General features: G+C 48.2%; 4 protein-coding genes and 2 pseudogenes across 8 annotated transcripts in view; 4 read left to right on the forward strand and 2 right to left on the reverse strand.

The window, feature by feature from the left end:
- Osbpl5 (oxysterol binding protein like 5) overlaps positions 1–19,938 on the forward strand; it is a 55,257-nt gene extending 35,319 nt beyond the window's left edge. Inside the window, exons 7-22 of the mRNA XM_052194586.1 lie at positions 1,329–1,413; positions 3,575–3,746; positions 4,003–4,195; positions 5,271–5,455; positions 5,830–5,911; positions 7,428–7,526; positions 7,918–8,014; positions 9,386–9,484; positions 13,008–13,105; positions 13,487–13,576; positions 13,671–13,807; positions 14,235–14,420; positions 14,724–14,850; positions 15,626–15,752; positions 16,670–16,772; positions 18,676–19,938. Of these exons, the coding sequence (XP_052050546.1) occupies positions 1,329–1,413; positions 3,575–3,746; positions 4,003–4,195; positions 5,271–5,455; positions 5,830–5,911; positions 7,428–7,526; positions 7,918–8,014; positions 9,386–9,484; positions 13,008–13,105; positions 13,487–13,576; positions 13,671–13,807; positions 14,235–14,420; positions 14,724–14,850; positions 15,626–15,752; positions 16,670–16,772; positions 18,676–18,814 (2,019 nt within the window). The 3' untranslated portion in view covers positions 18,815–19,938. The remainder of the gene's footprint in view (positions 1–1,328; positions 1,414–3,574; positions 3,747–4,002; positions 4,196–5,270; positions 5,456–5,829; positions 5,912–7,427; positions 7,527–7,917; positions 8,015–9,385; positions 9,485–13,007; positions 13,106–13,486; positions 13,577–13,670; positions 13,808–14,234; positions 14,421–14,723; positions 14,851–15,625; positions 15,753–16,669; positions 16,773–18,675) is intronic.
- A 4,623-nt stretch (positions 19,939–24,561) lies between these two features.
- Positions 24,562–26,064, reverse strand: LOC127693664 (mitochondrial intermembrane space import and assembly protein 40-like; annotated as a pseudogene).
- On the forward strand, positions 24,704–36,583 carry LOC127693655 (tumor necrosis factor receptor superfamily member 22-like). The gene is made up of 6 exons (XM_052194678.1): positions 24,704–24,815; positions 29,535–29,616; positions 31,205–31,333; positions 33,816–33,927; positions 35,299–35,372; positions 36,246–36,583. The coding sequence occupies exons 1-6, from the start codon at positions 24,729–24,731 to the stop codon at positions 36,323–36,325; spliced, it is 564 nt and encodes a 187-aa protein (XP_052050638.1). The 5' UTR covers positions 24,704–24,728; the 3' UTR covers positions 36,326–36,583.
- A 14,486-nt stretch (positions 36,584–51,069) lies between these two features.
- LOC127693641 (tumor necrosis factor receptor superfamily member 26-like) lies at positions 51,070–74,097 on the forward strand. Of its 3 annotated transcripts, none has more exons than XM_052194648.1 (8): positions 51,070–51,419; positions 58,947–59,034; positions 60,008–60,136; positions 60,504–60,615; positions 62,884–62,960; positions 66,077–66,229; positions 66,707–66,745; positions 66,983–68,157. In XM_052194648.1, the coding sequence occupies exons 1-8, from the start codon at positions 51,372–51,374 to the stop codon at positions 67,006–67,008; spliced, it is 672 nt and encodes a 223-aa protein (XP_052050608.1). In that variant the 5' UTR covers positions 51,070–51,371; the 3' UTR covers positions 67,009–68,157. The 3 variants fall into 3 exon arrangements, with proteins under 3 accessions (XP_052050608.1, XP_052050616.1, XP_052050626.1); XM_052194656.1 differs by lacking the exon at positions 66,983–68,157 and adding an exon at positions 71,640–74,097 and having other exon boundaries at positions 51,071–51,419; XM_052194666.1 differs by lacking the exons at positions 66,707–66,745; positions 66,983–68,157 and adding an exon at positions 71,640–74,097 and having other exon boundaries at positions 51,071–51,419.
- Positions 74,098–76,720: 2,623 nt separating this feature from the next.
- On the forward strand, positions 76,721–121,695 carry Cars1 (cysteinyl-tRNA synthetase 1). 3 transcript variants are annotated; one of them, XM_052194621.1, is made up of 23 exons: positions 76,721–76,830; positions 84,204–84,452; positions 88,284–88,375; positions 89,723–89,811; positions 90,394–90,490; positions 91,097–91,195; positions 92,291–92,440; positions 102,402–102,542; positions 103,367–103,455; positions 104,642–104,763; positions 107,431–107,543; positions 108,128–108,256; positions 108,618–108,747; positions 108,831–108,934; positions 109,267–109,364; positions 109,622–109,811; positions 110,372–110,440; positions 113,494–113,575; positions 116,960–117,040; positions 117,852–117,919; positions 119,977–120,036; positions 120,470–120,553; positions 121,395–121,695. In XM_052194621.1, the coding sequence occupies exons 1-23, from the start codon at positions 76,806–76,808 to the stop codon at positions 121,527–121,529; spliced, it is 2,496 nt and encodes an 831-aa protein (XP_052050581.1). In that variant the 5' UTR covers positions 76,721–76,805; the 3' UTR covers positions 121,530–121,695. The 3 variants fall into 3 exon arrangements, with proteins under 3 accessions (XP_052050581.1, XP_052050590.1, XP_052050599.1); XM_052194630.1 differs by having other exon boundaries at positions 76,722–76,830; positions 84,318–84,452; XM_052194639.1 differs by lacking the exon at positions 84,204–84,452 and having other exon boundaries at positions 76,723–76,830.
- On the reverse strand, positions 79,752–80,356 carry LOC127684547 (ferritin light chain 1-like; annotated as a pseudogene).
- Positions 121,696–126,431: the final 4,736 nt, after the last annotated feature.

The raw sequence follows: 126,431 nt of genomic DNA on the forward strand, positions 1-126,431 counted from the left end.
CGACAAAGTTTAGGGTTGTTTTGGATTGAGGGGTGGCATGAAAGAAGGTCTCACTATGTAGCTTTGGCAGGCCTAAGATGTACACAGACCAGGCTAGCCTCACACTCATAGAGATCCTCCTGCCTCTGCCTCCTGAGTCTACACCCTTGCCTGGTTTGGGTTTTTGTTGTTGTTGGTGGTGGTGGTGGTTTGTTGCTGCTGGTTTGGTTTTGGAGACAGGGTTTATCCTACTCTACAGCCCTTACTGACTCATAGCTCATTCCAAGGCTCAGACTTACCTAGAGCCTGTGGTAGCCCTCCTTCCTCACACTTTCAGTTGCTGAGATTACAGATATAAACCACCGTTCCTGGCTTCTGTTAGTTTTAAAATTAATTCTTCCCCACTTTACAAACTACAGCTGAATAAACCCATTGTGGATTAAAATTACCCACCTCAAAAAATGAATCAGCTCCGGGTGGCGGTGGCGCACGACTGTAATCCCGGCACTCTGGGAGGCAGAGGCAGGCGGATTTCTAAATTCGAGGCCAGCCTGGTCTACAGAGTGAGTTCCAGGACAGCCAGGGCTATACAGAAAAACCCTGTCTCAAAAAAACAAAAACAAAAACAAAAACAAAAACAAAAAAAAAAAAATCCAAAAATCCCCCCCCCCCTCAAAAAGAATCAGCATGCCTGACCTGCACAGTGCAGGCTCCTTCAGCACTCTGAGGATACTCACATCAACCGAGGCAGGTCAGCACATGAGTTGGAGGCAGGAGGATCAAAGGTTCAAAACCATCTTCAGCTACATAGAAAGTTCCAGGCCAGTCTTGGCTGCAGAGTGAACATAGCCCTGTCTCTAAACAAACTATCTGAAAACCCAAAAAAAGGTGCGCGCGCGGGGATAGGGGGGAATAAAACTGTTTTATATGAACATTCTGACTGTCAAATTTTATCCTAGCCCACCATGATGGCATGATGAGTGAGACCTTTAATCCTGGCACTCCAGAGGCAGAGGCAGGCAGATATCTATAAGTTTAAGGTTTAGCCTGATCTACACAGCAAGTTACAGGCCAGTCACAACCATGTAGTAAGACCTTGTCTCAAAAACAAAACAACAAAACACAACACATTTATTCCAAATACCAGACAGGTTTCCTTATACTAAATAGTCCTTTGTTGTCCCTCTGAAGTTCAAATTAAACTGTGAGTCCAGGACTCGCCTTAGCTGGATCTGGCAGCCATAATCAGGAAGCAAAGTGGAAGGAAAGGCGTTTGATTAGAAGGGACACAGAGTAAACCACAGCCTTCCTGGCCCAGCGCCTGACCCTGCAGGTCTCTGTCTCTCCAGGGCCCCAAAGGTGAGAGTGTGGGCTCCATCACACAGCCCCTCCCCAGCAGCTACCTGATCTTCAGGGCCGCTTCTGAATCAGACGGTAAGTGCCCCCTGCCCTGTTTCTGCCTCCCCAGGGTCCCCTAGAGCCAGACGCAGACTGAACTTAACCTTACAGTGATACCCCTCTCTCAGCCAAGCCTCAGATTTCCCACAGATTAAATGGGACTAATTGTACTTGTCAGCCTAATGCTATGGGACTCCCAGGGCTGTATGGAAGCAATCAAGTGACAGTTGTGAATTTGATGGGTAAATTAAGTCACAGGCAGCCTAGAGGTATTCTGGTAAAAATAGGTTACAGATATTAATGTGGGCTTCCCCAAGTCCCAGATTCTCTGAACTAGGTAGAAGATTCCAAATAGCAGCCCCATTATCAGAAGTCCTTCATGTGACAGCCTCTAGTCAGGCTGTGGCTCCCCCTGCTGGAGGTCCAAGTCCCTGACTCCTAGGACCCAGCTGTCCAGGCTTGGAATCCTGCAGATAACTTAACTGCTGGTGCTATGGTGTCCCCTGGTGGTCAGAAATTATATCCACACTCCCTTCTGGGTTATTTTGACTACTTTTAATATTGTCCACACGCTCTGTCATTGAACCTGTTGGGCGATACAGACAACCTATGTCCTCACAGAGACTGCACACCTTGGGGGGGGGGCAGTTACCAGTAAGCCAACCACCAGAGCTGAAGCCCTGATTGTCAGGGGCCACAGTCAAGGAAGAATGTCCTCTGCAATCCCATGTATATCAGGATGGGCTTCCTGCAAGAGGCAGAGGCCTTCAAATGGGTCCCAAAGGCTGTGTAACATTCAGGATGTCAAGCCTTTTGTGGCAGCCACAAAATGCACATCTGGGCCCTAAGTCTAGTTCTGCGACCAGCTCTCATCCTGGGTTGTAAAACCTCCCATGACTCCTCACTGCCCCTACAAATGCCATGCATCACGGGAGGTAGCACTGTGCTCAAACCAAGCCCAGCAGGATCTCAGATATCCCTCAGCAACAGGGGCAGCTCCGAGGTACCAGGTGGGTCCCCTGAGCATCCCTCTGTAGCCTCAGGGGCTCTCAGACAAAAGGCTCTGTACCTTTGAGTTAAGGAAAGAAGTCCACACTTCCCAGGGACACCCAGCATGCAAGCTAAGGAATCAAGAACTTCATCTTGCCTCGAGCTGAGACCCTCACTCATGAGTCCCTTGGGCATGCATGGTATCATTTATAGATGACTCTGAGGTGTAGATGGAAGTGCTACTGTTAGTAGTCACACTGAGACACTGGTTTCACCTGCATGGGTCCCTCTCCCCATAGCTCTTAACAGTGCCCTCCTACCACCCCGCCTCACCCCTGAGAACAGTGGTATGATGCAGGTCTAACCCAAGTTCTATACTCATGCACACACTGTCATAAAGAAAGCAGTACCTCAGGGCCAAAACAGAGGCCCGGCCCTGCCTGTCTTCCCCCCTCCCTTCCCCCGCTATCCCTCAGCCCTCACTGGCATGTAAGACCCCTGCCCAGCCTCTGCCCTCAGTCATAGGATTCCTGATGTCTATCCCACATTCTTGTCATTCCCAAGGACATACACATGTGTGTACATGTTCCCAGAGCTGTTGACTCAGCCCAAAGCCTGACAACCCCAAGATATACTCACCCAAGATCCTCAAGTCTATCTTCAGAGTCCTGATGTGAAGTTTAGGTTTAAACAGAGGGCAGGAGGAGTGCAGAGCTAAGAGTCCTGGTCAGGGTGTGGTCCTGCCCGGCACTGACCCATCACTGTCTCAGCTCCAGTCTCTCCTGCAAGGTGGTCTGACAAGTTCTCAGCCCTGTGTGAGGTCTCTGGGAGACAAGCTCCCCTCTGCCTAGTACCAGGCTTCAGACTTTTCTTCCCTCAGAGTGAGACTCCTGGGGCAATTCCAGTGCCTCGGGGCCCACTGTTTCAGTCTCTGGCTGAAGGGGGGACACACCTGTCTCTTTAGTATATATCCATTCATGTAGCCAGGATGGCTACATGCAAGGCTGGGTCTGTGGGGAGGCAGATCTTTAACAAGACCCCAGTGAGGTGGAGAGAGGTGTGGGACTAGAAGTTTCATGACTAAAAGTCGGGATTCCTTGGCTGGAGATTAGTTTCTGAAGGTTTTTTCAGACAACAGGCAGATTAAGGCTCCTTGGTGGGGCAGTAGAGGGGAAGCCACCCACCAGACTCCCTCTGTGTCCCCTAGGCCGCTGCTGGCTAGATGCCCTGGAGCTGGCCCTTCGCTGCTCCAGCCTGCTTCGACTGAGCACATGCAAGCAGGGCCGAGATGGGGAGCAGGGTTCCTCGCCTGATGCCTCTCCCTCTTCTCTCTACGGCCTCCCCACCTCGGCCACCATCCCAGACCAAGACCTGTTCCCGTGAGTGAGCTGGGTGAGAGGTGATCCGCATGGTGTCCCCTACGCAGCAGGAGATGGGTCAGCTGGGGTGACAGACTTGTTCTCTCCTGTGGGTACCAGTCTTTGCATCCTTACTGACAAAACAGGAGCAGTAGTATAAATATAGATCACTCGGCATAAGGCAATGTGTGACATCCCTGCAGTGAAAGAGGCCGGGTACCTCTTTCAGGTGGGTGTCACCTAGAATTAGGGGCCAATGGGCATTTCTACTCTCCAGGCTGAATGGCTCTGCCTTGGAGAACGATGCGTTCTCAGACAAGTCAGAGCGAGAGAATGCTGAAGACTCGGATGCTGAGACCCAGGATCACAGCCGCAAGACCAACGAGAGTGGCAGCGACCTGCTGGACAGCCCTGGTGGGCCACGGAGGGGGACTACCTATGTGGAGCAGGTCCAGGAGGAGCTGGGAGAGGTGAGAGCCCCATCAACTGAGAGTGGACACAGGACACAGCAGGGCTCAGAGCTCAACTCTCCCCTGCCTGCCTAGCATGAGATGCAGGGGTGCTGTGAGGGTCCAGCCCCAAACAAACAGCCTCCCTGGGCTGGGGTGGAGTGTGGCCAGAGTGGATGGGCAGCTCAGGAAAGATTCCAACCCAGTGCTATACACAGTGGGACCTACATACACCTAGCATGACCCTGCCCCTGGGAGCCCCTCACCCCAGTCAGGCACCTGTGTGCCACCTGAGTGTTGCCATCTGCATGGTGAGTGTGGATCATCTGGTTGCCAGCTTGTCACAGCTGGGAGGTGGAAAAACCTTGGGGGGGGGAGTAAAACCTGTTATGTCATGGGGACAGTGGCCTCAGAGGGATCCGATAGACAGATATTTTCCTCTTTTGTGTCCTAACCATGAACACGTGTGCTGCCAGGTACTTCCTCCATGGTGTACTGCCTCTCCAGAGACTCAAAGCAGTGAGGCCCAACGATTCTGTGTAGCCCTGATTGGCTGTTTTAGTTTATCACTCTGTAGTCGAGGCTGGTTACTTCATCTGCCTCCTTAGTGCTGAAATTGGCTCAAACCTTTCCTCTTTTTAACTTGACTGCCTCAAGTTATTTCTTATAGTAGCAGAAAGCTGCCTAGCACACCTAAAAACACAGAGGATTGGGGAAACCAGATTCCTGCAGCTGGAACTTCTAGACAAGAGGGGTATTTAACTCAGGGTTTTGGAGACCAGCAGCCCTGTGGATGTGGCCTCTGGTGAGGGTCTTGTGGATGTGCCATGTGGTGAATGGTACCATGGCGGTGAGACATGTGACAGGCAGAACCAGGGTGCCAGAGTAGAAAAGCTGGTCTTGTTCCCAGACCTGCTGAGAAACTTTCACTCCTAATCCCAGCATGGGTGGGTGGTGGCACCCGTTCACACAGAGTGGGCATCCAGTGGGCAAGGGTCAGATGTGCTGTCCTGGATTCCTGACCCTCAGCTCCCTTACCCAGAGCAGGGGCTTCATAGCCCAGCTCATGGGGCCTGGTCGTGTCCCTCTGCTGCAGCTGGACGAGACTTCCCAGGTGGAGACAGTGTCAGAGGAAAACAAGAGTCTGATGTGGGTGCTCCTGCGACAGCTGCGGCCTGGCATGGACCTGTCCCGCGTGGTGCTGCCGACCTTCGTGTTGGAGCCTCGGTCCTTCCTCAGCAAGCTCTCTGATTACTATTACCACGGAGACCTGCTCTCCAGGTGCACCTCCAGCAGGAGGGGGCCCCACACCCCTATGAACCGCAGAGGCAGGGGACAGGGTGGAGTCAGGAAGAGGGAAATAAAGGCGTGGGCATCCAGGGTTCCTCCTAGAGGTGAGGGCACCAAACAGCCCCGAGTGTGCAGAGTCCCTCTGCGCTGGTGTGGAGTCAGTCTCTGCACTGTTCTCGCTATGTGCTGAACGCACTTGCCTACTTCCAGCCTACCTGGGAGGATGGAGCAGGGTGCCCAGGTCATCTGGGGTGAGGCTGCCTCTTTGAGCCAAGCAGATGGAGGTTGGGATGGCTGGAGAAAGGGGTGGGTGCTGAGGAGGGGAGCTGGGGACCCCAGCCTGAGTGCTCTCCACCCCACCACAGGGCAGCAGCAGAGGACGACCCCTACTGCCGCATCAAGCTTGTGCTCCGGTGGTACCTGTCTGGCTTCTACAAGAAGCCCAAGGTGAGATGGGTCTGCGGGAAGGGCAGGGTCTCAGCCAAGGGGTTTGCCGGCCCACAGGGAGTGGGACTGACTCCTCCACAGCGTGGGAGAAAGCCAGCTATTCCCACCATGGCCCCAGACCCAGAGGTGGAGGGCAACCCAGTGCTGGTCCCCGTTAGCTCAACCCTTGCCCAGTGTTTGAGGAAACAGCCTTGGGCTACGTGACAAGCGCCACTACACACAACAGTGTCAGGAAAGGAGCATTTGACCCTAAGTTACAAGGCACCTATAGGTTTTGTCGAGGAATCCCTTTGAGAACTCCAAGCCTAGGACTCTGCTGGTAACAGAGCCACCCTAGTTATGGAGTGGCCTGCAGGGCCAGTGGGAACTGGGGTTCCATAGTCCGTAAACTTGGCAACCAAGATTCTAGCCAAACATGATGGTGTACACCTGTAATCCCAGCTCCAGGGAAGCACAGACAGAAGATTTCCTGAGGTTCAAGGCTAGCCTGGACTACATAAGTGAGAATCCATCTTTTTTTTTTTTTTTTTTAAGATTTACTTCATGCATGTGAGTATACCATCACTGTCCTCAGACACACCAGAAGAGGGCATTGGATCCCATTACAGATGGTTGTGAGCCACCATGTATGTGGTTGCTGGGAATTGAACTCAGAACCTCTGGAAGAGCAGTCAGTGCTCTTAACTGCTAAGACATTTCTCATCCCTAGAACACATCCTAAAAGGGGAGGGGAGATTGGGAGTTGCTGAGTCAGTAGTAAAGTGCTTGCCTTGCAAGTATGAAGATCTGAATTTCATTACTAAAATTCACAGGGGCTGGGTGCGGCAGCGTATGCTTGTGATCCTAGTGCTGAGGAGGCAGAGACAGGAGGATCCCTGGGGCTCACTGGCCAGCCAGCCTAGCCTGCTTAGCAACTTCTAGGCTAGTGAGAGTCCCTACCTCAAAGACAAGATGGAACAGTATTCAGGGTTGACTGCCAACCACCACAGGCATGCGCGCATGCGCATGCACACATATACACACACACACACACACACACACACACTCACTCACACTCACAAACATATACATACACACATGGGGCGGAGCGGGGGCTCACACGTATAATGCTAGAACTCCGGAGGCAGAGGCAAGAAAGGTTACAGTGAGTTTGATTCCAGATCTGTGTCTCATTGCATAAGTGTGAGCCTGAGGCCCAGAGAGAAGAAACCAACCCAGAGTCATGCAGTAAACTAAGCTAGGCCAAGGTCTGCTGGAAGCCTGGCACCCCCCCAAGCTTAGCTTTGACCCAGTTATGTGTCTCTCTCTCTCTCTCTCTCTCTCTCTCTCTCTCTCTCTCTCTCTCTCACACACACACACACACACACACACACACACAAGCTACCAGCAAAATGCAGTCTCCCCAAAGCAGAATAAGAGTGCCAAACCCTCTTCTCAAGGCAGGAACAACCCCATCCAGGCTCTCTCCTCTTGGTTCCTCCATCATGTCTTCATCATGTCTTTGTGCTCTCCACAGGGCATCAAGAAACCCTATAATCCCATTCTGGGGGAGACCTTTCGCTGCCGCTGGCTGCACCCTCAGACCAACAGTCACACCTTCTACATAGCAGAACAGGTAAGACCCTACCGCCCAGCTGGCCTTCCAGCACATTGTGTGCAGTGGGTGGTGGGCAGGCCCTTGTGGGACTGAGAGTGGGGTTTTCAGTGGCCCGTACCTGCCATGGGACAGGCTCCACACCTGGTCACCATCCATGGGGATCCTTCCAGAAGGGGAAGCATGATGGTGTGACAGAGGATCACCTGAAGGAGGACAGCCTGACTTCCCCATGCGGGGCACCCGTAGATGACTCAGAAACTCCAACAGGTTCCCAGACACAGGGATCCAGGCTCTGTCCTGGTACTTGTAGGAATGTGCCCATCACCTCCCACTTGCCCATGGGACCCAGATGTCCTGTCTGGAATTGTCATTTCTAGAGCCTTCTCTAGACCCCTCTCTCTTCACACAGGTGTCTCACCACCCTCCCGTGTCTGCCTTCTATGTCAGCAACAGAAAAGATGGCTTCTGCATGAGTGGTAGCATCACAGCGAAGTCTAAGTTCTATGGTAAGGAGGCCCTTGGGGATGGGGGCGGGATGGCGGGGCCTGGGTCCTGTGGAAGTGAGGGAAGACCTCACTCAGAAGCAGTGGACCCCAGAACCTCACTGGTGGGACCATGTGGGTGGCCCAAGTCAGTTGAAAGCGGACACCTGTAGGGAAGTCAGGAAACAAAGGAGAAGCTTGCAGGGAGGGACTTGCTTCAACAGAGCTGCTGGATTCCGTAGCCATCAGCCACATGTGGCTGTTTGTACTGATTAAAGGGGGGGTGGACTGCAGATCAGAGGGAAGTGCACACCCAGCGTGCCGAGGCTGCATGTTCCATCCCCAATACTGCAAATGGATGATGGTGGATATATGACAGATAGACAGACAGAAGGTAGGTAGGTAGATGGATAAAGTGATAAATTAAAAAACCAGAAGATCAGTAGATAGATAGAAGGTAGGTAGATAGGTAGATAGTAGACAGACAGACATATATAGGTGGGTAGAAAACAGAGCGATAGGTAATAGGCAGATAATAGATAGATAATAGGTAGATGGACAGAAAGTAGAAAGATAGATAACAGACAGTTAGAAGGTAGATGGATAAATGGAAGTGGAAGGTAGAGAGTTGATAGACAGACAGACAGACATAGGTCAGTAGAAGGCAGGAGATGGGTTATAGTTAGACAGACAGACAGACAGACATGGGTGGGTAGAAGGCAGGAGATGGTTATAGATAGATAGATAGATAGATAGATAGATAGATAGATAGATAGATAGATGGTAGGTAGATATATAGAAGTGAAATCAGAGTATCCCATTGCATGGGTTCCATCAAGCGTTTTGGAAGCCATACCTCGCTGGTGGAAAGCACTTGAGTGTCCCGAGCAGGGCGGAGCAGCCACGTTCTGCCCTGTGCTGCTCTGAGCCTGGGAATAGCAGTGCCTAGGAACCTCACCGACACACTTCCCCAGCAGGTCCCTGTTTAGCCTCATCACTAGTGTACAGGTGTGTGCTCAGGGCCTCTGTGAGCCTGGCAGCAGTAGAGGGTAGCATGTGGCATCTGCACCCAGGTTCCATTTACCTTTCCCACCTATGCCCCAGCCTCAGGTTAGCTCTAAGTCTCATAGTCTCCTCCATGAAACTCTGTAGTGGAGTGAGATAGACCACTAGCATGCTGCAAGTCAGATGACATCTCAGCATGCATAACAGGTGCAAACTAGACAGAGCCTTTATGATACCCAAGACCCAGAGGTTGTGTCTCTCCTTCAGTGCCCCAGATGAAAGTGCGGGGAACTCTGGGATATGTTGTAAGAACACTCAGACCTTGGAGTCCCCACAGCAGCCTGATGCTAAGGGTCTGTGCCCTAAACAGCCCCTGCTTGGTCCTTGCAGGGAACTCACTGTCGGCGCTTCTGGACGGCAAGGCTAAGCTCACCTTCCTGAACCGCAAGGAGGAGTACACCCTCACCATGCCCTATGCCCACTGCCGAGGTGAGCAACTGTGCCATTCCCCAGGCCCCACTTGTTACCCAGGCTAGCCCTTGGTCGTGGCACAGGGGGCAGTATTGGTTACTTGTCTGGTTACTGTCATGAGTTGAAAACAACTAAAGAAGGAAGAAAGGAGTTTATTTTGGATCACAGTTTGAGGGTACAGCCCACCATGGGGGTGGGGTAGGTCGTATTGCATCCACCGACCGGAAGTAGAGAGATGAATGCTGGAGCTCGGGTCATTTCTCCTTTTTATGCAGCCAAGGACGCCAGGGAATGCCACCCATATCCAGGATGGGTCCTCCTTCCCCTGTTAAACCTCCTTGGAAGCACTTGCATAGGTTCACCCCGAGGTGTGTCCCCTAGGTGATTCCAAATTCAGGTGGAGCTGATAATCAAGACCAACCAAGCAGACGCTAGACTGTTAGCTCCTTTAAAGATGTCCCAACCTCGTGGGTGATGTTTCAGAGCTGAGTGTGTAACTCCAGGTGGATTGCTAGTTTCTCCTCTTTGGTTTTGCCTCTAGCTCCTCTTGTATTAGTGATCAATCCCAGCTATTGATGCTGAGGCAGGAGAATTGAAACTTCAGGGCCTGCCTGGGCTACAGAGTGAGGTCAAGGCCAGTTAGATAACTAAGTAAGACAATGTCTAGAAATTTAAAGATAGAAAAGGAGCTGGGGTCATAGCTCAGTGGTAGAGCACTTGCCTAGTATATATGATGCACTGGGTACAATCCCAGCAACACACACACACACACACACACACACACACACACTCCACATCAAACCTGTCACCCAGAAGTATAATGCCTGTGGGCTCCTACCCGTCTCCAGCCTCCCATCTCAGGCGCCTTCCATGGCAAACCTAGATTAAGGCTTGCTTTTTAGCTGAAGTCCAGGGTTTCCTCTAAGGTCCACTTTTCGTGTATGTTCTATCGGTTTTAAGAATAGTGACATTGAGGGCTGGAGAGATGGCTCAGCTGGTAAGAGCACCGACTGCTCTTCCAAAGGTCATGAATTCAAATCCCAGCATCCACATGGTGGCTCACAACCATCCGTAAAGAGATCTGACACCCTCTAATGGCGGCTGAAGACAGCTACAGTGTACTTACATATAATAAATAAATAAATATTTAAAAAAAAGAAAGAATAGTGACATTGAATATTGTAATGTCAAATGGAAGAGCTTCCCCACCCTCTGGTGGAGGCTGAGGCTGAGGCTAAACAGTAGAACACTTTCTGGGCATGCTGAGGCTAGTGTTCAACCCCCAGAACTTGAGAGAGAGAGAGAGAGAGAGAGAGAGAGAGAGAGAGAGAGAGAGAGAGAGAGAGAGAATCTCTTAAACCTGGTATGGTGTGTCTCATACCCTTTAATCCCATTTAATCCCAGCACTTAGGAGGCAGAGGCAGGCAGGTCTCTGTGAGTTCAAGACCAGAGCTACATAATGAGACCATATCTTAAAAGATAAAAAAATAAATAAGTAAATTAAAAAATAAAAAACTCACCTTTGACTGGGCATAGCTCGGATAACCCAAGGCATGATCTTGACAAGTGCAGCTTGATTTGGGGAGCAGAGATTGACTAATGCCCCTGTCTCCACCCTGCCTGCCAAGTTCCTGTCTTGAGAGTCTGTAAGTCTATGGCAGAGCTGATGAGGACCTGACCTGAGAGACAAGTGAATTAAAGCAGCAGGGTGGTGTGCACTCCGAGAAACAAGCACAGAAATGCCAGACTCTAGAAAAGCACGCAGCCCAATCTTACGGGATTCTGGCCATGTGTTCTGCTGCAATGTGGCACTCTCAAGAGCTAAGCATCAGTTTCTTGTGAGGCAGTTACTCTGAAAGGGTCTGGAGAACTCTCCCCACTATGGTTTTAAATGTGGCTGATTTATCTTCCTCATCTGGGAGCCTCATGCCCTGTGTATGAATTACATGTATCTCCACAGCCAACAGCAGTCCCTTAAAAGACACTCAGTAAAACTTGTTCAGTGACCCACGCTTTTAACAACTCTGGGGAAGAGACAAGTAGATCTCTGTGAGTTTGAGGCCAGCCTGGTCTACATAGTGAGTTTCAGGACAGTCAGGGCTATATAGAGAAACTCTGTCTTCAAAAAACAAAACAAAACAAAACAAATTCTTTTTAAAACCTATTTTTGTTCTTGTTCAATGGATGATTCTGTGGTCTAAGTTCTAGAGAACAGAACATGTAAGTGTCATAGTCCCATAAAAGGAAGCACCCAGATCTAGAAGGTAGATTAAAAACCCAGGAGCCAACAACGGCGACCTGTGGCCCTAGATAAGATGTAATTTTGCTGGGAGTCTATCAGCTTTACAAATCAGGGTGTTTAGGACCACACAGAGAGTATCTATTGAACCCCCCAAAGCCAGGCTGATGTTGGTCCTTAATGCTTCCTTGGCCATGGAAGGCTTTCTGCAGCAATCTCTTACGACAAGAGACAGTTTATAAGAGTCCCTGTGGTGTGGAAAGCTCTGGGGACAAACTGCTAGCAATCAGGACCTGCCAAGGTCTCAGATCCTTAGGTCTGCCCCTTCCTCTATCTCATCTCTCCAGCCCTCTCTCCATTTGTCTTCTTCCCAGTCCTCTTCTTTACCATCTCGTTATTCGGTTTGTTTGTTTGTTTGTTTGTTTGTTTGTTTGTTTTCTAAGTCAGGGTGTCATTGTGTAGCCATGGCTGTCTTGAAACTAACTCTGTAGACCACACTGGCCTCAAACTGGCAGAGATCCACCATTCTCTGCCTCCCAAGTGCTGGGATTAAAAGGTGTGTACCTCCACCACTTGACTAGCTTTTTGACTTTTATTTGTCTGTGTGCTTTGTCTGCATCATATGTTTGCAGTACCAAAGAGACCAGAAGAGGGCATCAGATCATCAGATTCCCCTAGAACTGATCTTAGATGGATACCAGCCACCACATGGGTACTGAGAATCTATCTCCAATTCTCTGGAAGTTCAGAGGTTTAGTCCATTGTCATCATGGCTGGAAGCAGCAGCATGCAGGCGGATATGGTGTTGGAGACATAGCTAAGAGTTCTACATCTGGATCTGCAGGCAGAAAGAGGGACACAGGGCCTGGCTTGGACATTTGAAACCCCAAATGACACACTTCCTCCAACAAAGTTGCACCTATTCCAACAGGGCCACACCTCCTACTCCCTGTCAAGTAGTACCACCCCCTGATGAATAAGTGTCCAAATATATGAGCCTACAGGGGCCATTCCTAGTCAAACGACAATTATGGTTATTTTCAATATTAGATTATATTTTCCATATGACCACATGAGAAACTGAGGAAAAAGACATACCGAGTTTTCAGATGCACTGGCACAGTCCTGTGAGACAATAGGGAGCAGAGACATCTATTTCCTAGTTCCAGGGCTGGTGCAGAACGCAGCCACAGATGTGGTCCTGGTCCTGGCTCCATCTTAACAAACCCCTTCATGCACCTCCCTTGCCTGCGCAGTGACACAGGCTTTCAGGGTTGAATCCCAACACCAGTTGCATTTCAGGGATCCTGTATGGCACCATGACCATGGAGCTAGGAGGGAAAGTGACCATCGAGTGTGAGAAGAACAATCTCCAAGCTGAACTGGACTTCAAGCTCAAGGTAATGTGTGCAGCTGTGGGAGGGAGTGCCTGGAGCTCGGGTGGGGCTCCCCTCCCTCCTCGGCAGGCGAAGTGCCCCAAACAAGAACAGCTGGGGTAGAAGGCTTTGCATCCCAATAGGACAGACAGGGTCCAGAGAGAGAAAGGGGTCACCCAAAGGCCACATAGCACAGCCTGCTGGCCTAAGTCTCATTGTCCTATCCTAATGGTGGAGACTCTATAGATTTGAGCCCAGACTGAGGCACTGGAGTGAGGGCCTTTTTCTCTAGTAGTGAGCCTCGTCTAAGCCATAGTTGTGAGAATGACTTTTCTGTACCTCTGAGGATGCGCCTCTGGGTAGAGCCCCTCCTCCCTACTCATTGGTTTCCTTCTGCGCTTGTAGCCATTCTTTGGGAGCAGCACCAGCATCAACCAGATCTCTGGGAAGATCATGTCAGGGGAGGAAGTCCTGGCACGCCTCACTGGACACTGGGTAAGACGTCGTCCCTTAGGGAGAGCCTAGCTGGACCTTAGGGTGGTCACCAACTGGGCCAGCAGCTCTGATGCTGCTATGCCGTCTGGGGCAGGACAGAGATGTATTTATCAAGGAAGAGGGCAGTGGAGGCACCGAGCTCTTCTGGACTCCGAGTGAGGAGGTCCGCAGGCAGCGGCTGAAGCGGCACACGGTGCTGTTGGAAGAGCAGAGTGAACTGGAGTCTGAGAGGTGAGGCCCTGTACCCAGGAGCCCTGCTGACCACAGACGGTGATGGCCGGCCAGGTGGAGGGTTGTCAGGGTCACGATGCTGGGAGCACATTCTAGGATGTCTTTGACAAGGACAGTCCCAGAATAGATCCCTCATGCCGGATCACCCGTCCTGCTGGGGACAGCTGGTGGGAGAGGGCCCCATCGTTGCCAACAAGTAGATCCCTGCAGGTACCAGGCAGGAGCCCAGCTTAGGAAAAATACAGCTCATACTGTAGAATCAAGACCTGGGAGACACAGGCTTCCTGCAAGACAGCCAGCCCCTTGTCACTGAAGGCAACCAAGCAGGGAACACTCTAAGCCCTCTTCCAATCTAGAGGCAATCGCTTGTGAGCTGCCAGTGAAGGGAGCTGTCCCGCTCTGAGCTCCTTGGTCCTCTGACCTGCAGGCTCTGGCAGCATGTCACCAGGGCCATCTGTGAGGGTGACCAGCACAAAGCCACACAGGAGAAGTGTGTGCTGGAAGAGGCGCAGCGGCAGCGTGCCCGTGAGCACCAGCAGAGCCTCACTCCATGGAAGCCACAGTTGTTCTTCCTGGACGCACTCACTCAGGAGTGGCGCTACCGATATGAGGAGTGAGTAGCAGGTGGCCCGGGGCCTGTGCGGTGGGGCGGGAGCTTGCAGGCTGAGTCTACCGTGTCCGCCTTGATTTGAAGAGGCCATGGAATCTTTAATCTCCTCTCCCTGCTTTCAGTACTACCTTAGGGGTGAGGCATAAGGAGGGGTGGTCAGATAGACCCCCCCCCCAGCCTTCCTTGTAACCCCTGAATAGTGGTTATCCCCTGGGTCACCATGAGAAGCTGAGGTCTAGGCTAGGACAGAACCCACTCCCATAAGGGTCATCACCTTTACTGATCGACACTATCTGGACCCTTCAGCTTCAGCCCCTGGGACCCGCTGAAGGACATTGCCCAATATGAGCAAGATGGGATTCTTCACACTCTACAGAGGGAGACTATGTCTGGCCAGACAACCTTCCTGGGGAGTCCCGAGTCCAGGCACAAGGTCAGTTCCCCTTTCCAAGGCTCCAGCCCAGGCTTGAGCTCAACTGTGGGAATGGCCGCCCCTGAGGCCCTCATGGCCTCCACCTGGCCATCTGGCCTTCCTCCCTCAGTGCCCATCTCTGTGAGACCCTGCCTGGCAGTGGCCTTCACTGTCACCAGGCTCCTTCCTCATTGCTCTTTTTCCTTTCCAGTGGGGAACCCAAGATGCAAAATACTTGGTTCATGGGCACCCTGGGCCTCACAGTTGGAGACTCTGTGCCAGCCTGTCAGCTCCTGAAGTCACTTTGTCCCATTCCATAACTAAAGAAACCCAGGCTCAGGCTAGCCCAGAGAAGAGGAGGGAAAGCCAACATCCATCCCTGCCTAGGGCCTGGGAAAAGCAGGAGGGATGACAAAGGGCTGGGAGAGCCCAGGTTAGAGGGAGGGCGATGCCCGGACGCAAGGCGAGACTGTGAATGGCTCTGCCAGTGAACCTAGCCACAGGCTCTGGGTTCCAGGTGTGAATAGCACTGGCTATGTGTCAGCTTGGTGGCAGAGCTGACTGGCCCTCATTCCTACAGAGGAAGCCAACCGTTCTATGGTCCTGATAGGAAACTGAGGCCACTAAGACGGAATGGCTGCAGTTCAGGCCCTGCAGAAATTCAAATCACTGCAAAGCCTCAGCTCTGTCCTCTGCCCACTGCCCTACTCTAGTGCATCCTGACCTGAACGGACACCATGTCCCCGAAGGGCCCATGGGAGAAGGCACTAAGTATCGTGATGTCATCTCTTTACAGAGGCCTAGCTCTGATCGGCGGCTCCGCAAAGCCAGCGACCAACCCTCGGGCCATAGCCAGGTCACTGAGAGCAGCGGCTCCACTCCCGAGTCCTGCCCAGACCTCTCTGATGAGGACTTTGTCCCTGGTAAGTGGCTCCTAGGGTTTTATACATGCTAGGTAAAGTCTCGGCCCTGGCTGGTGAACACCTTGGACCTTGACCAGCAGGGAGGGCAGAAGGAAAGAGTTAGTCCCTGCCTGCAGCCCCTCTGCAGGATAGGAAGGGCCAGGAAGCACCTTCCAGAAATGAGCACCCGGGGGTGGGGGGCAGGTATTCTCATAGTACATCTTTGCTCATCCCTGCCCTCTCCCTAAGAGATCTGCCTTCTCAAAGGCAGGAGTCAGGCCTGGTGAGGGCTGTAGCCAGGACCTGGGGGAGAGAAGAGACTGCTAGGCATGTTGCTCAGTGGCAGAATGCCTGTCTAGCACATATGTAGGCCCGGGGTCAGTCCCAGCATGACATAAACCCAGCATGGTGGTACACATCCATAACCCAGACTCCGGAGGTCACACAGGAGATGAGGTGTTCAGGTCATCTTCTGCTACTAAGTTCAAGGTCAGCCTCACATACTTGAAACCTACTCTCAAAAAGGGGATGGGGAGGAAGTGGTCCAAGGCTAGGATCTTCCTGACCTGCAAGGATAATGTAAGAGGTTGGTTGGACATTGTCCATTGTCCAGCCCCTGCCCCTGCCCCCGCCCCCACCCCTGCCTCGACCTCCGCCCCTGCCCCTGCCCTGGTGAGATGTTTTGCTCCTTTGCTCTTACTGAGTAATCTATGTCTCCCAACATTGTCCCCACACCCGCAGTGGATTCTCCATGTCTTAGTGACTCATCTCTAAGGCTTACAAGCTAGCTGAGCCTGCATCCTCTCCTAACCTTTCCCTGTCTCTCTTGTGTGTCTGTGTCTGGCTCCTGAGGGTGGTAAATCAGGAGCTGGGTCAGCCAGGACATCCCAACTTACCCTGATCTGTTTCTCCCTGCTGTCTCCATCCTGGATATTCAGGTAATGAGAGCCCATGTCCTCGGTGCAGGCGAGAGGTACACCGGCTAAAGATGCTACACGAGGCAGTGCTGTCCATTCAGGAAGCCCAGCAAGAGCTACATAGGTAAGAACATGGTGGGTGGAGGGAGCTCCCAGCATAGGGCAGCACAGCCCTCATGAAGGTGCTATTGGGCACAGGCAAGGAACTTAGAAAAATGTACAGGGCCAAGGAGCTCGTCGGGGCCGGGGAAGACTACCAGGTGTGGGAAAGCAGGTAGCAGCCCTCACGAACACCTCAGACTCCCTGTAGCTCACCAGCGCCCTGCATAGAGGATCCTCAAAGCAAAGGGAGTATCTGGAAAGTGCACTATGTGACCTCAGTGGATTTTCTATCAGCACACGGTATCATGTGAGGGCGTCATATGCCAACCCACTTGCTTCTCTGTGAAATGGGTTCATAGAAGACAAGAGGATCTAGAGAGTAGAATGGGGAGGATGTGGAGCTTTGGGCCCATCCTCCAGACAGCCCATGACTGGCATAGTACTCGACTGACTGAAATTCCTTTCCAGGTCTTGCCTAAAGGATAGACTGGTAGAGACATAGAGCTGGAAGGAAATGAGTCAGAGCTGGGATACCCAGGAGGGGGAGACAGGACTGGGATGTGCTTGTGTACCTCCTGGGTCAGGTAGGCTTCAGTCGGGCAGAGGTTTAGATGCCTGACTATGCGTTGGCTGAAGTCAACTGCTGTCGGTTTGGACATTGGGAAGTCTGCTGGCTAGAGGCCCTTTGTTTGTGCAGTGGCCTGAAGGGAGGAGATGGAGTGACAAGACCCTGGGTCAGAAAGCCTGGAGTCAGTGTAGCTAGCCAGAGATTGTACCTTAGCCTCAGGAAAGGTGATGGCTCTGCCAACCTTGCAGCAACCCCATGCCAAGTGCCAGTTTTTCCTGTTTTCCTACATCACAGTGTCCTCTGGAGGTATAGAAATAGCCTCATAAATTCACGGGAGAGAGTGTGGAAAATCGACTTACAGTCAGAGGCAAAGGGTGTGGGAGATGATTGGAACATGACATCTTTCGGCGGATTGGACTTGTCTTGTGCTTTGCCTGCAGACCGCCATCAATGAAGCCTTGGGTCTCAACACCGTTTGCTTTTCCTACTGCGGTCACATAAATTATATCAGCTAGTGAGAGTGGGGATTCTAGGGTCTCTGGAGTTCTTCTAATGCCACAGTGGGCTGACCCAGGGCTCAGGTGTGAAGTGGGCTGTGCCTGCTGTGGATGGAGCTCCCTGGAGGTGCTCGCCCAGGTTTCTAGGAATCCTTAAGTCAATCCAGGTTGACTCCTCTAGTCAGTGTCTCAACAATACAGTCACGTGGCTTTCAAGCTGTTCCTTTCCCAAGCTGTAGGGGCAAAGAAAGGAAAACCTGGTACCCCACCCCCAAAATGACTTCTGCACCCAGGAAACAGACATCAGAGTCCAGACTTGGTGGGCTTGATCCTATGTCCCTGGTCGACACACAGCCTAGGATGCCAGCAAGACACAGAATGTGTCTGGAAGCTGTAGTCTAAGATAGAAGTTTCGGGCCTGGCTCTTCCCAGTGCCCAGTCCTTGGCTTGTAGACATGGTCGTCCTCTGTGTGCCTCTGTCTTGATCCCCTCTTCTTAGGATCCCAGTCTAGATTAAAGGCCCACCCTAGTGAGCCTTTTAATGTGGCCACCTCTTCAGAGATCTTATCTCCAAATAATCCAGTGTTCAGGACTTCAACAGGGGATTGAGGAAGTGGACATCACCCCAGGGCCGGCAGGAAGGATGCTAGAGGCCTAGTCCCCAAGCCCAGATCCTCCTGTCCCACAATTGACACACAGAAAGTGCAGCCCTGGGACCCCTCTCCCTAAGGAGCTCCCATGCACACTTGTAGCCATGTCCCTTCCCAGCTGGCAGACATGCCACCTTGTCCCACACTAGCCTATCAGCAGGGAGGGTGATCATGCTGGTGTTGACACAGCCTCTGTCTCTTTCATTCCAGGCACCTTTCAACCATATTAAGCTCCACAGTGCGAGCTGGGCAGGCGCCGGCCCCCAACCTCCTGCAGAATCCCCGCTCCTGGTTCCTGCTCTGCATCTTCCTGACATGTCAGCTATTCATTAACTATATCCTCAAATAAGAACCCTTGGGATCAGCAAGGTGACACCTGCAGAACTCCCTCATAGGCACCCAGCACTTTACACCGGCCTGCGGAGGCGGTGGGGCCCACATGCATGGCCACACCCTGGAATAAAAGGGTCCTAGTACAAGAGGATGACAGGTGGGGCCTGGGGCTATGAGGGTGCTGTGACTCCAGCTGTAGGACCCTCCAGGGAGCACTGGTCTCTCCTACGGAGCCCTCCACCTAGCACCGGCCTTAATGCTAAAGCCAAATGCAGTTTCTTCCCTGCAGTGCGCCCCTGGTAATCTCGAGCTGCCACTCCCAAGTCATCCCCCACTTGCTGTATGGCATCAGATCTGGGGGTCAGGAGGGCCTGTGCAGGCTTTGGACAGCCCCTTGCCACAGCACAGGAGAGAGTGAGGATTCCAGAAGCAGCAGGAAGACTCCAGGATTCCGCAGGGCTCTTTGGGTGGTAATGTTGACTTCTGGACAGTCTGCCCATCTCATGCTCACAGAAGCATGGACAGGCTGTAGATACTCTGGTGAAGGCACTGGGGCTTTTATCCTGTTATTAAGCTGTTTCCACAGAAGCCTGTCGAGGTAGTTACTTCACCCACATCTGCCCTACAGCCAGAGGAGCCCACCTGTGCTGGAGGAGTGCCCTGGCCAACTGCAGTGTGAGCTTGTAAGCAAGAGAAGTGCCCAGGGGCTGGCCCCAAAGGCCAGGGAGGCTCAAGCTTGCCACTTTCTGTGACCAATAGTCTTCCCATTCTGTTGACATTCTGACTACATATAATTGCAATATTTGAGGCAGCTGCGTGTAGTGAGCAGCCTCTGCATCCAGCCCCTGACCCTGTGTGGATGATGCTCTGTGCGTTCACGCGTGCATGTGTGCGTGCCTGTGTGCGTGTGTGTGTGTGTGCGTGTGCGTGTGCGTGTGCGTGTGCGTGTGCGTGTGTGTGTGTGTGTGTGTGTGTGTGTGCACCTATGCGTACTCACATTTGGAGCCTTAATACTTAGTTGGTGCCACCTCCACTGTATCTGATCCTTTCATTTTCCAAGTTTTGTATCCATTTGTCTCTCTCCTTCCCCAACCTGGGGTATGTCTGCTCCATGCCTTGAAATAAATGGAAATACATGTATATTCTCTTTTGGGGGGAATCCTTAGGAACAAGGAGGAACTTCTAGGGAGATGGAAAAGCAGTGCAATGGGGCTGTCTCGAGCTGGAGGTGCCAAGTGAGGGATCCAGAAGGTGGGTGCAGGTTCACAGTGTTGAGTGAGAAGATAGCCTACCTGGAACCATTGGGAGCTGGAGTCCCATTGGCCATCCAGTGAGCAACTGTGGGCATGGGAGGGATGTGACCTGCCAGGGCATTCCAGGGAGCTACTAGGACTGCACAAGGGAGGGAAAGGGTGGCGCCCATTTCTTTAAGTAAGGGAGACACTCAGACTGGGTAGCCTGCTGTAGCCAACATGGCCTTACTGAAATGCTTACACTGTATTCTGAGATAGCCCTGAGGCATCCATAATATCCCTTGGCATCTGACAACACACCCCACACCACCTCAAAGGGAAGCTGTAACCCCCTGAACAACACATGGAAGACAACAGAGACCAGAGGGAATGAAGGTGGCCAAACAACACCCATGAGAGGGGACCCCAAGGATGCCTTTCCACCTCAGGTGTCAGGAGAGGGTGAAGCAAAGAAGAGCCAAGTGTCTGTGCGTCTGCCCACCCAGGGCTCCTCTAGAGGACCCTGTTCCCGGAGCCTCCATACAGCAGCCAATGACCCTGGAGCATGGGTGCCTGCAAGTGGCCATTTTCTACCTCAGACATCTCTGTCTCCAGTGTAGACAGGAAGCTCTGAACCCCTCACCTTCCCTCCTGCACCCTGGGCTCATACAGAACTAGGTCCTGTCCCTCACCACACCATCATACATCTAGATGATGTCCTCATGAATTTTCTTTTTTTCCGGTTCCACAGTCCCTTGCCGACCTCTCTGAGTACATTTTAAAAACCTAGATAAAGACATTGCAATAGTAGCTGCCTTGATTGCTAGATAAGAAGTCATTTGTGCCCTGGATTTGGTCAAGCAAGAGATGTGAGAAAGGACAGAGTAGTGTTGCGTCAATCTAGTTCCCCTGGCAGATTGACAGACACACCCAGTCCAAAGGGTTGAGTCCAGGTTGGGCATCAAGCTAAGCTTTGAAGGCCCATCTGCTTGCAGAGTCCAGCTCCTTTTTACATGCCCGGGGCCTGTCTCTCCATGGCTGCTACTGCAGAAAGGCGACCGTGCCTATGAGGCTGAAGCTTGCAGAGAGGGAGAGGATCAGGGCCGGAACTCCTAGAGGACAAGGCTGGGAGGGAGGTCCCTGTGAGCTGAGCCTGTGCCCCTGGACCCCTGTAGTGGCTGCAGCAGAATGCCCAAGAATTGCTGAAGAGGAGAAAGATGTCTGGGGTAGGAGGATCTGAAGCATGGTGGTCTTCCTGAGAGCTCCTGGGGGGTGGTCTTGGGTCAGGCTGGGCTGAGATCCAGGCAGGAGTGTTAGGGGCTTGAGAGTGGGTGAGAATACTTGTGGCCTCAGATGCGGTAGCACATGCCTTTACCCCTAACACTTGGGTCAGGAGGTAAAGGCAGGCTGAGCTTGATCTGTTGACCAGGCTGGCCTGGAACTCAAAGATTCTCCTCCAGAGTACTGAGACAAAAGGTGTGCACCACTAGCCACCACTGCCTGGCCTGTGGTTTCACCTTTACGTGGGTTCTGGGGATTGACCTTAAGGTTTGGACAGCAAGTGCTTTTATCTGCCAAGCAAGAGCAGTAACTACTCTTGACTTCAGAGTCTTACAGATTCTCCTAAAGAGACTCCTTAGGAGCCTCTCTCCAGCTCCTAAGATTTCTCTTTCTAAATCTTTTATACAGTGGTGCTGAGAGTTTGTCATAGTCAGCTTCCATTGTCCACTTGACAAAAACTAGTCACCTGAGAAGAGGGAACCTCAGCCGAGGAATTGTCTCCATCCTTAGCCTATGCACCTATCTCATGGAACATCTTCTTGACTAATATAGGATGGTTCAGACAACTGTGGGTGGTTGGTCCTACCCCTGGGCTGGTAGTCCTACCCCCGGGCTGGTGGTCCTGGGTTGTATAAGAAAGCAGACTGAGCAAGCCACGAGGAACAAGCCAGTAAACGGTGTCCTCTAAGACTTCTGCTTGAGTTCCCGCCTCCAGGCTCCTCCTGTCCTGGTCTTCCTCCATGAAGGAATGTGGCCTGTAAACCTAATAAACTCTTTCTCCCCAAGTTGCTTTTGGTCGTGACTTTTATTACAGCAATAGGCAAACTAGGATAGATTTTTCTGTCACATGGGAGCTGTGGGTATTTGTATACAACTTGTATATAAACATATTTGAAGATGTTGAAAAACTTGTAAAGGTTTCCAGTGAGTCCCACCGAGCTGCATCTGTAAGAGACTGGTTGACTTGTGACAACACAGTGAATGTCAGCCGCCCAGAGGTGGACAGAATGCCACACTACTTTCACCCTAAGAATGTTTCCCATTGAATGTGCCACACATAAAAATCAGCACAAAGGAGAAGAGCTCCAAGCTGGACCCACAGGCCACACTAACTACCTGGCCCTGCCATACCATTCCTTGAGTTCTCATCCCAGCTCAAGAGCCACCCTCCCCTCCCAAGACCTTCCCTTTGCCTTGTAGTCGTTAATTACTGTGTGATTAAACATTACTAGATCAGCACTGCAGAAATGGCAGAGAAAACAAAAAACAAAACAAAACCAAAAAAACCCCAGAATCCTCACATACTCCCAAGCAACAAGCTGCCCAGCAGCAACCTGGAAGTATCCCAAGAAGAGCTGTCACATGTACATATTACAATATACATATATGCATATGTGCATATATACATATTACATATACATATATGCATATATACATATTGCAATAGATAATGCATCTACTCTAGGGGTGAGAGCTGTCACATGTACATATCACAGTATACATATATATATATCATATACATATTATAATAGATAATACATCTACTCTAGGGGCAAGAAGATTCCTCTGGTATTGAACCAGCCCCACTCTCCCATTGTGGGCACCCTTCATCTCTGCAGGAAGATCATCAAGGGTCACTGGACTCATGAGAACGTCGCCTGGCTGCCTTGACCCATTAGGGACAAGTATGGAAATCCTGGAAGAGTATGACATCCACCATCCCACTTTAAAGAGCAAGGGTAGAGATGGCTGGAGAGATGATCAGCCGTTAAGAGGATGCACTGCTCTTGCAGAAGACCCCAGTTTGATCTCACATCAGGCAGCTTACAACCATGTGTATCTCCAGCCATTGAGGGTATGTCACCTCTAGCCTCTGGAGGCACCTGTGTGTGTGTGTGTGTGCATGCGCGCTTGTGTATACACACACACACACTTTAAAATAAATGTTTTAAAGAAGCAAAGGGCAGAGGGCAGAGAAGGACCTGGGGCACAAATCTCTAGCCAAGGTAAAAAGAGCTCTTTCTTTCACCTGCCCTCCCCGTGCAGTGGGACAAGGCCGATCTGGAATGTGTGTGCAGAAAAGGAAGGCCACTAGCCTGCCCCTGCTCCCAGAGCCTGGCGGGACAACAGCATTCACAAATGGACTCCTCTCCTCTTCCTTTCCTCCACTGTCCCTCTGCTTCCCAAGGGTGGGGGACAGTTCAGTGTCAAACTAACCTCAAGGGAATGGTCAAACTTTCTAAGGATACATGTGTGTGTGTGTGTGTGTGTGTGTGTGTGTGTGTGTGTGTGTGTTGATTTGATTTACTCTGGAGCGGACACCAAGCCTGAGGGAAGGAAGACAAGAAATAGAAGGGCTGTCGGACTGGCCAAAGAGTTGGCCCCTCCCACTGCCCAGCCTAGGTGAGGACGGATGGGCACAGGCTCCACTCCCTGGCGCTAGGGAGAGAGGCAAGTCATGACTTAAAGAGTGCTGGGTGCAGCCAATGAAATCCAGGTCTCTGAGTCCTCCCTCATTTTAAAGAGGAAGCGGCTTTGGAAGGGAGGTGGGTGGGGCTGGTAGAGGACAGCCTTTCGAATACCTGGAGGACATAGGTGGAACAGACGAACCAACCATCTTAGACCCAAGTTCCCCAGAGAAATGAGGGTTCTACTTCCTGTGTCAAGCTATACTTGCCTTAAATGTCCTGTGTCCCATGAGCTCGGATTGGCACACCAAGTGGAGCTAAACACAAGTGAGAGACTCACAATTCAGGCAAGTTCATACAGGGCTCCCCTCCACCCCCTAGCACTGAGAGAGTGTCGACCAGTCTTGAGTACTTTGAGGTCCTCAGAGTCAGCGGGTCCCACCCAGCCTCCCAGACCCTGACAGTGAAACCTTCTTCAACTGCTGCTCCAGAACACAGACCAGTGACCACTCACAGGAACGCGACACAGATAGAATTACTTCAAACTTCCCGGTGTTGAGCTAAGACTGCTATGTGCTGCTGTGGCTTTTCTCCCTCTCTTTTTGTTGCTTTTGGGAAGGTTTACAATCTGCCGCAGTCTGCCTTTTTATAACGATCCCACCTCTAGTTCATGCCTCTCCCTCCACTCAGGTCACAGGAATTTTTTTCATCAACTTATAATAAAAAGCAATATACTGTAATGAAAAAAACGAACGCAGAGTATCCAACTTTAGCTTGCTGCTTACAACAAATGTGATTCTGTTAATAACTTCACAGGTATTTAAAATTACATCTGTATTTATAGAAAACTAGAAATTACCAAGCACTGATGGTGGTGGGAGGCGCGAGTAGGGGCGCTGAACCCGCCCAAGAGATTAGGCACCCAAAGGAGACGGGAGATGGGCGTGGCTTCATCTTAAAAAGGAAAGGGCTCCTCCCCCTAAAGCGGCAGGCGTGCTCGCACAGAGCCATGGTTGATTTCCGCCGGTCCGTCTTCAGTCTGAGTGGCTGGATCCTTTTGCTGCTGCTGCTGCACCTGCTGAATCTGCCTTTGCAGGTGAGTAGATAGGCCCTGGGGAACTGAGATTCGCGTCTGGGCACTGGATCCCCGGGCTACAGAGGAAAGCTACCGCCGGCGGTGAACTGGGCGCGGGCTGTGCTGTACACCAGGGTCAGCCTGGGCACCGCCTACCAACACCTCGGAACTTCGGCTACTCTTAAGTGGTCAAGAGTTGGGGGATTGGGGAGGGCGTGGAGCAGAGGCAGAGAAATGGCTAAGTGCTCAGACAGGAAAAGGGTGTCCCGCGGTCCGTCCCTGAGCGCTGGGATCAGGGGCCCCGCCTCAGTCGCAAGGCTCAGGGGCCCCGCCTCGCCTCTCAGTCGCAAGGCTCTCAAATTTCCATTTGAGCGCGCCTTGGATGGGTCCGGCCCGGCTGGTCTTGGAATAGTACTACTAACTACTACAAAAGGAACTATGTGGAAGGGATGGCTATGCCTGTTAAGTTTTCGTCCTGAGATCTCACCGTGTCTCTTTAATACTACACTGCAGTTAAACTAAGTTAGTGGGCAGCCTGATCTACATAACGAGGTCCAGGAGCGCCAGAGTGACACACAGAAAGGCTAAAAAACAAACGAACAAACAAAACTAGACAATCCTGTAAATGACATTTTGGTTACAACCAACTTATGACAATTTTCTTTCCTAAGAGTCTTTAAAAAAAATAGGACAGGTTCATGGAGGACACAGGTGCACACATCCCCTTTGCTTCAGTGTATAGGCCAAGACCCCCTAATCATTAAAATAAGTTATCTTGTATATTACAGTGCACAGAGGGAAAGAACTTTCACAGAGGTGACCAAAAGGCATTGTATAGAAAGTCCTATGTGAGTGGCAGCCATGTGGCCTTCAGGAGCTTGGCCCCTGCTCTCTGGCTGCAGAGACCCCAGCTGTCTCCTCCACCGGCTCCACTGGCTTTGCCTCCTCTTCCTCCTCGTCGTCTTGGGGATAGAGGCCCAGGTATTTCTGCATGCACTCTTGCATGGCCCGGAACTGGTCTATACAGCCTGATCCCTTGATATCCTCTGTGCTGTAGTGGAAGCAGGAAAGGACAGGCTTGGACTGCTCCCCACAGGGGCCGCTGGCCATTCCCCCAAGACATGGGCAATTCCAGTTAATATCTGTTAGGCAATAACAATCCGTCATCATTGGGGTCATCAGCCAACAGGTCTGCACTGCTAGGAGTTTCATGGTCTTCTTTGGTCACAAATATGATCCGACCCTTCCCTTCCTGCCCGCAGTAGGGCATGGTTGTTCCCAACTCTCGCAGCTCGCAGAGTCCCCGGGTGCCTGACCCCGCCTCCTCAGTCCTAGCAGGTGAGGCACTGAGGCCCACACGGACCCGCCCCCCAATTTTTTGTTTTATAAACCTGTAAGGATATCCGTTTGTGCAAGACACTTTGGTTAAAACAATAACAACAAAATAATCCTTAGGTTGCTCTAAAATAGTATTTGAGCAGTCAGAGACCACTTACATGTAATCTGCGATTTTTAAAACCACCTAGGGGCTAGCTGTGGCTGAGCGGCTTTTGCAGATACGGACCCAGCTTCCGTGGGAGATCTCCTATGCAACTCAGTGATGGCTTCAAAGTTCACAGCGCTTTGGGGGACTGCAAATAGATTCCACAGGTCCCCACCAGGGGCGGTGCCCAGCTTTCACATGGGATGGCGCTGGACCCTGAAATCTCTGCCCCTCCCTATTAGGCTTCTGGGGCTTCATGCCTGCCCAGGCACCGCCTGAGGAGTTTCGGTACTGCATTTTGTCCTCTAGAAATCCCCAAAAACAATCTAGACAATATTAGGTTGTTTTTTTTTTTTAGGACCTTGTAAAGAAAAGGTGATGGTATTCTCAAATAATGCCACAAAAAGAAGGTACTTCAAAGAAAAATTGAGGATGAGCTGGGCATGGTAGTACACGTCCTTAATTCTAGCAATTGAGAGGCGAGGTAGACAGATGTCTGTGAGTTTGGGGCTAGCCTGGTCTTCATAGTGAGTTCTAGAACAGCCAGAACTGTGTATGAGACACTGTCCTGTAAAAGTCAAAAATAAAGATTGAAGATAAGATCTCTTTAAAGATAATAATAAAGAAAACCAGACTATCCTCAAAGAACCTTGAAATTAAAAGAAAATTAGGAGGTATGTGTGGGGTATTTTGGCCTTTTGAGACAGGATTTCTCTGTGTAGCCCTGACTGTCCTAGAACTTGCTCTGTAGACCAGGCTGGCCTTGAACTCAGTGATCTGCCTGCTGGAATTAAAGACATGGGTATAAAGATATCCTAATAAATCTACTATCTGATCCATGATCACATCCTTCCTAGATGAAAGTACAGATGAAGCAAGCAAGCTTCAGGGGGAAAATAGTATCGCCTTCAGGGAAGCAATGATGATGATGGTGAAGACGTTACCAGGATGGAGATATTGAACCCAGGAACCCTAAAAAGAAGACTCCTGCCTGACGAGTCAAGGGCAGAATTCCTAACAGAATAAATGGGCAGAGACTACCAGAAAGCGATACACACACACACACACACACACACACACAGATAGATAGAGATAGAGATAGAGATAGAGATAGAGATAGAGATAGAGATAGAGATAGATATAGAGAGATACTAATCTATGAACCAGAAAATCCTGTGGCCAAGGAGTTTCTCTTGCTGAAGGCTCAGAGCCACAGGAAGATGAAGATAGTTGTGAGGATGACCCCAGCTAGCTCTGAGATCAGAGCACAGTGGTAAGGATGAGTGAGGTTAACTCCCATCGATATATAGATGGGTCCTAAGGGTTGCTGCTGTGGAGAATTATTTGCCAGAGTGTGTACCATGCAAATATAAAGAAGTGAGCCTTGGCGCTCAGTGTTTTTGTTTGTTTTTGTTAAGAGTTCAATTGATTTGTGTGCTTAGTTTGAGCCCGAGGCAGGTCACTCAGAGAAGGAGTGGGGAAGAGATAGAATGTGCTGGGAGCGCACTAGCTGTTCTACATGTATCATTTAATCTCACAGCCCTAAGTAGTACGTATATTATTATCCCCATTTTACAGATGAGAAAAGTGAGACATGATGATGGTAAATAGTGAATTACCTATTAATTTATAGACTCTATTAACTTGTGTGATATCTTGACTCCACACATGTTCTTTCAATGATCTTATCAATGATCACCCCATCAAGTTTTGAGGTTTTGTTTTTGTTTTTTGTTTTTTGTTTTGTTTTGCTTGTTTTGGGGGGGTTGGTTGTTTTGTTTTTGTTTTTTTCTCTGTTTCATGTAGCATGTATCAGTATTTGGAGTGAATTAAAAAAAAAAAAAGTACTGGCTACTCTTGTAGAGTAAGATGGCTCAGTTCCCAGCACCCACATGTCTGTAATTCTAGTCCCGGGAATCTGATACCCTCTTCTGGCCTCCTCAGTCACTGCACACATGCAGGCACACACTCATAAACACAAATATAAATCTTTAAAATCATTTATTGCAGAGCCAAAAATATAGCACACTGCTAATTAATTAGTGCCTAGTGTAAGCCCTGGGTTTAATCCTCAGTACTAAATAAAATAAAATTATGTAATTTCTTTACAGTTACTTGAGGCTTTGAATAATGAAAGACCAAACAAAATTAGATTTTATTATTTTTATTGGTTTATTTATTTATTTATTTAAATATTTAATTTTTTTAGGTTTTGATTTTATTTATTTTATTTGTATAAGTGTTTCCTACAGGGTTGTTAAGAATGCTCCTTGCCTGCAATTCCCGAGAAGCCTGGAGATGGCGTCAGATTCTCATGAGCTGGAGTTACAGGTGACTGTGAGCCTCTCACATGGCTGCAGGGAACCAAACTCTGGCCTTTTGCAAGAGCAGCATATGTTTGTTTTTTTGTTTTCTGGTCTTGTTGTTTTAAGACAGGATCTCACTACATAGCCCTGACGATCCTGGAACTCACAGTGATTCACCTTTCTTTGTCTCCTGAGTGCTGGGATTAAAGACGTGTGACACTCTGACATGCTCTTAGCTGCCGTCTGTCCGGCCCACGAAATACATCTAAAGCTTTTGGATACTTAGAGAAATAGTATGTGAAGAAGGTGACTTAAAAGAAAAAGAACAGGGGCTAGAGAGATGGCTCAGAGGTTAAGAGCACTGACCACTCTTCCAGAGGTCTTAAGTTCAAATCCCAGCAACCACATGGTGGCTCACAAACATCTGTAATGGGATCTGATGCCCTCTTCTGGTGTGTCTGAAGACAGCGACAGTGCTCACATACATGAAATAAATAAATCTTTTTAAAAAAGAAAGTAAGAAAAAACAAAAACCAAGGCAGAGCTCTCACTCCTTTGTCCCTTTGCAAGTTGTTGGTGCCTCCATCTGCAGCCCCACCATAGAAAGCCGCCATCAAAGCTTGAGGTTTGGATGACAGGATCCTAGTAGGTCACAAGTTGTGCTAGAAAATGTGCTTCTGGCTGCTAGAAGTGAACTAGGGATAGGGGGTGCATGATACTGCTGTGCAAACAGCCACGGGCCACTAGACTTGGCAGTGATGTATTGCACAACCTTCTCTGGGCAACTCCAGGCTTCAGAGTTTGACAGCACAGCATCAGCTACAGCATAGCATCAGAAAGTCCCTGCTGCACTCTGCACAAAGAGGCCCCGCCTTGGTACTTCCTTTTCCACCATCACCATTTTCTGGAGTTATATAAATATAAGCTACCCCTGTCCTTTTCCACCCACAGGTAATTGCTATGCTAGGATTACACTCCTGCGCCCCTGATGAATACTGGTCTAAGCACTTCTGCTGCAAGTCCTGTCCTGCAGGTGAGTTCTTCGCTGGAACTCAATGCCAGAGCATAGACATGGGTGGCCTTTGAAGCACACCAGAGGCTATACAAGATGAGGATGGTACGGACCAGGGAGCTCAACTCAGCCACTGCCTACATTTTCAAACTCTAGGAAGTGCTTCCTAACCCAGGTACACAGAGTGGCACCCCTCCCCAAAGGAGGCCCTCTGTGTGTCCAAGAGCGTTGGTGTGAGTATTTATAGGAAGGCCTCACTAGTGTAGGGTCATCCAACTATCCATCCTGCAAGGCATGCGTTCTATGCCCATATCCAAATGCACCCAGCTGAGAGGAAAGTTCAGAAAAGGGAGCTGGGAGGGTTAATTTCATCTACTTGTACTTGCCATGGGTGCCAGGGTACCCCAGCCCCCACTGCCACCACTTCCAATGGGGAAAGTGGAGCTGGAACATCTTTTTGTTGTTGTTGTTGTTTGTTTTTTGTTTTTTATTTTTTGAGCCAGGGTTTCTCTGTGTAGCCCTGGTTGTCCTGGAACTCACTTTGTTGACCAGGCTGGCCTGGAACTCAGAAATCCGTGCTGGGGTTAAAGGTGTGTGCCACCACCACCCAGCCCAGTTGGAACATCTTAAGTAGCTTGCTGTGGTCACACTCTATCTTGGTGGCAATGTCTGCCCTTGTTCTTATGCCCCCCCCCAAACCCCCACCCGCATGCGTCCCATATCAGGAAACCCTGGCTGTATAATTTTTTTCTGGGGAGATGTGAATACCAACTCTTCACTCCAGATAGCAGGAAGTGACAATAGTCAATGGGAACAGACCAAAGAAGAGACTTACCCGAGTGTGGTTTGGTGAACCATTGAGTTTATTGGGGTCGCCTCCAGGCCCATAGCTGACTAAGGTAACTGCATGTTTTAATATTACCTTAGAGAGACAACTTATTAAAGCTGTATGCCCAAAGCTCTCTGCACAACTTACATGGAGCCAGAGTCTCTTTTCTAGAGATTGTTAAAGTGTTCTATGGCTATGAAAAGACTCATTCCCTGACCACAACTTTTATACAGGAAGACATTTAATTGGGACTGGATTACAGTTGAAAAGATGTAGTCCGTTATCACAATGGCAGGAAGCCTGACTGGAGGTAGTTCTTGGGATAGATAAAACTGCTGCTGAGGAAGTGGCTGAGAGTTCTATGTCCATATCCAAAGGCAGCAGAAAAAGACAAACACTGAACCCTGGCTGCCTGGACCCTTGAAACCTCAAAGCCCGGCCCCAGTGACACACTTCCTCCAACAAGGCCACATCTCTTAATCCTTTCAATCCAATCACTCTCCCTGGTGACCAAGCACTCAAATATAGGGCCTATGGGACTCCAGCAGGGAGCCAGGAGCCCATTCTACTCACCCCAGGCTAGCTTGGTGCCTAGTTCTCTGAGGGTCAGTATCCACAGGACTCGGTGTAGCTCAGGGAACCAGCAGCCCTTAAGCAGTTTGTGACAGCCCAGAGACTATTTTGAACTTGTGCTAAAGATATTAAGCCTACCTAGAGCAACACAGCCCCTTATCCCTGTGTGGGTGGAGCAAGGCTGATCCCATCTGCCCCTATCCCCAGGTATGTTCGTCCACGAGCCCTGCACGATCCCCCATACACAAGGACAGTGTGAGACTTGTCACCCAGGATCGTTCACGGAAAGAGATAATGGCCTGGATGATTGTATGCGTTGCTCCACCTGTGATAAAAGTGAGTATGTGACTGAGCAGAGGAGGACTTGCTGTGAAGCCCGGCAAGCGAGTCAAAAGCACATTAGTCCAGTACCGGGATAGAGGGTCATCACTGATGGGTGCCAGGATGCAGCCAGAGAGTCCCCACTGACATAAAACTTGTTTCTTACTGATGGGCATGGTTGTGCAACATTTAATCCCAGCACCCAGGAGGCAGAAGCAGCTGGTCTCTGAGTTGGCCACCCTGTTTATACAGTGAGTTCCAGGGCAATTCCAAAGACTACAGTGAGACCCTGTCTCAAAATCAAACCAAGGCAAAGTTACTCATGATGAGTAAGAGGAACTCAGTAAAAACAATCTCAGAAAACAGCCTTCTGCCTTTTTTTTAAAGATAATTTTTCTCCTAATTGTCAATTGAATTAGTAACTTAGTAAAGTTAGTGCAGAAGTTAGTGAAGCACATGCAGGTACCTAGAAAAAAAATCACCCCTCTGTTGATAAGCAGGCATGTGTGCAAGTTTGCAGGCACAGAGAAGAGCATAAAGAGTAGACCAGAGGGCATGTGGATCTGGGGAAGCAGCAGAGAGATGAGGCCCATGCCTGCAGAAGTCTTGACAGGATACAGAAACGTAATAAAACCTTTTCTCAGAAACTTTAAGCAGGCAGAGCATGATGGCATATGCCTTTAATCCCAGCACTCTGGAGGCAGAGCTCTGTGAGTTCAAGGCCAGCCCGACCAACATAGTGAGTTTAAAGACAGCCAGAGCTACATAGTGAGACTTGGTCTCAAACAAAACAAAATAAACAAACAGACTGTAAGCAGTTGCTGGAGGAGTGGAAGCAGCTCAGTGATAGAATGCTTGCCTCGTATGCAAAAGACCTGGGTTTGTTCCCTGGCATAGCGGACGAGGGGCGAGGATTCTGTTTTGTGTGTGCATGCATGTGTGTCTACGTACACATTCCCATGCCACCGAATCATGTGAAACTAAGTGGCAAATACTACAGTGTCTGGTGCTTCAGCCCTGCCATTTGCACCCACTAAGCATAGAGATGGAAGCAGGCTGAGTATAGCAGCACATATCTTTTGTCTCAGAGCTTGCAAGGCAGATTATAGAAAGGACACTTTAGTGTGCCACCTAATTGTAGAAATTAGGTTCTGGTTCTTCTTCCCAGCTCCATGCTCCCAGAAATAAGACTCGTACTCAAAATATATTTACAAATACCATATAGCTAGGCTCTTCTCTGACTAGATCATAACTTAGAATAATCCATTCGTCTTAGTCTGCATTCTGCCACATGGCTGGTTACCCATGCTCAGGTACCATGTGTCTCCTCACATCTTCCTGGACCAATCTCCTGCCTGTCTCTATCCCAGAATTCTTTCTCTCTCCTGGTTGCTCCCCCTCCTGTTTCTTGCCTAAGTCATGGGCCATCAGACTTATTATTGACAGGTGCCACATCCATTCAGACATAAGATATTCTTTCTACACAGCCTGATCTATGTTGTGAGTTCTAGGACATCCAGGACTACACAGAGAAATATTGTCTCAAACAAAACAAAAAAGACAGCCGGGCAGTGGTGGCATATGCCTTTAATCCCAGCACTTGGAAGGTAGAGGCAGGCGGATTTCTGAGTTCAAGACCAGCCTGGTCTACAGAGTTCCAGACAGCCAGGGTTACACAGTGAAACCCTGTCTTGAAAAAACAATAACAAATAAAAGCAAATAATCCAGGGGCATGCAGTAATTCATGGTATGCAATTACAACCTCTCTTGCATTAATAAACTTCTTTAAAAAAAATACAGAGCCATAACCCATGATCACAGATCCCTGATACTGTAAGACTTCTGCAGAGAACTGGGCTGAGAGTCCTCCTCTCCTGTGCTTCCTGCTGTCCTCTGAAAAGGGACACTGCCTAGCTTCAGAGAACTGTGAGAGGTGGCATTTATAGCTTGAGTGTTTATGGTGCACTGAACTATAGGCACAAGGTTAAAATAGAAGACCCCAATGGGAGAACCATCTTCTTTTATATGCCATTGCATAAGTCTCAATTAAGAGAGGTGTACACCTGAGCCCAAGGACCCACCAGGGGTCTGGGCACATAGTCACTATGTGTTCTTCAGAAAACAATAAGGTGATTAAATAAAGCACCTTCAGAGATGTCAGATGGAGACGGTGGCCTCCTGGAGAGGGAACCTTGTCGGGCAGCAGTGGGCCCACAGATCAGGGCCACCCCTGATGGAGTCCTCAGGGCAGTTTGATGCTGTGGCACAGGATGCTGAACAATGGACGTCCCAAGCCATCATCTCAGGTCTGGGTACCACCCTGGAGGCCGGAGGATGAGGATACCCCCAGCAGTGCTGTTTAGCACTCAGTACATCTGTTAATGGGAACGTGAAGCTTTTACTGGGACACACTGTGCTCCTTTCAGGTGATGGTGGGTCTGTGTGCATATGTGAGGGTTCTCACCTCAACCTGACCCTATTCCTCCCTGGATTGCAGACCAGGAAATGGTGGCCGACTGCTCTGCCACCAGTGACCGGAAATGCCAGTGCCAAACACGTCATTACTACTCTGACCCAGAATCTCCAGAATCGTGCCGCCAATGTACCAAGTAAGTACGGTTGTGGCCTGGGAAAGGGGTAGCTTTGTACGTTGCCTGAACAGCCTCCAGTATCCAGGGAGAGGGACAGTTGGTATCATACTTTGGCAGATGACATTGTGTGGTGGAGACTTTGTGGTCTTGGTGGTACATGACTTTTGTTTTTGTTTTTGTTTTTTTCAAGACAGGGTTTCTCTGTGTAGCCCTAGCTGTCCTGGAACTCACTCTGTAGACCAGGCTGGCCTCGAACTCAGAAATCCACCTGTCTTTAAATCCAAGTGCTGGAATTAAAGACACGCACCACCACCACCAGGCTTTTTGTTTGTTTGGTTTTTGGTTTTTCTGTTTGGTTTGGTTTGGTTTGGTTTGGTTTGGTTTGGTTTGGTTTGGTTTGGTTTGGTTTGGTATAGGACTTCTTGCTGGAGATCTCCATGACTAATGTCCCTTGAGAGAAAGCAGACAACACCTGGCAAGGGACTAGGTTTTCCTGAGTGATGTCTTCCAGAGGGGTCTTTGATGTATTTGGCTTTGGAAGGACTGGGTAATGCCTCATTCATTCTCAGGAAGGCAGGACCTGGCTAAACTGTGTTGGGAGTGGGGGGAATGCTGGGCAAGGTTTGGGGAAATCCTGTGGTTTCACCCCTCAATAAAAGACAGTTACTGCTTCACTGAGTCTTTTCAGAACAAGGGGCCACTCCTCCATTCTTCTTGTACCTCATTTGATGTGTGGATTATGTTTTGGGTATTCCAGTTTTCTAGGTTAATATCCACTTATTAGTGAGTGCATCTGAAAAGACTCAGTGAAGCAGTATAGAGCAAAATCAGAACAGGGAAATGGGAAGGGTTAGGTGGGAAAACGGGGAGGGAAGGGGACTTATGGGACTTTCGGGGAGTGGGGGTCCAGAAAAGGGGAAATCATTTGAAATGTAAATAAATATATCAATAAATTAAAAAAAAATTGAGAACAATGAAAAAAAAAAAAAAAAGACAGTTACTCCAGTCAGATGGAGTTGTTGAGTCCTCAGACCACTAGGGGGCACCAGCACAAGCCACATACCTAGGAGTGTTATTGCTCTGGATAATATGAAATCTGAATCTCTTGAGAGAGGCCAAGCAGGCCTCTCCTTTTCCTCAGTCCAAGGCCACCAAAGAAGCTATGGACATCAATGGAGGAGGTGGTAAATGCCGTGTAGTAAGTGATAATCACATGATACTGTCTGAGATGCCAGTGGGGCTGGTGACAGCTGTGTGGCCAGAACACTTGTTTCAGGTCTTGGATCACGATGCTGCCTGATGGGGTATGGAGTGGCATCACTTTTCTGGACATTTGCTGCTGATGGCAGGAGGGGTCTGGCAGGAAGAACTGAGAGTGTCTCTCTGCAGGTGTCCCCAAGGAATCCCTGTCCTCCAGGAATGCAACTCCACAGCTAACACAGTGTGCAGCCTGTCTGCTTCAAGTAAGACACACTTATTTTTAATTACTTGGCTGGATGAAAATTTACATACCATAGCATTAACTGTTTCAAAGTGGACATCAAAGTGACACTGAATACCACCCCCTCTATCTGTTATACTATGTCCCCCAAAAGCATGTCTCTGTTAGGCCCTGACCCTCCCAGGATGATCTGCCTCAGTGGCCTATCTGAATGGCTCGTTCACAGAGGTAGAGTCATCGTGTGTAGCTCTTGTGTCTGGGTCCCTGAGCATAATGTTTTCTTTACATCTCTGGGTGTTTTGCTGCGTGTATGCCTGTGCCATGTGTGTGCAGGAGGTGTCAAGTTACCTGGGCCTGGAGTTACAGATGGTTGTGAGCCACCATGTGTGTGCTGGGAACTGAACCTGGGTCCTCTGAACCTGAGCACCCTAACCACTGAGCTACCCAAGCATCATGTATTAAGGCTGATCTAGGCTGAAGCTCTGTCGGGGCCTCATACATTTCTGTGGCTGAATTATCATGTACAACCCACATTGTCTCATTCCTGTGTTAATGGGATTTTTAATCATTCTTTATAATATGTAGACCAAACATTCAGTGGGGAAAGGACAGCCTCTTCAATAAATAATGCTATCGAAAGAACCTACACCTGTGGGAAAAAAAAATGAAACTGGAACTGTATTTAACAACGTATGCAAAAATGAGGGCTTGGGCTGAATCTCAGTGGTAGGGTATTATCCTACATGCATGAAATCCTAAATTCAATCTCCAGTACTGCCCCCCCCCCAAAAAAAAAGAACCAATAAATTCAACCGGGGCACACTGGCCATGGCCTTTAATTCCATCATTCTGTTCTTGAGTTGACCAAAATATTTCTTGTTTTTCCCACCTTTAGATCACAGAGACCGGCAGCTCCTACTGTTACCATCTCTGAGCGTACTAATTTTTGCCATTGTTGTCTACTATATCCTATGAAGATAAGGGTTCTACAGATGTCGTCTTAGCTATCATTTTATTGCTGTGAAGAGACACCATGGAGGCAATCTTTTATTATTATTATTATTATTATTATTATTATTATGTCTTAAACTTGATTTGGCCTCAAACTCACAGAGATCCGGACTAAGGTAACTCTAATAAACGAAAGCATTTCATTGGGACTGGCTTACAGTTTCAGAGGTTCTGTCCATTACTGTCATAGTGGGGAGCATGGCAGACATGATGCTGGAGAAGGAGCTGAGGGTTCTGCATCTTGATCTGCAAGCAGTAAAAGGTGACTGTGTGCCACACTCAACATAGCTTGAGCATAGGAGACCTCAAAGCCTGTCCCCACAGTGACACGTGTCCTCCAACAAGGTCATACCTCCTAGGAGTGCCATTCCTTATGGGCCAAGCACTCAAACACATGAGTTTATGGGGCCAAACCTATTCAAACCAGCACAGGTGTCATTTGCTGTATGAAGCTGTCTGGTAGAGGCCTTCCTTGGGAGTAAATAACAATTTAGATGAAGTCCTGGGAGTCAGGTATAAAAGAAACTCAGGACAAATGGTCAACTGTGGTTCCTATTAGCATATCAGAGAGCATGCCTTCCACCTTAACTTCTCGGGCTCACTGGCTTTCCTCCCCCAGCTTCTCAGTCCTGTATCACCCTGAAATTTTGGCCATGAGCCTTCTTGGTTCTCCCTCCCTTTTGGTCCTTACTTCTCTTCTTCTCTCACTCTTCACCTCCCAGCCCTTAAGGCCTGGGTCAGTCTGCTTGCCATGTTTAATCTACTACTTTCTCTCTGCTCTGGACTCTTCCAGATGCCTCTGACCATGCTCTCCCTCCTATCTACAATAAAAAGCTTCGCCCTCACCATAATTGGAACAGTCTTGTCCTCACTTGGTACACCTGGTGCCTGAAACCAAAGAGGAATATATGTGAGCCCCTTCCAAAGGGCGCAGCCTCTCCTAGCCAACCCACACTGTTGGCTAGACTACTTCCTACATAGTCTCCTAAGGTATGCATGTATGGATCACTTGTTTCTGCAGCCCTCCATAGATGTGTGGCCATCAGTCACATAAGGGCAATGCCCCAAGCCCCCCTCCACAGGGAGAGGATGTGACCACAGGTCACATAGGCTCAAGACAGAGATCTCCATTTTAATGAGGCACCTAGAGGCCTGAAGGGCTTAGCAAATTAAGCATTCCTTCCCAGACACTCCTCCCTGCAAATGGTATTTGATCTCAGGTCTATCTTGAGAAAAGGGTTACGGTTTTGGAGCAATGGAAAAAACTTTTGCCTAAAGAGACACGGCCATCTAATCTCCTGTAGAAGGCCTCTCTGTGCTCCCAGGTACAACTGCAAACATACCAATGACTTTCCCAGCAGAACCAGCCAGAGCTCCCCTCTTTCCCCAACTCAGGCCCAGCTAGATCCAGCCCTTGGGCTCCAACTCCGTTCTCAGCTCTTTCACGGCTCCCAGCAGCACCTGGGTGCAGAAGAGCCTGAGAACCAGATGGTCCTGGCCTCCCTACAGGCCCAGGCCCACAGACACACACACACACACACACACACACACACACACCCTGCTTCAAGCCAGCTCTGGCTGTCTCCATGCCTCAGACTGCCCCCCCCCCCACTGCTGGAGGGGTGTCCCTGGTCTTCCCTGTAGACTGACACCTGACAGGCGATGGTGTGGGATAAGCACAGTCAAAACACCCACATCCTGTGTCCCTGAGCAGCCCGAGCCCTGTGGTGGAGCAGACGGGATCCCATTAACCCTAAGGCAGGTAGAGGGTGCAGGAAGAGAGCAGCCAGTGGCTTAAAAGGTTAGGCAGTGGGTGGAAGATATTAGGGAGGAGGGTTGTCCTCTTCTGTGTCTCATCCCTCTGGAATTTGTGTCTGAGGGAAAGTCCAGAGGGGATGCTAGACTGTGGCAGGAGAGGTTTAAGCCATTTAGGTGGCTCTTCCACAGGTATTGCCAAGCCACAACATAGGGGGCTTTAGTTTAGATGTCCTTGTTGTCCAAAGATGATGGCCTGTGTGGAGTAAATCACAGTTAAATTGAAAGTGTCCTCGGAGGACCAATGTATCTTGAAGGTGTGCCATTTACGATGGTAGAGGGTCTTGAGTTTGCCAAGGTAGACTGAGAAGCTTTCTTCTGAAAAATCCTTAAAATGAAGAACAAGTTCAAAAGAGAACTGGATGGCCGAACCCATCTTAGAATCCAGGTCAGACACTGACACCAAACAGGAAAAGTGAAAGTAAGACCAGACACTAACAAATGCAGACAGAAAGTCCAGCCAGTGCAGAGAGATTGACAGGAGACACACGACAGGAGACACAGACAAGCCAGATCTCTCACCAAAAGGGACCAAAGGGAGCCTAAGGGGGCCAAAGACTCCTTATCCCCCCTAGACTCAGAAAGCTGTACCATGTTGAGTTTCTCTCAAGAGTCACCAGAAGCATGCGAAGCAAGAACCAAGAAAATCAGACTTAAATCCAGAGGTTTCCTTGAATCTGCCAATTCAAAGTATTGCCCTTGGGTATCAGGGGTGTCTTGGGATCCCAGAAGAGCTCCCAAAAGTTGTGAGGTCAGACAAAAATCCAATACCTAGGACACACTACATTTTCTTAACCAGAGCAATGTTATCGGTTTAAACAGCAACCTGACCGGCCAGAGACACAGGACAGACTCAGGAGCTGATACTGGGACCCTGACACTTCTGAGTAAGCAGGTTTAAGCTTGAAAACCACAAGCAACACATGCAAGATAGCATCACAAGATTAAAACCCATAAGATTACCCAAGAGGGAACAGTGGCAGACTGGCTTCTTAATAATAGGTTTTTGAGGTTAGAATAGAAAAAGAGAAAAAAGAAAAAACACAAAGAAAGAGAGCATATCTGTACCCTTGGCTTGACCTTAAATGGTGTTCAAACCAGAGCCAATGGGTGTCTGGCTGGCTTCAGATGCAGCGCTTACACCGAGCTTCATGCTTTCACTAAGGTCTATTCAGGCTGGCATAAACTGACTTGAAAACATATGTCTAGCTCTTGTCTTTGCAACAGTATTCACTGTTTAAAGTTTTAAAGGATCTTCAATTAAATCTTCCATTTTAAGACCCAAGCTAAACTGAGATAAAATTGCAAAATCCCAATCTTGAATCAGCTACTAACTTGCTGTAAATTGTTAAAGATAATTAAGACAAACTCTTTAATGATCTCAGACCTATTCTCATAGTCATGCTAAGAACAGATGTAATTCATTTCCAGGAACAAGCTTTCTTTAGCTTGTTATGTGTTTTCAAGGCTAAGTCTAGAGCAGGTAACTAAAAGTTTGTTTAAAACTAAATGTACTTAATAGATGGTTCTCAAACTCCTCAGAGATCTGCTGAATATGGCATTCAAAATGTTTAATGAAAAAACTTCCCATGATAGACAGAAATGCCAGCATTTCTGTTAGCATCAACCCCAAGGTCTCCAAAGAAGATGGGACATAGACAACTTCACCTGTATTGTGAACACTAACTATTGGGCAAAGAACTGTTCCATGCTTTGCCCACCACCAGGGCTGTGCCTAAACTGTGGCCACTGCTAGGTTGACTACCCTACTCTGTCTGAGGACTTAATGTCGTCCTGTGTGCCACAGAGGAGCTTGGGGTAACTGTCCAGAGGCCATTGGATTACATACCTCCTACTCTAATGTATCCTTCTCAGCTCTCTGATGCTGTTAATGGCTAACTGAAGCTTCATCCCCTTAACAACCATAACCACACAGCTCCTCTCCCAAGGCTGCAGCTGCCTGGTCAGTCCATTTCATATGTAAAAATCAGACTGGACAGTTTCCCTTGCTGGCTGACTTCACACTGGAAGAGATAAACTCACAAAACAGGTTTCAATGTAACTTTTTGCTACTCCTTTATTTAAAGAAACTTGCTCTGCAATGACAATTCTCACTAATCGACCACTTAATGTCGCATGGTAAATTATTGAACGGAAAAAGAAAATTTTTGATGTTTATGTAAGTTGTGAGGGTCTAAGGAAGTAATTTAAGGTATGTAAATGCAAGTTGTAAAGGTCTACGGATGTGAAACTTAAGTGATGAGGGTTCATAAAAGTGATTTAAGGCACATGAATGTGAGCTATAAAGGTCTGAGGAGGTAGCTTAAGGTATGTGAAAAAGAAGAAATGTTTTATAGTTCTTCTTGCTATGTTATTTTTATACTAAGACTTCCAAAGTTCAGAGAATTCTTTTGGCTTGTTCATTTATTTTATATGAGTACACTATAACTGTCTTGAGAAGAGGGCATCACATTCTATTACAGATGGTTGTAAGCCATCATGTGGTTGCTGGGACTTGAACTCCAGGCCTCTGGAAGACTAGTCAGTGCTCTTAACTGCTGAGCCATCTCTCCAGCTCCCCTCAGAGTTTTAACATTCATCAATGGATTTCTGATAAACTATTTATCTAGTCCTGGTAAAGTATTGACTACTTTTTGTTGGGTTTCAGACCCAGAACAATTGGCTGAGCGATTATTTAACATACCAAAATGGACCTGGCCTCCGGGTTCTCCCAGCATCCCTCAGTTCCTATCTGAACTTTCCAGCCTAGAGGCTAGGCTTCCTCTCCCCAGAGGCTCTTCACTACATAATCCACACATTTTGGCTGTCTCTTTCTCTCCCTCTCTCTGCATTTCTCTCCCCGTGCTCACTCTTTGTTTATCTTTCCCTCAGTCTCCCTGTATACATGGCGACTTCTCTAGCCTCCTTACTTGGGACCAGAGTACTGCTTAAGAGCTGCCCCTGATAAACCTTCCTTTATACTTTAATTTGGCTTGGATTGGCTCATCTCATCCTCAGAGAACGCCTATCACTATTATCATAGTCACAAACTCAAATATTTAAAAGCATGATTCTGCTGATTTTTTATTATGTGGATTTCAGTACAGTTTACAAACAATGGTAATGCTAACATATCTAAAACTTTTATCTCTTTTTGTAAACGTAAAAAAATTCCTGTAAGCTTCAGGGAATCATAACTTGAATCCACCTGTCATAGGTCAAACAGGTTCCTGACAAATACTCCTGTCAACCAATAGTCTATTCTTCTCCACCTACTGCCTAATCTGCTCTCTCTCTCTCTCTCTCTCTCTCTCTCTCTCTCTCTCTCTCTCTCTCTCTCTCTCTCTCTCTCTCTCCTCCCCTAGTCTTGGGACTACTTCCACACCTCCAACTTCTGGGACCACAGGCCTGGAAACTTCAAGTGTGAACCCAAGATAAAGATTTCTCCCTAAGGCCTTTAGCTTTACCTTCTGGCCCTAGTCTATACCTGTCCAGATTACCAATCAACTGAAGACTGAAAACTGCTCCAAATCAAAGCCAGTTAGCTCTAGACTTGTTCAAAACTGATGTCAACTGGATGCTTCTTATGTAAATTAGATGCTTCTGACAAAATTTCCAGCTAGCCTGCGCCCTTGACTTGAACCAACATTTCCAGACTGATCCAAAGCTGCTTGCTCTAGCCCCAGGTGTCCCGCAGAACCTGGCTAGGCATGAACCAGACAGTCCCGAGCCGGTACTCCTTTCCCTCTTCCAGGTTTGACCAGCCTTTCTGTGTCCTGACAGTTACATCATAATTTCAGCTAAGAAGCAGTTACAGATGAGTTTATGTAGGCCTTTGTCATTAACAAAAAGTTGGAATATCAAGTTCAAAAGAAACTCAGGACAAATGGCAAACTGTGGCTCCTATTAGCACACCTAAGAGCATGCTGGGCCCAGGCTCACTCAGTACCTGTGGCTCTTCTCACCCCACCTCCACCCTAAACTGCTCAGGCTCCTGGGCTTCCCTTCCTCCAGTTTCTCATTCCTATATAATGCTACCATTTTGACCATGCACCCTCTTGGTTCCCCCAACCCTCCGTGCTGTCTTGGCCCCAACTCTCTTGGTCCTCCTTGTTATTATGTTATTATTATAAAGCAGTATAATTGTAGCAGCTTCAGGAATACTTTGGTGGACCTGTGCTGAGGTGTCCCCCTGAGGAATCACTCCATGCAATACGTCTAATATAAAAGGAAGTTTATTGGGGACAGGAGGGAAATGGGGACTTGGAAAGAGAGTAGAGACAGAGAAAGGGAAGGAAAGGGTACAGAGAAGGGAAGAAAGAAAGAAAGAAAGAAAGAAAGAAAGAAAGAAAGAAAGAAAGAAAGAAAGAAAGAAAGAAAGAAAGAAAGAAAGAAAGAAAGAAAGAAAGAAAGAAAGGGAGGAAGGGAGGAAGGGAGGAAGGGAGGAAGGGAGGAAGGGAGAGAGAGGGGGAGAGAGAAGGGGCAAGCTGGGAGCACGTGGGGACAGAGAAAGAGAGAGTGAAGAAGGGAGAAAGAGAGTGGGTAGCAAGCAGTATTCTTATAGGCCTGGTTCACACCTGGCAGTAGGCTAGCAAGCTGTTACTAGGTAGCTGTGGAATTGTCTGTAAACCAACACTCCCTTCTTGTCCCATCCCTCCTGCCTCAGTCTGGGTCAGTCTGCTGGTCGTATATAGTTTATTACTTTCTCTCTCTGCTCTGGACCCTTCCAGATGCCTTTGGCTGTTCTTCACCTATCTATATACAATTAAAAACCTTCCCCTCAAACATACCTTGAAGCAGGCATGTCCTTACTTGCCTTACACTGGGGGAACTTGTTGGCTTAACTCCCTGCTCTGGAAAAAGCCTTAAATTGCATTGTGTTGGGCATGTGTCACCTCCAGAAGCAACGGGGCTTCCTCTAGAAGTCTACAGGTTGGGTTTATTTGTGAGCCAGGCAGGATTATTTCCTGAGGGGCTACTAGGTTTATTAGTAAAACTGGCTTTACTCTCTTTTACCTGTTTTACACCCATACTGACAGATCTGGTGTCTTAGAACAACAACCGCAACAACAACAAAATATTTTTATAGAGGCTATGATAAAAGTCTGAAAGAAACTGTGGTTGATTGTGCAATCCTGAAGATGAAACGCGTGGGTTCCTGGGAATTCCAGGCCAACTTATGCCGCATATTGAGTTCCAAGCCAGCCTAGGTATAGAGGCAGACACAATCTCAAAGGGGAAAATGAAAAAGAAAAGACAGACTTAAACAAAAATAAAGGTCACAGGTGTGTCAGAGAGAAATACTAAGTCAGAGAGAGACAACAAAGCGGTTAAGAGCTCTTGCTTCATGCAACAGTGAGCACCTTCATCTGCATCCCAGGACTCAGTGAGCACCTTCATCTGCATCCCAGGACACAGTGAGCACCTTCATCTGCATCCCAGGACACAGTGAGCACCTTCATCTGCATCCCAGGACACAGTGAGCACCTTCATCTGCATCCCAGGCATAGTTCTGCATGGGTTTCCCTCTCAGGGTCACAATTCAGGCACCAAGTAAAACAGAAACAGGAGCACCCTGTGGGACTTCAGTATGGTGAAAGAATGTGACTTCTAAGTTTCAGGGCCACCCCTGCTTCAAAGGAACTGATACTGCTTAAGAAAACCTCAAATTCTTTGTTTCACGTTTACGTATTTATTTGAGTGGTGTGCATGTGCCTGTGCAAGGATGTCAGAAGACAGACAATCTGTAGGAGTTAGTTCTCTCCTTCCATTATGTGGGTACCGGGGATTCTGAACTCAGGTCATCTGGCTTGGCAGCAAATGTGGGAGGTGGTACCTGGCTTTGATTCTCTTTTAGTTTTTCCATGGGTCCAAGTGAGGAGGCAAAACCCTTTCAGTGTGAATTTTAAGTGCATGTTTCAAGGTAAGTTACAGTTTGAGTTTGTGCTTTTCCAATTGCAGTTTTATGTCTGAGCTTGTAAGAGTCCCTCGGAAGACCCTCCCACTCAAAAAGGCCACAGAGACCGGGATCGCTGCAAACTGCAAGAGGTTTATTTTTCCAACGTGCATTGGGGTCCCTCAGCACGCAGGCAAGAGAAGACCCCGAGCTCACAAAGCACACACTTTTTGTATGTACATTTTGGTGGGGAATTTCATGATTGCCTGAGTTGGACAACTGCAATTGGTTACTTTAAGCAACATTTAAAATTATTGGTTAACTCGAACTGGGGACTGCCTCATTTTGCTCTATACCTGCAGGTATTTCTCTATATTGTCCTTCGGTTGAACCATTTCCTTATCTGTCCCTACCCAGGCAGGGTGGTTTCCTGTTAGGCCATACCTGTATCTGTCTTCATCCCAGGCAGTCATGGGCAGAATGGAAAGTTTCTGTCCGGCTGTGGGCCTGTCGTTTTTGACAGGATTCCCACATCCTAATCCCACCAGGCAAGAAGACCACTCCCACAATTTTTTTTTTTTTGGCTTTTTTGGATTTGGTTTTTTCGAGACAGGGTTTCTCTGTGTAATCCTGGCTGTCTTGGAACTCACTTTGTAGACCAGGCTGGCCTCGAATTCAGAAATCCACCTGCCTCTGCCTCCCAGAGTGCTGGGATTACAGGCGTGCGCCACCACCGCCTGGCCATTCCCACAATTTTTAAGCCAAGTTTGAATTAAGCTTTATTAAATACTGGCCAGGATAATGAACACCAGTCCATTCCTGCTCTACCAAAAAATGTCAACAAGTCACATTTTGCAGAAGCTTAAAAAAGCAAATTCAAGGAAGGCATGTGTGGACTGAAGACACCCAGAGGCCTGTCCTCTGCCGTATGGCCCTCCTGTGATGGTTTGTATATGCTTGGTCCAGGAAGTGGCACTATTAGAAGGTGTGGCCCTGTTGGAGTAGGTGTGTCACTGGGGGTGTGGCCTTTAAGACCCTCATCTTAGCTGCCTGGAAGCCAGTATTCTGCTAGCAACATTCAGATGTTGAACTCTCAGCTCATCCTTGACCATGCTTGCCCAGACACTTCCACAATGCTCCCACCTTGTTGATAATGGACTAAACCTCTGAACCTGTAAACCAGGCCCGATTAAATGTTCTTTGTAAGAGTTGCCTTGGTAATGATGTCTGTTCACAGCAGTAAAACTCTAAGATAGCTCCCCTTCAGTGGAAGTCACTACCGTGTGCGAGTATGTGATGGAGGGATAGGAAAGAATTAGAAGCACTATGAAGAGAGGTAGAGAGGAATAGCCTGATGTGAGTAGCCTGCCCTTCCACCCAAGACCATGGCGAAGTCCTGGCCAGTGCTGCTGATGAGGACCATGCTTTAGTGTGTGACCATGCGATAGCAGAGGTCCGTCAATAACTGTGGCTCATGTTACCACCAAAGATCATGCAGATGTGCCCTAGGCTGACACCTGGAACCATATTGATGTCCAAGGCTTGGGCAGAGCTTTTCCTGCCCTTCACTGGCTGCAACACTCAAGAGAGTAGGCCCTGTACCTTGCCTGGGCAGCACAGTTGAGCTGGCCCTGGTTGGAGGGGGTATGAGAAAGTTTCCCTTGCCAACCATGTGCTGTCTGGTATCATGGGTGAGGAAGAGATGTCCTACCCCCATTGCACCTTGCTATCTAAGAGCAAGCAGGAGAGCTGCCTCTGGTGTCATGAGAGCAGGAGGGCTATTCCTGCCCCTCACCGACTATAGAACTTGGGAGAGCAGGTCCTGCACTTCACCTGGGCAGTACAGTAGAGCTGGCCCTGGTGACGTGGGAGATGGAGAGCTGGACCTGTCCCTTGCCAGCTGTGGCATTGGGTGACCTAGCTAGGGCAATGCTGGAGAGCTTGACCTGGTAGTGTGGGTGTGGGAAAGCTGGTGGCTTACCAACTTGGCTACCATCCAGACTCAGATTCAAGGCCCTGAGTTCACCCACCCCAACATCTATCCCCATCTATTAACTGTTAGAGTGTGTCCTGCCAAGGATTCTGTCTGCTGAAATGTTGCTTTCCCTGTGTTCCACCTCTTTGTCCCTGCCTTGTGCCCGCTGAGGCTGCCACCCCTGCCCGGCCTCTCGAGTTCTTCTGTAGCTGCGAGAAAAACAGCTTTCACCCTTGTGCTTCCTGCACTCTGTCTGGGACTCTGTTCGCTGAGATGCTATTTCCCCTGCGCACGCGTGCCCTTCTACTTGTGCTCTCTCTCACATGCACACACTCTCATGTGCGAGCTCTCTCTCTCTCTCTCTCTCTCTCTCTCTCTCTGCCTGGGACTTATGAAATGAGCACTAGCCCTGCCGTCCACCATAGGAATAGCACGCACATTACTAGGATACAGAACACTATTTCAGGTGCTTCCTTCCCCGACCCCCACTGAGGACTCCGACAGGAGGAGCAAGGCAGCCAGCACCTTCCCACAGCCAGACTAGGAGGAAGTCCCACCCCATTTGCTTAATCACACTGCCCTCCCTCAATCATCGGGCAGGCTGCTACCCTGCCCTGACTCCTGCTGCTGTTCAGAGGTGCTGTAGCCTGGCGCTATCTGGGGCGCACACACTGTTATGTGATTCCTTGCAATCTGTGCCCTTCAGGCTGCATGCACCCTATGCCCCGGCCCAGGTGCAGGCCTGGTGCCTCAACTGTACATGAGCATGCACCTGTCTCTCCCTCCACAGACCAGGCCAGGTTGGAAATGGAAGGGGTCAATGCTCCCATGCCCCAGTCCCATTCTCATGTCCCACGGCTGGTCTGCTTGCTCAGTTTGTGTCACAGGCCTGAATCCACCTGGACACACTCACTTTCTGTCACCACAATCTCATGCCACCACTGCCAGCTCTCTGATTCCTTTACAGTCTGGTCCTCCACACCAACTCAAAGCCAAGTGATTCTCTACTAATTCAAAATGTGTTTTTCCCTATACTCTGTTTACTATATACATTCTCAAACAAGCAATTTAACAAACACAAGCTAACTCAGATATGACCAATCAATATAGCTCTCAATCTTGTCAGAAGCTGCTAATTATTAATATACTTAAGTTTATGACAGAAAGAATCTCCCAAAGTCTAACAGCTTACCCCTAAGGTCTCAGAAGATACAGACACAGCTACAAGAGGCTGCTGGATTGTGGTATGCTAACCATTGAAAAACACTGTGGACAAGACTGGATACCCTAAGAGTCAAGTGACTCATATTGCCTAAGTCAAGGTGAATCATTTCTCATTTCACATGTTATCTATTCCACAAAGAAAAGGCTCTTTGTCTTCTGGGCTTGAAAGCCAGACTGACTCTGCTCAAGTTGCCATGGAGACCACAGGGAACTGTTTAGGTAGTGGATTATAGATGTACTCTGACATTTTGAATTAATATATGACTTTTGGTTATAATTTATTCTTCCCCAGATTTCTGACTATAATGACAGCTAAGGTAACTACAGCTTGACCGCTAGAAAACAGATCTAGCTCCTTACCCTAAGGTAGTCACCACTATATTAACTCATTGATAAATTCATTAACTAGCTAAGACTACCAGATTTCTTACAGACTTCATGATAAACGATACACAAGTTCAGATATAGGCTTTCAAAGATGCAATCTGTTACTTTCTTATGTAAACTTGGTTTCCATTGACTAAATGCTTCACATTTCCTCTTCTTGCTATGCCACTCACCTAATATTAAACATTTTTACTATACAATCCAACTGTATAATCACAAATTCAAAATTTAAGTTTTCTTTGGTTGTCTTTTGACTAAATTTGAAGTGATGTATATCCAATCTCCTAGACAAAAGGAAAAGGCCCTTGCTTCTTCTGCTCCACAAAAGACTCATCTTAAAGACTCTTCATGTTGTTAGCTCATGCTATTATCTCTTTTGTAAATGTATAAGCTACAGGAAACCCACTCAGTTCTACCTTTCATGGACCAAATAGACTCCATCCAGATAAGTACATCGGCTAATAAATGAAAGTTCCCACTTACTACCTATTCCAGAGGGTGGGATTCCTCTGGGTCTCAAATGTACATCTCAGAAAAAATTTCTTTCTCTTAAACATACTTAATCTTATTCTCTACCTATAATGTGTGTGTGTGTGTGTGTGTGTGTGTGTGTGTGTATGTGTGTTTCAGCATCTTGTGAAGTCCAGGTGCTTACTACATCCAGGACAGCTGCAGAGAAGCAATCCCCAGATGCTCCAGTCTCCTCTCACAGACACAGATGCTTCTGCTGCACTTGTTCCTTCTGCTCTATCCACAGACAATTCCATAGACCCTGGGCAGCAAGGAAGCAGCCAATTCTCCTAAGACTGGACCAACATCTCCATACCCATTTTCCTATGTTTCCCAAAGACATATGGCCCCCAAATCAACAGAAAGTAGATAAAGATCATGATGACTCTATTCCTGCTTCTGCATTACCCCTTTCTAATTTTTTCTTTTTAATTAATTCAAAATGGGGGAATGTTAGCATTTTGTCTAAGCTCCACCCCACAATTACATGGCAACTGCCAGGTATGCCTGACTCACTATGAAAGGGGCTGCTCACCACCTCCTCTCTCTCTTACTCTTGCCTTCTTGCTCCTGCCCTGTCCTCTCGCCACTCTCCCCTCTCTCCCTCCACGTGCTCATGGCAAGCCTCTGCTCCTCCTCCTCCTCCTCCTCCTCCTCCTCCTCCTCCTTCTTCTTCTTCTTCTCTCTCTCTCTCTCTCTCTCTCTCTCTCTCTCTCTCTCTCTCTCTCTCTCTCTGCTTTCTCTGTCTTCTCTACTACCTTCTCAACTCCCATCCCCATGCCCTGAATAAACTCTATTCTATGCTATACTGTTGTGTGGCTGGTCCCTCAGGGGGATGGAATGCCTCAGCATGGGCCCACGGAGGTACCCTTCCCCAACACCTGACTACACACCCATCAAAACATATTCCTCCTCTCCTTATCTTTTTATAAACACAACAATCTTCTATAAATATTAGCTTCCAGCATTTCAGGAGGTATCTGTCCTTAGGCAATGTGAGGCTTACGGTTAGAGGCATTTTTGTTTCAGGGATCTCTTAGGCACAGTAATAAAACTTAAAGCATAACTCTGGTTCTCACATAACCTGAATAAAAAGCAGCTTATCTTAGATGGCCGAGGACTATTTGTCTCCAGACACTGTATGCACCTACGTGGCTTTCTGGAAATTACCATAAACCTAGCTGATGTCAAGTCCAGTAACTTTGGTGACTCATGGCTCCTGGCAGCCCCTGCACCCAGCACCCGTGATTGCTGGTTAGGCTAGGCTGAACTTCTCAACCGGTTTCCCTTTTCTTTTCTTTCTTTTCTCTTTTCCTTTTCTTTTCTTTCTTTTCTTTTTTCCTTTTCTTTTCCTTCCTTCCTTCCTTCCTTTCTCTCTCTCTCTCTCTCTCTCTCTCTCTCTCTTTCTTTCTTTCTTTCTTTCTTTCTTTCTTTCTTTCTTTCTTTCTTTCTTTTTAAAGACAGGTTCTCTAAACAGTCCTGGCTGTGTTGGAGCTCACTATGTAGACTGAGCTGGCTTTGAATTCATGAATATCCTCCTGCCTCTGAGTGCTGGAATTAAAGGCATGAGCCACCACATCCAACAACTTTCCTGTTCTCTCTTTCCCTCTCTCTTTCCCTCTCTCTCTCTCCCTTTCTCTCTCTCCCTTTTTCTCTCTCCCTTTCTCTTTCTCTCCCTTTCTCTCTCTCTCTCTCTCTCTCTCTCTCTCTCTCTCTCTCTCTCTCTCTCTCTCTCTCTCTCTTCCTCTCTCTCTCCCTCTACACACACACACACACACACACACACACTGGCTCTGATGCAAGGACCACAGTGTGACACCCTTACAAGTACAACTGATGATGTGGCAAGGCTGGGACTGATGTTTGGATATGCAGAACTCTAGGACAGTTCTAGGCCTGCGTGTGTCAGAGGGGATTGTGTCTACTACCTGAAGTATTGATTGGTTGTTGGGGAGGGGGTCTCTGATGCTTTCAGTATTGATTGATCGGTAGGGGCCTCTGCTACCTGAAGTATTGATTAGCAAGTGTGGGAATAGCAAACTCAGGTCCTGAGTTTCAAAGAGCTCCCTCTCCCCACATGGCCCAGTTCAGTCTGGTCATATCCACTCTGGACTGTGCTGTCCCACATACCTACCATAAATTTTCTCCTCCACCATACCTAGGAATTCCTTTCCTTTCCATTTATTTTTTTTTCATTCACTTTATAAGAATAGCTACTGAACCATCTCTCCAGCCCAAACAACAGTGAGCATTTTTAACCACCGAGCTCCTCCGCTTTGTTTTGTTGAGATATGATCTCTCACAGGCCTGGAGTTTCCTGAGTAGGTTTTTTGCTTTTCGTTTCGTTTTTGTTGTTTGTGTTTGATCGTGGGTTTCACGTAGCCCCGGCTGGTCTGTAACTCATCATATAGGTGAGGGTGACCTTGAGGTTTTGATCCTCCTGCTGACACTCCCTGAGTGCTAGGATTACAGGTGTGTACTATCAGTGACTGGGTAGCCACACTAGGGATTGAACTCAGGGGCTGCATGCCAGGCAATCATTCTACCAACTGAGTCACATCCCTAGCCACCAGCTCCAAGGGACACATCACACAAATAGTGTTGGGCAATCAAGCCACATCTACCCATCTACCTTCAGAACTTTCCATCTTACTGAACTGAAATTCTAACCCCATAAGCTACTTACTCACTCACTGTCACTCCCTCTCCAGTCAAGGTGCTTCATCCTGCTTTCTGCCTCAATCGGCCCAAGACTCTAGGGTCCTCAGAAGTAGATGCATAAGCTGTTTGTCCTTTTGAAACCAGCCAGCTCCTTGTGATCCAGGGCTCTGGAGGAACGACTAACGCATTCGAGGCTCTCCTTCCTCTTTAAGGCTGACCTGCAGTCCTGGGTCTGGTTATAATCACTGCCGGTCGATGCCTGCGTGCATCCCTTAGGCTGCCTCAGAGTTCAGACATCTTGACTCTGAAGTGCCTTTTGCTGCCCCTTGGAGCCAGTGGAGACCTGAGAGATTTTGAAGAACTTCTCTGTAAACTTTCAAAACACTAACAGCTCAAGTGAGCAAGGAAGTCAGTCTTTGTGTGGACCGGAAACAGGGAGTGGCTTTAGATGCCTCCTCACTGGCAAGGGCAGCATCTGCACTGCAACAGGCTAGTCCTCGCACTCAGCATCCCTCTCCGTACCGCCTTGTCCTACCTTTTTTATGATGGCCAGGATGAGATGTCTGCTACTGCTGGGGCTGTTTCTGAGGGTGAGTAGAGGCACAGGTGTATGGGGGTCATCATGCTGGGGCTATCATGGCCAGAGCAGCACACAGGATCTTGCCCAGTGATAATGCTGGGTCTCCTTTCCCAGCTCCTGGCCTGTATGGTGGAGGTGGAGGATGTGGTGAGGGGATCTAACAAAGAAGGAGTTGGTTTTATATCTTTATCTTTTCTTGCTACAAAGCAGTGGGATGTCCCCCCATGCTATCTAGCTTTTTCTTTTTCTTTTTCTTTTTCTTTTTTTTTCTTTTTCTTTCTTTCTTTCTTTCTTTCTTTCTTTCTTTCTTTCTTTCTTTCTTTCTTTCTTTCTTTCTTTCTTTCTTTCCTCTCTCTCTTACTTTCTTTCGAGACAGAGTTTCTCTGTGTAACCCTGGCTGTCTTGGAACTCATTCTGTAGACCAGGCTGGCCTCAAACTCAGAAATCTGCCTGCCTCTACCTCCCAAGTGCTGGGATTACAGGCGTGCGCCACCACTGCCCAGCTCCTTCTGTTCTTTCTCTCTCTTTCTTTCTTTTCTTCCTTCCTTCCTTTCTTTTGTTCTTTCTTCCTTCTTTCTTCTGTTCCTTCTCTCTCCCTCTCTCTTTCTCTTTCTTTCTCTCTTTCTCTCTCTCTCTTTCTTCTTCTTTTTTTTTTAAGACAGGGTCTCACTAGTAGTTCTGGCTGTCCTGGAACTCACTGTGTAGACTAGCCTGACCTCGAGTTCAGGAATGCCCACTCACCTCTGCCTCCTGAGCACTGAGGTGAAATGCATGAACCAACATGCCTAGCGAGCTTTTCTACAAAATGGTTTCATCATTTTCTGAGAGTTTCTTGTCCCTTCTTACCTTAAAAACATTTGTTTTGCCGGGCGGTGGTGGTGCACGCCTGTAATCCCAGTACTCTAGGAGGCAGAAGCAGGCGGATTTCTGAGTTCGAGGCCAGCCTGGTTTACAGAGTTCCAGGACAGCCAGGGCTATACAGAGAAACCCTGTCTCGAAAAACCAAATCCAAAAAACCAAAACCAAAAAAAAATGTTTTTTATTTTAATTATATGTATGGTGTGTGTGTGTGTGTGTGTGTGTGTGTGTGTGAGAGAGAGAGAGAGAGAGAGAGAGAGAGAGAGACTCTATACCTATGTAGAGTGCCTGTGGAAGCTAGAGAGCATCAGATCCCTCTAGAGCTAGAGTTACTGATTATTGTAAGCCACCATGTGGGTGCTGTCCTTTGCGAGAACAAGTGCTCTTAACTGTTGAGTCATCCCTCCAGCCCCTAGTTTTTATTTTTAATATTTTTTATTATTTTATTTATTTTGTGTGTGGGCTCATTTGTGGAGGGCCAAGGACAATGGTCAAGAGTTGGGTCTCTCCTTCGATCATGCAGCTCCCAGGAATCAATGTTAGGTGGTCAGGCTTTCTGGCAAGCACCTTTCCCTCTAAACCACCTTGCCAGTCTGTTCCTCCTCCCTCTTTTGAGACAGACATTGTGTAACCCAGGCTGGCCTCCAACCCTGGTCCGACCTCAGCTTCATGACTGCTGTAATCCCAAGCCTGAGCCACCAAGCCTTGACTACTCATTGACATTTTTCAAGTGTGATTTTTTTTCCTTCCAAAATTGTGCTGTCAGCCTGGTGTAATAGGCCTGTAATACCAGGACTCAGGAGGACCAGTAGTTCAAAGTCATCCTCTGCTACGTAGGGAGTCCAGAGTATAGAATACTGTCTCAAAGTTGATGTTGTTTTGTATCACTGCCGTAGCTGGTTTGTGATAGAAGCTGACAGAAGCAAGTTGACTCTCTGTTTGACCTCACACCAAACAAGAGTGAAAGTACTTAGCCCTCAACAGTGACACCTTCCTCCCCACTGTCTGTTGAGATTCTCTGTCCTAGAAAATGGTGCCTTGCAAGCGACTGGCCTTCAGTCAGTAGACCTCAGCTACCTCTGGATTTTTGTGAACCTCCAAGGTGTCAGGTGTCCACAGGCTAAGAAATGTGCTCAGCTCTCTACCTAAGAGACTTGCATGGACGGGCAAGTGATTCTGGGCACTTTCTCAGAGTTATGAAGTTCCTGACCTTTGGGAAAAGAGCATAGACTCAATCCAGTTATAATTAAAATATTTATTGATTAATGTTAACAGGACAATAATCTCTGAGACAAACTTGAGATTGCCACACAAACTGGGTGGTAAAGAAATATATTTAAGTTTTATATTCATTTTTAAAAATTTGTGCTTGCATGTATGTCTGTGTGAGGGTATTAACAGCCCCTTGAACTAGGGTTGCCGTGTGAACACTGGGAACTGAACCTGGGTTCTCTGAAGAGCAGCCAGTGGCCTTAACTGCTGATCCATTTCTCCAGCCCTGGAAAGAAGGGTTTTTAAAGGCAAAACCACAAGAAGACCTTGAGTGTCTGCATGTGCAAGCCAAGAGCTGTTTTGCTCTGCTAAGATTAGGTAGTCAAGGTGTCCTGAACATCTGCATGAGCAGGTTACAGAGGCCTAAAAGGAGTTAGTGGGAACATACCAAGTAGAGATGGTCACTGTACATGTTTGGGTGGGTGGTCACTGAGTCATGTTTGTCGGGATGTGATTGAAGAAGGGAGTTGTGTGAAGATTCTGAGTGCTTGTGAGAAAACTTCAAAAAAGACAAGAGCCTTGTGACCCCAGTTTCTTCAAAAACAGGAAATTGGTTTTGTAATGTGTTTTCACGACCCTCCCAGGTGTAGCAGATAGGAGTGCGTTCACTTCAGATTATTCATCAGTGACTGTTGTAACTTATTTATATGCCTCTATGGATAAATACGTTTTTGCCACATGCATCTTGCCCCTGTGATTGCACACTTTATTCATGTGGCTCTTCTTAACCCTCATAGTATAAATTATCTGATGCTCTGAATAAAGTTGGCTACTGCATGAGACTTCAGTCGGCCTCGCATATCAGCTCCACTATCCCAGGTCCCACTGACTCTAGAGCATGGGGTCACTAGGAACTTATCTTCCAGGGACTGGATTCAGAGACAAATAGCTAGTTGGCACAAAGACGGATGGCTGGCATAAAATAGAGTTGGGGTATTTTTTATTGCCGTTTCTTTCTTTTTTTTTCTTTTCCTTTATCACATGAGAATTTGGAAAACAATACCGTCACTTCCTCTCTTGAGACTTCCTTTTCATCAGCTTCCTCTCTTGTGGCTTCCTTTTCAACTGAACTGGAGCATTGGTGAGTCACTGTGGCTAATTCTAGTGTTTAGGAAACCAGGGAAAAGAAGGTATTGTTCTTTTTCTAGTTTTGATTTTCCCTGGTCAGGCTGCCCAATGAGCCACCTCTGTTGGATTTACAAGAAAGTGCCGGCACGTTCAGCTTTCTACCTGGCTTCTGAGGATCTCAGCTCACATCCAGATACTTGTGAGACATGTTTTACCAACTGAGCCATCTCCTCGTTTATTATTAACTAATTAATTTACTTTCTTACTATTTGGTGCTTTGGACTGGATGTGATAGCACAGACTGTAACCTCGGCATTTGGGGCAGTAGAGGCCTGAAGATCACTACTTCAAGGTCACCCTCAACCACACATCCAGAGCCCAGCCTGGGCTACATGAGAACACATCTAACAATAGTGACATAAAATAAAAATAAAAAAAGAAAGGAGAGCCAGGAGATGGTTCAGTGGATAAGTCTCTTGCTATGCAAGCTTTAGGACTGAAGTTCCAAACTCTATAACCTATATAAAAGCAGTTGGTATGGTAGCCCATCTATATAACCCCACCCCTCAGGAAGCCCAAAGTGGCAAGGTTTCCTTCAGGCAAGCCCTGGATTCAGTGAGAGGCCAAGCCACAATAAACAGAGTGGGAAGAAATCAAGGAAGACACCCAAAATCAAACTCTGGCCTCTACATACACATACATACAAATGCACAGGATCCACATGTGTGCCCACAGCTGCACACGTACCATACACATACACACACACACACACACACACACACACACACGAAATAAATAAATAAATAAATAAATAAATAAGAACATTGAATGAAAATGAGGATATGGCCACTCCTGGGTAGGGTTGAGGAGAAGGTTTTTATTATAGATGTGAGGAGCCAGGATTTTGTCACAGGTCCTTGTGATGCTGTGAGAGCCTGGTGACCAGCAGAACACTTCAATATGTTAACATTTGTCCTGCTTCTTTGGAACCTGACAAACACTAGGGCTGAGGATGTAGCTTCCTTTGGTAGATCTTGAGCTAAGAGGCCTCTTTGAGATTTGAGGCCTATCTCAAAGAGCTGGGAGCACAGGTGTGAGTTACCACATCAATGGTGTCTGGGGCTGACAACAGAAACCAGGGCCTTATCTATGTTAGACAAGCACTCTAACCCAACTACATCTTCAGTCCCTTGATTTTATTATTTTATTTTAAAATGTTTGATCATACCAGAAACCATATGCAAGGTCTTGTCCATGGGAGGCAGGTAGTCTTATACTCAGCTACCTGACCAACCCCCTTTTTCAATTTCAGAAGGCATCAGTGCCCTATTAAAAAACAAAATTAAATCCTGGGTGTGTATACACACCTGTAGTGAAACTATTTAGAAGACCAAGGTAAAAGGATGACTTAGCCTGGTGTGGTGGTCTTAATAAGAACAGCCTTCATAGGCGCATATATTTAAATGTTTGGGCATTAGGGTGTGGTGTTATATAGACTCATATATTTGAATGCTTGGTGATTGGGGTGTGATGTTGCTTGAGAGGGATTAGGCAGTGTGGCCTTGTTGGAGGAAGTGTGTCACTGAGGGGAGGGCTTTGAAGTTTCCAAAGCTCAAGCCAGGTCCAGTAGCTCTTTCTTCCTGCTGCCTGCATCTGGATATAGAACTCTCAAGCTCCCTCCCCAGCACCATGTCCACCTGCACGCTGCCATGCTTCCTGCCATGAAGACAATGAACTAAACCTCTGAGACTATAAACCAGCCCCAATCAAAGGCTTTCTTCTATAAACAGTTGGTCATGGAATCTCTTCACAGCAATAGAACCCTAACTAAGACATCTGTACAACTCACCAAGAACCTGTCTCCAAACCAAAACCAACTAGATGGGTTGTGGCAGCACATGCCTTTAATCCCAGCATTTAGGAGTCAGTGGGAGATGATGGATCTTTGTGAGTTTAAGGCCAGCCTTGTTTACAGATCGAGTTTTAGGACTTGGGCTACACAGAAAAATCCTGTCTTGAAACCCTTGCACACCCCCCAAAAAAATCTAAATTTGGGCTTGGTGCCCAGTCTTGTAATCCTAGCTACTCAGGACAAGGCAAGAAAATTGCAAGTTCAAGCCTTCCCTGACCTATGGAATGAGTTCAAGGCCTGCCTGAATATTTAGTGAGTCTCAAAATAAAAAAATACACACACACACACACAAAAGACCAGGCATAAAGCTCAGGGCAGAATGTTTACCTAGCATATATGAAGTCCTAGATCTAATTCCTTGGGGCCTGGTGGAGGTAGGAGCAGAGGATGAGGGGATTGGGGAGCCAGCCAGAGGCTCTGACCAACCAAACAACCCCAACTGTCAAACATGCCAGTATTTAGCCATCACTCATGCAGGCATAGATGCTCTTTCCCTCCCTCCCCACCTCCTTCCCTCTCCATGAGTAGATGAATGCACATGTATATGCACATGTAGGCCCAGACAAGAGGCTGGTATCTCCATTATTCTCAAGACGGGGTCTTTCTTTTAAAAAACTTAAAAAAAAAAAAAAAAAGCTGTCTGTGGTAGTTTGCCAGCACCCGGGAGACAAAGGCAAGAGGATCTCTGAGTTTGAGGCCAGCCTGATCTGCAGAGTAAATTCCAGGACAGTCAGGGCTACACAGAGAAACCCTGTCTCAAAAAACAAAAACAAACAAAATTTAAAGGTATGGAAACTTCCACAAGTGTGGGGCACACACATGGCATGTATATTCAGTCAAAACACTCAGATACATAAAAATAACTAAATTTTAAGATTAAAAAATATGTTTATATGTATGTGTCAAGTAAGTTTATGTGTACTGTATGCATTCCTGGTGCCCAGAGAGGTCAGAAGAGGGTGTTGGGTCCCGTGGGACTGGAGTATGGATGGATGTTTGTCACCATGTTGTTACTGGGAATGGAACCCAGGTCCTCTGGAAGAGTAGCCAGTAATTTTTTTTTTTGTTTTTTTTTTTTTTTTCGAGACAGAGTTTCTCTGTGTAGCCCTGCCTTTCCTGGAACTCACTTTGTACACTAGGCTGGCCTCGAACTCAGAAATCTGTCTGCCTCTGCCTCCCAAGTGCTGGGATTAAAGGCATGTGCCACCACCACCTGGCTAGTAGCCAGTATTCTTAACCACTGAGCCATCACCATAGCCCTGGAGATAGTTTCAGTGAATCTAGAGCTAATCCATTCATCTCTGCTGGCTTCCAGTGACCTTCAGGGGTCTGCCTGTCTCCATTCTCAGGGCTGGAGTTAGAGGTGTTCACCATGTCCAGGTTATATGAATGGAACTGTTATAAATTCAGGTCCTCATGCCCCAGAGGTGTGTTCTTGCAAGTGTCTACCCACATTCAAAAACTGCCCAATAGATTATTTGATTTGTTTGTAAAGGCATCTTATGTCATCTATGTTAGTTAATATTCAACCCACGCTCCACAGTCTGAAATTCACGCCTCCAGCAGTTTCTCCAATACACGTGTTTTATCTGTAAGGGTATTAGGACATTCCAGTACTTGGGACAGGAAACAGTCTCTCACCTCTGTGCTTGGAGTCATTTTAAACAGTAATATAGCCCATGTAATGCACCTCAAAAGATTCAGAAACAAGGGTGACAGATATCTGGTAAAATAGCCACAAAAACAAGAACAGAAAGTATATCCTTGCTTACCTTCGGCTGGGAAGATGTGTCAGATGACTCAGAAAATCCTAATAGCCCAGTGTGGTCACATTTTAACCCTCACACTCAAGAGTCAGGGGTAGGTGGATCTCTGTGAGTTAGAGGCCAGCTTGGATACATAGCAGGTTCCAGACTATTCATGCTACATAGTGAGGTGCTGTCTCAGTGCACGTGTGTGTGTGGGGTGTGTGTGTGTGTGTGTGTGTAATTAACTAATTTAATTTACTGAGTCCTCTGAAAGAACAGCAAGTGCTCTTTACTGATGAGCTATTTCTCTGGCCCTAGGGAGCTCAATTTTTTTTTTTTTTGACACTTGGTGCATGTTAGTGAATAGCTGAAAAATACCTCTGGTTTTTGTATAGGAATAAATGTTAGGGAATAGTTGCATTGACAAATACTCAATTTGTGAGTAATGAGGATGGAATATACTGGTTAAATAAGCAAACATGAAACTGTGCCCAAAAAAAGGGGGGCGAAGGAGGGCTGGAGGTTGTCTAACCTATCTGCAGGGTGGCCTGGGAGACATGAACAAAATTGTAGTATATGCTCTGCAGGAAGGTTCCATATGGGAACCAGGGTTAGGCTGGGGGCTATGCACCTCCGCTGTGCTGAGTCCCTGGAGCAGTTTCCCCCTTTCTGATTCTAGGTGGCAGTCTGCAGTGTAAGCAACACAACCCAGTGTGATAAGGATGAGTTCAAACATGAGCACCTCTGCTGCCAATACTGTTCTGCTGGTGAGTCCTAGGATGCTTTGCAGAGGTCTGACCTTCTGACTGGGAAACGGTGCTATACAGGCCTTTAGCTAGCACTGAAGAAGACACTGCAGTGAGAGAAGTGGAATCTGGCTGAAGAAGGGAAATGAGTATCACCTTGTCAACCAGCTGTTTTTTGTCCTCCTATCCACCCTTCCCCTACCCAAACACTGCCCCTGGCTTTGGAGGGCAGAAACCAGAGAGGTGGGTGTGGTGTATTCTGCAGAAGCAGTAAGGAGCTACTGGAGAAAAAGTATATGAGTGTCTGCACCTGGATCCTGCCCCACCCCACACGACTATCAACACATATCTGTATGCATACCTACTTGCAAACACGCTTACATGTGCACTTAGATGCAGACGAGTCAGTGGACACCCGTTTGGGTCTGTACACACACCTGCACGCACTTATGGGCACATAGCCATTCGTGGCTACAATCCTACAAGCACATTGCAGAAATGAGGTGGGACTGGTTTGATTGAACAATGCAGAAACCAGCTCGTGCGCAGAGCTCATATTGTTAGGAGTGTGTGTCTCTCCTGTGCTTCTGCTCTAGGCTGAGAAGATGGCCACGGTGCAACTAGTGGGCTGGGGCCCTTGACCAAGGACTTCATCTGTTAGAATTTGGAGTTCTGTGAAACCATCCTGGGCAGTCAGGAACCTGGCATGGGAGGGGGAAATGGCCATAGAGGCTCATTGTAGGCCCTCTCTCTGGGACAGTGGAGTTGAGAGGAAAAACCTTACATCGACACCCTGGAGGACATCGGTCTTAGGCAAGGGGTGATGCAAGGCTTCCACATGTTAAGTGTGAAAACTATGGCTGGGTATTCAACGAGGAAGTTCCAAGGAGGGCAGCAGCCCAGGAGCAGGCAGTGTGAGATGTCTGGCCGCCAAGGGCATCAGGGAACAGGGCTTTTGCTGGGCCCCTAAACACTTCTTTTTCCTCTCACACAGGCACTTACCTCATTAATCCATGCCAGAAGAACCATGGTACGAGTGAATGTGCCCCATGTGATTCTAAACACTTCATAGATCACAAAAACAGAGAACCCGAGTGCTTTCCCTGCTCTGTGTGCCGGGACGGTAAGTGTGCAGCTGCGGCCGTATGGGCGCAGCCTCGTCACTGGTGACTAAAACATGCAGATGATAGGGAGAGGGGCCACAGGTAGATAAGAAAGATGGCCCACTCTGGCTTCTTCACTCTCCTCACCTGACACAAAGGCCTTGATGGGCTTGTTTTCACCTCCACTCTACCCCTCCTCCCATGGTAGAGGCCTTGAAAGGAAAAAGTTGTGGGCTGGATACTCCTTGGGTGAGCCCCACTCCTCTCCTGGGAGGCTGTTTGGACTATGTGTCTAGGGTGAAGAGCCTATGAAAGTGACTTTACTGTGTTGTAGAGTGGTGTACATTAGGACAAACTCCCACCCTGATGACTGACCTGTTTCCACAGACCAAGAGGAAGTGGCCACATGTTCCAGTACGACTGATCGTAAGTGCCAGTGTAAGCAGGGCACCTACTGTGACTCCGAAAACTGTTTGGAGAAGTGCCATACATGCAGCAGGTGCCAGCTCGGGGAGGGATAATGAGTGGAGATCCCTGCTCCTGCCCGCTAGCCCCCTAGCCTCTGAGTCCCTGTCTGTAGCACACAGACAAAACTGAAGGATGTTTCCTCCTGAAAGATGCCTGGAGTCAGTGCTCATTTGTTCGCTAACTCATTCACTCATTCAACAAATAGCCTTTGAGTCCCAACAGTGAGAGACATAAAACACAATGCTATGTATCTATATCCACCGCCGTTAGTGGTGGACTGGGGCTGGGGCTAAGCTGGTAGTGTTTACATGTATGGCATGTACAAGGCCCTGGGTTCGGTCCCCAGAACTGTGCCTACCAGCTGTGGTGATCCTGGCCCTGAGGAAGTAGAGAGAGGAGGATCAGTAGTTCAAGGCTAACTACATAGCAAGTTTGAAGTCAGCTTGGGGTAGAGATACTGTCTCAAAAACAATACTGGTGAGTAAGTTCATGGCCCTGGGGGCCACAACACATGCTGTTGGAGGAATCACTCTGACAAGGTTACCTTTGAGTAGAGAGAGACTCAGTGAATCATGGAGAGATGGAAGTAGAAAGTTCTAGGGGAAAAGAACTCTAGGCAGAGAGGATGACAAAAGTGACTCACTGTGGAGAAGGAGAGCTAGGGAGATGGCCCAGGGATAAGCATGCACTGCTGTCCTAAAGACCTGAGCTGAGCTCACTGCTCCCACATCAAGGAACTCACAATTGCCTATAGCTCCAGCTCCAGGGACTCGAATGCCCGCTTCTGGCATCTGTGGGCACCTGTACTCATATGCACACACACACACACACACACACACACACATCTATACATAAAATGAATCTTTAAAAGAGGAATTCTGTGGGACCAGGGATGTAGCTCAGTTAATTGAGTGCTTTTGTGGACCTGGATTCAGTCCCTAGCACCATATATACCATGTGTGGTGGTATGCCTTAATCCCAGTATTCCTGGAGGCAGGATGAGCAGAACTTCAAGGTTATTTTTGGTTACATAATGAGATTGAGACCAGCCTGGGCTACATAAGATTCTGTCTTTAAAAAGGATAAAAAGAAAAATCTGGACTACTTAACAAAACTACAAGCAAGGAATGAAAACAGGAAGTTATTTTTGCATGGTTCTGGAGCCCAAAGTTCAATATCAAAGATACCCACTGGTCCTCACTCCCTCTGCAGGCTCTGAGGCGGTGGTTCTCAATCTTCCCAATGCTGCTGCAGTCCTTTTTAAACACAGTGTGGTGCGCCCCAACCATAAAATATCTATCTATCTATCTATCTATCTATCTATCTATCTATCTATCTATTTTGGTTTTTCAAGATAGGGTTTCTCTGTGTAGCCCTGGATGTCAGGGAACTTGCTTTGTAGACCAGACTGGCCTTGAACTCAGATCTGCTGCCTGCCTCTGCCTTCTGAGTGACAGGATTAAAGGGGTGGCCCACCACTGCCCAGCTCAAAAAATATTTTTGTGGCTACTTCATAACTATAATTTTACTACAGTTATGAATTATAATTTAAAAAATCATAAAACAAATACTTTAGTTTTTATGTGCATAGGGGTTAGCCTGCATGTCTGATGCCCGTGGAGACCCAAAGAGGGTGTTGGATCCCCTGGAACTATAGTTATAGCTGCTTGTGGGCCACCACGTACATGTTAGGAATAGAATATATGTTCTCTAGAAGAGCAGCAAATGTTCTTAACCACTAAGTTATCTCTCTACTCACTTGCTCCCTTCTTTTATTTAAGGTACTGTCTTACTCTGCAACACTAGTAGGCCTGGAAGTCATGGTGTAGACCAGATTGGTTTGAACTCACAACATTCTGCCTGTATTTATTTCTCAAGTGCTTTGATTAAAGGTGTTCACCACCACACCGGGCCAATAGCTTACACCTGTGAGGCAGGTTATACACGCATAGGCATAATTCAGAAATCACTAAACTGTGAAGTCAGGAACCTGATGTGGATGAAGACTGCCTTCAACTCCAGTTTGATGGAGGCTCTGCTTGTCTGCACCTGCTTGCCCCTCCTTCATTCACACCATCTCTGTCTCTAGGCAGACTTTCTTTCCCTTATGTGATCTTCATAGATAGTTGCTCTTCATATCACAGACACCCCTAAACTCTAATCTCTTCAGAGTGCTTTTGCTTGAACAGCTAGGAATAGCACCATGCTGGGGGTCACTGATCTTTCCTAGCCCTGTGGGTAGTGAAGAGTGAGTTCTGGGCTGAGTGGCAGGAAGTAATGTCCCCTGTTTTCCTTCCAGCTGTCCTGACAGCAAAGTTATCAGGAAGTGCAATGCCACAACGGACACGGTGTGTGACACATTTGACTCAAAGCCAGGTAAGGGCCTGTCTCTTAAATTCGCATTAAAAATTTGTCCACTGCTGTACTGGCTAGTTTTTATGTCAACTTAGCACAGGCTAGAGCTATTTAGGGAAAGAGAACCTCAATCAAGAAAATGGCACTAGTCAGACTGACTGCTAGGCATTTCTAGACATTTTCTTAATTAGCGATTGATGTAGGAGGGTGCGGTCCATTGTGGATGGTACCAGCCCTGGGCTGGTGGTCATGGGTTCTATAAGAAAGCAAGCTGAGTAAGCCAGTAAGTGGCACCCCTCTATGGCCTCTGCATCAGCTCCTGCCTCCAGGTTCCTGCCCTGTTTGTGGCCCTGCCCTGACTTCCCTGACGATAGTCTTAAGCTGTAAGTCGAAATAAACCTTTTTCTTTCCAAATTGCTGTTGGCCATGGTGTTTTATCCCAACAATGGAAACCTTAACTAAGACAGCTGAGAAGGTAACATTGACATATATAGTCACCATTAAACTCTACCACAGAAGGAAAAATACCCAGTGCCAATAAAATTGTACAAAAGCAAGCAGTCGGCTGGATTTTGCTTTTTTTGGTTTTTTTTTTTTTTTTTTTTTTTTTTTTTTTGAGACAGGGTTTCTCTGTCAAGCCCTGGCTGTCCTGGAACTCACTCTGTAGACCAAGATGGCCTCAAACTCAGAAATCCGCCTGCCTTTGCCTCCTAAGTGCTAGGATTAAAGGCGTGCGCCACCACACCCTGGCTGTATTTTGCTTTGAGTCTGGAGGTCAAGAGTCTTGTCTTTGGGCTGGAGAGATGGTTCAGCTGTTAATGTCTAGGCTCACAATCCAAAATACAGAAATCTTGTCTTTGTCAGAAAACAGTCCCAGAGTCTAGATGGAGCTTCTCCTCCTCAGACCTCAGTCTCAAACCAAATTGTTTGTGAGTCTGGGCCTTCTGTCTGTCACCGGTTCTGTTTTCAGGGAGGGTTCTGATGTCTCATAGCTCGAAACTTTTTTGTTCTCCATCTGCAGTGTAGTGTGATCACCCCTGAGAGCTGGGACATGTTGATTTATCTTTCAAAATCAGCTTTTTTACTTCCACAGAAGTTTTATTTGTGGTGTGAGTGTGTGTGTGTGTGTGTGTGTGTGTAGTGTATGTGTTTGTGCATGTCTGAGTGTGTATACACGTGTGCATCTGTGTGTGGAGGCCAGAGGGCAACATTGGGTTTCTTCCTCTATTGCTTTCCCCCCTTTTTAATATATTTTTATGTATGTATACATACCTTTACATATGCATATGTAATATACAATGTATAATGTATAACATATAATATGCATGTATATAAATGTATGCTGTGTGAGCATGTGCTCACTGAAGCCAAAAGAGGATGTTGGATCCCCTGGAACTGGAATTAGAAGTGGCTGTGAGCCACCTGACCAATCTTGGAGCCTCTGGAAGAATAGTGTGCTGTCAGTCACTGAGACCTCTCCAGCCCCTCCACCATTTTTTTTTTTAAGACAGAGTCTTTCACTGAACCTGGAGCTCTCTCCAATTTGGCCAGAGTGGTTTAGGCAATGAGCTGCAGTGATCTGGCTGTCTCTGCCCTGCCCTCCCAGTGCTGAGGTTACACATGTACACTGTGTGTGGGCTCGGGATACAAACCCAGATACTCATGTGTGTGGCTAGTACTTTACCAGCTGAGCCATCTCCCCAATTCAAAGAAAATTTACATTAAAAACTACAAGCAGAAAGGGGCTGGAGAGATGGTTCTGGGATTTAGAGCCCTTGCTCTTGCAAGGGACCTGGGTTCAATCCCAGTACCTACATGATGGCTCACAACCAACTCCTAGTCCAGCTTCATGGCTTTGGACACACTGTCTTCTGACCTCTTTGTGTACTGGGCACATAAATAGTATACATATGTAAATACAGGCAAAATACTCATACACATTTTTTTAAAAAAAGCTGTTTGATTTACAAACAACGGGGCTGGGGAGTTCAGTGGATATCAGTGCCTACTGCCCAAGTGTGAGGATCCGAGTTCAGATCTCAGAACTCTGTGTGGTGTGCTTCCTTCTCGGGGCTTACTAGCCGACAGCCTGGCTGCAGGTTCAGGGAGGGACTGTGGTGTCTCAAGGGAATAAGGCAGAGAGTGATAGGGAAGGACCCCCAACATCCTCCTGTGACTCTTCACGCATATATGTGTGCAAGTGCGTACATGCACATATGCACACAAAGCATGTAAGAATAAATAATTAAACATGGAATTTAATAAAAAAAATAAAGTAAAAATAAACACCCAAGTGTGACAACACAGGTATGTAACTCGGTCGCATAGGCTATTGAGGCCGGAGGACCTGGGAATTGAAGGCCAAATCTGGGCTGTATATCTAGTACTAGACCAGTCAGGGCTACATAGAGAGATGCTGTATTTAAAAAAGAATACGTAAGTAGGAGTTGGAGAGAAGACTCATTGTTTAAGAGTATTTGTTGCTGATGCAGAGGACATCTAGAATGCACGTGGCAGCTCACAACCAAAAGTAACACCTACATAACTCCTGTTCTAATGGATCTGGAGCCCTCTTCTGGCCTCCACAGGGACTGCATGCACACAGTGGGCAGACATACCTGTAGACAAAACACCTATACACATAAAAAGAAATATTTAATACTGAAAATAAAGTAAATAAATAATAAACAACAGTTTTAGAAGGATACTTAATACCAAAAACAATAAATAAACACACAAAATATAGTAAGGTCTTATCTAACCTATTTCTTAGGTCTTAACCTAAGAAAGCCTTTAGGTTGAGTGCTGTGTGGGAGAGACTGGCTTCACTGTCCTCAGGTGACAGAGCCTGGGGTCTACAGTTCCCTCTAGCCTGTTCCTTCCCCCATGTGTCTGCATCCTGGGCTCTCCCTTGTCTATGATTTCACAAGGAGAGAGGCCAGGACTCCTGAATGTTCTCAGCAATCTGTGGGCAGCAGAGCCACCTGCTGCTGTTCTGGTGAGGCACATCCTTTGCTCCTTCCAAGAACCTTATCAGGATCCCATGGGCTCTGAGCCTAGACATGAAGAAGGAACTTCTGTGATCTGTTACTCGAATGAAGACTGCTCTGCCTCAGCTGTCTTCTCTCTCATTCCAGTACTGTCAGGGCACCCACATTTCTGCTTCCCTGAGTCTCTGAATAATGTGGTTATCACAGCTGCTGTCATCACCGTCATAGCTGCTGTCATCGCCGTCATAGCTGCTGTCATCACCGTCATTCGCAAGATCATTTGCCATTATCGTAAAAAAGGTGAGTGAATGCTTGGCAGTGGTGGCGCACGCCTTTAATCCTGGCACTAGGAGACAGAGGCAGGTGGACCTCTGTTCGAGGCCAGCCTGGTCTATAGACTGAGTTCCAAGACAGCCAGGGCTACACAGAGAAACCCTGTCTCAAAAAACAAAAACAAACAGAGGTGAGTGAAGGCTAGAGCAGTTTGTATCCATGAGAAAAATGCATGTGCAACAGTGTGTGTTTGTGTAAATGTGTGTGCTTTTGTGCATTCCTGTGCTTGAGTGTGTGTGTGTGTGTGTGTGTGTGTGTGCCACATATATACAGGTGCCCAGAAATCAAAGCATCAGATACAAGTGGCTTGAGTTGCCTGGCATGGGTATTGGGAACCAAGCTGGGGTTCTCTGCACGAGCAGTGTTCGCTCTTCACTGCTGAGTCACCTCTCCAGTCTCAGAAGAGGCAGCAAGTTTGACAAGGTTCTGGTTTTCTCATTGTAGACAAAGGAGCCCAAAATAGTGTCACCGGCGTCAACTCAGGTAAGCGGGTCGTGATGGCAGTGAGCACCTTTCGGGGTGCCCCAGCCTGGAGCAGGGGTTAGAAAGATGGGTTAAGAGAGCTCCAGCATCCCACCTCTGCCAGAGGTTCAGCTATATGTTTCCAGGTTCTGGAAACACAAGAGTTTGCTATGCAGTCAAGCCATTTCCTCTCCCTTGAGGAAGCCACTGCACCATTAAGTCTAAAGTCACTATGTGTATCTTTTTTTCTGATTTCAGGAGAGAAGATTCAGCTGTGTAAATAGTGTGGTGGAAATTCTTTGGGGGGGGGTGTCAGAGTCTCATATAGCCGAGGTTAGCCTTAGAGTTGCTATAAAACTAATGATCTTAATTTTTTTTAAAAAAAATGTTTTTTTTCAAAAAGTGTATGCATGAGCTCCCTACCCACTCCCATTTGTATGTTTGTGCAGTGACTGCATCCTTTGGAATTGGAGTTACTGAGCCACCCTGTGGGTGCTGGGAACTGAGCCCAGGATAAGCAGCCTGTGCTCGGAACACTTACCCTGACCAAGAGCTCCTGTTCTCTTTCCTTCACCTTAAGTACTACTACACCTAGTTTCCCAGTCCTTGTAGGTACTATGTCCCTAGTCTTTTCCTATAAATTCATGATGGTGGCTCCTCACCCTCCCATAGCTGAGGGCTCAGGTCTTGTTAGAGTGGCAATGTAGTTCCAGAAAGCCGGAGGTGCAGCAGCCCAGGCCTCCCCACCTGCATCGGGCAGTTTAATTTGTGCCGTGGTGTTTGTGTTCTCTTTACGAGAGCTGAAGTCTGTTCTGGGAATAGACGGAGTGGAAATTGAGGCACAGAAAATCAAAGGGAGGTGTGTTATCTTTATAAAGAGTGCCTTGAGATTGAGAGACTCCCAACTCAAAGTTTTTAGACCTCTAAGCTAGCCCACCACAGAGTAACTTGTTTTTCTGCTTTCAGCTTGAGAAAGATAGCCCACCCTGTTCTAGTTCCAATGTTTAACTATACAATACCCCAAGGACGTTTGCTCCAGATAATCTCTAACCTTCCTTACTTCCTCATTCTGTACTTCCCCGTTCCATGCATGTTTTGTCCTCCACCCCTTGCCTTGTGAATTGTGTCCTCCAACCCTTGTCTTGTGATTTTTTTCCCCTTTAAATACCCCTGACTTCAGTTGCACAGGGTCCTCAGTCCTCTACCCCTGCGTGGTGTATGGCTGTGGAACCCAGAATTCTGGAATAAAGAAATCCTTGCCGGGTGGTGGTGGTGCACGCCTTTAATCCCAGCACTTGGGAGGCAGAGGCATGCGGATTTCTGAGTTCAAGGCCAGCCTGGTCTACAGAGTGAGTTGCAGGACAGCCAGGGTTACACAGAGAAACCCTGTATCGACAAAAACAACAACAACAACAAAACAAAACAAAACTTTAGGGTGGGTGGGAGGGCAGGGGAAGAGAAGGGGGCTTACGGGACTTTCGGGGAGTGGGGGGCTAGAAAAGGGGAAATCATTTGAAATGTAAATAAATTATATCGAATAAAAAAAATTAAAAAAAAAAAAGAAATCCTCATGCTATTGCATCGAGACCATTTCTCGCGAGTGATTTGGGTGTCGCCTTCCGAGGTGTGTGGTGCTGGGGCACCCTCAGTTTTTGGGGGTCTTACATTTTTTGGTGCATTGGCCAAGAAGTGCGACTTTCCTTCACACGCGAGAACCAACTCAGAGGTAAAGGGGACCCCCTCTGGAATGTGTGTGTGCCAGCTGGTGTCTGTGTCCTGAATGTCTTTACTGGTCTGTTTTCTGTATCTGAGGAGATGCGTGTTTTCAGTGGACAGCTGTCCTCTCGAGTTCGTGAGAACCAGAGGACCGTGGTGAGCAGACATGCTCTGTACCACAGGCTGCGGCCCGGGGAGACGTTCCCAGGTATTTTGTGGGAACTCCAGAGACCCTGGAATATTCCCGTCTGAATGTCGGAGAGGACATGGTAGTTCTACTGAATTGGAGAACTTATACACCCTCCCGGCCATCTAGTTTTCTGATCTGGTTCTGTTTGGTTTTGCTTGCAAGCTTCTGGGAATCAGAGAGCCTGTCTGATGCGGGGCTCAACTGACAACTGCTTGAGTCGAGACCTCGGGGGTCTGGAGGAAGCTGGACCCTGGGAGAGCTAAATAAGGCTCTCTTCCATCTGTAAATCTGGTTTGTCTGGTTCCTGTAGTGTGTGCAAGTAAGCCTGGTGTCTGAAACTGGGCCCTTCTAGGGGCAAATTATGTGATTTTCCTTGCTTGTTGTTTTGTATCGTGTTTTGTGTTCTTGGACTTAGACGGATGATATTATTTTGACTTTGACTGAAAAGCAGCTCTATAGTGCCAAAATCAGGTCATATGACTCAAGCGTGCCAACTTAGAACAAAAGGAGAGACAAAATACTTGGGCTCTGATGCCCCCTGAAAAGGAAAACAAGTCTTAACAAGACGCTCAATTTGGCAGGTGCAAGAATTTTTGGTTTAAGTTGGTACAAATGGTTTATTTCTTTTATTTTAACTTGTTTAAATTGTTATGATCGATGTGATGTTAAACTTTGTGGTTATATTGTTCCTCTGGGAGAGAGGTCAAAATAAGGGAGACCTCCAGAAGACTAGATTCTAAAATATTAAGTGAAAAAAATCTGTCTTTGTGATACTAAAATCTTTATAATTGGTATTAAGTTCAAGGCATAATATCTTATTTGATACAGGGTTTATTTTGATAGAAAATCAAAGTTTTCATTGGTATAAATGCTAAATTTAAAAGTACAGGATTTACACCCAGTTCTTTGTTATTATTACCAATCTGAGATCTTTAAACCTATGAGTTTAGGGCTAAATAGAAATATAAGGCTCTGAGTTTATTGTTAGGGTGTTTTCTAGGTTTTAATCAGAAATAGCTGAAGATAGTTTAACAGACAACAGTCCACATTACTTTACATAGATAGCTGGTTTTCAAAAACATCAAAAATCCATGGTATATGATGTTTCAGTCTTAAAAGCTGTGTTAAGCTTTCTATATATTTTCAGTTACTATTGGTCACTTTTAGATTTCTGATGGTATTGAAGACTGTTAGTCTCATAGACAGCCCAAGCTGTTTAATCCTGAGAATGCTGATATAGAGTTAAATAAATGATTTTCAGGTGACATAAAATTTAAAGCCAGGACATGAGTCAATTCTTATAATGTTAATTCTTAAGTGTTAATTCTCACAGTCTTTTAAGATAATACAGATGAAAGGATTCTGTTTAATTGACAGGGATGATAAACTAGATGTTATGTCTATCTTATATTTTATAATTTACAAAATGGTAATAATTATGCTCAATTGATATTTAGAGAGGACCACAGAGTGGAGTAGGAGAGGACCTGAGACCACCTATCCTGATACCATGGTAGTTCTCTCACTAAGGGTATATTTCCCAAGAGACTAATCAATCTCTTTGAGACTGTTTTATTTGTAATACAGGAAGCTAAAGGGATTAGCCCCTCAGACAAAAGGTAAGAGGCACCTAAAAGACCAACATACCAGACTCCATTGGCAGGTCTTGAGTGCATGGCAGCCCACAAATTTGGCCAAGATATGTAAGGTTGAGCAGGTACCAGATGAGTCACCTACAGCTTTTCTAGGGCAGATCATAGAGGCATTCTGCCAATATACATGCTATGAATCCAGGGGCTTGGAATATAAAGCTACTATGACAATGGCTCTTATAGACAGAGCTAGTAGAGATATCAGGAAAAAGCTTCAGTGGCTAGAGGGATTTCAGGTTGCTGAGAAGGTCTGTAGAAGGATTTAGTAGTATAGGTTATTGAGAAAGTCTATAGAGAGATTTAGTACAGTTTGCTGAGACAGGAAGACAGAGGAGGAGAAGAAATGGAGAAAAAAAAAAGAAAATGACAGAGAAGGAAGGAAGCTACAGAGAATCCTGGCTATAATAGTTAGAAAAAGCAGAAAAACAAGTTACTCTGTGATGGGCTAGTTGCTTAGAGGTCTAAAAACATTGAGTTGGGGGTCTCTCAAGATGTCATAACAGATGACAACAAAGTGGGGGTCTGCTCATCATGGATGTATGGTTTCGTCATTCTGATGGCCAGAAGTCTAAACCTATGGTGTGCCTAGAGCTAGGTCTCTGCCTGTCCACCTACTGAGAAATGTCAGTCCTTGGCTTGAGGTGGCTTAAACTAGTGTGCCATCATCTTCAGATGGCCCTCTCCCTGCCTGACCAGTCTTGGAGTATGTCCTCACCCATAAAAATCTAACCAACTAAGATCCTAGTTGCAGGCAACAGGTCAAGACATAGGTTTATCTTTTGGAAGCCATAGATCATCCCAGGGTAGGCTTGTCCTTGGTTCTATCTGGTCAGACCCTGATGTCACATGGTGTAGATCTCCCTGGCAGGCCCTCCAAATGTGTGGCATCTCATCTTCTCAACATGCCTTGGGTGGAGCTAACCACCTTGCCAGGCACTTCCCTGAATGCTGGAGGCCTCATTAGGGTAAGGAAGGGCAAGGTCAACTTCCATAAACTATTCACCCGGGCCTCCGAGCTTCCTAGAAGAGACCAGAAGTTCCTCCCAGAAGGAAGACTGAAGCCATGTCAGGCTTGGCTGCTTCCCACCACCTGAGTACAGATGTACAGTGGGTTAGTGACAGTCTTGATCGGCCCTGTCCCAACCTGGGTCTCCTGATCACTGGGGGATTACTTGAGGGCACAAAGAGCCTCTCCTATCCTGAGAAGCCGGATCACAGAAGCACTGCAGCTTTCCTCCAGAACATTCAAGAGATGTAAATAGACTGGTGTGTGTGTGTGTGTGTGTGTGTGTGTGTGTGTGTACACGCACGCGCACATGCTTGCAAGCATGCATACTTGTATGTTTTTTTTTTCCAGCCTCCACTGAGCTATGAAGTTCTGGAAAGTAAGAAGACAGCACTCCAGAAGCTCACAGCATTTAAGGAAGTTGAGATGTCTTGAGTGTGGATGTTGAGGAAGCAATGGACAATGGCAAGCTCAACACTATTGTTTCTGAACTAGAAACTGATCTTGCAGGAATGTATTTGCAAACTGTGACAATTTAGCTGCTAAAGCTTCACCTTCAAACTCGAGTCAAGTGTCCTTTGGGACAGGAATGGAACATTCCAAACAGCCCAGCTTCATTTGGTGCGGACACTCATCCATGGCATGCTCTACGGACCCCGATGTGATGTGCCTTTCTCTCTTGGGAAGCTCAGCAGCTCTGTGTGCAGCCAGAGGGCTTCCCTCCTTGAAGCCTGTCATGGCTGGCCTCAGAGACAGGAGGTTTTGTGCTGTAAACTTGTAAGCTAGAGCCAGTTTAGGCTCATGGTGCTCAGAATGTCTTCCTAGAAGCCAAGGATGGAAGGACCCAAAAATGGTTTCCTTTGTGCCCACATCAGGGTGTGGCCCAGACAAGGTGCTTTGTTGTATATATAAACTCATAACATAGACCCCTGGCAGGCCAGCCTGAGCAACTGTGGATTTTGTCACACCAGGTACTGGGAATAGTGTCTGTATTTTAGGCTCTCCACCCCCCAGGTATCTAAGAACTAGCCTTAGTCTTTATTCCTTTCAAACTTCAGTGAACAGGTGTAGGTGTGAATGAGAATTTCTCAGAAGAAGCTATGTCTACATAGGTTAATCAATTAATTAATTTATTTTTTTATTTTTATTTTTATTTTTTATTTTTTTTTTTTTGAGATAGGGTTTCTATGTGTAGCCTTGGCTGTCCTGGATCTCCCTTTGTAGACCAGGCTGGTCTGGAGCTCACAGAGACCCACCTGCCTCTACCTCCTGAGTGCTGGGATTAAAAGCATATGCCATCACTTCCTGGCTTATAATTTTAATGATACAGGGAGGCTTGACTTAGGCTGTTCCAACCTAGAACATAGCAATGTCTTGCCTCCCGCTGGGTCAGAACTAACATCCTGTATAGGGCACAAGGTCCTTGTGCTCACAGAGAAGTACATCAGAAACCAGGAATGTTAATAAACACACAGGGTTGTCTTCTCAACAGGGAAGCTGTAGATGTGTTTTCCACCCAGATGTCTGGGGATGGATGTAGCTAACATCCTGATGATCCGTGCTATCTATAGACCCAGGTCACACTTGAATCTCCCAGATTATGTCTTTGTTTATCCCAGACTCTTCCTCCATAGGCATTTTTCTTGAGCATTGTTGCTCAATAAATCCCGTCCTTACAGGAAATGTCACTTGTACATTGCAACAACCCAGGGGACCTCTGTGCTATCTGTAGGGCCAGGCCACTCCTGCTTGCCACAGATTTTTGTGTGTTCATCCCTGACTCTTTCTCCTAGACTTGTATCTCCAGCCTTGTTTGTGAATAAATAGACCTCTGCCTCTGTCAGACCTATCTTGTTTTGGTTGGTTGGTCGATTGGTTGGTTTTTTTTTGGTGACGCCCTGGATGTCCTGGAAATCACTCTGTAGACCAGGCTGGCCTCAAATTCAGAAATCCGCCTGTCTCTGCCTCCTGAGTGCTGGGATTGAAGGCATGCATCGCCATGCCGAGCTAACAAAACACATCTTTATGGAAGAGGCCGTAAGTTCTTTGTAAAGTGTGTCAATGTAAACACATCTTTAGTTTTATAGTACATGAGCAATAGAACTAATTATCATCAAAAAGCTTTTCCCAAAAAATTATGCTGTGCCTAAATACAGCTAAAGTAAACTGCTGGAGTCAGACTCTAGAACTTTGAACTAGCACAGACTAAGTTATGTTGAACTGGATTTCCTGCCTCAAGTGGATCATTACACTGGCAGCCTTAGTGTTTGTATAGATCCCCAAACATCCTGACAACAGATAGAAACAACAAACCAACCAACACTATAGAACTACTCACTTGGTAAAGCTCTATTCTCCACCAGTCCAAGTGCTGTGAATGGTGTCATAGCTCAGGTTATCACTGTGCTGGTCTGTGTCTGATGTGACACTTACCTCTTCCACTGGTATATCTGAAGAATGCCTTACTTTATAACTTTTTGTTCTGTTCTACCAAACTCCACGGAGCCATGAGATTGAGGTACATAAACCTATGTTTCTAGGACCACGGTCACTCAAATTTGGGTATGGAATAAAGAATTTCTAATTCCCTTTGAAAGCTGTGCTTTTGCCTCTACTTCAGGACTAGGGATGATGACAATCCCTAAGACCTGCTTATGTGCTTTGAGCTTTTTGAAATATTCCTGTTCCCAAGGCGGTGCGTCTGCCCAACGTTGTACAATATCACAATATGTGCTTTGATCATTTCCTTTTTCTTTACATAATACAATTGTTAACTCTTTAAATTAAAAAATATTTTACTTGATATGTACGGATGTGTTTTAGTCATGTTTCTATTGCTGTGACAGACACCAAGACCAAAAGCAACCTGGGGAAAGCCTTGTTTCATCTTACACCTTATAGTCCACCACGAAGTGAAGTCAGGGCAGGAACTCAAGCAGGAACTTGGAGGCTGGAACTGAAGCAGACGCCATGGGGGAAGGCTGCCTACTGGCTTGCTCCTTAAGGCTTTCTTAACCTGCTTTCTTACATACCCCAGAGCCCAGGGGGTGACACTACCCACAGTGGGCTGGGCCCTCCCACGTCAGTCATCTTTCAACAAAATGTAGCCAGGCGTGGTGGCACACACCTTTAATCCCCAAGTGGAAAGCAGATCTGTATGAATTCCAGGCTATTCTGGTCTATATATAAGTTCCAGAACAGCCAAGGCTACATACAGAGAGACCCTATCTCAAAAAAGAAAAGGCTCCACAGTCTTTACTTTTTTTAAAGATTTATTTATTATATATAAGTACATTGTAGCTATCTTCAGACACACCAGAAGAGGGCATCAGATCATTGCAGATGGTTGTGTGCCACCATGTGTTGCTGGGATTTGAACTTTTGACCTCTGGAAGAGCAGTCAGTGCCACTGGCATCTCTAGTTCCAGGTGTTGGGGATCTGTTCCCCAGGGGGTCTGGCCTCCTCGGGCACTGAACAGATATATATATGCCAGAAAAACATTTCTACATAAAAAATAAAAACAAAATCTCAAAAACTTTAAAATGAAAATGAAATACTGGTAGTAAAGATATGATTTTTTTGAGAACGTTGTAAAGTTAGCAATATATGTTCTGATCAATTTTTTTTTTTTTTTTTGGTTTTGTGGATTTGATTTTTTTCGAGACAGGGTTTCTCTGTATAGCCCTGGCTGTCCAAGAACTCACTTTGTAGACCAGGCTGGCTTCGAACTCAGAAATCTGCCTGCCTCAGCCTCCCAGAGTGTAATTTAATGTTCTGATGGTTTGTATATGCTTGGCTCAGGGAGTGGCACTATTAAGAGAAGTGGCCTTGTTAGAATAGGTGTGTCACCATGCCTTTGGGCTTTAATACTCTCATCATAGCTGCCTGGAAGCCTGTCTTCTCCTGGAGGCCCTCAGCTGAAGAGGTCGAACTCTCAGCTCCTGCCTTGATGATAATGTTCAGAATCTCTGAACCTGTAAGCCAACCCCAATTAAATGTTGTTCCTATAAGAGATGCCTTGGTCATGGTGTCTCTTCACAGCAGTAAAAGCCTAAGACCTAGGTGATAGGTTATTTCTCTGCTGCTCTTGAAATGAGTCAGTTCAAGCCAGATTAGACTACATATAAGGCAGGTTGATTAGGAAGCTGCTCTCAGGCAAGAGTTCACTGGCACCAAGGACTGAGACTAGGAAAGTCACCATGGTGGGGGGAGGAAAGGAAAAGAGAAAGGGCGTGAGTACAGAGACAGAAGACAAGGAAAAGGAGATGAGGAAAATCAAAACATCTGGATTATATAGGGAAGATCCTCTGGGGGTAGGACAGTCCAGCGCTGGGCTGGAGAGTTCAAGGTTGGGACAAGGATATGCCAGGTAGGTAGTGAGGGATGCTGAGAGAACCTTGAGACCAGGTCTGCTTTGAAATATAAAATTTGCACCTCAGTCCCTTGTCCTGGGGTCCATAACCAAACAATATATATTATCGTGTACCAGTTGTTTTTAAATTAATTAATTAATTAAATAATTTATTTATTTATGTTGAGACAGAGTCTCATTATATAGCCATGACTGACCTGGAACTCATTGAGAACTGCCTGTTTCTCCTTCCTGAGTTTCCAGGATTAATATCATGGTGGCCAAACATGGTTTTTGTTTGTTTGTTTGTTTTGTTTTTGGCTTATTTATTTTCATTGTATTTATTTATTTATTTATTTATTCATTTCCCTGCGCATAAACACACACACACACACATACACACACACACACATATGTATTTTTTTCACCACAGGCATGCAAAGCCCACTAAGGCCAAGAGGGTTGGGACCGGTTGTGAGCAGTTGTGAGTGCTAGAAATCAAACCTGCATCCTCCAGAACATCAGCCATACTCTTGACCACCGAATCATCACCCAACTTTAAAACAGAGCTATTTAAAAATATATATTTTGAGACAGGGTCTCACAATGTAGCTATGTTTTAAAAATAATACTTTTCATTTCTTCTCACAAACTTCCCTCTGATGGTGTCTTGGGAGGCGACATAATACACACAGGAAAGAAAAGGACTTAGCAGAGAGTGTAACAGGAACTGCCCGTTTCCTTTTGGAGAGAGTCTCAGACAAGGGCGTTTTCCTTGATCCTCCCCTTCATTCGCTGAGTCCGGTCTTCCCTTCCCTTACATCTCCTTAACTTCTACTCGCTTCGCCCCGCCCCTCTACCCAGCTCCTTGCCCCTCCCATTCCCTCGTTTCGTCCCGCCCCTCGTCCCCCGCCTCCCAATCCTCTTCAGCAGCCTTGGGTTAGCGCTTCTGATTGGTTTAGTCCTTTGGCGACCATAAATTAAGTACCGCGCCCGCGAAGGCCAGAGTATTCTCCCATCATGCCCCACGCCGGCGTCAGTTTGCAGTTGCCTAGCTACTGGACGTGCCCGGAAGAAGACTAGTGGGGCGGAACTTCCGGCGCCGCGGTTGCATCAGATTCTGGAAGGCGTCTGTGGCGGCAGCCGTGGGTCTTGATTCCCAGTGATGGCAGGTTCCTCCGCGGAGCAGGGTGAGGTTTGCGGGATGACTGTGGGGCTCTGGGGTCAGCATGGCCCGAGTAGGCAGTACCAGGCTGGGGCTGTGTGGGTAGCATGGTCCAAGGAGGCAGTGCCCAGGCCGGTGCTGTGGCGACAGCAGTGGAACGAGTGGGAAATGCCAAGCGAGGCTGAGGTTGGGGGCAGCATTACCCAGGGACTTAGTGTTCAGGTCGGGTCTGTGGGGACAGCCATGGACTAAGAGGGCCGTGCCCAGACCACTGATCTGAAGATAGCAATGGCTTAAGTGGGCAGCGGCAGGCAAAGGCTGTTGGGCAGAGGATCCCTGGGCGGGAAGTGATCAGCTAGGGCTCTAAAGTGGAGGCTGTTTAGTTGGGCAGTGGCTAGGTTAGGGTTCTAGGAACAGTGTTTGCCCAGGTGAGCAGTGGCAGACCAGAGATCTGGATTTGGCAGTGGCTGGAGTGGGCAGAAATGGATCCTTAGGTGGGTAGTATCCAGTCCAGGGCTCTGGGATAAAAAGTTCTCAGGTAAGACTGTGGGGACAGCCATGGCCCAAGTGGGCAGTGCCAAACCAAAGCCCTGGGGATGGCCAGCGTCTCAGTGGACAGTGAGTGGCAGGCGAGGACCTGGGGGTGGCTGCCATGACTCCCTGAAGCAAGAGTACTGCTTGGTGGGACCTGACTCCTGTTTTGTTAGCGCCTCCCTTCCTCAGCTGCAATTTCTTGATTAGGTTAAGGCTAAAGTTTCCTTAGATACCCAGCAATAGGAGAGATGGTCCTGTGTCAAATAGCCTGTCTCCAGCTGGTTCCTGGTTGAGACTTCACCACTCCCCCTCCTGCCCTGGCTGGACTTTGGGGGTGAGGCAAAGGCCCAAAGATTGTTTTGGTCTTCTGCCCAAGCAGGTGGGCGGAAGGGCACATAAGGTTGGTACTTATGGAAGTAGGGCAGAGGAAGCAAGGATTCCATGTACACATACATGAAAGAGCTTGGGGTTTTATGAAGGCTTTAATCTTCACTGTGGTCAGCAGTCACCACAGGGACCTGTCCAGTCAGAGCATCACTGTCAGAGAGCATCATTGGTGATCTACTTTATTGTCAATTGGGAGACTCCCTCAGAAGGCAGTCACTTATGTCACCCCATGGTAGACCTGGGCCTTGGCAGATCTCTGAAGAGCAGTGTCTTTTCTCATTGTCCTTTTTAGCAAGTGGGTTCTAGAAAGAGCAAGACCTTGACCCATATCCTGAAAGGTCAGAAGCAAGCCTTCAAAGGCAGAATGCTTAGTGTAGGTTTTAGTCTCTTCGATGAAGGCAGAAATTAGATGTGAGCTCTGACTTCTCAGTTACCTGTCTCCAGTTTAGAGAATGCCAAGATCTCTCAGGCATCCTGTAGTGCTCTGTGATTCCTGTGCTCTTGCTGGGTTCTAGGTAGGTGGTTCTGATCACCTGAGCCCCAGATGACAAGTCTGCTTAGCATGTGCCTAGTGACATTGGTACCTAGCTTTGTATTCCAGCATTCCACTCAACTGACATGCCTGGATTCTAGCTGCTTCATCACCCACAGCAGCTTTTATAATTCCTCCTAGACTACTATAACACAGCAACATGGCCATCAGCTCCACCCTAAGCTGCCCAACAGGTCTAGGATCACAACTGTGCCCATACTCACAATACAGGAAATGGTTCCTGCCACTGAGGGTGGTGTAGTCATTGAATGAGTTCATAGGAAGACCTTGGAACATTGCCTGGTGTGTAAGGACCAGGTCTGTCAAGAATGGGACTCTGTGACTTCATCCATCCATCCATCCATCCATCCATCCAATTGAGACACAGTTTCATTTAGTCCAGGCTGGAATTCATGATCCTTCTGTCTCCTACAAGGATGGCAGGTATCACAACACCTTGTCAAGTTTCCTCTTTGGCTTTTAAATAAAAATGTATATATGGTGTGCAGATCACCAAATGTATATATGGTGTGGGAGATCACAAGTTCTGAGGGAAGATGACCCAAGAGTCAGAACTTCCATGAAAAATCCAGGAATGGGTGGTGGTGGGTGTGGTGGCATGTGCCTGTCATTCAGTAATTTTAGTACTCCAGAGGCAGAGATAAGGGGATCTTTGGGAATCAAGACTACCTGGTCTAAGTAGTAAGTTTAAGGCCAGTCATAGGTAATAGATACACAGTGAAACTTTGTCTCAAACAAATTAACAGAAAAGAAATAAAGAAGAGACACAGGGAAGATAGCCACACTTTCAACACATCCAACAAAGCTATGTGTGGGTACACATCATTATTTCTTAGACTCTGGAAGATGAGGCAGGAGGATTACCAGTTTGAGACCAGCCTGAACTACATGGGATCCTGTCTCAAACAACATAAAACCATTCAGGAGCTGGGAAGCCACAGTACAGAGATGGTCTTTAGTTGCAACTGAGGGCATTTGGGTGACTGCCTTTTCCTTCCTGTTTCCTCAGAAGATGGCCAAAGCTCTGAATGACATGGGGCACAATGTCACCCAGAGTGTGGGATAGCAGGCTTATTTCAGGACCTCTGATAGGTGGAGCTCATTTTAGATGCCAGATTTTTCCCATAGTAACAACATAGTCTTCATAATCATACCTAATGTGTAGTCTGCCTTAGTACAAGTCCCAGTGCAACTGTAATAGCGCCTGTGTTCCTTTTGACCCTTCCTGTGCAGATGAGCACCCTGAGGACTAGAGAAGTGAAGTGATTCAGTCTGCCATTACCACAGCTAGACATAGGGCCAGGTACTTGAACTACCATACAGTGATTCTTTTTCAGAATCTCTTAAAATGACCAGGTTAGTTCCAGTTGCCAGTTACTGGAAGTAGAATGGACCCCTCCCCCTTTTTTTCCTGTTTTAAAAAGCTTTATTTTTACTTGGTCCAAGATTTGAGAGAGGCTCCAGGGTGGTTGCTAGTGGCTTGAGGGGTTCCTTCTGGTGGAGGTCCTGAGGTGGGCTGGTGCAGAGCAGAGGAGAGAGCCCCTCGGAAGGCACAGAGGCCTCCTAGTCGTGCTTGAAAGTGAAGCGCTCAGAGATACTCCCTCAGAGATGCTGGGGCAAGCTAGCCTACAGAGGTTGGTCAGGTGGTTGCCCATCTTATGGATGAGCTTCACCTCCTCATCCATGAAGTGACTTTCCAAGAAGTCACAAAGATGCAGGTCTGTGCGGGCAGCCCCCAGGGTATGCAGATCCAAGAGGGTCTGCTTCAGGCTCTTCTCCAGGGCCAAGGCAGCTTCCATGGCCTCCTGGGCTTTCCCCCATTCACCTTGAGATGGCTTCTGCATATCCTGGAGGAGTGCATGGCCCTGAGATCATTCTGAAAACTTGAGGAGATGCTCGGCACCCTGACGCGGCCAATTGGAGGAAGAAGTGGCCTATACCCTCGAGCCATGTCATCCCGATCAAAAAAGAAGCCCAGAGAGAAGTAGGTGTAGGAGGCCCACAGGTGTAAGCTGGCCAGGCGCTTCACAGCAGCTTCCACTTCGGTGGAATAATTCTGCCGAATCTGAGAGGTCATGGCTGGTCTGGAGTATGGGGCTAACTGTGAAGATGGTGCTGGCTGGTCCTAGGAGCTGAAGGTGGCGAGGAGATGGTCCCGGAGGCTGCAGCTGGAGAGACTTGTAAGGCGGCTGGAAGCTAATAAAGTGGGAGTCTCCAGATTTGTTCCGTCCAAACACTGTTGAAACAAAACACAGATCCACAGGACTTCCAAGGCGCTGCCAGAATGGACCTTTTTGAAGGATGCAGATATTTGCTTATCTGTGGCCTTATGTTCCTGGGATATTATTCATGGAAGTAGCCTCTGAATATATGAGTGTTTTCTAGCATCTCGAGCAGCAGTTCCTGGTGGCAGTAGAGTGGGAGCCCCATAGGGAACATATGGGAAAAGGAGAAGCAGAAGCAGCTAGAGGGCCCGAGGGGTGCTTTTGCTGGAGGAAACAATCTGTAGGTGTGGTTACCGTTGGGACATCTGCAAGGTGAGGGCTTTGAGGGACCCTTAGCAGTAGTGGCAGTAGTAGACAGAAGGTCAAGAACAAGTGACAGTGCAGACCCCTGTCAAGTCAAGGCTTAACCTCTGGGAGCTAAGGGGGCTGTGCCAAGATGCTTTCTTCCAGTGTACTTGAAAGGGGACAGGAACAGGTACTGAGAGCAAGTGTGAGTGCTGATGGGAGGAGCCAGGCAGGATGCTGCCTTCCATGTATTAGGGCTATGGGCCATTGGAAGTGACTTTTGCTTCTTCATTGTGCTGAATGCTAGCTTCTGTGCAGTCACAGTGGCTGTTTGGCAGAGAATCTGTAGCTGTGTCAGTTACTGTCCACCTTTGGGACCGTCCTACCATCAGAGAGCTCTGCTCTTTGTATGTTCAGGGGATGAGCTGCCCTTCTGTGGAGGCTGAGTAGTGACATCAAATTTGCAAAATGGACTTGGGAGGAATTCTTTTGTTGTCAAGCAATGAACAGCTGGAGAATGGCGTAACCAACTCCCCTGAGAAAGCTGACCTGTTCTAGGCATTTCCTCCAGGAGTGTCTGCACAGCTCCAGTTAGACCACCTTACACATTCTCAGTTCCTCTTCTCACCTGGCCAGACTTTACTCCCTCACAGTGGTCTGGGCTGCGCTACACAGAGCCTTTGGGATCCTGTGGTCTGGCACATTCCTCCAGGGAGCCTCTGGAGTACTTCAGTGATTATAATCATAGTAATGCCAGAGCAATTACAGTAATGACAGCAGCAAGCCTGGTGCTGGCTTTTTGCCAGAGGTTTGTAAAGCACGTTAAGTGTAATTGCACTTAATGCTCCAAGGCTTTATGAGGCTGGTGGTGTTAAGTGTGGTTCCTTCTGAAGAGGGCAGGTGCTTAGCCTGGTGGCCCCACCCCCCTCCCAGAGCTCTCTGCAGCCTCGTCCTATTTCCCAACACTGGCCCTCGAAGCTACCATTAGGGAACCTCGAGGGTACTTAGGAGAAGCCATGAAGTAAATATTTGGAGTTGTCCTAGGCATGGCTCAGTGGTGCTCAGGGACTGCTGGGCAGGGGCTGCCTTCCTTCTTGGGTAGGTAGCCTCTTTATCTGGGAAGAGATGTCTGTCCTGTTAATTTCACCCAAGTGGCCTAGAGGCAGTGTCATGAGAAAGCAGTTGGAGGGCCCTCTCTGTAGAGCAGAAGGCCCAGATCTAGCCCCTCAGCTTGGCTGAGGGGCTGGAACAGAGAATTGTTCTTTTTTTTTTTTTTTTTTTTTTTTTTTTTAAAGGTTTTTTTTGTTTGTTTGTTTTTGTTTTTGTTTTTTTTTTCCGAGACAGGGTTTCTCTGTGTAGCCCTGGCTGTCCTGGAACTCACTCTGTAGTCCAGGCTGACCTTGAACTCAGAAATCCTCCTGCCTCTGCCTCCCAAGTGCTGGGATTAAAGGCGTGTGCCACCACCGCCCGGCTGAGAATTGTTCTTAAACCCACAGCTGGGTCCTGAGACCTTGCTTAAAGAAAGAATGGAAACTGAAACTGGGAATTGTAAAAGTAACTTTTATTCTCCTGTAGTAATTATTATCCCGAGGCTTACTGCCTCAGTTTACTAACCTCGGCCTAGTCCTGGAAGTTTCTAGCCTCTATACAATCTAATTTAGGCTTAGAATATTTTCAGCCTCTGAGACTTACTGCTGAATAAGCTCACCCTTTTTAGTTCCTTTCTCTCTCTCTCTCTCTCTGCCTTTCCTGAATAGCTCTCCTTGGCCTCATACTAACTTTCTGTGTTCTAATCTTCTGGTTCCTTCTCATTCCCAGGCTCATTCTGTCTTCACCTGTCTCTGTAAAAATCTCCTGGTAAAACTGCATCCTCCCTTTTTTCTCTCAGCACTGCCCTTAAGTAGCTTTTCTTTCCTCTTTCTTCTTGTGAGAGTTGGGCAGATCCTATTCCATCAATTCTTTGTCTGCTTCATCCCTGTGTCTGCCACACAATTTGACATCACTTTCAAACATGACTGCTTCCTTCTATAAACTAACTCTACTTTCATTGTTTGGAATTAAAGGTGTGTACTAAGGACTGAGAACTAAGGAAAAGATACAGGGCTTGCAGTGTGTCCTAGAGTTTCTACTGCTGTGATAGAATACCATGACCATAAAACACCCGGGAAAGAAAGAATTTATTTCTCCAACTCAGGTGACATTCTATATTGCTGAAGGAAGTCGAAACCTGGAGGCAATTTCTGTTGCAGAGGTCTTGGAGGAGTGCTGTTAATTGACTTGCTCCTCATGACTTGCTCAGTCTGCTTTCTTACACATCCCAGGACCACCTACTCAGGGATGGCCCCACCATAATGCCTGGCTCTCAATTACTAATTCAGAAAATATGCCACAGATTTGCTCCTAGGCCATTCTGGTGGCAGAATGTTCCCAACTGAGGTTCCCTTTTCCTAAATGACGAGCTTACACGAAGCTGACTTAAAACTAGCTAGGACATGATGTAAAAGTTCAGCCATCATAGACGCTTAGAGTTCTGTCCTCCTGGAGCTCATGCAGAGCACTGCCTGGAGTCTGCTCACTCTTAGGGGTGGGTAATGGCAGTCATAGCTGTTACAGTAGCAGGTGCCCAGTGGAGGGGTCAGGTGTCCTCAGAATAGTTCCTTCTGGCAGCCCTGAGCACTCTTAGTGGGTTTGGAGAACTTAGGGAGGGATATGGTATTTCGCTCTCGAAGCCATGTTTTCCCAGTCTCCAGGCTTATGCATGGCTATATCATATGCTGAGGCTCTTCAGCTGCTACCCTCTCTGCAGCATACAAGTGGCCATTTCATTGATTAGTTTATTTTGTGGTGCTGGGCATCAAACCCGGAGCCTTATACTTACTAGGTGAGTACTCTGAGCTACATCTCCCAGAGATTTGCCTGCCTCTGCCTCTGCCTCTGCTGGGATTAAAGGTGTACATCAAAATGCCTGACCCAAGTTAGCCATTTTAAAGTACACAGTCCCTGGCATTAACATCACTCACGGCACTGCAGACCACCTCAGTATGCATGTGAAGCCTTTCCTTAAGGCTCTAGGAGGAAACCTGATCTGCTCCACTGTCACCCTGCCAGCCTCCTGCCAGCCACTTCTCTGCATGCCCACCTTGTGGTCCTTCCTCTTCTGGATGTCTGACATGCAGGAAAGGGCTTTGACAAATACAGCTGTCTGGCTCTTGTTCCTTGGAAGCTTTCTGTGCACATGCCTGACATCCTGTAACCTCTTCGTTTTCCTATCCCATGCCCTTTGCCTGCCCTGTCCGATGTTGCGTCTCCCCTTCTCACTGCCTGACGTGTGCTCTTCTTCCTGCTTGCCTGCCTGCCTGATGTCATGGGTTGCCTACCCTCTGGCCTGACATCCTGTGCCCTCTGTCTTTGCAGCTGCCGACTACAGGTCCATTCTGAGCATTAGTGATGAGGTGGCCAGGGTGCAGGCCCTGGACCAACACCTCAGCACGCGTAGCTATATCCAGGGGTACTCCCTGTCCCAGGCAGATGTGGACGTGTTCAGGCAGCTCTCGGCCCCTCCTGCTGACTCGAGGCTCTTCCACGTGGCTCGGTGGTTCAGGCACATAGAAGCGCTCCTGGGTGGCTCCCAAGGCAGAGGCGAGCCCTGCAGGCTTCAAGCAAGTGAGTAACAGCAGTGACCCTCTGCTTCAAGGGCAAGGCCATGAGGTGCTACAGGGCAGTGGATATCCTGCTGGAGACTCTCCTCTATATTTCAGTCAAATGTTCCTGAGGGGCAGAAGCCATCCTTGTTGGGTCTGGTAGGGTGAAGTCATGTAGCCAACATGTTGTAGCACCTTTGGGACCACTTCGGGGCCATACTTTATGCTGCTACAGGCCTGTCTTGGGGTTCCACTAATACTTTGATGGTAGTGGCTCTTGGTTCTTGTCTTTAGTCCCATAGGTTACATTCGTTTCTCTTCAGGTGCAGTGTCACTAAATATTAGAGCTGTATTCATTGACATTGAACTTTCAAAAAACACATAAGTCCCCTGTCTGCCTTGAGATGAAGTCAGTCATACCTGAGTCTGCTGGTGTCACTGGGCACAGTTGTTAGTATGGGGAGGCACTACTGGAAAGGCTCTGGTTTGGGACTCAAATAGTTTGTCATCTTGATCTGGCCATATGGGAATGCTCCCTTCTGTGGGCACTCCTTTCTGAAGTTGCCTGAGGCCTTTGAGCCCCAGAGTCCCTTGGTTGTAATACACTTCTCCTTTATGTGGAGAAGGCTGAGTGTTGACTTACTGTAGTCCCTTCTGGTGGCCTCCTAGGGATTTTGCAGACTTGGGTTGGGAACTTGGAGCATGTTGAAGGGTCTCCTAGAGTCAGATGCCTTGCTTTTTCTGTATTATCCCAAGTAAAACCCTGCTCCAGCCTAGGTGGGAGGTGTGGCTGCATAGATAGTCTTCCCTGGACCTTTGCTGTTCCAGTGTCCAGCACTGTGTCGCAAGTGTCAACTGTGTTCCAGATGTCATATGTAGCGCCAGGTGTCTTCTCCAAAGGTCTCAGGGAGTCAGATTGAAGATTGTGCTCTAACTCCAAGTTATGGCAGTAGGATGGAGATCAGGGACGGGCCCTAGCCTCAACAGCCAGCCTTCTAGGCTTCATTTATGGTCTTGGGAAGAACCAAATAGACACACTACTTACTATCCATGCCAGTGGACACAGCAGAGCATTGCTTCTCGGGCCTCATGGCCCATGAAGAGAAGGGCCTCCCACTACCGTCAGCTACTACCTAAGGGATGCTGTTGAATGGAAGATGGACCAAGGACAGCACTAAGAGGGCTGTCCTGCTTCTTCCAGCACCACAGCTGCCCACAGGGCCATGAGGACCGTGTAATCTTGTGAAGAAAATGCATTAAGTCAGATCCCTTAAGCCGAAACATGCAAAAGCACGGCTAGGAGAAGGAGCCTGGAGCTGGGCTGTCTGTGACTATTTACTGGGTTTTGGCAGGCCAAGGCTCCAGCGTCCAGTGTCTCCATGTCTCTGGATTGACAGTAGCTCTGTCTGCCTCCATACGGCTGTGAGGATTAGAATTCTCCCTGTCATGTGTGCCTTCTAAAGCATGCTCTCCAATAAGAAAGACCACTTCCTCACTTCAAGCCCACAACATAGCCCACTCTTCTTACTGCTTGCTGCTCTAAACATAAAATATGCCACATCTTGTCTTCACCATCCTAGCCTCCTTAAGCCTGAGGACTTAGCAGCAAAGTATCCTCTCAGACATGGAAAATATGTATGTACTTTTTAGTCTTCATAGTTCCCTTCCCAAGGAGCCAGCCCACTTCCCACCATCCTTCCCTCCATCACCCTGTGTGGTTCAGCATGGAGGTCCACTCAGTCCTAAGCTTTGAGCTTTCTTGGGGGCTCTCACCTGGACGTGGGGCTCAAGCTACCTGCATTATCTCACGCTCTTGGGGCTGGCTGTTGCTTCCCAGCAGCTTCTCCATCTTTGGACCTTCAGCATCTTGCATCCTCTTTTCAAAGTGTAACCATCTGCCTTACAAAGCTGCGTGTTTTGTAGTCAGTGACACTTTCAGTACCAGGACCCATGTCACCATGGGTGCCTGGCCTGGAGTGGGACTGTTTTCATGTGTTTGTGTGGAGTGACTGTTTCAGAAGAAACCTAACCAGGCTGACAACACCTAGGAAACTGCTGTGGGTTGTTGGGTTGTGGGTTCAGGGAGAGCCTAAGAACCTCACCTGTGTGCCCTGCTGACCCAGAGAGCCTGTGCAAGGCAGGCTGTTGAGCATCTTGTCCTCTTATACCCTTTTCCAATCTTGAATGTGTCTCTGCCAGATGAGCTTAAAGCCTGATACTGGCTGTGGGGCTGTGGCAGCCTTTAGTGTAGTAGCCCTCCATAGTGTTTCTTCTTGTGAGAATCCAGCAACACCTCCATTTTTGGTGTTACCTCTGGGTCTTTTGAGGAAGTACAGTTTCAGGAGCCTCCATCACATTGAGATACTTTCTGGTCAGGTACTAGTGTGCCCAGGGTAAGCTGAGACTGAGCTTGGTGACTGGTGAAGGTTTGGAGTTTTCCTCCATCCCAGCCTGTGTCTGCCTGTGATAGGATCCCACACTTACCCGGAGGAAGGAGCTCCTGCTTGCTGCTGACCAGTCTTACCTCCCTCATCTACCCCCACACAGTGATGGTATCCCCTTTATCCTTAGTCTCCTCTGCTCTGTCTTCCGTGATCTGGCCAAGGAGATGGCCTGTGTTCATAACCAATTTCTCTGTGATTCTTAAAGCGAACCAGCAGGTAGACCTGCTCAGGTGTGGTGTCACTTACAATCAGTTTTGCATAGGAGTCAGAGGTAGCCAGAGGCAAGAGAAGGAAGGTGAGGGAAGACCAGGACCAGGTCAGCTCAAGAACTTCCACCTTGCTCAGCAGAGGTGAGGGGGCCTGAGGGACTGGGCTGCAAGGTGCATTGCGGTCTGCCATAGCTGGCCCAGTGAGAGCCCTACACGCAGACCTGCATAGGCGCCAGCACAGGGCCTGGCTCTCAGCAGGACTAAGGAGGAAGGCAGGTGTGCCCGACAGCATGGGCAGGCTGTGGATAATCACATGGTCTCCTGGTGGGCTTCAGTCAGCTTTTCCGGACTGAGATTGTGAGGCTTGAAGCATCACCCTTGTGACATCTCAGAATACCCAGGCATGCAGATTAGGGATAACCTTTCTAGAAACATGTCTGTCTTCAGGGAAAGACCTTCAGGCCTCAGATACATGCTAAAGAGTGACTATGTCATATAGTACCTGGAGAGCAGGCACTGCCTGAGAGAAAGAGGCTGGGCTGTGGAGCTTACCAAGCCAGTGTGGACCAGCCTGGGTCAGAGTGGGGATGCAACAGGCTTGTATCCAGAGGTTAGGGTCAGTCTAGCTGTGGGGCCAAGCCAGATTTGATGCCAAGGACAGAGACAAGGAGGGGCTGCAGGCCATTCTTACCTTGACCTTTGTTGCACCTGGTAACTTGGAGGTGGCCTGTGTGTCACAAAGTCTCCACAGATTCTTACCTGAGAGCTGGGGGCAGCAAGGGCTGCAGTGCCATTGCCATGCCATAGTCAGAGTCTATGGAGACCCAGAGGCATGGACAGCACTATGTCACTAGATGGGGATGGGTGCATGGCCAAGAAGGGGTAGGAGGTGTATGGCATGCCACCTGGCTGTTCTTGAGTCTCTCTGGGAGTCTTGTTTGTTGGGATGCAGCAGCAGAATGTGAACTGAAAATCACAAGCCACATGCCTTTAAGCCCAGCACTGAGGAGACTGATGCCAAGGATCCTTAGTTTGAGGCCAGCCTGAACTACATGGGAAGTCCCAGAACAGCTGGGACTACAAAGTGAGAATCTGTCTCCAAAGCACAAGTGCCATTGTTTAGCCCTGGTGTTGACCAGAGGTTGACCCGCTTGTACTACAGGGTGCTGCCATGTGACCCGTCTGCTCTTCTGCCTCCAGGTAAAGGCCGGCGAGTGCAGCCTCAGTGGTCCCCCCCAGCAGGGACTGAGCCCTGCAGGCTCCGCCTGTACAATAGCCTCACCCGGAACAAGGTAAGAATGTTAAGATGCCCTGTGCCCTTGCAGGGCAAATGATAGTCTGTTAACCACGTGACTCCCATGTTCCCTCAGTTTAGGCTCAGAGTCCTTCTGTTACTCCAGTGCTGTGCTATGGCCTCTGCATCTACTGTTACTCCTCTCCCTTAGCCTCTGCACCCAGACAGAGCTGTGCTCTGAGACTAGGGTACAGATAGATGCCTTATGCATGATGCTTTGGGGAAGTCTGCCTGCTGGCCTCTCAGCATTGGCCAGGCCTGATGTTCAAGGTCATAATAGCCAAGCCAAGTGCTGGCAGCTTTCAGGAGGACTCATGGCTATCAGACACTGTCCTAAGCCAAGCAGATTAGGTAAAGTGGCAAACCCACCAGGTGATGTTGGAGCCCAGCATGTGTCAGGAAGCCAGTACAGCCTCTTAGCCTGAAAGGCTCATCATGGTTTGTTGTACTTAGCTCACACCCATGGTGGCACAGGCTTCAGGAAGCTCTCCAAGTGTGGGATGGTTATTATTATTTTTTTATATTTTACTTCTAATTATGTGTATATGTGTGTGTCTTTGTGGCAGTGTGAGCATGAATACAGTGCCCAGAGGCCAGAGGAGTCAGGTCCCTTAGATGTGAAGTTACACATGACTGTGAGCCACCCAACGTGGGTGCTGGGAACTGAATCCAGGTCTGTCAAAGCAGTATGCACCCATCTCTCCAGCACCCTGGCTGAGTGTTTGATCACGTGCTCAACAAGCAGGAGACACACCTGGGACAGGTCCCATCTGCCTATGTAACTCGCTGACAGTGACACCCTCCAGAGAAGTCTGTGAGTGTTTGGATGCTCTGGCCCCTAAGCCAGGCTCCTCTGGAAAGGACAGACCTTGGCTCAATGCTTTCAGCCTTTTGTTCTTTATCTGAAGAAGATGGCCTCAGTGTCAACCTCCTGAGGTGGTTGTCTAGAGCAGTTAGGATTCAGGCTGGTATTTGTTAGCTGCAATTTTTGCTAAGCTGACATTTTCACAACAGCAACTTTGTTCCCTTCTCCACTCAGAGGAGGAAGAGGGGGAGGAGGGTTCCAAAAAGGGAGGGGGTGAGGACGCCTCACCAGGCTCTCACTACACAGCTTACTGAGTACCATGACTTCATCAATAAAACAGGAGACAGGAGCTTCTTGCTGGGGTGGCTCAGGCCTTTCATCCAAGTATTTGGGAGGTGGAGGTAGGCTTGTGAATTCAGAGCCAGATTCTGGCTCACAAATAAATGGCCCTCAGCCATCAGTTAGCTGTCTGTGGCTCCTCTTGCTGTGCTGTGGAGTGTCGTGAGTTTCTGGTGATGGCATTCCTTGTTTTTTAACAAGGATGTATTTATACCTCAAGATGGGAAGAAGGTGACGTGGTACTGTTGCGGGCCGACTGTCTATGATGCGTCTCACATGGGACATGCCAGGTGGGTCTGATGCTGGGGGGGTCTGTGCTGCTGGAGGATTAAAGGCAGCAGAAAGGGGAATACACAGCCTGTGGGAGCCAGCCTGGAATCTGCCCTGGTGAACATGTGATGGGTGTGTACATGACATGCAGACCTAAGGTGTAGTGGGCTGTGACCCCTTTCCTGACACACATGGACACACACGTTACTGGTGTGACTTTTCAGAGTTGATGGCTGATGGGGTAGAAGCCATGAGCCTGCCCCTGACAACTTTCCTTAACCCAGGTGTCTGATCCAGAAGTGCTCAGGGCCGCAGGTTTTCAGATTTTGGACTATTTTCATATAAATGGGAGGTCTTGGGGATGGAACCCATACTAAAACATAGCATTTACTTATATCACATTCATCTTATATACATAGGCTAAAGGTGATTTGAATTCTTAACAGTTTTGTTCATGAAACATTATTTCATAGCATGGAAATTTGTGGCATCACGTGGGTGCTCAGAAACCTTGGGGTTTGCTCAGCTTGTTCATGGTCTTGCAATATCAAGCTAACAGGCACTGTGTGCCAACCGGGGAACTGTGCTTTCTGCTGCTTCAGGTCCTACATCTCTTTCGATATCCTGAGGAGGGTGCTGAGGGATTACTTCCAGTATGATGTCTTTTACTGCATGAACATCACAGACATTGATGACAAGGTAAAGGGGGTGCCTGTGTTAACGTTTAGACCTGATGGGTGGCATGAGAGGAAGCAGGACTTTCAGATAAGAAATCTGACTTAGGAGGCTGAGACTGGGTGATTTGAGCGTGAGGCCAGTCTGGACTGCATAAGGAGTTGCAGGACTGCTTGGGCTACATGGATGGACTGATGGGCTGGAGGGGAGGCAGACTCATGTCTGACCTAATAAACACTGAGTCCCTGCTTGGAACCGATACACAGTGTATGCAAGTGTAGAGTCATTTGCACAGGTGCTTTGATGCTGGAGAACTCTGCAGATTTTGGGCACTGGCTAAGTGTCTATAACTCCTGGTTCTTTGTGGAAGCAGGTTCACTCTCTCTTGCTAGTTGAGAAAGCTGAGGTCTCAGTGACCTGTCCTTAGACACCCAGATGTTCACAGTAGACCTCAGCTTCTCTTTGCGGGTACATAAGGAAGGGCGGTAATAGTGTCCCATGGTGCCACAGTGTTTGGGACCTGTGGTTGTCCCCATGCCTCTTGACCCTCACTCAGAGTTGCAGTATAGGAGCAGTTCTACATATGGGAGGGCATGGACTCTGATCATAACCAGCCTCCCACCTCTCCAGATCATCAGACGGGCGCGGCAGAACTACCTGTTTGAGCAGTATCGGGAGCAGAAACCCCCAGCTGCCCAGCTCCTGAAGGATGTCCGTGATGCTTTGAAGGTAGAGGCCATGGATCCCACCCTTGCCTCCTCCTAGTGCCTCTTAGGCCCTTTCTAGGACTCAAGTCAGCTTCATTGGGGCCCCAAAGCCATAGCAGGTGTTGCCCCTGCCAGGCCTACAAGACAGTTGGCTATGATGTGGAGTAGGTAGTGCTCCTGTCACTTAGGGGAAATATCCACCTCCACCCCTCTTGATGTCTGGTCCTCAGTGTTGGGGTCATGAGCAATCCGATGCCCAATTCTGACCACAAGGCAGACCCTTGATCTGTACATCCTCATCATGTTCATGGTGCTGGGACCTCCTCTGAGGAAGTATGATTTCTTCACATCCACACCTTTGCTCTAAACGAGCCTTTCAATGTATAGTTACTAGATGTCTTAGTTATTTTCCTATTACTGTGATAAAACACTGACTGAGGCAACTTACTGTTTATTCTGAATTCTGGCTCCAGAGTCATGAGCCCATTGTGGCAGGGAGGCCTGGTAGCAGGTGCAGAAAGCCAAGAGCCCACATCCCCAGACACAAGCACTGAGCAGAGGAAGCAGACTGGAAGCAGTAGGGTGTGGCTTAAGATCCAGGCACTTGTGCCCTCTAAGCCTCCTGGACAGCACCACCACCTTGGGACCAAGTGTTTAACTAGCAGAGCCTATAGGAGACAGTTCTCTTAAATCATCACACCTACAGTGAGATTGATCAGTCTACTTCCTGTCACACACCACCCTTAGCAACTACAGTAACAATCTGGGATGCTTGTGGCATTGCCTGTGGGAAGAAGTTAGGCCTGAAGTCAGAGCAAAGCTGTCTTTGGTCTGACAGGACTGGGAACTCGGGGGATTTGGGTACTTTTGACATGAAGGTGACCTCCAGCTATTTGGGTTTGCTGGATGTACTGTTATACCTGTTTTGCATAGGGCAGCTTGCTCAATAAGCTTAAGTGTCCTGCCTAGCCACACATGAGGAAAGTTAGCAGATCTACCTGAATTAGGAGCTAAAGTCTAAACAGTGGGGAACACAGTATTCTGATGCCTTGAGTCAGCTTTAGGATGCAGGGTTCTGCCCAGGCCTGACATATTTGATGTGTTCTTATGGTTATAGCCATTTTCAGTCAAGTTAAGTGAGACAACAGATCCCGACAAGAGGCAGATGCTGGAACGGATCCAGAACTCTGTGAAGCTTGCCACAGAACCACTGGAACAGGCTGTACATTGCAGCCCCTCTAGAGAGGAAGTAGATGGCCTTGTACAGGTGAGTTCTTTCAGGTCCTGGACAGCCCATTTGTATAAAATGTCACTGTGTATCAGATTGATCCACACTCAAGGTGCCCAGGCCCGTGGCTCTGTTCCTCTGTGTTTGCTCAGTGTGCCATCCTGTCCGGGACACCCAGGCCCTGGTCCCGCTCTCCAGGCATGGAGGCTTGGCACCATTAGGCTTGAGCCTGGCTTACCTGAGAATCCATAGTGCTGCTGCCTTTCCTCATGTTCCCTCCTACCACTTGTACTTGGAAATGCAGGGGAGCAGCCGTCTGTTTTCCCGAGCCACAGTTATCCACTGGCTCCCCACTTCTTTTCTTGGTAGCAGAAAGCAGAGCCAGCAATTGAAGTTAGCAGCAAATCATGGTTAGTTGTGCAGCTGGGGCTGTCCCTCCCTCTTGCCAACTCTCCCACTCCTGAAGAAACCCTCCTTGAGACAGAAGTGAGGACATCATCCTGCTCTGTCCTTCCCCTTCCGGCTAGCGCCCCCTGCTGGCCACCAGACACAAGGATCATGGCCATAGTCATCAAGCAGAATAGAGGTGTACTCGGGAGAGGTTTGGGCTTCAGTGTTAGACATTGGGTCCCATCTTGCCCTGACCTGGGGCCTCCACCTGAGCTGACCATTCTACCTTTGCTGTCATTTTCTGTTCAGTTTTCTCTCTTCTGTGTTCTTATAGGACAGAGTCTGGTGTTTATGACGAGGCTATGTTCTTTCCCTCAGCTGTGTTTTTGAGATGGGTTCGCATGAGGTCATTGCCAGTCCTCTGGGATCAGATCATCTCTAATGCTTCTGAGGTGACCAACAAGCTCACTGTCTGAGGCACTGGTTGCCCCACCTTATCCCTAGACCCTGGCACCATATCCTGCCTTCTGTGTGTCTGATGGCTTAGGGACCTTGAGTAAGTGCAGTTTTAATTCTTGTGTTTGGCTTTTTTCAGCGTGGTGTCTTCCAGGTTGATCCATATTGCAGTGTAGGCCAGCACTTCTGTCCTACTTAAGGCAGATGACCTTCCATGGCATGGTGAACCCTGGCTGTCCACTCCCAAGTCTGTGATTTCTGTCCTACATAAAGCAAATGACCTTCCATGGTGTGGTGGACCCTGGCTGTCCACTCCCGAATCTGAGATTTCTGTCCTGCGTAAGGCAGATGACCTTCCATGACGTGGTGGATTCTGGCTGTCCCCTCCTGAGTCTGTGTCCATTTATATCTTACTGTTTGCTGTTGCAGTGCTGAGAGCATGGTGTACAAATCTCTGTTGGAGACCCCGCTTTTAGAAGTTCTTTGTATGTCAGAAACAGAATCACTGGATTCCACATTGAGTCTTTGTTCTGCATTCTGTTTATATCATGACTTTCTGCTGATAACACATGCACTCATTTTCACCAGCACTTGACCTATCCCTTTGGTGATAGCTGTCCCCGTGTGTGGGAGTGTCCCTGTGGCCTATGTTTGCATTTCCTAACTGCCAGTGCAAGCTGTGGTGTGGCATCTGTGGTACAAGTTTCTAAGAGTTTCTTTAGGCCATTTTCTAACATGGAATTGCTGCGGAGTGGTAGATCATATATTTGAGTGACTCTTGGGAGCCCCCAACACTCATCATACATGCCCAGGTTCTCTGAAGGAGCTGGGGGACCCAGCATGGAGTTGTATTGTTGCCTGAGATTGGTCAGTGACTCAGGTGGGACACCCATGTGGAGAACAGGCAAATGCTGCAGGATTCCACACAGCTCTGAATCGGCCTACACCAGGACAGAGCATGTGCCGCCCTGGACAGATGAGCCGTGTGGGGACGCTCACGGGAGCCTCAGCAGTCAGGGCTGCGGTTCCGCCACTGCACAGTCAACAGCTTAGACTCCAGGAAGCAAGGCGAGGCTCCGTGCCCATGATCTACGGAGTTAGAGCAGAGCCCTGGGGGCTGCTGCAGCAGCGCTAGGCACCAGCCACTCAGAAGGAACATCTTAAGTCCCCATGCTCCCTTCACCTTGTGGCCCTGTTCCTTCTCACATCGGTGCTGTGAGATCAGTGACCACACTCAGCATAGGCACCTTCACCGCGCTCTCCGGCATTCCCTTCCTTCAAGTGAATGTAGGGGGAACACCTGCTATTTGCATACCTCTCCCTAAGTCTCCTGACATTCTGCTGCCTTCATCTGGTGTGTGGCTATTTGGATCCCTGTCCTGCTCCTTCCCCTGGGTTGTTGTTGTTTTTTTTTCCTGACTAGTTTATAAGCGTTCTCCCATCTCTGCCCACCTAAGCTTTTCACTAACCAGCACTGCTAACATTCCTGTCTTAGAGCTGTCCTGCCACTGCCTTTCAGTGAACAGAGTCTTAGTTTTCACCGACTTATCCCTGTTCTTGTTTGTGGTTCGAGTCTGAGGTCTCACTGTGTATCTAAGCTAGCCCTAAACTCTGTGGCCTGGAACTGGTGATCTCTACGCCTGGCTGCAGCACGCCTAGCTGCAGACCCACTCCACATCTCAGCCCTTTCTTTCTTTGGCAGTGAACATTAATTTGTTTCAAGAAATTTGCCCACTGTTCTCCTGTGCTTTTTTTCAAAGACTGTAAAGGTTTATGATCCCCCGGAAGTCCTGCCTATTGCTTGCTGGGTGGCTGAGTGAGGCCTTTCTCCCCTAGGTAGGGGTGCCCTCCTTCCCCAGGCTCTACAGGGCTAGGGCACATCTGCATGCCTTCTGTGTGGACTTTGTCAATTATGCTACCTAGCCCAGCAGGAGCACCTGCCGCCAGTCTGAGAGGAAGTGGATTTTGGTGTCCTGTGGCACGTGGAACACTTCAGACCAACCTGCTTGGTCTGTTGAGTCTCTAGGTCTGTCCATCGTCAGCCCCTGCACAGCCTTGATTGCTTCTTTCCTTCTTTTCTTTTCAAAATTCTTTTATTATTATTATTATTATTATTATTATTATTATTATTATTATTATGTGTGTACACCTAGGTGAGTTTATAAACAAAGAGGAGTCTGTGGAGGTGTGGAGGTTGGAAGAGGATATTGGATGTCCTGGAACTGGAGTGAAGGCTGTCATGAGCTGCCATGTGGGTGCTGGGCACTGAATCCCGATCCTCTGGCAGAGCAGCCATCTCTCAGCCCGTCTTCATTTCTTTCTTTTCTTTTCTTTTCTTTTTCTTTCTTTCTTTTTTTTTATTTTTTTTATTTATTTTTTTTTTTTTTTTGGTTTTTCTCTGTGTAGCCTTGGCTGTCCTGGAACTCACTCTGTAGACCAGGCTGGCCTCGAACTCAGAAATCCGCCTGCCTCTGCCTCCTAAGTGCTGGGATTAAAGGCGTGCGCCACCACCACCCCACGCTGTCTTCATTTCTTTCTTCAGGTTTGCTCTGCTCTGTTTTCTCTTACTCCTTAATAGATGGACCTCATTTTCTGGTTCAGTTGGGAGGGGGTTGTTTTTTTGTTTGTTTGTTTGTTTGTTTGTTTGTTTTGGAGACTAGCTCTCACTCTGTAGCTCAGGCTGGCTGTCCTGAAACTCACTATGTAGACCAGGCTGGGCTCAAACTCATGGAGGTCTGCCAGCCTCTGCCTTTCAAGCTCTGAGATTGGAGGGGCGCTGGGATTAAAGGCTCGTACCACCTGCCGCTCCCAGCCTGTCTGCTGACTCTGATGGCATGTGCTTGGAGCAGCTTTTGATAACCTTTCTAACCTTTTGTAAAATCTGTTTCTCTTTCCAAGAGGATTGTACTTTTCATGTCAACTTGGTTGCTATTTGGTGAGACTTATTCAGCTGAGCAGAGTGCGCCCATCCTGTGAGTCTGACCTGTGCCCTGAGCAGGAGGCTGAGGTGTCAGGCTGGGGACTCTTTTTTTTTTTTTTTTTTCTTTTTTGGAGACAGGGTTTCTCTGTGTAGCCCTGGTTTTTTTTTTTTTTTTTTTTTTTTTTTTTCTTTTTTGGAGACAGGGTTTCTCTGTGTAGCCCTGGCTGTCCTGGAACTCACTCTGTAGACCAGGCTGGCCTCGAACTCAGAAATCCTTCTGCCTCAGCCTCCCAAGTGCTGGGACTAAAGGCCTGCGCCACCACCGCCCTGCCAGGCTGGGGACTCTTATGCTGGAGAGGATTCTCTATTGCCCAGTCACTGGTGCAGAATTATTTTTGGTGCGTCTCCTGTTCCTCAGCCGCTGCTGGGATTCTGTTTGTCTTTGCTAGTTCTTTTGACAGTTTAGCTTATTGACATGGTAGTTTAAAACCAGCTAAGAGGAAGGTCCTCTATGATGCTGGATTGTTTGCCTCTCCTCCTGTTCTAACCAAACCTCCTTCCTTGTCTCCTTGTCTTTCTCTCCCTTCTTCCTATTGCTGGTACTGAAACCCAGGGCCTTGTCCATGCTGGGTAAGCACCTGTTAACCAGCACCAGCCGTTTCTCCTCCCTTTTTTGGGAGATAATTCTCTGTGTATTACTCAGACTAGCCTTGAATGTTGGCATGATTGCAGGTCAATCTCAGAGCTTGAAAGGCAGAGGCTGGCAGACCTCCATGAGTTTGAGCCCAGCCTGGTCTACATAGTGAGTTTCAGGACAGCCAGCCTGAGCTACAGAGTGAGAGCTAGTCTCCAAAACAAGGTAGAACATTCCTATTTCACATCTAAAAGTGAGAAGTTTCCTGCCCCTTACCCCCTCATTACACCCCACCACCACCACCACCAGTCCTCCATAGACACCTGCTAGACACCCTGCAGTTCACTCTGTTCTGACACTCAGTGAAGATGGCCTCAGAGCTTGTGAGGTGAAGGTGTCATGAAGGTCTAACAACTTCAGCTGCCAGCCATGAACAGTAGCTGTCCCCTAACCTGGGATTAGTCAGCACTTCCTCAGTCCTCAGCTTCAGTCAGCTTGCCAGGACCACTCACAGACCTCAGGGAAACAAAAGATACATTATTAGTCAAGCATGCAGAGGATGAGGTCCAGCCAGGTCACCATTCCCTCACACCCAACAGATGTCATCAGTGAGGTACAAATTAAAACACAGCAGAGCCAGGCACAGCGACAGGCGCCCTTAATCCCAGCTTTGATAGCAAGCTCCAGCTATCCAGAGCTTCCCAACTTGTCCTTTGGCTTTTTTGTGTTGTTGGTTTTGTTTGTTTGTTTGTTAAGATAGGGTCTTTTCACAGTCTAGTCTGACTTCAAACTGATTATCCTCCTGCCCTAGCTACCTAAATGCTGGCATTGCACATGTGAGCAGCACAGCCCACTTCTGTCGGGTTCTTGTGAGCCTTTGTGACACAGTTTGATTAGACTGTTGATGACCATTGGTGATCAACTTGGCCTTCTGTGCTCTCCCTTTGTAACCTTGGCAGCTGGAACTCTCTTGACAGGCAGATGCATCCCAAGGCTGTCCCCTACTTCACCCAGGAAATTCCAAACAACTTAGATGCTTTGTGTAAGGAAGCGGGTGTCTGTAATTATTTCATAGTGCCTCCCTTCTCATAGAAATGCATGGTTTAAGTTTCCTCCATGCCTTTCCATGGCTTGATAGTTCCTGTCCTTTTAGCACTGGCTAATACGCTATATCCCATTGTCTGAATAGGCCCATTTGTTTATCTGAAGAGTATCTTGCTTCCAGGTCTGGCACTTATGAATAAAGCTGCTCTAGACAGCTGTGTGTGGGCTTTGTGTGGACATAAGTGTTCAGCTCTTTTGGGTAAATAATGAATGTAATTGCCAGATCATATGGCAAACAAATGCTTATTTCTTACTAAGCTGCCAACTGTTTTCTAAAGTCTCTGCACCATTCTGTATTTCACAGGCCTTAAAGGATTCCCCACTGCTGTGCCATCAGCAGAGTCCTGAAGACTCTGTCACTGTCATAGGTGTGGGGCTTTTGGTAATTGGGTTGGGTTTGTTTGTTTGTTTGGTGTGTGCATGTGTGTGCAGATATCAGAAGAGGGGGTCAGTTCTTTTGGACCTGCAGTTATAGGTGGTTATGTGTGTAGGGATCAGAATGTACACTGCCGTGGTTGAGCGTCGATCGAGTGCTCTTAGCCTCTGAGCAAGCTCTCCAGCCCCTCCCTGTATTGTGTATTTTATTTTATTTTGAGACAGGGTCTTTCTTTTAGCTCAGCCTGGCCTGGAACTCATGTAGACCAGGCTGACCTCAAATTCATAGAGATTCCCCCTGTCTCTGTCTCCTGAGCACAAGGATTAAAGGTGTGTGCCACTGTGCCTGGTCCTGCTGTGTTTTAATTTGTATTTCATTGATGGCATGTATTGTCATGCACCTTTTCATGGCTGTTTTGGAGCTACTTTAAGGAACATTTTAAAAAACATTGATCTTCAGTTGTTCATTGCTACTTGTAGTAGATGTGTATCTGTTCCTGTGATAAAACACCATGATCAAAGGCAACTTAAGGAAGAAGGAGTTTGAGGATGTGGTTCCAGGTAGTGGTTTATGGTTTCAGAAAGAGTCCATAATGATGGGAGAAGCGTGGCAGCAGGCAGCGGAGCAGGAAGCTGAGCGAGCAGACAGGAAAGGGAAAGGCTATAAACTCTCAAAGCCCACCCCCACTGATGTACTTCTGCCAGCAAAGTTCTACCACCGCCCAAAATAGCACCACTCTCAGGGGCCAAGTCTTCACATTCTTGTACCTGTGGGGACATCCTCTTCCTAACCTCCACCCAAATGTTCTGGTACAGCCTCTTCTTTATAGACCCTGACCTCTCTACCTACAGTGTGACCCTCATAAGCAGTCCTCAGTTTCCCTGCTTATCTGGAACAAGCTGATTAGAGCTGGCCAGGGTTGGCCATTCTCTTCTCTAGGTGTTCTCTGCTCTGATGTAGCTGTGGCAGGTTCCTCATAGGTTAAATAGGTGTCCTGCAGTCACTGTCATAAGTCGTGGAGTGTGACTAAACCAGAACATTTGAGTCTTGGTAAGCTAAAAAAATTAGAGAGAGATATATTCCTTATAGTTTCTGAGGCTGGAAAGTTCGAGGATCCGGGGATTCTCCATTGTCCACTGTCAGAGGCAGATGGGGAAGCGAGGGCATGTGGGAAGGTCACCTCTGGCTCTCACACAGTGCACGCTAACCTGTTCATGAAGGGCAGTGACCTTAACACCAGTTATCCTCACTTCTTCACACAGTCTCAGCGTTGAGTCTGCAGCTTCTGGGGAACATGAAGCCCAGGGCAGTTGGGTAGGCAGGCCTTCTGTACTTCAGAAAGATCCCTTCTCCTGTCCGTCCTGTCCTATAGGTGTCACCTATGAGACCCTGGTACAGCATGATGACTGACCTTCTGGGAGTGGACCCTGGCGAGTCCATCTAGGCTTATCTGTCCACACTGGCTGCACAAGCTGTCAGCTCGTGCATCCTCTCCTGAGCTCTGCCCTCCTGGCTGTTGGTAGGACCTCCCATTCCCTTAGAGCTAAGAAGAGCCTGTGCTTTGGTTTCTGCCTTGCACCTCTATGTGAGTGACACAGCATTTTCTAGGCTCCTGCATGTCCTCACTACTGGCATTGGAATCCAGTCTTTTTCTCTTGCGAATTTATAGATTTAGAGGCCACCTGGTTAGGGGTTTCAAGTTTAAGGTTAGTTTTTTTCTGAGGTATTTCATCTCCTGTCATGTTAAAGGCAGCTTAGTCCCTAGAAGTACTCAAGCCCGCTGGCCCTGCACCAATGACCAGCATGGACTTCAGGGCCAGCCAACCTCTGTCCCTTGCTCAGTGGCCTGTTTCTAGGGCAGCTGATGAACTCCAGCCTCCTGTTTCCTGTTTGCTGAGTAATCTCAGCCAGGCTACCTTAAAATCAGTGTAGCCCAGGCTAGCCTTTCTTCCCGTTCCTTAGTTTCCCGAGTGCTGGTATTGTAGGTGTGAAGCCCAGTGTCTTAGTGTCTTTGGGCCTCTGGTTACTGCCTTGTGGGCCCCCTCACTGGAGTAGTCCAGTGGTGCACACCTGTCCTTTCCCACCTCACGCTTGAAGCAGTGCTGAGTGGCTGTTGTCACCCAGCAGCACATCAGAGTGATCCCTTCTGATATAGTGCTGTGTGTTATAACTGAATGGCCTAAATAAAGTACATGCTCCCCCTCTTTTACAAGTAACCCTGGGAGGTCAGAACACAGCTCCCTCACAGCTCTCAGCTGCATGCTGCAGTCTGTTGTTTTTAAAGCATCTAGTCTGTGTCTCAGCCCTCTGCCCTCTCACCCAGTCCCTTCTCGCTGAGGGCAGATTCACTTTCATGACTTCCATTCTCTGCCCAGCATTTCCTGAACATCCACTGGTCTTGTCAGATACCTATTAAATACAGGCTTCTGACCTGGAGAGACAAATCAGTAGTTAAGAGCCAGTGGTTCAAACCACCTGTAACTCTAGTTTCAGAGGATCTGATGTTCTCTTTAGCCCCTGTTTATACTCACACTCACGTGGCAGGCACATATAAATACACATGAATAAAAATGTTTTTTAAAAACAGTGCAGGATTATGGTATCCCCTGCTGGTGGATGCTGGCTGGGCTCTATAGCCTGTACCTTTCCAGAGCTTCCAAGAATACGCACAGTGTAGGTCAGGCTATACTAGGGCTTTGGTGCCATGACCTTTGAATGGACTTGATTTTGATGATATCCACTTTCCTAGGGAGGGGTGCCCATGGAGCCAGCTTTCCCTTGACAAGACAGTTCCTACTAGTCACATGTGGATGGGCTGTGACTAGTCTCTGAGTCTTCTCTCTTTGGTAGCTTTGAGAAGCCCTGTTGAGAGTTCTTAGTGGGAAGTCCAGCTGTTGGCTGCTTAGCACACTGTCCATTCCAGTGAGTTCTCGGGGGTGGTTGCAGGGTGTGCTGCTGGGGTACACTTCTCACTGCTCGGCTGCCCTGCTGATTATCACCTCCCAGTGTCGGCAGTAGCTAAGGACAGGATGCTGTCCTGTAAGTCATCGTCTGTTTCTTCTGCCTAGCTCCTTCTAAGGACTCTCTTGTGGCTTCCTGCTGTCTCATAAGATGACCAGGTATGCATGTGCTGCCAGCCTGCTGGCTGTCACCTGAGAAGTCCTTGGGCATTCTCCTAGGTTTCTACTGCTTTCCGTCCTCCCTCTGGAATTCTTGTCAGAGGTCCAGCTCTGTTCCACCCTTCTCGTCGCATTCCATTTTAGGTGACTTCAAGTCCCAGTTACCATTCCTCTCCAGCTACCCTGCCCTGTCTCTGGAGTGTGTAGTGGTTAGTCAACTGTATCTTAAAGTTTCCTTTATTTCTCTGTTCACACTTGCCTAGACTATCTCCATGGCATCTGTGGCTTGCTGTTGCCTGTCATCTAAAGGTTACTTGGTACTTATCTATAAACTCGGGTCACTATTTTTTTCTTTTTTGAGATAGGGTCTCTCTGTGTAGTCTGGGCTTTCCTAGAACTTTCTGTGTAGAATAGGCTGGCCTCAGCCTCATAGAAAAGTCTTCCAGCCTCTACTTCTGCCTTCCAGGTGCTAAAATTAAAGGCATGCCCCCACACTCAGCTTCCTTTTTTGTCTTTGCTGTATCCCCTGCCCCTTCACACAGGGAAGAATGTGAGCACCCTGAAGAGCTCTGCCTTGCCACATCCAGGGACACTGCCAGCAGTGCAGGCCTTGAGCTTTCCTGCATCCTTTCCTGCCAGTGTGGCAGCCCTTGTGACCTCTCTGGTGCCCTTACCGTGCCAGGTCATCTGCGTGTTGTCTTCTGCCCCTTGCTCTTGGCTTTGTGCCCCTGTGATGGAGTACAGACTGCCTATGTAGCCTCACAGCCCTGCACTGCTGAAGGTAACATGCTCCAACATTCTTCCTGGAATGGAGAGGGCAGGCATCTCCTCGCCCAGCAACAGCACAGTTGGAACATGTTTCACACCGACAGTGGGAGATGGCAGCTCACGGATGCTGCTCTGCAAGGCTGCATGTGACCTCAGGGCATGGATTGGCTCTTGGCATCTTGCTGGTTTTGCTGGCGTGAAACCTAACCATGTAAGGGTATCCTTTCTCTTAGGTGTTGCTGGAGGAAGCAAAGGACTTGCTCGCTGACTGGCTGGACTCTACAGGTGGCAGTGAGGTGACTGACAACTCTATTTTCTCCAAACTGCCCAAGTTCTGGGAAGAAGAATTCCACAAAGACATGGAAGCCCTGAATGTGAGTGTTTTGTATTGCCTGGTCCTTGCTTTCTCAGGCCAAGCACTTAAGCCAAGTTCTTATTTTGGTAAAGCCACAAAACCTGTGGTTCACAGTATCTTCATTTTGCAAGCTCAGTGAGTGGTTGAGTAAGCCTTGAACTTGAATGAGGGGCAAGAAGATGCTTCTCCTTGTTTTTGTGTTTTCATGTGCATTGTTCCCTGACACTTACGACTTCCTTGAAAAGGAGTCAGAAACCCAGGGCAGAAGTCAACGCTCAGGAGGCAGAGGCAGGAGGATCACAAGTTCATGGCCACTCTGAACTGTGTAGTGTGATAATACCTCAAAAATCAATAGCCTTTAATCCCAGGTCTGGGAGGGCAGAGGCAATGTGGATCTCTGAATACCCTGTCTCCAAAACCAGAAAAAAGCAAGGAAAGGAAAAAAAGATACACAAACAAATAGTGAGCAGCTGGGATGGAGGACATCGTGAAGATAGGACGAGTCTGTCATGGTCTTCATGACTGTGTAGAGGTGCTCAGGTGTCAGCTACCTCCCCTGAAGGCCCCAGACAGGGAAGGACCAGGTTTCTTGTCTACCTTGTGTCTCTTTTCCTGCTGAAAGCATTTCTCTGGCCCTTACCTTTTATTTTAAAACAGGATTTCTATAGAATGTCCCTGCAGGCCTTAAACTTGTGATCCTTCTGTCACAGTTTCTCAAGTAGCAGGGATGACACTTCTTTGCAGGCAGTTCTAGCAGTTATGTGCTTATCAAGGAATATGCTTAGCAGAGGCTGAAGTTTTCATATTTGGCCAGGAGAAAGTGCTGAGACTTTGTCCCCACAGGTTCTCCCTCCTGATGTCCTGACCCGTGTCAGTGAATATGTGCCAGAAATTGTGAACTTCGTCCAGAAGATTGTGGACAATGGTTATGGGTGAGCATGAGACACCTCCTTCCATGTCACACATCTCCATGGGGAGAGAGTCTGGGTATGGGGCCACACCTTCTCACATCCCAGCCCAGCACCTGACCTCACTCCTCTTCACTCTAGCTTCCCTACAAGATGAAAGCCTTGCTTCATTCATACATAGTATGCCATTGTCACAAGCATTTAACTGGAAAAAATGCCACTTTGCTAATTGAGTCAGGAAGCATGCTGCAGAGACAGAACTGGTCACAATCTAGCAGTCGGCAACCATTCTTTTGAAGCTCTGTTACAGTCTTTATGACTGCCCAGAGGCCTGTGCTCAGCTCTCCTCAGCCTCTTCTTCCTGCCAACAGGGAAGAACCAGGTTTTTCTGTCTACAATGTGTTTGTTTTCCCACTGTGTTTGTAAACCAGCCAGTGGAGGGGTTGGGGGGGGCATCATGCTAGCTGAGCAATGAGAATTCTTCTGAGTGGCCCAGTGTTAGTGGTTTCTAGATGTTATCACCCACCTGGCTGAATATCTGTTTGGAAGCCTTCAGTGATGACCATAGGTCAGTCGGAGCCATGATAGGAAGCTTGGACACTGCAGGGCCCCTTGAAACATTGGTACCATTCAGACACTTTAATTAAGAGTGTGTCTCCTGTTGCTTGGCTGTGATGTTAGTGTAGACGTTATTCAGCTCACTGCTACTGCTTTAGCATGTCTGACAATTGCAAACTTTCCCAGGCCACTCAAGTTAGCCTTTTCAGAGGAGTCTTAGTGCACCTGCTGACTGCACCTCTGCACCTGGTCTCACGTCACTTCTCTGCTTGCTGGGTGCTCAGGCTAGAGAAGAGAGGACTCTATGCATAATGTCTGCTGCAGCTGCCTCTGAAGTAACAGTGCCATTTCACCCCACATGACAAGTGGCTACAGGGCAGCAGGAGACACTGGTCGAGCCAAGTGGCATGCTGGGTCTGGGAGGACATTCCTCTGTGCGGAGATACAGTAGAGACACAGAGAGAGCCATGACAGGATTACACAGTAGAATGCAGACAGGAGATGTGTCACATGAGGCCCAGGAAACTGTGCCTTCTGACCAGCTGCAGAGAGCAGAGGATTGGTGGCCTCAGGCCTTGGCACTTCTTAGCCCTTCATGCTCTCTCTCCAGTACTTGGTGTGTGGCTGAGACGTCTTTTCCTCTTGTTTCCAGCTATGCTTCAAACGGGTCTGTCTACTTCGACACAGCCAAATTTGCTGCTAGTGACAAGCACTCCTATGGGAAGCTGGTGCCTGAGGCCGTTGGGGATCAGAAGGCACTTCAGGAAGGGGAAGGTAAGAGTCCACGGAGCACTGTGAAGTAAAGCTAAGCCGCTCTTCCTCACTCATGGCCTACATCAGGTCTCTACCTCTGTGGTCATGGTGGGTGCATGTACACTGTGCAGGCACATGGAGAGCAGGTCATTTTCCCTAAAGGAGTGCCAGGAGTTTTCTTCTCAAGACAGCTTTACTTAAGAAACAGAGAAGTCAGCACTGCACCGTCCTGACACAGAGCTCCTGGGCATTCAGCTGCTGTAACAGGCACTGTCAGAGAGGCCCTGAGCCTGACCCTATTCTGTTCTGATGGAACACCTGACACAGAGGTACCCCAGCCTGTGACAGAGTTTGATGCTTAGATGTATGTGCAGCGATGTGCATTTGCTGATCTTGTTCTAAGTATTTTAAACACAGGTGTCAGAGTTTCCTGGATCAGGAGGAACCACGTGAAACACTTTTCAGAAGTTTATCCCACTTTAAAGCTAAAGAGAGGCTCACACAATCCAAGGTCAGGAAAGCACACTGTCCTTAAGATAAGGAGTTACTTTCATGCCAGGAATATCTCCCAATATAAAGCCATTAAAATGTAGGCTTTATAAAAATATCAGCTTTGGGGCTCTATTCTAAAGAAATATCAGAAATGAAAAGCTCAACAAAATAATGTGGGGGCCTTGGCAAGAGAGAAACGAAGCCACTTCATCGCTGATATTGGGCCCAGTGGTGTATAGGTGAAGTGTGTGGTGTTAAAGAGGTGACTTCACAGTGGTAAAGCTGAGGGCTCCAAGGCCCCATGCTGACACATGCCTAGAGCCGGCCTTGCATACTTTTGCAGGATCAGAGAGGTTGGGTAGGCAGTGGTTAACAGCGCACTAAAAGTTTTGAATGTGGGAATAAAAGTTTTGAATGTGCTAGATGTGGCTGAAGGAATCATCTAACCACTTTCTCTTTTGACATTTTGTTTTTAGTGTGTATATAGTATTCGCTTGTGTATATGTCTGTGCACAATGTGTGTGCCTAGAGCCTGAGAGGGTCAGAAAGCAGGGGTTTTAGATGGTCTTTAGTTACCATGTAGGTGCTGGGAAGTGAACCAGGTCATCTCAAAGAGCAGCCAGTGCTCAGAACCACTGACCCATCTCTCTAGTTTCTGGGATCTTTCCCTTTAAGGTCCCAGACCACAGGCCAGGTGCAGAAAGTTCTGAACTACTCTCAAACAGTCCTTTCAGTCATTGTCTGACCAAGGTGCAGGTATGCAGGGCCTTCACACTACAGGGATGGGAGACTGGCAATCTGCCTGAGTCCCTCAGGGGAAAGGAGACCACAGAGACACAGAGGCAGGGAGGGTAGTGCTGACCGCCAGGTACATGTAACTGGGAATAAACAGAGAGGAAGGAAATGAGCCGGGCAGTGAGGCAGGAAACTAGCAAAGAAAGCAGTACGTGGAGAGCACAGAGGAGTGAGGTAACAGCGGGCGAGTGAGTGACTGCATGCTGGAGCTGGCTCTCCACACACACACAACACAGAAACCTGGCTGCTAGCCTAGATTAGCTGAAAGAGCATGTTGATAGCTCAAGAGCTGTGGTTCTGGATGCTTCTTGCTGGCAGAGGGATAGCAGAAAGGAACAGGAGCCAGGCTGAGGTCTGTATCTGCGTTTCTCATGAGGAGATTATTTTCATCTGCAGATGAGCATATCTGACGTAACAGTGATTGTCTCTGGAGGTGACAGCAAGAGTTCTGCTCAAGCATTCTGCATCCAGTGCATGTCCCACATCTGGAGCTTGTGTTTCAGGATGTCCTAGCACTGCCTCCCTCCTACCACAGCTTGGGAACATAAAGCCTGGGCACTTAGTTTCTCAAAGATGGCCCCTCTGAGTTGGCTTTCTAGAATAGCAAGTGTTCTTCCTTTTCCAGGTCTTCCTACAAGGCTCCATGGATATAAGGATGGGATAGATTGTTGTAGTCCAGGGCCTGAGCCTGAGGTAGAAGGAAGGCATTTACTCTATCCATTCTTCTAACATAGCCTTGATCCTCAGTGGGGTCCCTACCTCCACACCAGCTCTGTCTGCAGGTCTTTCGTGTACTTGGAGACAATGACATCCTCTTGGGTCTCTAGCCATCCTATACCTGTGTGCTTCTGTCCGAGTGCCTCTGGCCAGTGGTTCCCTCCACTGCTGAGAGGCCTCAGAAGCTGGCAGGAAAGGCACCTAGCAGGCACCCTCATCTCTCTCAGCCATTTTACCTGCTGCTTTGTGAATTCAAGGAGGAATGTCACCGCTGACCTCAGCTTCCACAAAGTGGTGCCCAGCAGCTTAGCCACACCTTTGCCCCTCTGGAAACCAGCCTGCTGGCAGCTGAGTGTGCTCTTGTCCCTGGGCTCCTGCCTGCACGGGCCAGGTTCCCTGAGAGCCACACATTCACTTCAACCTGAAGTGCAATGACCTCCTACAGACATGGTGTTCACAGCTCAAAAGGCAGGTGTGTCTCTACAAACACCACAGTAGCTGAGACTCTGGCTCAGAGTCAGACTTGATTGCTGATAGGCAGTGATCGGTACTTAGGTCTCTCATAAATTAATTGACTAATAACAAGAAAGGTTGACCATGGCACATAGAGTTGACTTTGAGTGCTGACACTCTATAGGCACCTGATACTGAATGACCCTGCCCAATGCCTTTAACCATTCCCAGGTGATCTGAGCATCTCTGCTGACCGCCTTAGTGAAAAACGCTCTCCCAATGACTTTGCCTTGTGGAAGGCCTCCAAGCCAGGAGAGCCATCCTGGCCTTGCCCCTGGGGAAAGGTAAGTGAGCTGCTGGTGGGAGAAGGGGCAGTGAGAAGAGATGGTGTCACAGGCTGCTAGCATATCTCGAGTTGTAGTTCTCCAATGGGCAACTCCAGTGGTGGAGTGGGTGCCAGGAAAGGGTGGGCAGTGCTGCTGGGACCAGAACCTGGAGCAGTGAAGAGCTGCAGGCCCATGGGTGCTGGGCCTCTGGGTGAGCAGCTTCTCTTCTCAGGTCTCGGTTTCCTGATCTCTTAGTGGGGTGTAGTCAGATTGGCTGCCTTGGAGGCTTCTGCTCTGGGCTTCTATGCATGTAAGTTGATGTTCTTGGTGCTGGAGGTCTAGATGAATTTGTGACATCCTTGACTTGAGTACATGTGACTGTTTGCCACTTGTTGAGTGCTTGAGGATCTAGAAATAATTTCCAGGGTCTAGCTCAGCTGCCGCACAGAGTGACTGAACATACAAACAGATTTCCTTCAGTTTATTTCTGCGAAGATTTTGAGCTGGTGCAGTGGGGTTCAGAGGCATAAAGGTCCTTTGCGTCAGTAATAAAGGCCTGGGCAGGTTTGGAATGGTCAGCAGGGCCCTTTATGTCTCTCTAGGGTCGTCCAGGATGGCACATAGAGTGTTCCGCTATGGCAGGCACGCTCCTGGGAGCCTCGATGGACATTCATGGGGGAGGGTTTGACCTCCGCTTCCCCCACCATGACAATGAGCTGGCACAGTCAGAGGTAAGTAAAGCCAGGTTGCTTTGCTAGAAAGGGAGCATGATGTTCCCCTTTCTGCTCAACTGGAGAGACGTCAGCAGTACCCTCAGGGAGAGCCTCCTGATCCACTTTACAGGAGCTGAGGGAGGGTTGAACCCTGGTCATTTTGTCTGAATCCCAAAGATAACAGCCTGACCTTCAGTACCAGGCAGGCTTAGGTTCAAGTGAGTCGTGCCCTGATGGCAGGTCACCAGCACATTGCCTCCAAGCCTCATGAGCTCCACTAAAGAGAGGTGGCTCATGCATTAAGTGTCCGGCCCCTCTTGACACGTGAGGTCTCAGCACAGCCCCCAAGCCTTCCTCCTGTCTCTTTCTTTGTACTCAGGCCTACTTTGAAAATGACTGCTGGGTCAGGTACTTCTTGCACACGGGCCACTTGACGATAGCAGGCTGCAAGATGTCCAAGTCACTGAAAAACTTCATCACCATTAAAGATGCCTTGAAGAAGCACTCAGGTGAGCACAGCTGCTGCAGAAACCCACGGCCTGGGTACCAGCAGCTGCTTGGGAATAATGGCAGTCATGTGTGTGCTCCCCAGCGCGGCAGCTGCGGCTGGCATTCCTCATGCACTCATGGAAAGACACACTGGACTACTCCAGCAACACTATGGAGTCTGCACTTCAGTATGAAAAGTTCATGAATGTAAGTGCCCAGTTCTTGCCAGAGGTGGGGGGCATTGTGGGTGGTGTGGGTCTTTTGATGTAGGCCAGGGCACAGTGCCACTTGGTACCACTTCTTGAAACTGATAGCTGCAAAGTGAAGGCTGTGTTCACATGCAGGACATTTCATTCTAACTTAGGCTTCCTGCCCAAGGACTATGTCACATTTCTGTTCCAAGGAATAAGTGGGGTTTTTTTGGAACTCTGCATTGTGCTGACAGATCTCTGCTCAAGTAACATCATGTCAGTAGGATGACAAGTCTTCATAGGTAGAAACTTGTTCAAATGCCATTAACCTGACTTCCATAACTTCAGGAGTTTTTCTTAAATGTGAAAGACATCCTCCGAGCTCCTGTAGACATCACTGGCCAGTTTGAAAAGTGGGAAGCTGAAGAAGTGGAGCTAAATAAGAAGTAAGGTGGAGCCTTTTCCGTGTGTGTGTGTGTGTGTGTGTGTGTGTGTGTGTGTGTGTGTGTGTGTGTGTTTGTGTTCTGGGATGGCTGCAGGTCTCTCTCCCATCATGGCCTGTTTTGGGTAGCTGATGAGGCCAGGCCCAGTCACGTGTCAGAAGTGCAATGCTCTAATGGCAGTGGCTCTGGTTGCTGGGCTCCAGAGAGCTGTGCTAGAACATCAGGCCTGACTGTTGCTTCCATTCCTCTTCCTTACTCAGCTTCTATGACAAGAAGACTGCAGTTCACGAAGCCCTGTGTGATAACATTGACACCCGTACTGTCATGGAAGAGATGCGGGCTTTGGTCAGTCAGTGCAACCTCTACATGGCAGCCAGGAAGGCAGAACGGAGGAGGCCCAACCGGGCCCTGCTGGAGAACATTGCCATGTACCTCACCCACATGCTGAAGGTGAGCCTGGCAACAGGTCCATGATGGGAACTTAGCTCTGAGTGATACTTGGAAGCTGCTGTGTGCTGATCAGGATAGTAACCTGGTCGGAGGCTTTCCTCAAGTGTGCTTAGAGCCTCAGAGCCACCTGTAGTCACAGCTGTTGGTCACTGCTCTTCTCCCATCTTGAAGTTTGAAAGCAAAAGCCAGTGACTGACAAGACCTTGGCTCTGAGCACATCTGGGCAGAGGAGCAGTTCTGGCTCCAGGCCACCATGCCCTAGAGCAGCTCTTCCCTCCTAGGCCAATGCACTTTCCCTGCCTCACCCACCTGTCCTTGATATTGGCCTCTAGGGAGGTACACCATGGATGAATGCAGGCACCCTGGGTGGGATAGGGTTAAAGAGCCTGGTGTTGCTCTTTCCTTTCTCTCCCCAGAGAGTCGGGACCACCCACCTGGCTGTCCCCAGATAGGATCCCTCAGGACAGTTTGTGAACTATTGCCCGTGGATGACACCTCACCTCTGTATGTATCCTGTGCATCCTACACACAGTCTGAGTCTTATCTGTTTCTTCCCTCAGATCTTTGGGGCCATAGAGGAGGAGAGCCCCCTGGGTTTCCCGGTTGGTGGGTCTGGAACCAACCTGAATGTAAGTAGAGCACACTGAAAGGTTTCCCATGTGTCAGCTGCTGCCACCATCTTTATGCCTTGAAGCCACCTATGCCTTTTCACAGTAGTTCCTCTGTACGTCTGCCTGCCTGCCTGTGTGTCTCTGTGTATGTGTAGAGGGGTCAGCCTCAGAAGCCACTTGCCTTGTGTGTTAAGACAGGATCTCTCATTGACCTGGGGCTCTCTAGGCTAGGCTGGCTAGCCGTCAAGCTGCAGGGATTCACCTGCCTCTGCACCCCCAGCACTGGGATCAGTAGCAGCATGTCCTATCACCCTAGCATTTTTATGTAGGTGTTAGGGATCAAACTCAGGTCCTCATGCTTGTTGAGTAGCACTTTACCAACAGCTCTTTCCTCAGTCCCTTCTATAAGTTTTAAGTCGCCTCTAGGTTGTATATAATCCCCATGTTATAAATGTTGTGCAGACAGTTATACTGTGGAGTTTGGGGATGATGGTACACGTTCAGTACAAACACAATTTCTTTTTCCTCCAAATACTTCAATCTGAGTATCTCAGTTAGGGTTTCTATTTCTGTGACGAGACATCGTGACCACAGCAACTCTTATAAAGGAAAATATTTAATTTGGGACTGGCTTACAGTTTCAGAGGTTTGTCCATTGTGGTCATGGCAGGAAAGCATGGCTGTATGTAGGCGGACATGGTCCTGGAGGAGCGGCTGAGAGTTCTACATCTGGATCCACAGGCAGCAGAAGTGACTGTGAGCCACACTGAGCATAGCTTAAGCATAGGAGGCCTGGAAGCCTGCCCCCACGGTGACACACGTCCTCCAACAAGGCCACATCTCCCAATAGTGCCACTCCCTATGGGTCGAGTATTCAAACACATGAATGAGTGTATGGGAGTGATTCCTATTCAAACTACCACACTGAGAATATGGAGTGTGGACACTTTAATCAGTGGTCTTTTTCTTAAAGGTCATGTGTTCACAGACCACAATGCTATCCTGGGGGCACTCCCGCTTTTTGTCTTTGCCCCGCAGAGCTGGGCAGAACCTCATGTCAGGTCAGGTCCAGCCCCTGTTCTAGCAGCCAGTGCCAAGAAAATGGAAAGTAGTGATCCTGTAGAGCGTCTGTGTACCAGTCTAAGCATGCAAAGAAGTCCAGTTAGAACAGACCCATGGGCCCCAGCTGACTTCAGTACTTATAGGTCTAGTGGGCTGATGGACACACATGACAGTTATGTTCCTATGCTACATGAGTTCAGCTCATTTAAGATTCCACCTTTCTCCTGCAGAGAGCACTCTTTAATTATGAAACTAAGAAAGTGTATATAAATATTTAGACGGAGCATCTGCTGTGCTAATGCAAATAGTAGCTCGGTACAAATGGAAAGAAAAAACTGTCTCAGGGCTGCTTCCTACTGATGAGCTACCCAAGAGGCCCCTCCTCCACACGGGGCTGTCAAGTCTGAGCCAGCTCAGCTCAGTGAGGGAAGAAACTGTCAGTGAGAACTGTTGGTGTGGTGGCTTCTAGACTTTGCCAGATAGGAATCACTGCTGGGGCTTTTCAAAAATCCACACAAGGCTCCTCTGTCCTCTTAACAAAAACTCTGCCAGCTTTCTTTCTTTTTTCCTTTTTAACATTTTATTTTTAATTGTGTGTATGGGGGAGGGGTATTTGCAGTGAATGCAGGTGCCCTCAGAAGAAGGTATCAGATTCTCTAGAGCTGGAGTTACAGGTGATTGTGAGTCACCCGGTATAGATGCTAGGAACTGAATTTGGATCTTCTACAAAGCCACCAAGTGTTAAGCAACCTCTCCAGCCCTCCCTCCCTTTTCTTTGAAAACAAACAAACAACAACAAAAGAAAACAAGACATGACTTGTAGTTGAAAGTCGTTCTGCTTTTGATCTTAAAGGTGGCTTTTAGTCTTCAGTAGTGCTGTGGTCTTGGGAGGCATCTTCAGATATATCATATCCTGCATCCCCAGATGGGCTCATTGGGCCTTTGAAGTTGACTTGTAGGAAGAATTAGCCACAAATGAACATGGTAAGCCTGTGAGTCCAAGTATCTTCTATCCCACAGCTCCCATTATAAAGGTTCAGACAGGTCTGCCTTTCTGGCTCACACAGAAGTTTAAAGGCAGGTAGAAGCCAGGCAGCAGGATTCCAGCCCCAGGACTCTTGGAGACAGACTGTGCCCTCTACCAAGGAGTCTTCTTGAGTACTGGAAGCCAAGGTTGGCTGTATCATGACTAGCCTATTGAAGCTGTCCAAAGGGGTTGGAGATAAGATCTAGTTCACTCTGGAAGTCCAGAGCCTCTGCTGCTTTGAGACAGTTTCCCCCTCAGTCTGTCTGGAGGAGGGTCAGGCCTAGTTAGCTCAGACTTCAGTGCTCTCTTGCCTTTCAGCCAATGCTTCTCCCACTTCCTTATCTTGTCTCTCCAGCTACTGTGTAATTGAGATCAGAAGTCCCAGACCTTTTTGGTCCCAGAGATAGAGAAATACACTGTAAGATAGTTCTAGATTCAGACTCCTGTTTAGGTCTTGCCCAGTGTGGTTTTGGGTCCACTGGCTTTATCCTTAGTGTCATTGTAGGTGGTGACCCATTGTTCAGTTATTAGTGTGCATGTAAGTTATAAGATGACTCAGCAGGCCCACATGTGACCACAAGTGGTCAGTGCATCCTGACAGCCCATTGGAAATGGTGGTATGGACAACTTTCTGACAACTGTCTGTTCTGAGGAAAACACATCATGTCAGCAATGGACAGAGTAGTGTTTGCTGAAGTGTATCCTACTGGAAGCCCCAAAGTACCTTTTGCTCCTTGGCCCACATCACTTTTATTAGGTACTTGAAGCTAAGGTTGGTGGTATGGTGACTCGCTTCTTCAAACTGTCCAAGAAAGGTGGTGATAGGGTCTGGCTGCAGCCTAGCACGTCATGCAGTTTGGCATGTGGGCTTCAGGACCCAGGGCTCAGCAGCATGTATCCTGTGGCATAGCCAGTGAACTGTTAGGTATTCAATTACAAAACAGCAATGGCTCTTGTGACTCAAATCCATTCTTTCCAACAGCTCGAGTCTACAGTCATGCCCTACCTGCAGGTGTTATCGGAATTCAGAGAGGGCGTGCGAAAGATTGCCCGAGAGAAGAAAGGTAAGGCCCCATGCTGGGTAGCTCAGCCTTACTGCTCACCGTCTGCAGGGTTAGCTGTGATGGCTGTCCATGGACTATAGGCATATAAACCCCATGCCATACTGGACCTCCTCTATTCCTTGGGCTTCTCAGGGCAGCAATATATTGGGTCAGTTTCTTTTGACTTAGAACATCTCAGGCAGAACCTTTCCTTGGGCCGAGGGGCGGGTATCTGCCTAGCTCTTGTTCTGATAGAGGCAGGCTAGAGGGCCCTGTACACAGCCAGCATGCCATTTGGTTTGCACTGGATCTCCTTTCTGTCCCTAGTTACCTAAGCTTGAGACACTGGACAGTGACTTGTCCTGCTCAAGTCTCAGGGTGCTTGGAGAAGCTCCTTCTGGGGCCAGAGGAGTTCTGGGACTGTTGAGTGTTCTGCCTTGTGCATGGTGGTACCAGGCTGCCTATGCACACCAGTTCTTCATCCTCCAAAGTTAGGAGAAAGACACCAAGATTTGTGCCAGGTGGTTCTGGAGAATCTACTGCTGCGAGTCCAGGTATCCCCAGGAGGTACTCTGTCTCAGAACCTTGTTCAGGGAAGGTTTCTTTGCCTTACTAGGTGCCACACTGATTACAGTGTGGCTTGTTTCTCAGCAGGAATGCCACTAGCCATGACAGTGGTGGCCTCTGACTCAGAAGAGCCTCTCCTGCGCAGTCCTCCAGTAGGCTTCCAACCTGGTCCCAGACCCAGCAGCTACTTTCAGACCTAAGCTTACATGACACTGGGGACCCCAGTAGCCTGGGCTGTGTCCTCTGTGAGTCATGTAGGTGACAGTACTAGGCCTTTTCCACTAGGGGACTAGGCTCAGGAAGGCATATAATTTATTGAGGTAGATAGTTGTTACAAAAGTAATCTTAAGGGCTGGAGAGATGTCTCAGAGGTTAGGAACACTGACTGCTCTTCTAAAGGTTCTGAGTTCAATTCCCAGCAACCACATAGTGGCTCACAACCATCTATAATGGGATCCGATGACCTCTTCTTGTGTGTCTGAAGACAGTGAGAGACAGTGTACTCATATATATAAAAGAAATAAGACTTTAAAAAAAATAGTAATCTTAAAATCAGTGTTTTAGTACAGGGCTCTTTGGACAGTGCCACCTCCCACTTCCCCACTGGTCCTCTCCACTGGCCCTCCCCACTGGCCCTCCCCAATTGTCCTCCCCACTGGCCCTTTCCACTGATCCTCTCCACTGGCCCTCTCCACTGATCCTCTCCACTGGTCCTCCCCACTGGTCCTCCCCACTGGTCCTCCCCACTGGCCCTCTCCACTAGTCCTCTCCACTGGCCCTCTCCATTGGCCCTCCCCACTGGCCCTCTCCACTGGCCCTCCCCACTGGCCCTCTCCACTAGTCCTCTCCACTGGTCCTCCCCACTGGCCATTTCCACTGGTCCTCCCCACTGGCCCTCCCCACTGGCCCTCTCCACTAGTCCTCTCCACTGGTCCTCCCTACTGGCCCTCTCCACTGATCCTCCCTACTGGTCCTCCCTACTGGCCCTCTCCACTGATCCTTCCTACTGGTCCTCTCCACTGGCCCTCTCCACTGGCCCTCACTGTCACATAGTGCTGTTCCTGCAGCTGCAGACTGCCCTATTCTGGCCTTTCATGGAACATAGCATCTTTGAGGTCTCTCCGTGTGTAGCTGGCACCTGTTTTGATCCTTCTCAAGGCTAAGGACAGCGGCCAGCACGCACAGGAAATGGATTTCAGGTTTTCTAGGATTGCCCATGGGAGTGGGAATGTGGGTTTCCTATCTCTTCTACTTCTGGATCAATCTATCTCTATCTCTACCCTTCTCTCTCTCTCTCTCTCACCCCCTCTCCCACTTAAATAAAATGTGTGTGTGCTTTTTCATACATGTGTGTGGAAGCCAGGTCAGTTTGTTCCTCAGGCTCCATCTACCGCACGAGGCAGAGTCTCTCCCTGGGACCTGGGAGTCACTGATTCAGCATGGCCAGCTGGCCAGCAAGCACCAGGGAGCCACTGGTTTTTGTCTCCAGAGCTGGGAGTGTAGTCTCACAGCCCCACGCCTGGCTCCCTCCGTCTGTGGGTGCTGGAGTTTGGATCCTTATGCTTTGTAGCTCTTCTCTCTGTCCTCAAAGTACGAACTGTCTCCCTGTCTGCAACCTGACATTTTAAAATTATATTTATTTAGGTGGTGGTGATGGAGGCTAGCTAAAGCCAATTTGGAAGGGCGCCCACAGACTGCAGATGTCCATATTTCTAAGCAGAGTTTGCTTCTTAAGGAGATCCTGCAAGCACCTGCAGTGCTGTGAGGTTGTGGCTATGGAGGGTCTAGCCTGTGTATTTCCTTTAGGGAAAAGCAGAGCTTTTGTTTCCAGGAAAAAAAAAAGTAGGATAAAAACAAACAGAAAGCTATCTATGATTAAAGCCTTTAGGACTCTTGGTTCCTAAGTGCAAGGGGAATTGGAGTCTCAGCCTGAGCAGGAGAGATCCGTGTTGTATTTGCTGTGGATTGTGGTGCTTTCTGGTATCTATCCCTTCGCCCTCCACAGGGAAGGGTGATGCAGCTGGTCTTCATAAGTACTAGCACCAACAGAGAGCCCAGCTCAGGTTAGGAATGTGCCACCTTCAGACACTGGTCGCACCCACAGTCCTTTGATTCCTACTGCTCTGTTGGCTCAGCTCAGCATCTCTGTCTCTTGCTCTCCTGTGTGTTCTTACTCAGCCTTGGGGTAGCCACTTCTGGTGGTGACCAGGCCAGGTCTGGCCAGGCTAACCAAGCTCTCTGTTAAGCCAGATCCAATATCATCTCTGAGGTTGTGTGCAGGTTTTTCCCTGTCTGTGACCCTTCCATATTTGCACCTGGTGGTCAGACCAGACAGACATCTCCAAGAGGACCTGTCCAGCCATGAGGCCCAGTCTGAACCCCAGAGACTCTTCAGTCCAACTACATTCTGATTTGGCAGGGCATTGAGAGCTGGTTGGGCGGGGCAGGGCGGGCATCTTGCTGAGCAACCAAGGAGCAATGAGCATAGATCAGGGTATTACAGTCATTATGGGACAAAGTTTGGCCGTACCAGGCTCTGGACAGCCTGACTTCTTCCTCCTCAGTATCTCTAGGGGCAGTCCACAGAATGTTATCAGTGGTCTGCAGCACTAGAACAGCCAACTGTCCATGGACCCTATGGGCTTGCCGTGAGGGTGGCTGTGAGCCTGTGCTCTGCCTTGGACTTCTGTGGCTTTGGTGGGTGGCATGGGTAGCCTCCTGGCTTCCTGGCTTCTCTCCAAATCAAGCAGCCAGCCCCCTCTTACCAGCACTGTAGGAAGCACAGGTTTGGGGCCTAGGCCTTCTGCAGTCTAAAGAACTACTTTTTCTTGCCTACAGTCCTTGAGGTTCTGCAGCTCAGTGACGCCCTCCGGGATGACATCCTGCCCGAGCTTGGGGTGCGGTTTGAAGACCACGAAGGTGGGTGATTCCTTGAGCAGCTGGGCAGCTGCTTTTATCTACTTGCAGCTGACCTGCCTTTCCTTACACTCTTGGGAGATAAGTTACTTGTCTCCTGGTCTCACTGCAAGTTTTCTGACTTCCTGGAGCCATTTGCTACATAGAAAAAAACCCAACTCTTATATTTAAAGAGTTACACAGGGTAGGAAGGAAAAGCTTGTCCAAGGCTGCCTGTGCCTGTCTGCAGGTGACCGGCAGCAGTGGCTGACTGGAGCACGCTGCTTATTTCCTTTCAGGGGTTTGCTCAGCATGCTGCAGGGATCTTTCTTCTTAATAAAAAGAAAAATGACAATGGGCAGTGCACTGTTTTTCATATCATCTTTTGAGACAGCATTTTATTAGGTAGCCTGGGCTAGGCTTGAACCCATGGCAGTTCTGCCTAGCCTCCCAAGGACTGGGATTGCAGGTGTGAGCCACCACACCTGCTCAAATGATGGGTTGCATTTGACAATTCCAGACTGGCAAGGCCTTCCTATTTTACCATAGTTTTGGGGTTTTGTAGTGCTGGGATGGACTCTCAGGGCCTCAGGCATTGCTACACAAGCAAGCCTTCTACCCCTGATCTGCAGCCCTGCCCTATTTTATGATCTTTTTACCAGTTTTCTTTTCCTGGTACTGATTTTTGTCTCTGTGAGCCAGAAGGCAGTGTCCCAGATCCCCATGCAGGAGTGCTGTTATAGGGCCTCAGCTAACACGCTCAGGGTTACAGCCTGGCAGCCTGGCAGGCTGGCTAGTTCATAGTCCCTGGGTCTCACTTACTGTCTGCTTTCAGGTCTGCCAACAGTGGTGAAGCTGGTGGACAGAGACACCTTACTGAAAGAGAAGGAAGAAAAGAAAAGGGTTAGTAAGTCAATGTGATGGAGCTTGAGTTTCCTGAATATGAAAACACTATTGGATTTTTATGTTGTTTTAAGAATGGATGTTTGGACTGGAGAGTTGTGGCACATTCTTTAATACCAGCACTCGGGAGGCAGAGACAGGTGGATCTCTCTGAGTTTGAGGCCAGCCTAGACTACAGAACAAGTTCCTGGCCAGCCAGGGCTACAAAGCAAAACCCTGTCTCGAAATCACCCCCCATATACCCCCCAAAATTATAAAATAAAGTTAACTGGGTAGGTAATAATTTCAGAAAAGGGACCTTTTGGCTGGGTTTTGTGGTTCATTCTGTTAATTTCAACACTCAGGATACAGACAAAATATATCTTTTCTGAGTTTAAGACCAGCTGGGTTTACATAGTTCATTCCAGGATAGCCAAGGCTACATAGTGTGACCTTGTCTCCACAAAATGTAAAGAGGGTGGTAGTGGAGTTAGCTATTTATTCTATTGTGTTTTGTTGAAATGGGGTCTCCTGTATCCCAAGCTCAGGATTTAACTCATTGAATTCTTGATCCTACTGCTATTACCTCCCAAGTGCTAGAATTACAGGGGTGCACCACCATTCTCTTTCAAGTGTTGGTTTTGTTTATGTTTTAAATGTTTTATCTATTTTAGTGTAGTGTTAGTATTTGGGGGGGGGGGGTGGGGAGCAGCAGGGAGGATGGTGGCTCAGCCCTTGGTTCAGTTTTCTCATGGCTGTTGATGTTGCTTAGCCCTTTTTCTCTTGTTTTTATATCCCAACCCCTTAACATTTTTATTTATGTGTATGCATATAGATGAGTACAGGTATACAGGCACCTGTAGAGGCCAAAAACGGGCACTGGACCCTGACATAGGTGCTAGGAAACCTACTTGGATCCTCTGGAAGCACAGCAGGTGCTGTTCAGTACTGAGCTATCTTCCAGCCTCTGTCCCTTTTTGAAGATTTGCATTCTTATTTATGTCTACGTGTGTGAGAGAGTATGCACATATATGTGGGTCCCCATGGAAGCCAGAAGAAGATAGCAGACCCTCATGGAGCTGGAGTTACAGGTGGTTGTGGCCTTCCTGAATAGTGTGCTAGAAAAGAACTCTGTTCCTTTGTAAGAGCAACAAGTGACTCTACAGGCCCCCACCCTCTTCTTAATGAACTTGAGTGCCCACTTGGCTTTGATCAGCCCCGGGGCTTAAAGCCCCTCTAGATCATGGCCTGCATGAAGCTACTGCCTCTAGATCATGGCCTGCATGAAGCTACTGCCTCTAGATCATGGCCTGCATGAACTTGGTGTGTTCAGTGAGTGCCAGCTATGCCTCAGCTTGCTGGAGTTCTTTGTCACCTTGATGAGGCCCACAGCTATGGAATAGCAGAGTCATGGCTGTTTGCCCTCAGTGGGAGCTGTGACAGGAAGTACAGTACTGCCTGGAACAAGTGGATCCCTCAGCTAAAGTGAAGCTCATCTCTTAGGAAGTGTGTGTGTGCCACCTGGCTCCCACTTGATGCCAAGTGTCCTGGATGCTGCCATTTCCCTACCATTGTCAGTACATCCTCTCTAAGTGTCCCTCTCCTTGTCCCCACTCTCAGTGATGGGGAGCATCCCTGCACGTAAGGACTTGGGTGTCAAATGGGGAAAAGAACAGAAGAGTGTTGTCATGGTAAATGTAGTGATGCTTGTCTGTAACCAAGAGGCTGAGCCAGGGGAATTACTGAGTTGCAGACTGACCTTGGCTATACAGCAAGATGCTATTTCAAACTAGAAAAGGACTCACTATCTCTCTGCTCACCATCATAACTCTGCATGCAGTGAATGGGTGAATAGGCACCTTGGAGTCATTGTGCTCCAGGGGCCAGGCACAGGCAGGCACCATGTTGGATGGATACCAGCTTGGAGAGTAGGCTCAGGGCAGCTTTGTCCTGAGGACCTTTGAGAAAGGAGCAAGGCTGATAGCTGACCTCAGGGCCAAGCACCATGGGATGGGTAGGGCCTGACAGAACAGCAGGGTGGATCAAGAACACATCTCAGGCGTGTGCTGCTTCCCTAGGCTGAAGAAGAGAAGAGGAGGAAGAAAGAGGAGGCGGCCAGGAAGAAACAGGAGCAAGAAGTAACTATTTTCCTTGTTTATTTAGGGTGCAGGGTCTCCTGGGCAAAAACCACACTTTGAGCCCTGCTGCACAGTTCTGTGTCTTCTTTGGGCTTAGACCAGGCACCCTTTGGAGCGGAGCTGGCCTTTTGCCTGCATCCCTCAGATGGTGTCCTGGTATCAGCAAAGGACAGATTGTCCTTAGTGGGCCCTCAGCTCCACGGTCCTGCCCCCCAGAATTACTGCAGCCCCCAGGCCTCTGGAGTGGATGCTTCGGTGGGCTTCCGCTCCTGCTTTTGGTTTCCATCCCCATGTTTCTGCTGGACCTATGTTGGGTTTAAGGGCCTGGAAGCCATGTGGTAGAGGAAGTAGAATGGGGAGCATGTTGGTGGGCTAGTCCATGGGCTGCTCTGACTGGGACATACATTTTGTCTGTGTGTGTTATGTGTTCCAGGCAGCAAAGCTGGCCAAGATGAAGACACCACCCAGTGAGATGTTCCTGTCAGAAATCAACAAGTATTCTAAGTTTGATGAAAATGTAAGGCAACCTCTTGCTCTTCAGACTTTGGTAGCCCACATCATCTAAGCTTTAGGCCAGTGGGTCTCCTGTAAAAACAGCGGGGACCATCCAGCTCCTTGGGCAATGGATAAGCCAGACTGTCTCTGCCAGTTATGTGGTGAGCTCTGGCCTCTAGCACTATAGGCTCTGACCCCAGGCCCAGTTAAGGTGGCAGAAAAAGGAATCTGTAGGATGTGCCAGGACCCTCCCAACCACCCAAGGTGCCAAGGCCACAGCCTTGTCCCTTAGGTCTCTCTCTGCAGGCTCTTGGATTCATTGCTGCATCTGCCTGGCCACCTCTGAACTGAGAAGTTATAGGATCTAGTGGGACTCCGCTCCTCACACTAGGAAGAGTGTTCCGACCTTTCTCTGTTCTCGGCTGCTAGGGCCCCAGTGCCAGACGCACAGTGGACTAAGGGTGGTGACCAGACCCTACCCAGAGGTGTAGACTCACACCTGTGAGCCCATCACTCTGAGACAGAGGCTGAAGCTTGAAGCCAGCCCTATCTTTCTGTTTTATTTTGGTTTTTGAGACAGGGTTTCTCTGTGTAGTCCTGGCTATCCTGGAACTTACTCTATCCTGGAACTCAGAGATCTGCCTACCTTTGCCTCCTGAGTGGCAGGGTTAAAGGCAAGTGCCACCACTGCACAGCCAGCCTCTATCCTGAGATCTGTCCCCATTTCAAAAACACACTAGATAAACAAGAGTGTGGATGCTGACCCTCAGTAAATACAGCCAAGTCAGGGAGAGGTGTCTCCTGCCAGCAGGGATGAGGACCAGAGGGCAGAGGAACTGATGGCATCTCTGTGGTCCTTGCAGGGTCTGCCTACGCACGACACTGAAGGCAAAGAGCTGAGCAAGGGCCAGGCCAAGAAGCTGAAGAAGCTCTTTGAAGCCCAGGAAAAACTGCACAAGGAGTATCTGCAAATGTTGCAGAATGGCAGCCTCCAGTGATGCCACGACAGCCCAGAACGGGCCCACCTGCCAGCCTGGCCGCTATGGACTAGGCCACAGCTACTCAGGCCCGTGCCCTGATCATGTTTACAGCTGTTCTCACACCTGAATCAGGCACAGTGGTAGCAGCTCTGGGACATTGATAATAAATTCTTCTGAACGGTGAGGCCTGGTCTGCCCTCTCAGCACTTGGAGAGCTGGCTTACAAGCGCCTGGTCAGCAGCTTGCGACTTAGGCCTCCTAGTCAATTGAGCCCCTTCAGCCAGCCTGCCCGAGGAATTTCCCTCACATTGGCAAGCTGAGCTAATCTCTGCTGTGTTGGCACATTTGGTGGTATTGGAGTAGGAAAAAGGCCGACTCAGCCCAACGGATCCCTCTGAGCCCCAAACAAAAGCCACTCAGTTGGCTGTCTGGCTCTGATGAACACACACTGCCGGTTTCCCAGAGCAACTGCAGGGTAGCAGCAGGACAGTTACCCTGTGGGGTGGGGCTCTGGCAAGATGCCTGGGACTACCATTATGACAGCAAGCCCAGATCAACACCACTGGCTTGTAAGATAAGGGGTCTCTAGATCCAACCTCAAGTATGTTTCCTCTCCACCTGCTTCTGCCTGTTTGCTAAGCCCTGCTAAGAATCAGCACCTATGCTGAATGTGTCTAGCCTTCTCTGATTTAAAAATAAAAGGGGGGTGGTATATCCAGCAGTCAGAACCTGCCTGGCACCTGTAAAAGGTAGCTTCAGAGAGACCAGGGGCAGGCGTGGATCCCAGTTGCCACAGATCCCATGTGGCAGGTATGCTGGTGTCTGCTCTAAGTATCCTGCCTCTCTGTCCCTACGACAGACTTTGTTGAGAACTCTCCTAGAGACACCTGTGCCAGCCTGGAGTACCGTAGGCATGTATTGTGGAGTGTAATAGTGTGAGACCGCAGGAGGCCATACAGTGTCTTTCAAATAGTCTTCAGACAGGATTATCAGAGGTATGCAGCTTGTATCTCCAGTCTCATGAGGCTTCAGGGTGACCACATCTCCAGTCTGTCAGCTGTGGCTCCATGGGTGTACTTCCTGAGAGAGAAGCTACCAGGTGGCTTTCTAGGATGGAACCCCACAGGTCAGCAGAATCCCTCCTTGGGTTTCTGTTTAGAAGCATCTCAGGCCTACCTATGTTACTGTGAGGAGATGAAATGGGTTCCCAGAGAATGTAGGCTAGAGATGTTACAAAGCCATAAGTCAGCCTATGAGAAGTAGTTCACTGTGTCAGCTGCAGAAGTGCAGAGGGATGCATGGGCTACAGCAGCTTTGCTCTTAGCATCTACAGGTATTGAACATGCAGGCAAGACCACTGAGTAGAACCCCAGCTATTTGAGGCAAAGCAAATGGAGTGTTGGTGGCAGTAGCCAAGAGTCTTGTGTAAGATAAAACCCAAGAAGGAAAGGAACAGCAGTGCATTGTGGGTTGGACAGATCAGGATGGAGGCACCAAAATGGTCCTTCCAGGCAGTACAGATGGGCAAGCTGCCAGAGTGTGTCAGCAGGGTATTCTGGGCCCTAAATGCCCTCCCTCTCCTACAGCAGTGGGCACAGTCTGCCCACAAAGAAATGGGAAAACCTAGAGACACATAGCCATAACCTGGCTCTCATGCCATTATGCTAAGGGAGAAAGTAGCAGATCTTCAAAGGTCCCACATGTCTGATTCCCAAGTGATATTTTCAAATCCAACCTGCAGAGATGGCAGTAACAGGGCAACCCTGCCTGTGTAACATGATATAGAACATGATAAAGTAACTGTGCTTTCTGCCAATGTCTGCCTCTGGTCATGCAGGATGGAACATTGCAGTGTAACTCAATTACAGCTGGTATTGCTGGAAGAGAAGATGCAGACACCCATACATGCAGAGAAATGGACAGAGGAACACAGAGGTAGAGGCTTCTGGGAGTGCCAGGCCTTGCCACAACTCTGGTTCTACACAGCCAGTGAGAATGTTAACAGAGTTCAGAATTTAAAACAAGGGTCCAGCCAGTGTATGGAAAACAACCAAGTAGCATAACTGAGGCTGAGGAAGGTCGGTATTTCCACATACCTAGTCGGACTGGAGAGATGGCTCAGCGGTTAGGAGCATAGTTTGCTCCTCCAGAGGACCCACTTCAGGTGGCACACAACCTCCTGTGACTTCAGCTCCAGGGCACCCCATGCTTCTGACCTCCAGGGGCACTGGCACACAGATACAATTTAAAAAATATTTAAAACAGTAGACAGGATTGTCGGATGTTCCCAAAACAAATATCTGGGGTAACAGATATGTTGGTCCAATTGCTACACAGTAAACATGTATAGAAAAGTACTTTCTACCCTAACTGTATACAATTACCATGCCCATTAAAAATGAAAACACAACTGGGCAGTGGTGGCGCATGCCTGTAATCCCAGCACTCTGGGAGGCAGAGGCAGGTGAATTTCTGAGTTCGAGGACAGCCTGGTCTACAGAGTGAGTTCCAGGACATCCAGGGCTATACGGAGAAACCCTGTCTTGAAAAAAAAAACAAATACAAAAAAACAAGAAAACACTATAAAGGATGTGCTTAAAACCAGGCATGGTGGCACACACCTTTAGAATCTCTGTTCCAGGCCAAGAGCGAAATGGTCTTCCTATAGGCAAGTGAAATTGTCATCTAATTTTGTTTGTCCTGAGACAGACCTCACCCTATAGCTCCAGCAGGCCTGGAACTCATGGTGTAAACTCAACTTTCCTGAAACAACCTGAGATAGTCTTAGGACCCATGATATGTTACACTGCTGACTGCTGGCTACTGTACAGCTTTAGCCATTATCAATTCCAGAATCCTTTCCTCCAAAAGCCTGACACTCCCAGAGACAGGAAGGTAAGGGCAAGGAGCAGGTGTTGAGAACTGCATAATCCAGTGACTTGAAGCAGACAGCAGTGATGGTGGGAGTTCTGACTAGAAGCCAAGGACCTGAGAGGGGACTAGCAGCAAGAGTTAAGTAGTCTTAGAAGAGGGGCCTAGAGGGACAGCCAGGGCATGGACAGCTCCAGATGCAGGCAAGTAGACTTCAGGTGGCATCTAAGCCTTGAGTGAACCTATGAACTCAACAGGTCCTCCTATCCTCTCAAAAGGCTATTAGAGATAGGTGTGGTGGGGCAGTCAGGCTGTCTAATCCCCAGCTATTTGGGAGTCTAAAACAGGAGGATCATGAGTTCAAAGCCAGCTTGGGCACTTTGATGAGGCCATTGAGAAATATATCTCAGTGTTGAGTGCTTGCTTAGCATGTGCCAAAGCCCTGGGTTTAATCATATTGGAGCTGGAGGGCGGGGAGCTCCCAGGATTGGACTCCTATAAGCTCAGCTTATAAGTCCCACAGTTGCATTACTGCTGGCTCCCCTCAGTATTCAATTTCCTGAGCAGGGCTTGTGTGGGACCAGATGTCCCCATGGGCTTGGTGTGATTTGAGGGGTGTGATTAAAGGGATCTACTAGGCTGCAGTTTCTGACTGCTGGGACTTTGGGTAGTTGGATTCTTTCTCTTGTTATTACTACATAAGTGGACAAGAGTCAATGAGAACTGCTAATACTGGCCTCAAGCTGACAACTCACCTGGTGTTTCTCCAGACCCACCCCCAAGCCTCTTGAAGTAGGCACATGGAGAAATGGGCACAGTCCCATTTCCTGGGTCTCACCCAGGGTCACCAGCTAGTTAGGGGTCTCACCCAAGAGTCCTTAACCTCTGATGATAGCATCTACACAGCCAGACAACTAGGACATCTACTAACACTCTGCTTTAACATCAGGTAAGGTGCACAGGAGTCCTCATAGAAGAACCACTTCCTGGTGCCTGGGCACATGACATCTGGAGATGGCCCTAGATGTGTAATCCCATCAGGATGAAATCGTGAGAGTAGGCCTAGGATTTGGACCTAAGGAAGCCATGTGCAGACAGCACTTAGGGTCTCAGTATTGCAATCACCAGCCAAGCACAGCCTGGAGCACCATGCAGTGGAGACTGCAAGGAGAGAGGCCCCATCCCAGACCTCACTGGAGTACAGCTGTCACGTACTCACTTCAGTCTGCTAGTCTCCAAAGTGCATTTCTAGTTAGTAAGTCACCAACTTGGGCTGCTTGGTCGTAGCTACTCAGAAGAGCAGTACAAGCCTTCTAAAGCCTTGAAAATGGCGGGGGTGGGGGGTGGGGGGGTTGGGAGAATGTTCCCTACCTGCCAGTTAAGTCACCGCAGGGGAAGACTTCACACACCTCCATCAGATTCAGGAGCCAGTACCACTTCCCACGGTGCCTCCCACCTTGTTGACACCCACACTAACCCCCAGGTGGGGTAGATGCCGTGACAGAAAGTAGGATTGACACTATTAAATAGATAGGACTTGAATTTGAAAATGCTGGCCAAAGTAACTTTTACCAGGCAAAGGGACTAATTTCACTTCTTTTTCTTTTTTCTATTTTCTCTCTCTCTGTCTCTCTCTCTTAAATTTCATGTGCATAGATGTTTTACCTGCACGTATGTCTGTGTGAGGGTGCCAGATCATCTGGAACTGGAATTATAGACAGTTGTGAGTTGGCTTGGCATGTGGGTGTTGACAATTGAACCTGGGTCTTCTGGAAAGATGGCAGTGCTCTTAACCACTGAGCTATCTCGCCAGCCCCTCCCCCCCCCAAAAGACTCATTTCTAAGAAATGAAGACAATTTGCTCATTCTTTCTTGTAACCTTATTTGCTAGCCAAATTGAATGCTTTTTATAAATTGACATGTACTCCCTGCTCCAGTCCCAGGCTACATAGAGGAAATACCTCCTTGGTACCCTTAGCAGCAGCAGTGAAGGCACATTGCCCAGCACGATGCATTTCCTTCCTCCTCAGAGGCCTCCACTCAGGTATA

Source organism: Apodemus sylvaticus, chromosome 1 (genome assembly GCF_947179515.1).
Source record: "Apodemus sylvaticus chromosome 1, mApoSyl1.1, whole genome shotgun sequence".
Classification (NCBI taxonomy): domain Eukaryota; kingdom Metazoa; phylum Chordata; class Mammalia; order Rodentia; family Muridae; genus Apodemus; species Apodemus sylvaticus.

Bases quoted from the DNA above. Each gene is read 5' to 3' on its own strand.
- LOC127693641 (XM_052194648.1), top strand. From the start codon at position 51,372: ATGATGGCCAGGATGAGATGTCTGCTACTGCTGGGGCTGTTTCTGAGG. The intron at 51,420-58,946 runs GTGAGTAGAGGC...TTCTGATTCTAG, and splicing joins TGCTGGGGCTGTTTCTGAGG to GTGGCAGTCTGCAGTGTAAG. The intron at 62,961-66,076 runs GTAAGGGCCTGT...CTCTCATTCCAG, and splicing joins CACATTTGACTCAAAGCCAG to TACTGTCAGGGCACCCACAT.
- Cars1 (XM_052194621.1), top strand. From the start codon at position 76,806: ATGGCAGGTTCCTCCGCGGAGCAGG. The intron at 102,543-103,366 runs GTGAGTGTTTTG...TTGTCCCCACAG, and splicing joins AAGACATGGAAGCCCTGAAT to GTTCTCCCTCCTGATGTCCT. The intron at 117,920-119,976 runs GTTAGTAAGTCA...CTGCTTCCCTAG, and splicing joins AGAAGGAAGAAAAGAAAAGG to GCTGAAGAAGAGAAGAGGAG.
- LOC127693655 (XM_052194678.1), top strand. From the start codon at position 24,729: ATGGTTGATTTCCGCCGGTCCGTCTTCAGTCTGAGTGGCTGGATCCTT. The intron at 24,816-29,534 runs GTGAGTAGATAG...TTCCACCCACAG, and splicing joins TGCTGAATCTGCCTTTGCAG to GTAATTGCTATGCTAGGATT. The intron at 29,617-31,204 runs GTGAGTTCTTCG...CCCTATCCCCAG, and splicing joins CTGCAAGTCCTGTCCTGCAG to GTATGTTCGTCCACGAGCCC.